The 144179-nt window shown below is 40.1% G+C and overlaps 1 protein-coding gene across 1 annotated transcript; it reads left to right on the top strand.

Moving 5' to 3' along the window:
* The first annotated feature begins 25216 nt into the window (after nucleotides 1-25216).
* Nucleotides 25217-139969, top strand: NRP1 (neuropilin 1). Its single transcript, XM_055804050.1, is given in 19 exon segments — nucleotides 25217-25369; nucleotides 25538-26050; nucleotides 29339-29513; nucleotides 72272-72453; nucleotides 77134-77361; nucleotides 85042-85197; nucleotides 87883-88049; nucleotides 105426-105581; nucleotides 108415-108559; nucleotides 110183-110514; nucleotides 114984-115128; nucleotides 118074-118178; nucleotides 121178-121237; nucleotides 128417-128554; nucleotides 132419-132690; nucleotides 133195-133288; nucleotides 134888-134947; nucleotides 136188-136442; nucleotides 136445-139969. Coding segments are annotated over 18 exon segments (2778 nt in total). The 5' UTR covers nucleotides 25217-25369; nucleotides 25538-25983; the 3' UTR covers nucleotides 136486-139969.
* Nucleotides 139970-144179: the final 4210 nt, after the last annotated feature.

Raw genomic sequence — 144179 nt, 5'->3', positions numbered from 1 at the left:
TCCCTGGGTAATTTTATGTTTAATAGTTTGAATTCCCTCAGGGCAAAAAGTAAAGACATTTCCAGTTGCTTGATGAGAAAGAAGTGAGTAGAAAGGAGGGAAAAGTATCTGGAGAAAAGAAGAGACAGCTATGTGTAGAGTAGCATTTAGAGAAGCAGAAAAGTGTGAGTAACAGAAGTGAAGGAATGATTTATTTATCTTTTATTTTTCCAAGTTATATGTCTTTGTGAAGTCTGTTGCAAAAGACAAACCTCAGTTTGCCTGATTTGCCATTTTTCATTTTATGATGGTGGATTTTTCTCAGAGAAAGACTGTAACATTTCTCCTAGCAACTAAAGATTTTTTTCTCCAACAAGTTTTAAATGTGAATTAAAATAAAATTGTGAAATGCTCTGACTTTGCACTTTGGTAAAAACTTTTATTTTTATTTTTACCAGCAAGCATCTTCTTTCTGAGCAGTAAAAAAAAAAAAAAAAAAAAAGTTTGTTGGTTTTTTTTTTTTACCATAAATGTAGCTTTTGCTCTCAGTGAAGTTCCAAAACTTCACAGAGGCTTTAATAATTTTTTTACCAGTCCAAAAGAACATTTTGCATATTTCTAAATGTGACATGATGAACATTTCTCAGCTTTTGAAGCTGGGTCATCCTTCTGAACCAGGGTCATCCAGGGTCAGTGTACTATCCTCAGCAGTGACAGTGTGAAGCTTATGATGAATCATTTCTACACATGGAATAAATGCATTAGACTGCATTTTTCTTCCAGGTGCACCCATTAAATTACACAAAAATTACTGGGAAAAAATCAGTCTTGAGACACACAAAATGTCATAGCTCTAACTGAGATTGCTTGAGCTTACTTCAAGATTGAATTTGTGATAGTAGTTGTACATTGTTGACTGAAAACTGTTTTGATTCTAGCTGTACGATTTCAGAGCAGCAACCTCACTTTAATGCATACTGGTATCACGGTAATTAAATTTCATTCATAAAAGAAAGCTAATTTTAAAAACTTTTAATTTCTTTTTGTTTCTATATAAATGCTAACATTGAAATTTTTAAGCACATAGTAGGCACAGTAGGAGCCAAGCAACTAAATACACAGTTCTACCTCCAGACCGCTTAAACTGCCCACTGTTGAGGCACATCATCTACATCAAAAGGACAGAGTTCTGGCAGAGTACGTCCTCATTCATTACTGTGGCAAGTGAGGAGGTGCATGATCAGATTACAATTACACTGTGTAAATGCAAAGGATCAGAATAGGACCTCAAAGACATATACGCTGGGCTACTCAAGTAAAAGAGTTCCTAAATGTTATGGAAAATAATATATGGCATTTAATCTTCTAAGAGATGTAAAGACAATGTCTTCTACTTTATACACTTGAAGGGGAAAGTCTTTTGTTCATCACATTGGACAGAACTTTTATCCTTAAACTGTCAAGATGATAAAGGCATCAGCATACATTTAAATTCCTCACCTCAAAAAATGGTAAATGATATATGCAAAAGAAAACCAGCATGCACAAGAAATTTCTTTACACAAGGTCTGTACCATGGAAGAAAGTTAACTTAAAAAAATGTGAGGTTTTTTTAATCTAATGCTAATGCATGATGAGGTCATCCAGCCAACTGCAGGCTTCATTTTTTTAATAAGAAAACAGGCTGCTTCTTTTTTTTTTTTTTTTTTTTGAGATAGAAGATATATTTTTTTTTGCTCTGCTTTTGCTTATATTGATGGACTGTGAAGGTCAAGAAGAGATTGATCCACAGAGGCCAGTAAAAGTTAGAAGTAATTTAATTAGAGTTGTCCAAATCTGAAATATCTTCTAATCCGATTATATACTTATTTCTTGAGGGACAGTGTGTGGGTATCTGTATTTGCCATAGAAAGATACTTTTTTTTTTAACCTAAAAAGATTCAGTTATAAACTGATTTTTAAGAAGGAGAATGAGTTGAGAAAAAAATTCCCCAGGTATTTTTCCATAGCTAAAAAATAGAATGCGTTCATATTAGTTTATATTTCAAATTAATTATATATGTGTGTGTATGTATTTGTGTATATTGTACACGCATTACATAAAGTAGTCTTGTTGTATCGAAGTAAGTGGAGACACTGTTGGTTAGATGTGTCATGTGAGGATCGGGTTTAGTGCTGTGCTACCTGCCGTATGTAGCTGGTGTGATTCATCATAATGAAGGACATACACTGGAACATTTAAAAAGATGTAATTTTGTCTAACTGTCCTAATATTTAATAGACAAAATGCTTTCTGTGAAGAGAAAGGCTGTCATCTATCAAAGATTTTTAATCCCTGCTTTGCCATGGTCATTCTTTTAGGGTTTTAAGGGTACAAAATGTGCATTAACTGTAAGTACAAGAACTGAGGTGACTCTTAACAACTGTGAAAGCAAATGAGGCATCATGTGAAGGTGAATATGCTGCGAATGAGAGCAGAGATGCTGGGAAGCAAATTGTAGCATTCACTGAAAGGCAGCGCAGTCTGCCTTACGGGACCTGAACAGCAGAGAAAGGTTTTCCTCCCACTGCCCCAAAAAAGTAATGCTACAGAGGGATGTCTAAGGTATCTCATCCTCAGATAATCAGGTATTGCAGCCCTTCCTAGCACAGCAGAACAGGATTTGACTGAAAATGTTCTGTAGAAATCTTGAGGCAAAGTAGGTTTTGGTGTACAGAAAGCACAGGAGCATAGGTGAATCCTTTCCTCTTCCTGTCTCTGTTTGTAGCACCACAACAGAAACAAAGTGGGGGTTTTAAGACATTGAGTTACATTTTTTAAAATGTCCCTCCCTTTCATTTCTTGATTCCAGAGCCAGAAATAGAAGTGCTGAAATTCTGTGAGAAAGACCACTCTTGCACTCATGGGAAATATCATCGTTATCTCTATAAAGTCTGTTGCTGTGAGATTTGGAGATGTTTTGCTGACTGCAGAGATCTGAATGTTCTTCAGATTAGGAACTGAAAGTTTGTTTCATTACCAGATGCAAATCTCCGCTTTAATGTCCACCCATTAGCAGGTTAGACTGTTGAAGTACATTGAAGTATATATAACTCATACAAATCTGGTAGGGTCTCCTTGACACGAATGCTTGCAACACTGCTTTCAAAAGGTTTATAAATATGAATGGACTGGTGATGTTAGTCAACATGATTAAGATGCTCCCTAAATCAAAGCTACCACTGAGCTGCCCACAGATGGCACAGGAATTACTTTATTTTGATAAATAAAATATCAGAGATAAAAAAACTCCGTGCACTGAGTGCTGTGCCTACTGAGCTTTTACTTTTTTACCTTAGATGAGAAACTGATACAAAGAGCAATTAGGGGCTTACATTAAGCAAGAACTTAAGTTCCATGTGCTCAAGGGCTTTGCCCAGCATGAATGAATTTACTCATATACTTAAAGATTTGTCTTGCTGTTAGACAAAGAATTCAAAATTTGCAATTTATATCCATGCAAATCCCATCAGCATATAACAGTTTTGCAAATCAAGAAATGTGCTGTGCTTTTTGGAGCTTGCTGCATCCTGGAAAACAGAGAATATATTCTTCTGTCTCATCGGTCATTTCACTGGGCAACTGAATTTCTTGAAGAGTAATGGGCAGACAATGCATTCCTAATGATAAATATGCTGGCGTGATGACAACTGGTTTTACCTTGAATGTTTCCCTGGATAGTTAATTTTTTCTAGTAATATGGCTCAGTCTCCCAAAGGGGGAAGAAATACTTTCCTAGGAGCTGTGTTAGTCCATGCTAAATGAGGGCTCCAAGAGCAACCCCAGTGAGAAGTCACACGAAAGCTTTTTTAGTAAAAAAAGAAAAAAATAAGAAAAAAAAGCTGGCCTAAAAGAGTTTACACAGCTGTGAGTGATAAAATATAGCAGCCATGGCAACCCACTCTCTGGTATTCTGATAACGCATCAGAAATGAGGCTATTAGAATTATTAATTCACATTAGCGGCTATTAAAATTACTACCTGCAGATTCACAGCCTGAAAATCTTTTTCTATTTCTAAGAGAAGGTTCAATTGCAGAAGGAACCTTTTTGCTAAATAGGTGCACTGTATTGTATGCTAGACATTATGGGAAGTCCAACAGATAATAAAGCTCACGTTGAGCTTTATGTAGCTGCTTTGTAATGCAAGGGTAGCAGATGTAATACTTTATTCTTTTAATGATGGCAAAGAACCAATACAGCCCCAACAGCAGTAATAATAACTGGGCTCTTACTGGTTCCCTGGAAGCTAATACTAGAAATCCAACTTACCGTAGGGTATTTCACTAAATAGCAAGTGACATACAAAATATTCTACTTTGGTAGGTAATAAACAAAGCCAACAGAAATCAGCAGTAAAACTGAGCCAGACCCATAGAAAGGTTTTGTAGAGATACTGCGGTGAGGCTCAGGGAGTCCTGCAGAGATTTGGCTACATCCTTTCCATCCCCCATTAACTTAACTCAAAATGCAATTGCATGCTGTTTTAAGTAAAAGAAGAAACACTATTACACCAAGGCCACAGCGGGAAATAATCAGGGGGAACAGCAACATGGCAGAGAAAGAACATTTTATTTATGGAAATGAGCAGAAAAAGTAACACACAAGCTAGAAGCAGCCAAATAGGTACCAGTAAAAATAACAAACAAGCGAAGAACATGAGCTTGGATCACAACCAGTTTTTCGGAAACCACATCACAGTCTATCTCTTTTAAGATCCCATGTACCAAAAATGGATATGACATCCAGTGTTCTTTCTAAAAATTATCGTTCTCAGAAAGAGAAGAGGAAAACAAGGGTAACTCCAAATGAAATTTAGCATGTCCCCACAGGCTAGGCACAGCAAATCTGTAGGCATATACAATGGGGCATGAGTCGCCTTCACACTAAACGCTGTGCTGAATTCTCTCCCCCTGGTTGCCACGTAACTCAAGAACAGCCTGAATTCTCTAGGTACTTTACTTTTTTACAAAGTTCCTTCTGTGCCTACAGACATTTATTTCTATGCATCCATTTTTTATTTCCTATCAGTAATGCTAACAGGTACCTGCAAGTAGACATTGATCTACCTCAGCTTCCTTTGGAGCATGGAATCAGGCTCTCTGCAAATACAGACATTTTTCATTTTAAACATGGTGGCAATTACTTTCTAACAAATAAAAAGATGGTAATAATTAAGGTCATAAATTAGAAGACTCAGGGTTGATTTCTTCCTGGGGATCATCACAGTGACAAACGATGTCCGGATGGCAGTCTCCCCGGCACTTTTGAGGGTGTGCCTAGAAAGGTTTGTTTGGTTTAGCTGTGCCACCAAAACACACCAGCTGTTGGGTGCACTCGTAACGTTAAGAAGGTGAATGTAGATATTTGTTTTAGTCCAGTCTGGCCAGCAAAATCAAAGAAATACTATCTCACTGGGCATGCCAGAAAACATTACTGATGATCGTCACAAGAGATGACCAACTCACAAAAACATTTGTCAGTGGTCTTATTTGTAAAATTTCAAAGACTACAATTCTGTGCTATTGGTACCCTGCCCTTTTTCCCTTTTTTCCTCAGGCATTCAAACAAACATTGGTAGATATGGTATGATTCATACAGATAACAGTATCCTTGCACAACCACGGGGCTTCATGCATGAACGAGAGTATTTGTTGTTTCTTTTTGACTGCTTGCTGTTCATCAGCTCAAGTTCATGTCAGCAGGATGAATCATGTGCTTTCATTTAGCACGTGCTTAATGCTCAGCTGAGTGACGCAGAGCCTGCAGTGGCCTGCAGAGCCCAGCTTGCCACAGGGAGGGAGGGGAGAGGAGGATGGCTCACGCCCCACGGACAGCCACTACACAAGCACCTAGCTGAGCTGCCATGGAGCAAGTCCAACACCATTCCACATGATGGGGGGTGCTCTCCCAAGTACCCTCAGATAGAGTCATGCTTTCTTAGGTCACAGAACTGTCAGGGAAAGATTTTTGCCTAAGAACTTGCTGTCTTATAAAAATTGAAAGGCCTGACAGAAGTGGTTTGGTTTTGGCAATGTTGTGACAGAGCCCTGACCAGGTCTCATAGACCTACCTGCCCACCAAGACTTTGTCGGCAATGTCCTTAGTTTCCTGCCGTTGCAGCTGCCCAGATTCTCCATAGCCACTGTGGGGCGTGGAGAGCCTCAGCATGACCCCACAGGAGCATAGCCTGTCTAAGATACCTTCTCTTTCCTCCTTTTAAAAAAATCTGAATTTATTTTTTTTTTGCTTTTTCCAAGTTACAGCTGGAAAATAATCTAAATATTAAAATCTTCTACAAGGAAAAATCACCTTTATCTGTACAGTTTGCATGTAATGGAATAATGAGCAGTTATTTTTCCCTATATCAGAAAGGAGATTTTAGAAAACATTTGAAGTGAGAGACAAAAGAAACTTTGCAGGGGACTGACTGGGAGACCATGTAAATCAGAACAGGCAGTAGAAAATGATACAGAGTCAAGAGTAGGCAAAAACCACCGGTGGAGACCACAAAACACAAGCTGAAGGGGGCAGAGGAAATAGTGGAGGTGATGAAGCATTTCCCTTTTCCTTCTCACACACTATGAGTACATCTGCAGAGATCACCAGCGTGACGTGATGAGCCCCCTAAAAATGCACCAGAGTGTGTATCCCAGAAAGCAGCCCCGTACTGGAAGAAGACGAACAGCCAAAGTATCCAAATACATTATTATTCCTTAACAAAAGTGTCCACGGTTAGGAAGAGTCCAGTTTTATAGTAAAATTTAGGTGGACAAATGCTGAAGGATGCATGATGAAATTCTTCAGTGGGTCAAGGCAGACTGACTCAATCAATGCACAGGTCATTCCAGACATGACTGCTGGGAGATGCTACCCATGCCCTGCACATCACTGCTCCAGAGCAGCTCTGTGGAGGGAGTGGATGCTTCCACAGCAAAACAGGTTTTTTTCCCAGGAAACTATTGCTTCTGACAGTATCAGCTGACAGTTTAAAAACATTTTCTTCTTTCTATTTTAACACTTTCTGTGTGTCTTCCTTCAGATCATCCTCTTTTAAGTCACCACAAAAACGCAGCTTCCATACATTGCCCATTGACTAAATGGCTACTTTTAGTCATTTTGATTTTAACTTAATCTCATATTAAAATCTAAATGAGGGATGATTTCAATTTCTTCTTGGAGGCTGGAAGGCACAGTAATGTGGGACTGTACCAGCTGCAGCTTTAGAGCTTTATTTGGAAGGCTACAAGGACACACTTTATTTCCTTATGGATCTCAAAGGCCTGGACTAATTAGTACTTATTAGAAAACAAATTAGAAATGCATTTTATTTCTCCATATGGTGAAAGCAGGAGCTACAGTAAAGGGATAGGATATCAGAAGAGCTGACATAGTGATTTGCAATGCATAATTTATTTGACTAATTCTTTGCCTTTTCTTTTATGTGTATGCATTGTCTACAAACAGGTAACAACTTCCTTGGATGCATCCGCTGTTCAAAACAATTTTCAAGTAATTTTTGTTGTGTAGCTCTTCTGTGAACAATTCATTGTATATATTTGATCAGTAAAATTCCAAATGGCAGTGCCAAAAAATAATAGATATGTAGGTGACCTGATAATATTTTATTTGATAATGTGGATACCACTATGACCTTTTTTGTGTGACTGTGCCTGATTTGGTTTTTAATTTTCTGTCAGCACTAATTCTTCAAAATAAACTTAAAATTGCTTGATTGCTAGTAAAATTGCTACAGAAAACAGGCACTACCAGGATTAGGTAGAATTCACAGGAGCTTAGACCTTATTCTCACTGTTCTGGGAATGTTTGTCCCGTAACGTGCTTTATGTATGTAGAAGGTGATCCCAGCAGGTCAGTAAACACAGTTAAAGTAATTTGATTTTTAAAAGTTAATGAATACTCAGAGAAAAAAAAGAGAGGTAATCCCAGTAGCCACTGTCAGAGACACCTTATGGCAAATCTGTCATACTGATACACTATTTCTATGTTTGTAAAAGACATTATCTTTAATTATTTTGAATATTTTTATTCAAGAACCATTTATTATACCTTGAGTATATTAAAAATGGGAACACTGATCACTTTGGTGATCTCCTTCTGATACGGTTCAGCAAAAGGATAACTCCAGCACTAAAACCTGCAGAACGCAATCATATATATGGTTTCACCCTGGTGATATTGGAGGTCAGAGCATCTCAAATTCACAGTTCTTACCTCTCTTTCCTGAGTAGAACATAGTGTCCACCAAGCTAAAGCCATGCTTCCCAGTCCAAATCCTGACCTCTAACCTTGGGACTAGTTAAGGTATCGAAAGACATTCTTTTCCACATGCCCAGAGTTCAGGTCTTTAATTTCTGAGTATAACACTCAATTGGTATTTATCTGAACTGTTTCTAGCAACCTGCCAACCACATTTGTTGTGAAAGTCACGTCATGTGGAAGTCAGTGTTGCCAGCGTGCTAGGTGTGCTTTCAGCATGCCCACATACAAAACAGGGTGCCTTAAGGGAGCAAGGGCAGAAATGCCAGATGTGTTCATCCCAAGTAATTTCTTTCATTTGTATGCACTGGGCAATTTTAAACAGAGAAAATTATGCACAGATAGAACTGAATAGAAGTAATTATGTCTATAGGCATGCTGACCATGCAACTGCATGAACAATTGATTCCAGATATTCCTTTTATAGCCCCCACACCTGGCTGACTCAGAACTGTCATCTTTAGACCCCCGTACATTGAGGGCACATGCATCCTAGTCCCATTAGTAAGATATCTCAATTCTTGGGAAACAAGGAAGTACCCTTCACACTACTAAATGCTCCAAGATAAGGCATTCTGTACATCTACTGGTAGAAAGAAATGTAAAAAAAATGTGGAAATTTTTTTTATCCCTGGATCAAATGGTTTTGTTCATTATTTGAGATTCCAGCCAGACATAATCTAGTTTATTACAGTGAGAGGAAAAGGACAGGAGATGTGCTATCTTCCTTAAAATGTTTTTTGGCTAGAAAATGCTTCTAATTTGTGTGCTGCATTACTCCATCCATATTATAGAACTATATGTTTAAATTATACAAACTGTAAGTAAGCATGGATAATACATAGTTTTTCAAATAATGAAAGACTTCTTGACTTCTTGTTTTTCTTAGTTGATTTCCTTTACCGACAAGGACAGAGCTCACCTTTCAACCACCTCTTTTAACAGCACTTTGCTAATCTATAGGTAGTTTATAAACTCCTTTCTCTCTTTGAAAATGTGTTCTCCAATATGTTCCACATTCAGAGCTATATTTCAAAGTGCCACTTTAATCCTTTTTATCTTTCTGATAACTTAGAGTATTGGTCATTACTTGGTTATTCTGGTCACATTTCACTGTTCTTCACTGAAATCTCAATAGAGAAAGAATGCTTTAGGCAAAATGAACTCTGAACTTCTGTGTCATCAAAATCTTAATGTAAGTATATTGAATACAGCCATACAGCTTAACCTAAAATCATAAGAAACACATTCACATTATAAAGTTTGCACCAGCACAAAAAAAAGGAAGCTTTTGTGAAAAAAGGAAATTTCATTTCTCAGTGTTATTTCTTACGACTCTGGGTACTTACTAAATCGAATAATAAAAAGAGTTAGAAAATATTTATATAAAATCCAAGAATGCAGAGGAGAAAACAGTAAGAAATTCCTTCTCCCTCCTATACTAACCATAATGATTTTTACTGTCCATAAACTATTAAATGATTTGGCTTTCTACAATTAGAAAGCTAGGACATTGTCTTCATGTGCCACATTTGAATACTTACAGGTCATGATGACACCATAAAAGTTAATGTGCATACTCTTTTTTAAATACCATTACTACTCCAAGGAAGTAGTGCTTATCATAAAATTGTGTTTAAATTAAAAAGAGATATTAGCATGAGTTAAAGCGTCCTTTTCTCTTTCAATCTTTTAGCACTTTATCTCTCAGCGATCATCAGAAGACTAGTTGTTTTCTAAAAAAGCCATTTCTGACATAGGTACTTTGGCTCATACTTTTCACATGTAACTCCACATGATTATTATTAAATTATCATTTTTGTAGGGGAGTTTGTCATCTTCACTTCATCTTCTGTATTAGTTATCAAACCCGCTGCTCCATTCTGGTACAGAACAATTTCTCACAGCTTAGTACTCAAATTATCTTAAAATTTCTAAAATGCAATTCCACCATGGCTTAGCCACTTTGGCCACTTTTAAAATCACTACTTATTAATGTTAATCATGTTAGAATGCTGGGTTTTCTTAACTAGTAGAAGAGCTTAAGTTTTTAATCTGAGTCTTTTTTTTTTCCCCCTCACAGATTTCCAGAAAATTGCTAGGATTAAAATACCATAGAGATTTCCTTTCAACCCATGTGAGTCTGTAACCCAGATTGCTTAGAAGAGAATCTTTTACACCATTCAAAGAGCATATGTGCAGACTGATATAAAGCACGATCTGTAGTACATGTGTGTCCACTCCATCAGGACATTCACACATCTTGCGTGCTGCCGTTCAGAAAGTAAAGGGAATTTTCTTACAAACAGCTATTTCTTCCTTTCACCTTTATCCTGTACCTATGTTGTCACCTATCTTCTCTACACTTATTGTCACCCTAGGTGAAATATATATGGGTTTTAAGCTGTGCAGGCCCCAAAGGGTAGTGAAAGCTGGGTCTCCATCCAGAAGAATAAGGGTGACCCTATGAGGAAGCCAAACCAACCAACTTCATTGCAATTAATTACTTGGGGGAGCGGAGATGGGCAGACGAACTCTTCACCATCAGTGCTTCCAAGACAAGCAATGTCTCCACCTGTGGTCACACAGCTGGGACTGGAAGAGATAAATGTAAACTTTTCTCTGGTAACATGTCAGCCAGTTTAAGAAGCAGCAGTTCTGAAGTTTGAGGAAGGACCTCATTTTGCAACCTGGATTTTTGAACCAAGTCAAGCACAAATGTATTAGATCAGATATTTCTGATTCCTCATAAGAGTAAAGATAGAAACTTTGCAAAACTGTATAGTCTTTGGTTTTCTTTAAAAAATACATCTCAGTTCTTCAGAACTTGCAGTTCTGTTGCTATCACATTGCTCCACAAACTCCTTTCTAAGGGTCTTCAAGAAAGAAGATAAGGATAAATGAACTAGTCTGGAACCTTAAGCTGTCCTTCGTACTTTCTTTCAGGTTAATTTGAGTTAGGAGAATAGCACAGAGACTGTTCTAGTCTCACTGATTGCTGGTTTGTCCTTAGCAATGAGCAAAATCTCAGATACCTGTTTTCTTATATCAGTCAGCAGGCTTTGATACCTGTGGTCCTTGGTTGTGATAAACAGCGTAGCTTTTATGCTATCACTCACTTGAGTGATTTTGTTCTTTCCTCTCCAAATGTCAACTCCAGTTCCCACTGAACTCAACTGCAAAACTCCTTTAGGCTTCGACTAAAACAGGTTTGGGCCCCAGGAGATGAAAGAAAGTGATTTTGATCAATTGCTCATCTGCCCAAAGAACACTTTCACACAGGTTCTGCCAGGCTGTATTTTAGGTCCCCTCCTCTATGTAATGCTGAGAGAGATAATAACACAATTTGGGATGTTGTGCTATCAAGATGCAGATGACACGCAGCTCTATGCCTCATTTTCATCAAACCCAGATGGTGCGGCATCTTTGCTTTGCCTGTGCCTGGCAGAGATTAATACTTAGATAAGGGCAAGCCGACAGAAGCTTAATTTGGACAAGATGGAGGAGGTTCTATTGTGTAAGGGAAAATACGCATGATCTTACTTCTTTTCCACTTCCCATTTGGGAGGTTTTCAACCTGGAGTGTGTTTGGATTCCTATTGCTATTTAAATTCGCAGGTGGTTTTGAGGGCCCAAGACAGCATTTCATATCTGCTTCAGTTAGACATCTATCACATTTCTTCTTGGCTTCAGACACTGCCACCTCCAATCCATGCCTTTGTAAATTCTAGACTTAATTATTGTGATGTGCTCTATATGGGGCTACAGATGAGGACCAACTGGAAACAATAGTGCGTGTTGAAACCAGCTGCTTGCCTGGCTGGCAACGGGAGCCACTGAGCACATACGAGAGAGCTTCTCTGGCAAAAATTCTGTCTCCCTCCCCACCAAAGGGAGGGTTCCCTCCCTATTGAATCTGGCTCCTACACTGAATTAGTGTTAAATGACCTGGGTCCTATCTTCTTGAGAAAACATCTCCTGCCAAGTGAAGTTTCAAAGCAATTTCTGACAGCATAATGTTAGAGCTCTAGAATTAAACAAATAGGAGGCAGTAGCAATGCTTTTAAAACAAACAGCTCTCAGCTTCAAAATTGGCTTTCCCAACTACTCCAACAGAGTCCAAATGTGTTAAGCTTGGCACAGTAAATGACCCTTCACTTTTCCCTACCTTTGGATTATCACCACGCTTATCACAAAGGACTGGTTGGGGAATCTCATAGTAATTGCATCTGTATTCATGAGCTTTTTAACATCATCATTAATATTGCACTAGAGTTATGGGCTCCCCGTGGAATCACACCAATGTGACACCAAGAACTCGATCTGAACAGCCTTGAACTTTGGATTCTTATATTAAAGATTCCATCTGTGACCCATTGTTTCTCAAAATGTGTGGTTCAGATAAGCACTCCCAGGATTCAATATTTTTCTGACCTGCCTTTTGGGTCAGCAAAAATGGTTTGGAAAGCTCAAGAGAATAGTCTTATTTATTACATTTCAGCACTTCTTTTTCTAGTTCTAGCTAAAACCAGGACCTACAGACAGGAATTCTTAGGACATTCAAAACACCCTTTCCAGTTCCAGAAGGACTTTATGTCTAGTCCAAAGATGGGAAAAGCCTGTCACTTCTTATTGTAGTCAAATCATGCATTACAGGGGACAGCTTAAGCAAAATACCTCAGTCAGAAGTTATGCCAATATGTATTTAATGCAGAATGCTGAATTATTTTTTTTTTCTTTTAGACAAATATATCTATATCCATGTCAGGTAATGCTATTCTCCATTAGTAGTGAAACTGCCAAAATGGTGTAAGACACTGAGGGCTAAGCTACAACTTTATGAGAGTAACAGTAGCAGAATCCATCTTTTATGATAATAGACCAAGAATCTATTTCCTTCCTCCTTTGCTCCAGCTGACCAGTTCAGACCTTGTTATCTGAATACAATCTCTCTGCCACAGATATTCTGAGTAAATGGGATTTAGGCATAATTTATAATTCTTAGAAGGGGAAATATGTCATTATTTCCTATATAGACTACATATACCACTAATAATTTAAATTCCTAAAGATATGCAGGCGCTTGGATGGAAAAAGGAGACATTTCAATTCCTTGGTCTCTACTTTGTTTAATTGGATTTTACTGAGCATTTTAAATCAGCTGAGACTTTTGATCAACTGCACATCCACCGTTACTTCCAAGAGCTTTCACAACACTACAGACCTGAATATCTATCTGACAGACATATTTTTGAATCTACTAACAGTTCCTTACTAAGATATTTTCATCAAAAATGTAAAACCTTATAAAAAATTCAAATCTTTTGGTTCACTTGAGGCTCTCAGCTAGAATAATGTCATCTCATGTCTTTATGGCATGGTGTTGTTTTTATATGGGAGCTTTTAATGCTACAGTGATAGTGATTTCAAAGGTTCTACCTCCTTTTTAAGAGATAACTGCACTATTCTTGATTTTGATCTGTCACCACCTTGCCACAGTATGATATTCCAGGTTTCTTGTTTTGAGTAAATGTATTTTTTTATCATTGCAGCTTGATAAAACAGAAGCCCATTTTGAACAATAAAGCATAAGTAATGTATTTCTATTTTTATATGTTTTCTTGGATATGATTGCAATTTATAAGAAAAAACACTATAATTATGAATGCAAATGATTTCACAGTTACTGCAACAGATTTTGTTTATATATGTTAAACTATGCTGAGAAAGAGCCGGCTTTGATCTGGGAAACTCATTAATGTCTTTGCAAAACAGCAATCAGAACATGGTGTACAGCAGTGATAGTGACCATGGTTCACCAGGATGTGACTCAAACCATGCCAGCTTTGAAATTCAGACACCTTCTTCTGTCAGCACAAAGAGTTGGATCATAGGGAAGCTAGTAAGGCTTTTTTAATGGAATTGTTTAAAGATTGTGTTTCTAGCCTGCTACTAATAACACTGTTATTTATTAAAGCAATAGTATCATGGTTTCTACCCAGGCAAGGCAGAAGTTCCAGTGAAGACTGACAGTGCATATCCATACTCTGTGAAATTAAAACAGGTGAGTGTGCAAGCTTGACAATTCAGCCCTTAACGTCCGCTCTGCATTCTGCTTTGCAGTGGCTTGGACTATTCCCCTTAACATCCCTTCAAGATGAAGTTTGGGTTCATCCTGGGGTTAGCTTCCACCAAGAAGCAGTATGGATGAGGCTATACCATGTTAAGCTATCTGTGTTTGTCACCATTCTCTAACATTAACCCCAAAGACCTCGAACTCTCACATACAACCCACATATTCATACAACACTCCAGGGCATATGTATACTCTCCATATCTCACATATTAAAATTCCACTCTTGGGGCTGTAAGGCAGTTTCCTCATTAGCAGCCTGGCCTATGGATCCTGTCCTGACAACAAGTGTTGTTAACAGCATGTCAACAAATGTCTGAGGAGCATGTGGAGCCAGCCTGAGCCTTACAGAGAAAGCAAACCTCCTTTCAGCAGGCAAAACAAAAGGCCAGGAGGGGAGGGCCAGCCACACACCCTAAAAGAAACGTCGGAATATTGCACCATCCACAGACCATATTGATAACACCACACAAGTTCAAAAAACAATAAAGTTATCCTGGAAGTATTCTAAAGGCAATGTCTAAAAGACATTCCTTGCCTTCACTTTGCCCAGTTTCCTGATTATCTATCCAGACTCCAGTGTTCAACTCAGTCATAGTTGGCCCAGGTGAACTTAGAAGGATCTAGCCATGCCTTACACAAGGCATAGGGAATATCTGCAGGTGATCCAGCATATGGGGACAAGGTGGGCACCACAATGGACTCAAGACCTGGAAGAGGAAGGCAGGAGGTATGGCATGAAAGGGTCATGTCCCACTGCCTTCAATGTTTTTCTCAAACTCACCATCACACAGGTAGGCTTCTACTTTGTGGTGGAAACATATGCATGCCCCTCTTAAAGCAAATGTGAGATCCAGTCTTGGATGTGGTAGGGTTGCAGAATGGCACAGAAATACGGGGTGGTCCACCTCCATCCCTCTCAAAGGCACCCACCCTTTGGCCTCCAGTAGGGCATCTAAAACTGTAACAGACACTGGACACACTACCCATTGCCAAACAGCATCTCACACTGCCGAATGCTGAAACACTTCCTAGAACTTCTGCTAGCCAGAGCAGCTGGAAGCCCTGTGCACCACGGCATGGTGACTCAGAGAAATATGGGCTGTCACCTAGTAGCTGAATAATAGGAATTTGAATGGGAGAGGGATGATGAATCCTTTGCATGCCCTCACACTCAAGACCCTCCTAGAACCCCTGCCTGGAGCACCTACAGGGCTGGATCCCTAGGTATCAGCACAGGGACTGCTGTCTACACTGGGGAACTGAGCAACAGGCTGTAGCACACAGGGTCACCCTTCATTTTGATTGCTTCCTCTCCACACCAAAAACATGTTCCCCACAGAAGTAGCCCTTCATTTTTGTTAACTCTCACTTTGATAGTTTTCCATTTGATGGACAACGCCAGTTTTTGCAAAGATGTTGTAATTGTCTGAGAAGATACTAAAGTTATGTCTATGCTAGTTGACAAAACAGGTTGGGGACTGTGCTCTCACCTAAAGGCAACTAACCCAGTCTTGTTTATGCAGGACAGCTTTGTCCAGACTTCCTATGGGGAATGGTCCCCAGCCCATGCTAACTCCCAAACCTCATCCAGGCATTGCCTGCAAGCACCAGTTCACACTGACCAAAAACCTACTGAAATTGTGCTGGCAATTATAAGTAGAGCTCAGGTCCACACCAAACCAGTTAGTTTATCGGTCTAACTATGGCTTGTTTAATTCACTAAAATATGAAGCTATTGCAAGAGGACATAAGTAGGGATTGGAAGGACTGTAAGTTACAGAGCAACACTCTTGTTCTATCCTTTAGAAAAAGAAACTTTTCTTTGGACTCAAAAATAGGTTGACAACTGAAGGAAATTATCCTATATCTGGTTTAATATCTATTGAGTTGAATTTTATGAAGAAAAAATTTTCCACAGGGAACAGACAAGCAGCAGAGCCCCCCCCAGAAAAAGTGACTTATTTCAAAGAGTATTTCTCGGGCAGATCTTCTGAGTAGTTGCCAAGGAATTGTTTCTTTTCAATGTTTGTAATACCTTATTCTTCAATGACAGCTGATTATGGCTGGCAGCATTCTCATTCTGGGGCATTAGGTCAATAGATTAATATCTTGGCTAAAGGACCTGAGTGTGCTTCACATGGCAACACTGCAGTGCGCTGCCTGAATGCAGCAGCAGACAATAACAGGGAGCTTAACTTCCCCAGTAATGCTCCTCTTCGCCAAGGGAGGCATTACACACAAATATCCCCAGCTGCCTTTAAATACCTGCTACTGTCCTCCTTCTGAGTTTGAGAATCTACACACAGTCTTGCCACCATGTCAAGAGAGACTAAACTTTTAAGCTACATTTTAAAGCAGCTGGCATATAAAATGTTCACATTTCATCTGCAAAAGTGTGGGCTTTTGGAAGGATGAGCACCAGCTCATCTCTGTTCTTCTTTAGCCATAGAAAAGATAACATTTAAAAGCAAAAATTGTTTGTCAACACTGTCTCATCACGAACTTTGTAATTTTTTTCTCAAAGTACTGCATTTACATAATTAAGAGCCATTCATAACTTTGTTTTTAAATTTTAATTCATCTTATACTCTCCAAAATATAGTGTCTATACTTTACTTGAATGGAGAATTGGAGAGATTCTGAATATACTGGTGAATGCAAAATCTATTATATTATATCTGGTACTGATTCTACCAGGATCATATAAGTATGCCACAAAATTATCTTGTAAGAAACAAATGAAGGCAGTAAATATAAAAGAGGCACTTTCAATAAATCCAGTAATTTCCCATCGTTCTAAAAAATGATCTTTTAATTATATTCAGGGAGTGATACTGCGCATGTCAAAAAAATCTATTTCATTAATTTTCTAACGTTTCATCCAGATACTGTATCACAAAGGTCTGGCAGCCCTTTTCTGATTAGGGGTAATTGGGTGAAAGAACATTTGAATTTATATTAACATGTGAACTTTCTGCATGAAGGATACAGAGCTTTCCAGAAAGATGCTTAGTGTTTTACTAAGGAGCTGAAAAAACATCAGCTCCTATTCAGCCTTCTATGACAGCTGAGGTTACTCAGTCTTCTATAAGATTGCTTGATATCTTGCAGGATTAATTTGAAGTGGGGTTCTTGGCCATTGGTCACAGCATGGTATTTTCTGCCTAGCTGAAATCATCTTCATTCCAGTCAATAAAACCCAAGCACCTTTTGGATTATATGCAGTTGCCAAGTCGTTAAAGTGGGCTTTGACCTTTTTCCAGTGCATATGTGGTACCTCGTTTTTGTCTGTTTATTACTTATTAAGATCTTTGTGATGGAAGAATTTGCCCCAAAGGAGGAGAAAATAATTGAAGGTTTTATGATATGCTATGGCATGATGAACAAGCCATGAAGGAAATCTCAAAAACAGCATAACATATAAATGTCAGGGAGTTTCCATTCAAACACAAATCTCACCAGAATAAATCAATGACTGTTACTAATCAGTCTCAGAAAATCTTAAAGAACAAAGGGTGCGTAAGATTATAACTACAGGGATTAAAAAGGAGACAATGTCATGTTTATATATTTCTGCAATGGTGACGAAGCTTCAACACAGTAAAGCCAACAGAGCAGTTGAGAAAAAAAAAACCAACAATGTCTCCAGATAGATTTAGAAAAACATTGAATTTAATTTTTTTTTTTCACAGCAAACAAGATGTTCTCTGGCAAATGATATGAATCCTTTGTCAAGGCTGTCCAGATGGCCTTTGCGAATAAAATACTGCACACAGCAGTGACATACTTGTTGGACAGATAACTTACAGATTTGGAAACCGCCTGTTGGAGAGCTTCTGCATTAAACTAATAATGTTTCTGGTTATTTGGTTACAAGAAGCCAAAGGCCTGGTGACAGTTTCACAAAAACGAAAGTTTTAGCTGCTATGACAACCTGGACAATGGTGTTTCTCCTTACAACAAGCTGTCCGAATTATACAAAGTCGTGAACCCACAATGAATACTAGATTCCGGAAAGATCTCTAAGAAATTTAAAACCATACTTGGGAGATCACAAGACATCTAACACAATTATTTTCTTCCCCTGTTCATGAAGTAAGATTGAGAAGATTGTGAGATGTGTGGATAACTGCTTTCGGTATTGCTTAGAAGTTTCTTCAAAAAAAAATAAATCTCACAGAGTAGGTAAAACTTATTAAACAAACTTTCCTTAAAACAGGAGTTCTTCAGTTGACTTTATTGACAACTGAATGGTCCCAATACAGGTAAAAATGAAGTAGAAAAGACAGGAGGGAGAAAAAAGACAAATTTCCAAGAAAGGTGAGTCCTTCTAAAACATAATTTCCTCTTCAGTCAGTCTTTGTTCAGGCTCTTCTTTACTTCCTTTTTCTAGTTATATACCAGGTAGCCTGCCAGTCCAATTTTCTATCACTCCCATTGGGTTTCTCTGTCATTGACATCCTTCCACTACAAATCCAGTTTTTAAAAAATTGCCCACCCATATTCCATAGCCAAAATGTCTTTCTGTTTTAGCTGCATCTTCTTGATAAAGGAAACAAAACCAAAATACTACTCTGTGGGATTTTTTTCAAAGCAATTTTACGAGACATGACATTTCAGAGCAATTTTTCTACAGACATAGCAATAAGGAGAAAATACTGAAAGTGACCAACATGCTGAAAATAAACACATTAGATCAGACCAGTCATGTTTCTTGCTTTCCACTTCCAGGCCCTGGTATGAAACAAAATTTAGCCACACAGAGCCTAAGAGCTCCTTCCAGACCTCAGACCATATTCTTAAGGTGCGTGACCAACAACAGCATACATATCAATTAATTATACTTCATTTATTTGAATAATACTCCTACCGTTATACGTAATCACCTGAATAAAGATCTGTGTGTTAAGGATTGCTTCCATCTCCTCCAATGAAGCTAGCTGACTGGAGGTAATCCATTCCCTGAGTTAATCCCTTTGAATATGATTCCCTCGATTTCTAGTTAATCCACTATAGTCTACAAATGGGTTCTCCATTTCATGTATAACGTCAAAGTAAGACAATGTAAATGTTATGTAGTTAATAAATAACCCTAACAAGCATTTAGCTGAAAAGCCATTTAACATCAACTGTAGTAAGTGACAAAAAAAATTATGATCGAGAACATCTCTTCATGAAGATGAGAGATGACTGCGAAAGGGAATCTGATCTCTAATGAATGCAGTACAACTGCTCGTTTACAGTGATTGCTGTATTGTAACTAAAGGGGGTGCATGACAACCATGCAGTGTCGCTGTGACAGCTTCCATTTCCCTAATAACATTGCACCCTTCCTAGTATTATTCTATCGGATATAACACACATAAAGTAGTGCATATAATTTTCAATAATATGATATAATCATATGGGCCTTTACAGATGAATAGATTACGTGAGCAGGACACTAATTTTCCAGCCAAAAAATAGGGCAAGACAAGAAATACAAAGATGCATCGAACACTATTTTTACTTACCTCTTAAGGATTATAGACCTTCAGTCCGGCAAAGCCTTACTTTGAAAGGAACTGATATTTTGGTTTTCTGCAGCAGTTATCTTAGTATAAACACAGACATCGATATACCCATTGTGCAATCAAATGGAAACAACTGAAGCTGATAAAAACAAAACAAGTTTATAATCTAACGGTCCATTATCACCATACAGGGCCTGCTTTTCTCCTTTGAAGTAAGCGGGATTTTGTCATTGCCATCAATGGAAATATAATCAGATTCTTCATCCATATGGGGGGATTTACTATGTATTACTTCCTTCATCCCAGAAACAGTAACTTCAGAACCCTTTAAGTTGATCAGTCATTATTATTAATGACAGTACCATAAATCATATGCTCTATATGTCCCTCCCCTTCCTATTTCAGATAAAAAGCCGATTACCCTGACAATATACACATATTACTGAAGAAAAGGAGTGGGGCAATCTAGAAGAACATGGTGACAATGTTTAGATTTTGGCAGCTGCAGCAATGCAAGCAGAAGAAGAATTAGGCCTAGGAGAGACCTAACAAGCTTGTTGTCAAAGTAGACATGGGAGTAGAATGATATGTGTGATGATCTGCCTTCGACACAGATGAAAACATTTGACTGTTGATAATCAGACAATCAGCTAATAAAGCCTTGGGCTGTGCTAATTTGTTGAAGTGGAATGTGTTTAGACAGGATGATGAACATTGATAAGGCATTTGTGAGATGGCACAGTTGTGATTCCAAGGAGTTTGGTAAGATATTTTTTAAGCCTCTCTAACCCTAACAATGTAGTCAGCGTGGAGATGATGTAAATGCAAATGCATCTGATCTCTAACCAATGGAGTATAGGTTCTGAGTGTATTTTGCAATACATGGCCATATGTAAATTTAAGTAATGTATAAATCAGATGACATGGGTTAAAAAATACATGTATTTGCCGTGGTTCTTTGGAGAAGGGTAAGATGTGCAGTGAAAGAAGGATCATTTAAATGCATGTGGCTATGTGTGGAAAAGAGGTGTAACGTGAGAGGATAGGGTAAAAAAGCATTGGGTGTGAGAGACTGAGTAGGTGGATAAAAGATGTAGGAGATAAAAGGGTTGAGAGAGGAGAGATATAGACAAGGGAAAATGTATGTCTGATCTTAAAGATAAGGGTAAATAGCTTTGGTTCGGTACAGTAAGCAACAGGAAGCCAAGCAGTGATTCATATGGCCAAAACAACAGGAGAGGAGATGACACAGAAGTCTTACTTTCGAGAGATTATTGGTTAGATAGGTGAAATAAAAGGAAAACATTAGAGAAAAGGTTATAAATGAGCACCAGGCCATATATGAAGATATTAGTAGGTACTAGTCATAAAGCAAATATATTTTTACTCTCCACTAAATATTGGTAAGAAGTCTCCATTTTCAGGCACTTAATATTACGATGGGTTTAACTTGTTGTGTTTCTTTTTCAAAATAATACCAATTAAAGGTGTCTTCAGCCATGGATTAATCATTTGCCAAACTCAGTTTTTAATTAAATGCATTACTGTGCTATATGAGTGCACAAAGGAGTAAACATCAAAGTTGCTCTGTTCTGCTATTGTTAAAATGGAAAAAGTGTTTTTTCCTTTGGAATTTTAAGTTTTATATTACATGATTTAGCCCAAGGCAAATATTTTTTATGGCTGAATTATAAAGTTCTTGAGAAACAGGTTTATAACAGAAGTGCAGACAATCTTCAAAAAAGCATTATAAGCACCAAGTCAAATTACGAAGCAAAGATGGGCCTGAACCCAAACCCCAAAGCTAGCCACTCCAGTAACTTTTACATACACTGGATTCAGATTCACTCTTTGTAAGACTAACTCATCCTTGCCATAAAATCCCATTACTAATGTGAAAATGGAGAGCTGAACAAATGTGTAAGCAGTTGCAGGATCAGGACCTAAAATACCGTAACTAAAATGTGAGAAGTGGATTATAAAAAGAGACTTCTGAATGTCTCATTTGATGTCAGTTCATATTCAAGATGATTAAAGATTAAACATTTTCAGATAAATATATGTAAACCAAGGATAGAATGTCTTCACTCACCATTTCAGGGCAATTTATACATGGAAGGAAACTGTACCTATATCTGTGAACTAGAGAGAAAAAGATGAAAAAATAGACTAATGCCATTCACGTGATGATAGAAAAAGACATTAATGTGCTGGACTCTGCTGTATTTCCTAGGCCTTGAGAATTCAACAGGAAAAAAACACAGTTCCAGTGTGAAATCCAAAACGCTCACAGGAGTCCTGTGGAAGGGCAGAACTGCTCTTCCACGGACCATTCTAGCCGCAACAGAGGCCATTCCTGGTTCAGCTGTCTTCGTAGCCTGGTGCACATCTCTCTCTGTGCAAGAGGAGAAAGCGCTGATATTTGAGACATGAGCATGTTGAAATCAACCTTGGTGTATGGATTAGTGGTTACAAGGTAGGCTGAGGTGATAAAAGCAACCTTCATCATTAGTCTTACAATTTATCGCATTGTACCATCTTCACTAATGCACATGTTCTGTCTGCATTTAAGTGTTTAATTTTTCTTTCAGGGAATGGAATTTCTTTAAAATACACTAGCTACTAGCACACTGTGTCCGCGTCTGCAGAAAGTGATTTGTTAATCTGATAAGAAAACAAATGAAAAAACACCACAGCTGCTTGGTTGGTTGGCTGGTTGGTCTGGAGCATCTTTACAGCATACAGCTGGGAACAATTGTTTCCTCTCTACAGATTTGTAGAAATTGCCTGACAGGCAATGCTAATCCCAAAGCAAGAAAGCCATCATTGTCATGCACTAAGTGTGATTTTTGATACATACACTCTCTGGGTATCTGCTTGCTACTTTTCACTTACAGAATTAGTCTTGGCTTCTGAGACTAAGTTTTTAAAATAAATGTGTATGTACACACTGCTGCAACCCCCCAGTAAGCTACTATCAGCAGGTAATTTCTGTTTTCAAAAATAGATGTACTTTATTTTAAAACCTATATTGTCTCTCAGTCAGTCACAGACTATGAAGTGCTTCAGGACAGAACCAATTTATCTCAAGGACTGTCCAGCAGCATAAGAGCTTTAATAATCAGAAAGCACTGTTAACTCTCCCCTTCCCCCTTGTTCTGGGAACTCCTCTAAAAGAAAAAAAAATAATACAGGGGGCTTAATGTGCTACCCATAAAATATACATCTCAATCAATCAAAGAAATGCATAACTATTGTGTATGATGATCCAGAGACTGCCTAAAGATGGGGAAATGAGACTGAACCCAATAACTCAGTCTGACTAGTTCCAGACTGCCTGGTTTCCAGCCTGCCTGCAGACACAGGCATGGGCAGGAGCAGGGGCAAGGGCAGTGACAGAAGCTAAGGAAGGAAAGCATGAAGTGTACAGAGAGTATAACAGGATCAAACTGCAGTTTAGTGCTCGATATTGCAGAACTGCAATCATGGAAGAGAAGGGGAATGTCTGGCGAAAACTCAGAAAGCAGTGATGAGAGAGAGTGTGCAGTATGAGACCAGCAGACAGATTTCCTACAGTCTTAATCTCCAGACTTCAGCTGACCTTAAAGTCGGGGCTTCAAAAGGGCAGCAAGGGAGAGTGAGAGTGGAAGACTCAGGCTCGGGGCTGGAGACAAAGGGATGGAGGAGGCTGAATCTGTGTATGATTTCTGAACACAGATGTAACACATTTGTAGTTAATCTGTGTGTCTGCAGACTTACAACTATGTTTGAAAACTATTTCAAACATAGTTACATCTTCAGAGTGAACAGGGATTTATTGCTGCGGCTACACTTGGAGGATGACACTACCCCCAGCAAAGCTCAACTCTTCCCTCTGCATTCCTCAAAAACACTCCTTGTGGAGTAGGTCCTCTAACAGCCCTTTTTCCTGAGGAAGAGTGAAGAGTTTGCCTGGGCTGTGCACCAGTTACAAATTGTTTTCAAGCTCTGCTCTGGGAGATGAGAGTGGCTGACATCCACCGTTGGCCGCAGGTCATTTTCCTAGCACAGACCCATCTTTGGGGACCGTTTGACACTGTTTCAGCTCTCAGCCTTAGAGCTCTTCCTCTAACCCCTACCCCAGCGACTGGATTGCCTGTACACAGGGAGCTCAAAGCGCACCACGTGAAAGAAGCAGTCAGGTTTGGCTAGGCAATCGCTCCCCGCGAGCAGGGACAGCCTGTCAGGCAGGGCAATGGGGCAAGGAAGGGACAGGCCCATAGCTGGTGAGCACCAGAGCGTGCAGCCAAAGCAACAGGATTCAGAGCCCACTCTGTCCCTGCTCTGTGTCTCTCCCCTGGTGCTGCGCGGGAGGGATTGCTCAGAAGGAGACACACATACCCCAGTGGGGATTTCATGCTGCACAGCCTCCATGGGGAGCAGAGCTGGCCCCGGGGGACCCCAGCAGCTCCTCAGCCCCTCAAGAGGCTTCATAAGAGACAGACAGACTCGGGAGGGGGGGCAAAGCCGCAAGGGAAGCTGAGAGAGGCGGGAATGACAGCCAGGGTTGGCAAGAAGGGAGGTGGGAAGTGTCAGGAAGAAGAGGGCTCAGGGAGACCCATCAGAGCAGCAGAAAGGCAAAGGGGACGAAGCGGTGGGTCCGGGAGAGCCTGTCACTTACGGGTGCCCGTCAGTTCTCCCCGGGGTCCTCACAGCTCACCCCACGCTAGCGCAGCCAGCAGCCCCTAGGACCACAGGGGGTGGCAGTGTCCCACTGGGGGGCAGCAGGGACTCCGAGGGACACGCGTGGGGCCAGGTGCTCGGCTGCACACTCGCACGAAACAAACAGAGAGTGTTCGGGTGGGCGGCGGAGGGGGAGCCCGGCGGAGGCTGGGAGTGGGTGCCCGCGGGGGGAGCGGGCCGGGGGGCAGGGGTGCGTGTGCGTGCCGGGGCGATGGGGGCGGCAGGGCACGGCAGGGCACGGCAGGGCACGGCAGGGCACGGCAGGGCAGGGGTCGCTGGGCCGCAGCAGCCCGCGGGGGCGGCGGGGCGCAGGTGGGTGCCTCCGCCTGAGCGGCTCTACCTGCCGCGGCGGGGGAGGCCGCCTCTCGCCCGCCCTCTCCCACTCCGCACCCCCCACCCCCCGCCCCGAGCCAGCCCCCGCCTCGGCTGGGTGTCAGGGCTGGGGCTTGCCGCGATTGTTTGTTGGTTCTTCCGCGCTGCCGATGTCTTGGGGGGCTGAGGAGGAGGAGGAGGAGGAGGGCGGGGAGGGGGAGGGGACTAGGGCTTGGGAGACGGCGGCTCCTCGGCCTCTCTTATTGCCGCTGAGTTGCGCTCCTCTTCCTCAGGCTGCGAGCAGGAGCCGCCCGGCCGCTTCCCCCTTCCCCGGCCGGCCGGGAGTCCCTGCGGCGGCAGCGCGCTCGCTCGCCTCCCGCCGGGGCAGGTGAGTGCGGGGCGCCGGGCACCGCCGGGCACCACCGCCCCGGGGCTGCCGGCCCTGCGGGAGCCGCGGGAGAGCGGGGCAGGCGGGAGGGGACGCAGTTTGCCAAACTCCGGCGCCCGGCTGGTCCCCGCTCACGGCCGCTTTCCCTCCCTTCTCTCCTCTCCGCAGAGCACGCACGCCCCGTCTCCCTCAGCCTGCCCCGGCAGAGCGCTCCCCGAGGTGCCAGCAGCCGCCAGGATTTTTGTCTGTCTTGTTTGTGTGTTTGTTGGCTTTTGGTTGGTTTTGTGGTTTGGTTTTTGTTTTTTTGGTTTTGTTGTTTTTTTCCCCCCTCGTTTTCATTTGGCTTTCTAGTCTCGCTGGGAATGGTAGGGGCAGCGGCGCCTGGAGAAGGAACAAGTGTGGGGAAAGGGAGAGGGAGCCGGAGCTGAATGACAGGATGCGGGCGACTTGAGGCACAGAAAGAAGCCAGCCTCCCTCTGCCCCCGGGACTGCCCCTGCGGACCGTGCTTGCTGCTCTTGATTCCGGCTGGAGGATTTAAGACCTAGGAAGAGTTGTGCGTGGAGGGCGTTTTTTATTTTTTTTTTCCCTCCTTTCCCTGCTGTCAGAAGGGAAAATGGATTGGGGACTTCTCCTGCGCTGTGCAGCCCTCACCTTCACCCTCGCCAGGGCTCTGCGAAGCGGTAAGTGCCGGGGGGGCCGTGGAGGCTCAGCGTGGGCAGGCAGCTGCGGGCCGGGCTGCGGGGCTGCCCGTGTGGGCCGGGGGGGGCGGCACCGCCTGAGCCCGGCCGGGGGAACTTCCCGCCGGAGGGAGGCGGCGCGGCCCGGCCCGGGGATCGACCGCCCGGCGCTGCCGCCCGGCTGCCTTTCCTGCTCCTCGGCGTTGTTATATAAAGCAGGCTGCTCGTTCTCGCTAGATCAGGACAGCCAATTATCGTAATAATGTTTCCTCCCATAAGCAATTAAATAAGTCTCGCCTCCGATATCTGAAGGACAATGAACACTTTAAAGGGAAGGCTTTATCTCCCCCTCCTTTCTTTTTCCAGTGCGTAAAATTTCGGATTATAGTGCTTTTTACTAGCTGTGTGTATACCTGCGAGTAGTCTTCAAACGGAGAGCTCTCTAGACTACCCCTTTCCCAAGTCTGCCGTGTACGTGCAACTTGCACAGTGCCAAGAGAGAAGCTGAGCTTCTCTGCGAAGGCTCAAGACTCCCTTCCAAGAGAAGAAATCCCGTAACTGAATGACTGATGTAGCTAGTTTACTATCAGGCAGCCCTTGAAAACATAACTAATTAAAAGCAGCGTGCTCCTCCTTCCGCGAACAATACCAGAGCGCTGTGAATATTTCACTGCATGATGCATTTTTAAAGATGGTCTAATTGTGGGACTACTTGATGTTTAACTCTCACACATGAAGTAGCTCGTGTGAGTTTTCCTATCCTGACAAATCCTGAGCAATTATTATTAACTAATTATCAAATATTTACTTTTGCCTGACTGGGTTTTCAATCAAAGTAATTAAAAAAAAGAGAACACCCTCTACTTAGGCTGGTATATTGTTTTAATAAGGGACTGGAAGTTGAGTGTCGTGAAAGAGAGTATTAAAATTGTGTGGTTTATGATGGAAGTTAATCTCTTTCCCAATATGTTTTGAGAAGGCTGCTTAATTTAATCGGGATGAGCTGCCTCCTCTAGTGCTGTGGTGCAGGAGAGAAGGCACTAGAGGTGTGCACTTAGCCTGGCTTGGGGATGCCCGAGAGGTGCACTTCGCCCTCCCCCCCAGCCCAGGTGAGGGGTGCGGGCAGCTGCCTCCCTGGCACCCACGTAAACCAGATCTGCTCCTCGTCCTGCACCCTCAGCGTCGGGGTGGGGGGTGGGGGAATCCAATGCTCTTGTTGATCATTTCTCCCCATTTAAAGAAGGGGAGCAGGGTGGGTCGCTCGGCAGAAGCCTCCAGCATAAGTGGTTAATGTGGTGGCCCTGTTGGAGTCACCAAGGCCATTAACCTCCTCTGTAACCTACCAGACCTACTAATGCTACCTTCACCTACATGCAGTACTAGTGTCTGCTAAATTAATTCATTAACCTTATTTAGAACTAATGGTCCAAAGTCATTAGAAACTGCTCTTCTTAATCAAGTGTGAGAGAGATTGCGCAGAGCCAGGGAGTCTAGCAGACCGCATTATCTTATTACACTGTCACTTTCCCAGAAGTCGCAGATTAAGGAGCGCTGGTGGTAGTGAGTCCACCTCAGCGTCCTCTGAAGTGACTCTGTCAAGTGACTGGAAGCAGCACTGCTTTATTTCAGGCATTTAACAGATGCCAGACTCTGCCATGTTGTTTGCAGGGCTGGAGTGGGCTTAATGAGACAGGATCACTTTCCGAGTGTGCTTACACAGGGAGGAAAAAGCAAGATTCCCTGAGAGCCCCAGACAGCAGATTAGCAAAATCACCAGTGACAGCTTTTAAGCCTTGAGCTGCAATGCCTTTTGTTCTGGTCAGAGCAAAATAGCCTGTTTTGCAAAGGCAAAGCAAAAAAAAAAATAATAAGATAGCCTTTCCCAGCAACATGCTTAGCAATATCTGGGTTTTGACCATACAGCTGAGTGCCTATCATCCCCTTCCCTCCTAATTTATGGCAAATAATTTCTCTAAAGAGTGTAGCTTTATGCATTTTTGATGTGCACTTCCTCATTCATTTCCATTTGACCTGTTTTTCCCACAATAAAATCCCGTACATTTATAAATTCATGCTGAGAGCAAGAAATGCCATTTTGCTTTCACAGGGAATGTATTAGATGCAGCACTGCAGCCTGTATATACCATTCCTGGGACATAGTGATATATAGTCTTGCTTTTTAGTGTGGACGTTCTTCCTGTCTGTAGTTTACTGTCATATTTTATTGCTCAAAATTAAAAAATCCATGTGTGGAAGAAGTTTTCTCCTCCCTGAAGGTCTACAGAAAGAAATCCATAGTAGTAAAAAAAGTGATAACACAAACCTGCACTGGACAGTGAAGTGAGTTACCATGTAGGCTGAATTTCTTGTCCCTTTTTATTTTTCCTATAAACCTTAAAATGCAGCCCTGACAATGCTGGCCAAAGGAGCAAGATACAGCATACCACATTTTGCATCACACTTGGTGATTCTGGAAACTTTTGCAACTATTTTGCCATTAGAAATGATTCTTTGTTGTTGTTGGGGGGAGGAAGGGACTCGGGGAAGAGGAAAGGATATTGTTCTGCTCTGTTACTTAGATGCAGTCTCTGAGCATGAACAAACTTTCTTGAAGGAATAAATAGTGGATGATTTCTGCTTCACTAAAACCACTTTGTTCTCTGCTACCCTGGGTTTAAAGAGCACAGATAGCTTCAACCTGCCTAGATTTATGGACTGATAAAACAAAAGGAGGGTCTGCTGCAAATGAGCTGGGATCCACAAAGACAATCCCAGTGGTCAGTGACACACACCAGGCTTATCCCGTAGCTGGGCAGGGGGTCAAATGGCATCTTTATAGCTCACCTCCCAGCTTTCCTTAAAACTTCATACTTAAGAAGATTACACTTTTTGGAGATAATCGTGTCTCAGACACCCTTCTGAGCTACCATAAACGTTTTTTGTGAGAATGCAAGGTTTTAACACTGTAAGGGGCACTGTTTGCTCAGGACGGGAGGATTTTTAAAAGGATGCTGTTTAGAAATGGAGTATCTTCTGTTGCTTCTCCAGCTGCTGGACTGAAGGGTGGGCATGGAGAGGCAGGCCTCTTCCCTCTGGTAAAGTGTGGCAGAGATGCCTTTGTGTAAAATGCACAAGGATGCAGCAAAAGTTTGCCTGAAGAAGGCTGCACACACACGTGCACACACACACAGAGCATTCCCAGGGCAGTCGACTGGTTTGCTGCTGCAGGCTGAAATGGGGCGCTTGCTGTGGGGGCACTGAGAAAAGCCTATCTGTTTTCTTCCCCTGCAGACAAGTGCGGCGACACGATTAAAATATTAAACCCCGGATACCTCACCTCTCCCGGCTACCCTCAGTCCTACCACCCCAGCCAAAAATGCGAGTGGCTGATCCAGGCCCCGGAGCCCTACCAGAGGATCCTGATCAACTTCAACCCTCACTTCGACCTGGAGGACCGCGACTGCAAGTAAGTGCGGGCGCCGCGCTCCGGAGCACCACGGCGCCACCTGCCGGCCGGCCGCCGCCCCGCGCCCGCGGGTCCCCCGCCGGGCCGGGCTGCTCCCCGCCGCTGCCCACGGGCTGCGGCCCGTGTGGGGAGCGGGTGGGGGTGGGTGGTGGGGGTGGCGCTGCGATGTTTAAAAAGATCTTTGCAACTTTTTGAGCTTTATGAACTATATTTGAATTCTATCTGCCTGATGAGCGTGCAAGTGGGTGATGGTGATGAGGCAGATTATGGGGGTGCCGGTAGGGTGGGGTGCCGTTGCATGTTTGTTGGACTGCTTGCTGTTTTGAGTAAGTCTCTAGAGTTATAAAAACTAGTTCCTTTTCGTTTTGTACCCCCACCGCTACAAACAGCTGATGGCCGAAGCAGGCAGTTTATAAATTGCCAAATCCTCTTAATGTAGAATTAGTCCAGCGTTTACTCTCTCCCGTTAAGGGGCAGTGGACTGCAGGACTGATAGTGGTGTTTCCATCTTTCTCCCTTTGCTGCTGATTTATAGCCAGTAGCTCTTCTTTCCCCTCCTCCTGCTCTCCAAGTAATGCCCTGAGAGGAGGAAGGGGATAGCTGAGGCTTTCTTTGCTTCTCTGTCCTCGCATTCCTGTCCCGGTCCTGTCTTCTATCCCAGCCGAAACCAGGGCAATTACCTTTGACCACCTATTTCCAAGAGTGAGAAGGGGAGTCAGAGCCTCCCAGCAGCTGTTCTCCACTTTTCCCCAAGTCTGTATACCACATAGCTTGCACAAGGCAACACATGGTCAGATCAAGCCCCTCTTCAACATGCCGTCTAAATTCAGCCTACTTGTTTCATGAAGAAAATATTTTAGTGATTCATTATTTTAAAATTTCTGGAGTATCACAGATTTTCATTCCCTTCTGACAACTGCAAGAGAGAGTTACTGTTCATTAATGCTACCAGTCAAGGTTTTCTCTGCATGTCAGAAAGATTAAACTCAGTAGTCATTGGTGTTTGGCATTTCATGTGAGTATTCAGGATTTTACAGGATTTGGTCCTGTAAAATGATGCTTGGCGTTGTCAGGAACAGACCATGAGGTTAGAGTGTTGGACTTAGAGAAAGGGAGCAACTGTCCTCAATCATTAAATTTTATCGTGCGCATCTTTGTTCCTATTGTTTAATAAATGGATTACTCAGATCACTTATTACAGTTATAAGGTTATTACTTATTACAGTTACTGATTTCCTTTAAAACTGAGTTTTTTAATGATGCAGTGTGGTGCTTAGTTGCTTTTTTGTTGCTTTTTATAATCTCTTATGTATCAGCATTTTAGTACCGTAGCTGAGTGATAATGCAGGAAAACCCTATGCTCATAAAACTAAACTGACTTTTCGTTAAAATGAGTTTTTACTGTGGTGCTGGAGCTGCAGCTCATATTCACACCATATGTTCACACGCTGACTTCCCATTCTTTAATTTTTAATTATTTGTACTCAGGCAATGGTTCACTTCCCCATGTCTTCTTGATACAGGTTTTGCTTTCATTCTGTGGGACAGTGCTAATGCTTTAAAATGTCTGTCTCTGCCTCTTAGATAGAGATTAGGAAATTAAATCAAGCATATTCCAGTGTCAATTCCTTTTTGTTCCTCACTAGAATACATGTTTTTTCAATGCTGTAAAACCAACATGCTCTTTGACAGCGGTAAAATGGTGTACAGCATACAATTATTTAAAGAACAAGGCATGGTGTTGTGCTAAACAGTGCTAGACTGAGCTGAACTGGGTCCAGGGAAGAAATTGACTCCCTCCCTCCGTTGCTCCCTTCTCAATATTCATTGTCCGCTTCCCCCCCCCTGCATTATCTCTTTCCCTGAAAGGGGCCCAGTGCAGTAAGGAGATGGTAGTGGGTGGAAGGAAGTCTCTAAACAAGGTTGTTTGCATTGTCTTTGCAGTATGTGATGGTGATGACTTTACCGTTATTTGGTCTATGCTGAAATGCTGATCTCCTAGGCTATGTGAAATTACTCAGCTGCTGTTTCACTTATACTGAAAATTGCTCTTTTTAACTTGAGAGGGATTGTATTTGTGCCAAAAAACTTAGGACCAGAATAACAGAAAATTATTTCAGCAACAGGAATTTGTCAACAACCTCTGTGGTTTGAAATTACAGTGTCTACTTACAAAATTCACATTCCGTGTACCAAATATTGGCTACAACAAAAGATTAATGCAATAAAACATATCACAAGATTTTTTAGTTTTGCAGCTAAGTACGTTTTGATTTCCTAATATACTTTAGTTTATTAGAAACTCAGTCTGTGATCTAGAAATGTGCAATTTAGGTTACATTCTATTGAAAGGTTTAGCACTTAAAATTAATAAGCGCTTAAATATTAAACGCAGATAGAAAATGAGAGATAGGGGAATTCATGTCTGGAAACAAAAAATGCCCCATACAATTAGAGTGGACTAGGGGAGAAGATTAGCTTGCTGGCCTAGCTCCCAAAATCCTCTTTGTGATGCTGTTCATTGCATCTTAGACCTTAGTTAGAGTTGAAAACAACTTTAATAACAAGGACCCCCTGACCCCAGGGAGGGAAACAATGTGACTTTGGAAGGGTTACCTTCTTGTTCTGTAGTGCCAACAAGAAAATTGAGAGACCTTATCTAACTCTTTAAAATATTACTCTGTATAGAGGGCTAGATGTATTGAAATGTAAAACTGGTGAAAGGTTGATTCTCTGGGGAGAATCAAAAGCAGCAAATTTAAGCATTAGCTGTAGCATGAAGCTGTTCCCAGTTATGTTCCCAGTCTTTTTGTATGTTAGTGTTTGGAATTAATTATAAAAATATGCCTTTTTCATTTACCTACTTATTATGGTATGCTTTAATGAATAAGTATTTCTCAAATGTCTGCTAATAAAATTCATTTATGTATGATTTTCTGATTATCAGAAGCATTTGAGTTGTTTTAAATTTCAACCAAACATGGTGAAAATTCCTGTTTTTCTGGAGGCATGCCAAAGGACTCAAATTTCACAGTTTTGAAGAATAAAGATAGGCAAATAATTAAAAATATGTTCACACAAGCTAGGTTCATCTAATGAAAAATCTTCTAGCCAGAACTACTGAAGCAGCATAATGGAAATACTGGGTCTCGACGGGAAGTATACAATCGTGTCAACCACAGATTGTTATCAAGGACATACATAATGAAAAAACACACGGTCTCTTTTTAACTTTTAACTTTAATGAGTGTTATGCCTCCTCTTCAGGAGGCCAAGAAACAGAAATTATGGTTGTACTTTAAGAAAGAAGTTTCTGTTTGCCGTTTTGCCTTTTCTCAAGTAAGCCCCAGTAATAGCCATGCATTTTTGGAATCAGGAACATGGTTAAAATTAATAGAAGAGACAAAACATATGGCTACATATTATTTAAAATGCTCCAGTGTTTGTTGCATGTGGTAAACACTTTTCAGCACTTGGGGCAAGCTGTACAAGTCTCGTGTTGCTGAAGTATCATACTGTGTAAATGTAGCCATCTTGAACCTAGTAAAACTTTATACCTAGATAATAAACAAGAATGTCACTGATACAGTACTTTGAATTTATGGAACTTTTCCGGTTTCCCAGCAATGCACACTATCAGCATGATAATTTATAATGGTTTGTGACAAATGTTGCTGAGCAAAAGAGGTGTGTGGTTACATTCAGATCAGATGTCATTATCTAGGGAGCAATAAAAATTTCACAGACACTAGGTTAAAAACATTAAGAAAATGAATGTGAAGCTTCAGAAGAAAAGGGCTTAAGAAAGGTGGAGGCTTGGGTAGAGAAAGCCCAACAGTGGTTTCCTTACTGACAAATTATTGACTTTGTTGCCAGACTTGACTGTATTGTTTTACAAGGTTTTCATAGATATACCACACAGCACAATTGTTTTATTGGCCATCATTTATAGATGTAGAGAGTAAATATCATTGTTGCTTGACAATTATAGAGTGTACACTCAATGCTGTCAAATCACTTGGAATGGAAAAATTGCCCATTTTGGAAACATTCAAATTGTAGAAGGTGGGATGTCATGGATAATTAGTCTTTATATTGTGTTTACCAGGTGTTAGTTACACTGATAAGATTAGAGCCATATAGAAATTGCAATCAGTTATAGAATACAGAGAAGAAAACCCACACCCTCTGTTTGTTTATATAGAAGAAAACAGCTCCTCCAGATTCTTAAATAAGGAAGAAAGTGTAGCTATCCAGGCCTACAGAGTGAAACTGTAGCCCCCACGGAACTCCTATAGACCTTAATGACATTAGAAATTCATCCATCCATTTTATTTCTAAATAATGTCAATGGATTTATGCTATAAATCTGTAGGTAAAACAAACTGAGGCTGGTAAAATAAACAGGAGCAAGGCAAGCCACGACTCGGCCTTTCTCTAGTTTCTGCAAAGTTTAAGCTTTCGTTTGCTTTTGTCTAAATCCTGGGTCCTAATCTTCTGTGCAGAAGAGTTTTCTTTGTGCCTTGTGATTCTCTTGCGTAGGGGCGGGCTGAGCCCTTTGGGGTGGGTCAGTGGGAGCACGCACCCCAGCTGCGCGGCTGGAGGGGAGCAGCTGGTGAAGGGCACTGCTGGGCTGCCCGCCGAGCCCAGCCGAGCCTCTCACAGGCGTCCTGTCAGCGGCTGCACATGTTGGAGCTGCTTTTTGGCTGCCCAGAGGAGCAGCTAGAGCCTGGCTCTAGGCCTGCCAGCCCCAAACTGCTCCTGCAAACCACACCGAGGGTATCTCAGCTCTAATGGAGGGTCTGGGCCCAGCGTGGGCCTGTCATCATAAGAAGCAATGGGAATGTTCCCCTCCGCTTCCACAGAACTGTCTCCTGTTATTCCTTAAGGCTGTGAGGGAAGGGGCCTTGTAGAATTGGTGTGTGACTGTATCAGTTGTTTTGATGGCAAATGTCAGTCAGAGCTTCCTAATACCTTCCACCACCGCTGCTGTTGAGCTGGGCGGGCAGTGAGGTGACCGCAGCTGACAACAGGAGGCAAGCAGCAGAGCTGGCAAAGGAGCACATTCATTCAGGCCTGTGAGAGGCAGGGACCATGTTTGCCCATGGTTGAGCAGAGAAGTCTGAAGGAGCCAAGGCCTCTGAGCTTTCAAGCAGAAATATGGTTTTAATGGCCTGGCCCTGCTTCTTTGAGCATCAGCATTCAGCTTTTAGTGGATTGCCTCAGGAGGAGGTACCCAGGAGAGGGGGGAATGCCCCCTCCTCCCTGCTGAGGGCAGCTGGAGGAATGCCCACGCTCCCGTGTTTGCTCTGATTTGAATTAACTAAATCGCCCAGCTCACACGCCTTGGGCCGCTGCGGACTTCACAGCAGGAGGCTGGCAAAGGCCCGAATGCCTCTCTGTCGAAGCCAGGCTCAACACAGCCATGAGCAGAACATGGGGCCCAGCACCGTCCTGACGGGAAGAACACACCTGGGCCCAAGGGGCAGCATCTCCATGCCGTTGTCTCCCTCAAAAATCTATCCCTCAAAACCTCTTTGGGGTTATTGAGAGATTATTTGGGAGTTACTGAAGGGATGAAGTGGACCATCCTTCATTCTGTCCCCAAAACAAGAAACGAGTGGTTTTGGCGTAGTTTAGGATGAGTCGTTGCAGTGGGTTTGGGGGTCATGTGATATCTCATGTTTCTGGGTACACTTCAAGGGCATTTCTCTGCTTTATATAAAGCACACGAAAGGCTTTCTCAGGAAGCATGCTGCTAGATTCCAGTCAGCCCTGCTGGTGACCACTGCTATTTGATACACTCTGGAAGGCTACAGTAAACTGTGCCAAGGAAAGGAATCAGCCCAGAGCCTGGGCAGGATCAGGGAAGCAGAAGACACTTGTTGCAGTATACATGGAGCGTGTTACCCCTCCTACACACAAAAATCCCAAAACTTTTCCTTAACTTAAAGGCTCTGTATCATTAAACTATATACAACTATGTGCTTTTTGCTGCAGGATTCAGCATGTATTTGCGCACAAGTATCAGATGCAAGTATCTGAAGATAATGCTGTTATTTTATTGTGCTTTAGAGACTAAATAAGAGTTGAAAGAAGTTGGAAAGTATATTGTTTTTCTGACAACACAGTGTAATAACCCAATTCTTTTGTTGTTTATCCAAGCAGTTAAGTCTTGTGAAAATCTCTATTGTCAAACTGTTTAACAATTCTTTATTTTAGAGTAGTGGTTTGGGTTTGAGTTTTCTCAGGAAAAGGTATTAGGGAAACCATGACCAAACTGCCTGGTCATAGCTAGAGAGTCTGTGCTGGCCTGCGTTTAGTGCTGAGGTGTTGGATGGAGAGCCTGGTTCTGCACTCTGTGTGTACGGGTGCATTCCCTGGCACAGTAGTCTCGAATTTGGGTCTGTACAGTAGCACATTAAAATTATAATAACAGTCATATGCAGGTGTTTCTACTAATCCAGACAGTTAAGTGAACTGTGGGGAGGATTCTGTCTTGATGTGCTACAAGCAGGTGCCCTTCAGACAGGAAAAAATTTGAGGGTCAAATATGAATTCCTGCAAGCCTAATCCTTCATCCTGCCTGTGGACAGAGACAGACAAATCAGAGCAGAGGGCTGAGTCCTTTCTAAATGGAAACCCTGAGTCATTGGCATTAGCCTCATGAAACTCTTAATGGTTTCAGTCAACTCCACATGGCTGTCCTTTCCACCCCCTCTCCTGTGCTAATGTAATTAAAACAAAAACCTATGTGTTGCTGAAAATTAGTTTCTTAATTATAGCTTATTGCAAGCTATAACACTGGATCATAATTTGATAATTACACTATAGAGATTTTTATGCAGCTGATGTAAAACCAAATTAAATTATTTTCTTTTGTAGTATTTCCAAAGAATGAAATTATGTCTGAAAACAGGATATACATGCACTCACATGTATATGTCTAGACTTCTATATCACACAGAACTACTTGGATATAGTCATGTGTTACATGCATCTCATTAAGACTGTGCATATATACAGACATTTATGCATGTAGGATAGACTCCTTAGTTTATGTAGAAGTTCCTAAAGTAAATCTACTAATTAAAGTGCTAATACCCATCTTAAGGCTGATAATTAGGTATAAAGAGAAAAAGAGACAGGATTAGTGTTCAGATCATGTTCCAAATGCCTCTTAATTGGGTGTTTGTAATCAATCCTGATTGCAAGAGGCAGTGGTTTGGCAGAATAAAGAATGAAAAAGGCTTAGCCCTACTATTTTCCTGTTAGTTGACTTGGCCGTAGTATTTAGGTCAGGATCCAGTGTCAAACAAGGTAATTTTGTCAGCCTTAGCTATCCTCATAAAATATATAAAAATCTTTCCTAATGATATTTTTTCAAGCTAAAAACTCTCTGAAGCTAGACAGTTATTTTTATCCAGAATCTTAAAAAGTGTTTTCAAGTGAACCACAGAAAAGACTTTGTTCTCCTGGCCTCCATCCACCACTGACTTCTGAAATCAGGTCTGAGTTCACTGTGGGTCTTTCATTGCATTGACCTTGGCACTTTTCTCACCAAGCTACAGTTTTCCATCACAAAACCACACAGCTTGGTATAATGATTATTTCTTATCCCAAGTAACCAAACAATTTTTTAAACAGGGTGACAAATTTCCCTCTTGCACTGTGGGAAGCAAGCACCTGGCCATTTCCAAATAGAGTTTTAATGAACTTCCTGAAGGAGATTTGAGAGAAGTTTAATAAGTCACCTGCCAACTTTTCAGGAGCATAGGTCACTTGCTTTTCTGTAGGAATTCACTAAAATGTGAGAATAACCCCCTTCCCAAGTTCTAAATGTCCATGGAGGAAATTGATTTTCATGGGCAATATCAAAGGTTTTTAAAAACATAACCTCAAAAAATTAAATTTCTGATTGTTTCTCACACATAAGGTACTGCAAAACTCTGTGATCCACAAAGCTGGTTGTGGACTGTGTGAGCTTTATAATAATTCATTTATACAGGAAAGGACTGTGCATATTTACTCATCTTGCATGTTAATAGCATTACAAATATTTTACGTAATGTTGTAAAATGAAGAATTTAGACAACTCAAAGGACCATTGAGAAAATATCTCCGTATGTGGAAGAGACACCCATTTGACATGGTGATTTCTTCCATAAGAAACTATGGACATCCCAGAAGCGCAATAACTGCTGTTCTACAGGAGAAACTAGGCGTTTGTCCGCTGCCTTCCACACTGATGCAGAGCTGCAGTGGCCACATGCCCCATGCTTCCCCTAAATACGGATGGGCTGAGTCTCACACTGAATGAGAGCCTGGGTTCATGCCTTCCTTACACTCCCAGAAGCCTGGGCTGTGTTACACTTTTGCACTGTGGGCTGCTCTGTGCCCCCATGTGAAGACACGGCTCATCATAGCTGTGGGGTGGGGTGGGGGTTGGAGCACCCCACTGCAGGTGGGGTCATGCACTGCCCTCCCAGCTCAGCCCTGTGCTGGGGCTGTGCCCCACTGCTTTTCATGTTGGAAAAGAAGGTACAAATAATTCTTTTTCTTTCTTACAACACTTGTTCTTAAATTGGAAGTTAGTAACCTAGAGAAAAATAGAGAGGTCTGTTCACACCCATGTGATTATTTCTCAAAGCCTCAAGCTTTGAGAAATGCTCCCTCACAGCCAAAGGTTTGCTCATCTTATTCACATCAACGGTCCTGCTGAAGTCAGTTAAAACAAGAGACTCGCTTGTCCAGGGCTAATAGCTAGGACATACATTTATGGCACTATACAAATTAATAATTACTTTTTATAACAATGGATTTCAGATGCTTGCAGAGTAATTTACAATAGAGTAGAAAAATAAGCTTTGTTATTTTTCGTCCCCTCAATTAATAAATTACCATGAATAAATTATCATATCTTCTCCAAATCTTAGCTTGTAATAGTGAAGGTCTGGAACAAGTTGCTAAGTGCATGGGTAAGAATCAAAGTTTGCCTTGTTGTAGGATCTTGTGCCAATCTGTCATTAAGCCAGACAACTTCTACTGACTTTCCTCTGATGTATTCATCTGTAGCAAGGGAAGCAGATCAGTAATTTAGAAAAGCTTTAGCATGATCACCATGAAAAACGTAGGCTACACTGCCTATTTCCATAGTGATCACTCCACTTTGCCAGATGCAAAATGAGAGACTTCCATCCCTCATGTTCTTAGAGGAAATCCTAGGCTGTCGCTCCATTTGAGCAGCTTTAGTTAAGTCTGGAAAAATATGCAAAGGTAGCTCTTAAATAAATGCTTTTTTCTGTTTCACAGCCATCTCCATAATCTGTTTTGGAGACAGAGGCATAAGATGTATTAACATGGCAGGCATATGTTCTGATTGCTGAGTGTTTTTTGACGTTCCACAAAACCTCTGAGACTTTGTGTCACAATTCTCTAAACTTTATCTATTTCTATATTTGTATCTGGGCTTAAATCCGAAACTTCTTTACATGCATTTACAGAAGAAAATTTAGGTTCATCTCCTTGTATTTCAGATGGAAAGCAGTTAAAGCAGGTACACATTTCAACCACTCTGTATAGTCTAACTTAATGCATTTCAAAAGTTTTCTGTTGTGTTTCAATAGCACATACACTATATAATTTGGGTATATAAAATAGATACAGCACCACATCGAGCTGCAATGCAAGTGAAGACAGCTCTACTGATGGCAATAGTGTTGCACCTGCTAATAGCTCAAACACAAAATACCATAAGCATATCGTATTATGTTCCTTACTGGTTTCCATTTTCATTTATCCTTCACTAGATGATGGCCTTCAAACAGTATAATAGTTGTCTTTATCTCATTTCTCTGACATCATTTTCAAGCTCCTTATTACTCTTGAACAGTGCAGCTCATAGTGCCCAAATTGCTTCTCATTCTTCCCATCATAGCATGTCATTATTCAAGAAACCAGTGCTCTTCAGCCTTTCCCACACAAATAGCTCTCCCTCAAACTAAACTTAAAACTTAATTCCAAGACCCAGTCTGACATTTCCCAGACAATTCAGCTCCTTCTACCAGCTATTACATTTTTAATTTGCGCATTTTTACACTTTTTAATTAACCATACCTGTGTACTCCTTGCGACTTGAATCTTTGTCTTCTAAAGCCTAGTCTTTATACAGTGATTTTTGTACTGATTTAATGATTTCAATTATGGTTTTGTTTGTGTATAGTTAAAAAAATTCAACACGTACTGGGGACACATATTCTAGTATGAAGATGTCTTATGTCAGTATTTTTGCAGAAATTAACCTTGCTAGTGTCAGCAGTTTATAGCCGGGGCTGTACTGCTTTATCTGTAATGGTTTGTGAACTGGTATAGCTAAAGTGGCTGTAACAAGAATATATAGACTTATTTCTGCATTACATAACTTGTCACAAATGCTAGTAGAGGTTTTTGGAGAATGTATAATTTAAATTCATTAGCAAAAATTAATCTGATTGCCTTACTGACTGCAAGTTGCGAATTGCAATATAGACATAGGTATGTGCATGTTGGGGGACTTACTGACACATCCATTTTCTCCCAGCTTTTTCTCTTTGAACAAAAGCTTAGGCAATCTAATCTAAGCTAAGCAGTCCCTCTGCCTGCTGTAACTTATGCTTTCCAGGAAGGTTTTTTTTTTTTAACTTGCCTCACTAGGCAGCTAGATAAATTACTGTGGTGTGACCTTCAAGCACCTCGCTTACTCCATGGAAATTGTCCGTATGCACACTCTCACCCTGTGATATTCCATACGATGTGCAAGGTAGTGTATCCTGTTTCTTAGTTATTCCTCCCCCCACCCCTGACATTACAAAGTAAAAATATGCTCATAGGTGTAACCACAGCTCAGCTAATGCTCTGAAATCAAACTCTGAGCGCTCTGAAAATAAACATCTGATCACTGAATAACTTTTGCATGCCCCCATATGCTCAGCATAGAAAGAAAAATGTATCCTTCCCTGTTACATCCCAGGTTCAGCTCTTTATCGTCTGAAAGATGGCAGATAATTTTCATTTAAATATGTAGAGAAAGTAAGCTTCTTTTCATATGCCATATTCTTAATTTGTCCAAAGATCATTCTACTGGAGTTAGGGGAGCACCAGTTACTAACTAATATCAGCTGAGTGAGGAGCTGACTCTACATTTCTACATTTCCTTAGAAATTCTCAGAAGAAAGGCCAGTATTGTAGCTGAAACGGCATTAACTCAGAATGAAGTCAGTTAAAGTTTTGCCGTTCAGCAAGATCAGACTTTAATACTCATGCAGAATGGGTAGGAGCTTCTTAAAAGTAGGTGGAGTAAAGGCAAAAGTTCTTCTGTCATGTGTATAAACCTTTCTTTCCTCTAACAGCTTTAAACAAGTACACAGGATTGGGTGCTAGGGTACTGTGGCTGTTTACAGCGCTAACTCTCTCATACTGCTTGATCTTGGGCCAGTCAATCATCAACTTTGTGCCTCAGTTTCCTTAGAGAGGATGATATTTCTTTGGTTTGCAAATATCTGAGGATGCACTTATTAGTGTTTGTGAAGTCCTTAGAGACTGCTGAGTGGTTATGTAGTGCAGTGTAATAGTTATTTGCCATTGTTTTGTATTTTTTCATCTGCTAGCTGATAATTTTTTTTTAACAATATACTGCTGTGTAAAAATGCATGTGGCAGTCTTTTGACTTTCATAGAGAAGTGTTATCCAAACAAAAATAAAGAATAAGACTCATGCTCACAGGAGACACATTATCCATGATGAGAAGAATCTGTAACAGACACAGCACAAACTCAAAACTGAGCACCAAACAGCATCCAAATGCAAGCAATTTCAAATGTGTGCATATTGCCAGTGCAAAAACAGGCCATTCTGCAAATGCAGTGTCCCCCGAGGAGTAGTGAACCTAGCAGCAGCAATGCTAATGGCTGGCTTCTCATGTGCAGTGAGGGAAAGCAGCGCTTTAGAGCCGCCTTGGGCAGCTGTTAAGTTATTCATTCTTAACTTACTTCTATAAAGCTTTATTGGGTGGAAGCAGATGACAAAGATTTTGGGCCTTCTCTTGTGTGCATTGATGACGGGGGGTGGGGTGGTGGTGGTCGTGGTGGGGGTGTCCCCATCCTTGCACATAAGGTGACATTCTGGCTTCCTTCAAGAAAATGGCAAAATTTCTCCCCAGTCTCGCTTGGACTGAAAAAAATATATTTTAGGTTCCAGAAAACCCTTTTTTTTAAAGAACACTTTCTGGGTGCCAGTGTATCTCATAGAATTTTTCTCAGTTTGGAGATTACTTTCCTTGCAGTGCATACAGTGCGTGTAGGGGAGCAGAGAGGCCCATGAGTTTTCAAATGCATTTCTACTACTAGAACAATGATGAAATAATAATAATAAAAAAAACCCCAAACTATTTTCTGTTGCTAGAACACACGTAATGCATGAACTACTGTGCTAGGTCATCTACCTTGTTTCTTAACCTCCTTTCAGAATATTTCAAGCTGTTTTGTGGTTTGCTTGTTCCACCTGATGCCTCATCCTTCCGTATCTTCTCTCTGTAAGTGATATGAAAGCTCATGCTCTCCTGAGTAAAACATAGCAGTTTTCTTTCTCACTATTGTCCACTCCCAATTTATGGACATTGTAAATTAGGCCTCAGAAAATTGTGAAAGTTTATAAAAATCCTTATATCTCTAAAGTTACTGTTGATTTCTTTTTCATTTTCTGTCTAGTATATTTTAGGGGGTTTCCTCTGTGATAATAATAGCAGAAAATTCCTCTGCTTTAAATGAGAAGTTTGGCAATATCCTGATACCAGCAACTGATGCTTTAAAATCTGTGACCAAATTTCATGAGACTCATGACAAAAATCATGAGAGCTGGCACTGCTGGATTCTTGCTAAAGTCCCAGCTTCCTGATGCTGTTTCTGTTCTTAGTCACAGCCCTGAAACTCCCATTCCAGTGGTAGACTTACAGAAGAAAAATAGGACCAAAAGGAAATGGAAGTATTAATTTATATTGATTTCACTGTTTGGCTATGTTTCTTCACCCCTCACTGTATGATCAAAACTTTCAGAAAGCAAAATTCATCTCAGCAAAAAAACCCTCTGAGTTTACCACCCTTTTCTCTGAATATGCATAAAATAGCATTAGCAGTCCTATTGTTATGGAGGCTACGTGTTTGCTTGGCTTCAAAGCCAATTTGTACCAATGAAAAGAAAATTGATTGAAAGCCATTAAACACAAGGACATGAGTTTTGGCTCAGAAAGACCCTGACCTGCAATTCACTGACATGTTTGGGACAAAGATCACACCAGCTGCTGCAGGATCCTTACACTGTCCCACTGCTATCCCCTGGCAAGCACGTTGCAGATAAAAAGGCGGACTGGCATATAAAAAACTTTCTTATGCCATGTTCTTTTATGTGTTGTGCAGGCTTATGTTTTCAGGGGATTGTTCTCTTTCAAAAATTACACAAAACCACTGTGTAAAATAACTAACATTGACATTAAGAGTCCCATCCTCCACCTAACTATATCATTTTTATGTCTGCATGTTTCTAATGAAGGCAGTGAAGTTGTGTTGTATTTCCTTTACGGTTTGGATCCTTTCCGGCTGCAGTTACAATAACTGCAGTGGGTCTAATCTCATGTGCACAAGCTGAGAAGTGGCTATATAGCTTTAAACTCAGGGGCTGTTCTGAGGACAAAATTAATTTTCAAAACATCGTTATAAACTCAGGGAAATCTTAATGTCTTTATTCTGTTATTACTTTAAAATAATAATCCCAAACTGACCTGGGAGCTATTACTCAGTGAGCACTGGCCCCTTGGAAGGTTTCAACTTGTCAAGTTTAACCATTTTCTGAACACACAGAGGAAGTCATTAAGGCACATCAGGCTGCTGATTGCTATTAAACTCTGCAGAGTGTTCTGTGTAAAAATCAATGCCATAACAGGACTACAAGCATCTAAGAGGAAGGAAAAGCATTTCTTTACCCTCCGGTAACTCAAAAACGTATTAATAGATTTTGTGAAACCTCAGAAAAATATCACCTATAAGCTAGGAGCCAAATGTAAACCTCTGTGACAAAATAATACAGCTCAGAAAGCTCTGAGCACGTGAAAATGGGATTATAATGGAACTGTCACTGCTGTAACCTCAACTGTGTGTTCCTGTGCTGGAGAAATCTCACACATCTGCACACATATGCATGCACATGCTTATTTATTGTATCCCAAGGAACACCTTTTTTTCTGTATTGCCACTAAGGAACCTAGAGGAAAAATGCGTTTGTAGTAAAGTACAATCTTATATAGCTTTTGCTAGAAATACAAGAGTTTTCCAGATGAGTTCAGTCTCAGAATCAGCAAAAGTGTTGCTGAAATGGCTGGTGGGTTTTGGCTGTGTGGGAACTGTACTGAAATATGCACACAGTTTGCTTCTAGTTGAAGACTTTTGTAGAAGTATTTTTCATGGGAAAAGATAGTTCAAATAATATTAGGAAGTTTTACTGTAAACATGCAGTATATAAACTCGGCAAAGTCCATTGTCTGGCTCTGAGGCCAATTGCCATGGAATGGCTTAAATTCAAACGGTCCAGTTCTCTTACCCCAGAAAGCAAAGTGGTGACATTCAATTCCATTTTTGGCATGAATTTTGTTAATTTTTTTTTAATAAATTGTTGAAACATCTTTTAATTTGATTATTCATCTTTGTTTCTTATATGAAAATGAAAGTTTACTGAGCTGTATTAAATTTGCTTCATTCTATCATAGGGTTGGAAGGGACCACAGGAAATCACCTCATCCAACTTATTGCTCAAAGGAATTACATTTTATATAACACAAAAGCCAAAATCAAGCAATCCATGTACAACTAAATGTTTCCATAAAACCAAAGACCTAGTTAGGATGTTTCAGAAACTTCATTTCATGGCCTATCCCAGCCCTTCTGCTCAAGTAAATACTAGTTTCTCACCAGCTCTCCTTACTAATTTTAAAATTTTAGATTGCATGCTTTTATTGAAAAGAAGGTTCCCTTTCTGTTTTTCCACTTTAAAATACATGGAAATATCATGTGGCATTGACCCACCCCAGGAGAAGGCCTGGCTGCAGGGCCCCTGTGTCATGGTTGTGGTCTGCCATCTCAGTTAAGTCCAGAAAAGACCTTTCTAAAGAAAAACCGTGAAGGTGAGCAGTCTCAGTACCACGGCTCAGGGCAGGCAGGGCTTGGGACCAAAACAGCCAGCTTTGGTCCAAGTGGAGGCAAGTTTTGCCCAAAGCTCACCAAGGCTGCAGGTTTCTGACAGTCCCTGTCCTGGGGAGCAACCCCAAGTCCATGGTGAAAGCATGTGGTCATGGCCACAACCAGCATGACAAACCCTCTTGGAGTATCTGAGCCCAAGACTGAGATCTGGAGAAAAGGATCAAAATTGGGCTTTTTTTTAAGGACCATATCAAGCACATGCAATGAAAAAGCTCTTAACAAGTGAGTTGTTAAAGCCTGTTTTAGTGCATATGGTCTGGATCAGCTGCAGCGAGGGGGCAGATAGCGGACCATTTCCCCAGCACAGTGCTGAGGAAGGAGGCTCCTATACTCTCATTATAGCAGGGGAAAATCCACTTTTCTTGCATGGATAATTTGGAAGTTATGAATCAGCCTGTTGTTTTTATTTCAGTGGAGTACAGACAAGAGTTGTGTAAAATGAGGCTGCTGCCTGTCTGTCAGGCAGCTGTAGTTTTTTACCCTGCAGCCTCTTTTAATGTGCATTCTTGGCAAATTCTGAAGAGAAGCAGTCACAACTGTGTGCTCAGATGTTAAAGCAGATCTCATACCCTAGCCATTGAGCCAGGGACTTCACTTATGCGTCACCCTGTGTTTGACACAGCCATTAAGCATCCTGACCCAGTAACCAGAAAACTGAATTGGTGTCTAAGTTAAAAGGCACAGTAAAAATAAGCTCTTGAATCATCCGTGTTTGAACAGAGATTAATATTTTCTTGCAGTGTATCTACTTTGCAGTGTATCTACTTTTCCCAGGTGTTAAATAGACCATTTTCTGTCTGCTGGTTTCTAGTTGTTCTTTTTTTTTTTTTTTTTTTTTTTTTTTTAAGTAGGTGTTAAAGGCTATTCCAGCCTAACTCTACAGGGTTTTAAAGCATGAGAGACAGTTCTCTGCAGAAAAATGCCCATCTTGCTCAAATAATTAGCAATTATCTGTCAAAAAACCTTCTGAGCCGACTACACTAAGAAAAACACTTTTCATCTTCAGCTTTTTTTGTCTCCCTCTTTTTCCCTCCTTTTTACCTCTCTCCCACCTTTTCCCTAGCATTTTCTGAGCAGTCTTTGCCAAAGGAAACACTGATGAAAGTAACTCAGTGGCTGAGCTCCTCCCTGTCCGCCCCATAGATTGCAACAGACGTCTGCCTTTTTACACACCATGTCAGAGTCCAGCAGAAACATTTAATGTTCATTGTTTCTCCAAAATAAATAAAAGCAGCACAGACCATGCAAAGTGGCTGCAGACATCCCATTGCTAATAATGGAGCTATGCTGGTAATTGCTAATAAAGATGCAGCGTTTCAGCACGGGAACACTGTTCTAGCTGTAATGTGGATCGGGCCTGAATAAAGTGACACAGATGGTAACATTATTGCACATTTCTTTGTAGTAGAAGTTAAAATTTTACTTGGGGGGGGAGGGGGGCAGAACTCCTATGTTTCCTTCCAGTTATTTCTTTAATATTAGCAGCACTGGCATGCTTGATCTGTGAGGTGTGTCACTGCCACCTAAGGAACTTGAAGAGCTGTCTGTGAAGTGAGGAGAAGCAATTGTTTCCATTTAGAAAAGGAAGCACTTAGATGCTGTTTAACAGAATTACATTTGCCTCCCTTGGCAGGGATGACCCATTTTGATCACATGCAACACACAAACAACAAACAGCCAATTTGCAGTAAATCAGACTTTAAATATCTCTTTAGCTGCTATCTGAAAGACCCGTTCTGGAGTCCTGTCTCATGAACCAGAGCTCCCACATCTGTACCTCAGTTGTCTGGGAGTATCTGCCGGCTACAAACAGCAGGAACACATGCTTTGTGGGCCAGCTCCTGGGTTTCATCTTCCTTTGATGCACGCAAAGTACGTGCTCCTCTGGGAGTGCCCAGCATCCTCCATGCTTACGTGCATAACGACTTCAGCACCCTGGTGAGCCAAAACCAGTGGAAGCACACACTGCTACTTTGGCCGGACTGCAACATGTTTCCTTTGAAAGGTGTTTGTAAAGCCGTGGCAGCATGTCAAAGATAAGAGAGGCAGGAATTTGTTGTGTTTGCCAAGCGCCTGCCTTTGTTGGCTCTGTCCAAAAGAGCAGCTACCCTCACTTTTGAACTCTCCGAACTTGCTGCATGCTCATCCACAAAAATCACTAGCTTGCCCAGACCTAGAGTATCAGGGCCAGAGTTTTCCTTCCTGCAAGATTAGGTCACAGGATTAGATCAAAGTCTACTATGCCATTTTGCACCACATGGATGCAACAACCAGCCAAGTTTCAGGTCCCAAGTACAGGTGTCTAGTAACTGTATGGTGCACACATGAAGTTTTGAGCCAGAAGCCAAACTTACAAGTTAAATTTCATTTGACACCTTTCTCATCCACCCTTATAACTGCACTCCCAACTTAAATTTCAGAAGATCGCTGCTAATGTCTACAACTTCTATGCCTGACTTTCCTTTGCAATTTTCTGTCTTCATCGGGCAATTCAAAACTGAGATTAATAATGCCCTTTTAAAGAGCTGAGAAAGAGAGACCCACCAAAGAGGATTCTTCCTGGCAAAAGAAGTGCTGCACAGTATTAATTACTATGTGGAGGAAACACGTAGCAGAAAGCAGTGTTGGCATGTGTGTAGGAAGTAAACACACTGTATTTGCTGCAGAGTTGCTGGAAGTGCAAGGTATGAGCAAGAGTGATAAGTGAGTGTCATTTAGAAATGATTATGAGAAAAATAGTGAGAAAGTGCAGAAAGAGCACCTAATTTCACCTAATTCATCCTTCCAAAAGCTGGATGTCTCCTTTAAACTGGATGTGTCGGCTTCTCCTGTGGCTTATGTGGAGAGAGACCTCCAGCAAAAATATATCCCACCTTAAGACTGATCACCAGTATAAATCATTCTTTCAAGGTGCCTTTCTTTTTCTCCCCAGACTACCAAGGGATAACTAGCTCAGAGTATCTCCCTGGGTTTTTGACAACTACAGTAAGGTGAAATAAATTCCACCCAAAGTCCTCAGAAATGGCTACCCAAAGTGGACAGGAAAGCTGGCAGACTTAGATAGCTACAGAAACTCATTTATGTCATGGTGGACACAGAGCTGATTGCCAGAGCTGCTACAGTCTTGCCCACACCAATGAAGTAAAAAAAATCTTGCAACTGTTTGGAAATTGTTTGCCATATCACAGGCTCAATGCACAACAAGCACTATAATTGATTTACAAGTGAAAATGAAAACAGAAAATGAGCACAAGACAAGACCTCTGTGTTCCGCTCATATAGAAGTAAACATTTTCTTCAAGAACTGAAACTGTTCTCTTAAAATATGGCACATGTTGTTGTGCTTACAATGTAAAACTGCATTTTCTTTGGCGGTTTTACCTGCAGCTTCTGTGGCTTGGCTCAAAGCCTTTTTGAATCTCATTGGGGCAGGCTGACAGACCTGTGCTCACTCGTCTGTGGCACTCAGTGTCACTCCTTCAGAGCACATGCACCTCAGGAGCACACTGGTCAGCACTTAGAGGTCTTCTGTAGCAAAGAAGATACTTGATAGGACATAAGGATATGGGCAACATCCCTGAAGTGGAAGGAAATGGAAAGAAAAACACCAGAGTATAAGCACACACAACACAGACTGCCTAATTCAGCAAAAATGCAGATCGTTCACTTGAGCTTCCTCATTCTCTCAGCACACACTCAGCCCTGTTTAACATATGCTTGAACTGCTCTTAATTTAATGTAGCCAACAGGTGCTTACAATTAGGCATATGCTTAGTAACATGACTGAATTAAGGCCCAAATATTCCTGCTTCAACACATGAACAAGATTGTTTCTATTAAGACAGAGCATTGCATGCTTGAATTTGTAATCAATGCAACCGCACCGCATGGATGATGAGGCACTATGAAATGTTTCTGTTCAGAAGGCTGATCACATGCATCCATTTAGATCTGAGCTCAAAACTTTTTCTTAATCACGGTCAAAGCAATGACTGTATCTTAGACCAAGTTATGAAGCTGAAATCCTGAAGTTCTTGTTGCTGCAAAATTCCCACAGACTTGAAACATGCAAATCAGATGCAGTTTATAGACTCCTGGCAGACTGTCAGGGCAGTGTCCTTAAGTTCCTGGTGTTTTGCTAAATTGTAGTAAGTAGTTCTGTAGTTTAAAATGCAGGGAAAATAGAGGACACTGCATTTTCACTTACAAACCGAGTTTAGTCAGTTTGCCTAGTCCCTGCCTTATTTAACTAAAATAAGGTGGACTTAAGCAACAATAGGTTAAGCAGTAATGACGCCATCATTTTCTTTTGCTGAGGCTTTAGCCAAGCTAAGGCTGCAATGCTAAGCTAAAGTTCTTTCTCTTTTTCCTTAAATAATATTTTATTGAGCAAGAAGCGGATGCCAGAATGGCCTTTTGATCCGCTAAAACCAACAGCGTCTCTAAGGGAATCTTTCCTGTTTATTGTATGCTGCTGCATTTGGAAAAGGCTAGCCTACAGTAGAGCCAGACTTCTTAACATACAAGAAGCAGGGCAAAACAGGATGAGGCCAAAATGGGAACTGTATATCACAGGAACTCGGAAAGGCAGGAAGTAACAAAAGAAGTAGAAATTCTTGATCAAAAGTATAATTGTACCAGCTTGTGCAAGAGGATAATGACTTTCAAATGTCAGCCTTTGTGCCTGTTCATAATGATAAAGCTATTAAACCATATGTACTGTTCTTAATTCCATTTCTCATGGCAAGTCATTTAGGATCCACAACTATTCTGTCCACTAAAATCTAAACCATTTCTTCAGCAATATTCAAACAGTAGATTAAAAGGCATGCTAACTAGAGCAGTGCCAGCCAGGACTGCTGCGCAGTAGTTTAAAGTGTGTCAGAGATTCTAAGCCCCTGCTTTCAAGGATTTAAATACCAGCCATAAAAATTCACTCCCAGGATAAAAGTCAACCAAGGAGTGAATATTTAAATCTAATTTGTTAAAATAAAAAGACATAATTTTTGTAGTTTAGAAGTTTTTACACATAAAAAAAGGTCTTAAAACATTTTTTGTGGATCTGTAACTGAAAAGTAAATCTATTTCAAAAATTAACTCAATAAGAAATTAACTCTTAAAGCAGTCAATGCCTTTATTTCAGAAAAAGAGTTATTGCAGAGATAGTCACAAACAAGTTACCAAGTTTTAAAACCACTGCTGCACAGTTGAGCTTGGTCCAAATCTCTGTTGCTAGTGGAAAAAAACCATTTGCTTCAGTGGTAATTAGATGAAATGCTAACTTCCTCATGAGGCAGTTAAATTCTGGAAGAAAAAGTAAGAGCTCAGTTTGGTAATCACAACACTTGGTAGAATTTTCATTTATAATGTCAGTAAAGTTCCCTCCAAAGACGGGAAGACAAATGTTGTGCTGGTGTCACTGTGGGTGTTTTAGCCTTCCCCAGCATTTCAGTCAGAGTGTCAGTGCTTCTAATCCCAGGCCATGAAATGGTGTTGCTTACAGACTGAAGTTGGTAATAACGTGTTTTATAATTATAGGCACATGCCAACAGAAAAGCTATAGAATAAATTGTCATTACCAGATGGTTCAATGTTTCAGAGGCGAAGATGTTAGCAGAGAATTCTGCAGCAGCTTCTGCAAGTCCTACCCAGCAGGTGATATTTATGGACTGTTTACAAGATTTTCACATATGGCATTCTGAAGAGGTTTGAAACTTTTATACTCTGACATCCAGTTTGTTTATTTTACAAAAATCCCACTCCAAAGGTCACCTATGTTCTGTCTGTCTCAGCAACTCCAGGCCTAGGGAAAAATGCTGAACATAATCTCAGCATGGAGTAGTTAAATGTGATTTTAAACATGGTAGAGATGGTTTTGTGTCTTGTTCTTGTTCTCATATATCTTAGACCCTGTGTCTCTTGGCTTTAGGCATCATTTAAATGAGAGCACTGTTTAGCACCTCTTTCACATTCAAATGATGTATTTGTGCTCTTTTGTGTGGAAATGTCTGTATATTTTCAACACTGCTCGGTTCATGTGAAAGCAGACAGGAACAAACCAAGGAGACAAAGGTTGTGTCAAAGTAGGTGAATAATACTGAAGTGATCATGATGCATCTATTCTTCTTTTCAAAATCTTCAGAAGAATCCCTCCTTTCCTTTTCCAGTTTTCAAGCAGCTCAGAGGAGTTCATTTCAAACCCTTCCAGCCTGACACTCTGCTCTTGGTGTTGGGTTTCCATCTCTGAGCCTTCTCCTTTGCTCCATCTGATTAAGGCATGGAGGCCAAACCCAGTACTGGCTTCCCTTCTTACCTGACTGCAATACAGAATAACTCCTCCTTACCACATCTTAGCCATATACCTGAATAGATCCCATGCTAAGTAATGAATTGCAGGTGAAATTCAAGTAATGCAAATGCCACTACTCTCATCTGGTATGTGGGACAGAACTGGGGAAAAAAAAATAAAATGTGTGGGTTGAGATAAAGACAATTTAATAGGACAGAGAAGTAAGGGGAAATATTATTATTAATAATAATAATAATATACACAATAAATGATGCACAGTGTAATTGCTCACCACCTGCCGACCAATGCCCAGCCAGTTCTGGATCAGCGCCCCCCAGCCAGCTTTCCCCCTAGTTTATGTACTGAGCACGACATCATATGGTATGGAATATCCCTTTGGTCAGTTGGGGTCAGCTGTTCCAGCTGTGTCCCCTCCCAGCTTCTTGTGCCCCCCAGCCTCCTCACTGGTGGGGTGGGGTGAGAAGCTGAAAAGTCCTTGACTTAGTGTAAACACTGCTTAGCAACAACTGAAACTCCAGTGTGTTATCAACATTATTCTCATCCTAAATCCAAAGCACAGCACTACTCCAGCTGTTAGGAAGAAAATTAACTCTATCACAACTGAAACCAGGACACTGTAGAAGACTGGTGATAAAATTTTGACAATTGGTTGAATAGTTGAATCTCTAATTCAGAAAAGCAATATGATTACAAGGCAACTATTATTTATACAATGTCTGATTTGTGATATATGTGTATAATCAATTGCAAATTACGATCATTTCAAACACCTGCTGTAGTTTATTGTGAGTCTGTTAGAGGATATCTAATGTTTAGTAAGAAATAATGTGTAAGAAATCCATCACCTTTTTTCTGGCAGGAGGGCCTTGTAATTCAAACAGAGGCTGTCGGTCTTCTTTGTTATATCCCTCTGGATTTGAGGATCTTAGGCTTTCTGCTGAACCATCATGAAAATACCTTCATGATATTTTCATGTCTGACATAATAAGCCTCCTTTCTGACCAAGAGGACAAAACAGCTATACAGTATGCAAAAATGGGCATAGCTGTAAAACAGGCATTAGTTTAAAGTCATGAAACAGTGGTGTTTGTCAGAAAAATAACAAAATCCATGTTTTCAAGTAAAAATCACAAAATTGTTATTTTCAGTAGCTGGTAATATCACAAGCAGTATTTCTTTTGGGAATACTACCTGGGAGTGTAGATTTTTTTTGCTCTTAGGAATCTGATATACAAACTCTAGAAGCAGAATGTGCAGTTGCTCATAGGATGCATAGGGAGGTCTGCGATTTCTGGTATTATGCACGTTTTGTCAAACCACCACAATTTACAAATTGTGGTTTCTTCACTGGAGGAAGAACACTTGAAACTGCCTATCAGCTGCAAGGTATAAAAGCAGCTGTTAAGTGTACCTACTGCTACATGTTTATAGATTTACTAAGGAAGACTTGCCTTGGGCTAGACCTCAGTAGGTTAAATTGTATCCACTGACATTATTAATAGAGCTGTTCAGTTTTGAACTTCAGCAGAGCTGGAGAGCAGGACAGGGCACCGTGCAGGTCCTGCAAGCAGACCAGAAAAGCTCTGTGAGAAGAACTTGGACATATTTTCAAATTGCAGATTTCAAATTGCTCTTTGAGAGCTGAGATTCTTCAGTCGGTAACACCTTTTCTCCTCCTGAGAATATTTGGCTCTGCCAGCACGATCTGCATACTGCCATGCTCTCTGCTACCAAAGTCTGCAGAGTTTCACAAAATGCCAGGGAGGAGAGCGTGATTGCAGAGTGTAGGTTTTTTGGGTTCCCTCTTGGGTAAGGTGTCTGCCATGGTCCTGTGCACAGGACAGCTGCTGTGCGGCTCCCTTGGAGCTCCTGGTCTCAGCCATGTGGCAGACTGTCATGGGCGCATTTTCGCCTCTTCTTCTTAGCCTGGAAAACATCCTGTTATCTCTATGAGAATTTAACTTATGCGGAGGCTGTGGGATAGGGACTGCAGCTTACTCTGTTACACCTAATTAGCCCTGGGAATTCATTTCCACAACACAGAAGTAGGCCAAGAACATAGGTAGCTTTACAAAAGAAAATGAAGGATTTGCAATCAAGATGTGGAATATCCACAACTGCATTTCATATGATACAAAATAATTAAGGAATATAAGCCATAATGGTTCATGGCACAATCCAAGTTCTAACAGATGGGGATACGATGAAATTTCCCCATGGGAAAGTGATTTTGTAATTGTAGAGGTGGGTGTATTCCATTTGCTTCTGTATTTATTCTAACTGTGTATTTATGTTTGTATAAACATTAAGGAAAAGCATCAATCTATAACCTCTGGGTATTTTTACCATTTCTTTAAAATACAGAAGTAATTGCTGCATACTTCTTAAAGAATAGAAGGGGGAAAAAATGAAACCCCTTGTTTTTCCCCACCCACACATTTCTCTTCACTTCATGTATCCCAGCCCTCAGATTGCCCCTCCCTCTGCAGAAGCCTGGGAAAAGATTCACAAGCACATGTGAAAAATGATAGTTTCACATGGTTGTAGTAGGTTCACATCCTTATTATGTAAATGAGTGGTTTTGGTTTGAGCATCTCTTTTGTGGTTTTTGTGCAGATGGTTAAATACTTAAACACAGTGGGCCAAATTGTTCCTACTGGAATTTCACTGGCTTTGGCTATACTACACCAGGAATTGAAATAGGCCGTGGAACCAAATCTACTTTTGCGTATAATGAAATAGCCAAATGGGTAATGGGATTGCTGCACAGTAGCAGCAAGGAAGAAGCAGCCATGAATAGTTTGCTTTGTCTGTTCAGTAATTGATGAAGTACCTGGTGAACGATAGAAACCTTGCTTTGCTTCTGTGATCTGCACTTCCTCCAGACAGGTAAGCGCAGAGTCATGCGTGCTGGAGACTGATTAATTAGCCCAAACTAGTTGTAAAATCTTTAGGAAACAAGTGGTGTCTGTTTTCTTTTGCACAGGATGCCAAGAGATGTATTTAAAGTGTGAGAGTCAAAGGTCAGTTTGGCATCACGTACTCTTAAGAGAAAGCCCTCACTGGGATCCCTGTTTCATGTTAGAAATACTAGCTGTGAGCCGTGAAGTTATTGTACTTGATAAAAGGAGTGGGATTAATCTGCAGCAAGGAAAATTTAGGTTAAATATTATGAAAAATGTTGTAACTGTGAGATCACTTAAGCAAAGTAGCAGGCTGTCAAGGGAGGCAGTCAAGGCTAGAAGTGACACTTTTCTATCAGAGCTGGTTTGGAGAATAATTAATAAGCATTTCTCCCGAACCAATGAGCCTACTTATCCCACAGACACACTGCGTGTTAATGCATATGTACAGATAAAATTGAGCTCTCTGGAAGGACTTTTCCAGCCTCTTCTCAGCTTATGTTACATATTCTAGATGTAATTTGAATGCAAATACTATGAGCTGTTTGACACAAAGCAGTTTACAATCTTCTACGCTAAATCTGACCCACTAGAAATTTAAGGGACCATAGTAATGGTTCATTTAATTCTTTCAAAACTAATTGGGTTACAACAGCGAAAAAGTCTGCTCCTATCTCCACAATTTCTTATGCCTGTTTCATATTTATTTTTACAAATTTCTTGTTATAGTTAATATTTCTAAGTTTTTAACAAATCTCTTCCCACTATCAAAGTTAATGAATGTGTTAACATTGCATTCAGTAACAAAATGCATAAACTAGATGTGTGGCTCAAGTTCTAAATATTCTGCTAAGGTTTTTATCTTCAAATTATTCAGGCTTATCCGCTTGCACTGAACCAGCGATAATAATGTATGTTTCTTTCTGTCTTTGCTCTGGAAAGATAAAACTTGTCATTTCCTAGCATTATATCCAAGCGCAGCAAATTGCAAAACAAATGCATTACCTCTACATTATTTTTGGGGTGCAGTGTGTGTTAAATTAATTTTCAAAATCAGATTACAAGAGATTAAATCTCAGTCCTTAATTTAGGCAAACAAAATTGGCAAATCATCTCAACAAAGGGCCATAGAATTATTGCCTTGATAATAACAGAAAATTTGAACTTGGCATTTTTATAGATTGGCCCGTGTCTAAAAAGTTTAGTAAAGGTGGTTCTCCACCATCTCCAGTACAGTGGTGCTTCATAAAAGCAAACATTCATTTTGCCCACCAACAGGGGTTTTGGCAAATTAAAGTGGGTCATAGGCAACACAAAATTTAATCGGTAGCTTTCCATCTACTTCACCCTACAGAGCCACAACCCAGGGAACCAGAAGAAAGAGATCAAAAGGCTTTAAAAATGTCGGGCAGCAGGATCTTATTTAAATTATTGGGTGAGATGCCCTCTTGTTTTTAACAATAGCAAAACACATCACGTAGCCTGTTTTCTTCTCTCCCTTTATGCTGTTTTTGACAGGCTGATGCAAATTACATGTAGAAATTGTCTTTTTGCTCTCCGGCATCGCTTTGGACAACATTTGAAAACATGTTTTTGTAAAACAACGTAGTATTCAAAAGTATTTGAATCATGTAGAAGCTGGAGGATTTGTAACAGGTTCTTAACCAGTATTGACTGAAATAAAACTAATTTCATGAAAAAACAGAAAGCTGCCTTAGGTGAGACCGATAAGCACTTAGGGAATATAAGAAGGCTTATCTCTAATTCTGTTAAGTGATTCAGTTTTAAGAATTGCACATTTCTAATTCACATACATATGATAAAAGGTGGAGGGTTTTTTTTTTTTTTAATTTCCAACAATTGAAATCATTAAAACCATATAAGTAGATATTTTTTCTTGTTATTAATGTTGGCTATTATGTGGACAGGAAGATACTGTCCCCACCTGATGTCATACTGCAGAACAGGAAAACCTTACTCCCAAGCTCTACATGCAACCTCTATGCTGCTAAATCCTTGTGCGCAAGTAGTCTCACTGACATCAGCAGAAGCAAGGCTGTACAGTCTAATTTTAAGAATACATGTGTGGTGTACATAATAATTCTTGATGCTGTCATTTTTATCTCAGATTTTGTAAGGTGAAGCATATGGCCTGAATATGAGACTGGCTGAATATTAAAATTCTTCAGTTTATGGAGTAATTCATGTTTCTAAATCATATGACTAATGGATAGTACTGGTTTAATAAAGCACCAATCAGCCAAGACTATGTGCTTAAAATGAAAGAAATACAAAGAGAGGGTCATCAATATACACATGATTAATGACCACACTTAAAAGCAGTTTTCACCATGCCTCCTAATCATGGATTTGCATGTCTGTGTGTCTGTGTGTCTGAAGGGTGGGCTGAAATGGGGGAAAAGAAGATCTCAGTACCATTCTGTCTTCCTTATTTAATTTAATCTTTTTGGGATTCTTCTACAGAATAACATAGATATTGTAGATTAAGGAAAACAGGATGGGCTATTTTTAGGATTCAATTCATATGAAATCATTTTCACTTACCTTCTAGCAGCTCCCTGATTTTCTTCTCACAAAGCGTGTTGGCTTAAGGTAGATGGGCAGGGGACTGCAAAACTGAAGTGAGCAAGACTTGCAACCTTAAGGATTAAAAGCATCAGGAGATAAAACGTGTGTTGGTGTTGGAGAAGAGGAAGCTTACGTTCTGGGTGTAAAGGGCACTGGTCATGCTGGATGAAAGGCATTTCACGTTCAGAATGACTTGCCATAGTGAAGTGTTTGCTAATGTGCTCACTTCCTCTCATGTTGCCCCAGGTATCTGAGACAGTTCCTACATGGCAAAACGAGTCATTTATAATGCGACAGACTCATGCTAAGGCTGGCAGGGAATATCGTTAACCTCACAAGTCTTGATGTGACTGAAGAGACTCGAGATCTGTATGGGAGACAGGTCTGAAAATTAACAGCCTCATTAATCAAATCACAATGTTTTGACAACTTCATGGTGTGTATGTAATCTATCCTGTATACAATTTAGCTAAGGCTTTTATGCAAGACATTTTTTGCAATAACTTTATGTGAAAAGACTCCACCCCACAGCACAATTATGGGATTGTATGCTGATTATCAAAGGGTGAAAAAGCATAATTAACTGAGATTCAAATAGAAAATACTGACAGGATTATGAAGGAAGTAGCACATCTTGTTTTCTATTCCGTTTTACCGACTGAAGAATAATCACCATCATCACTTAGAAAGCCTGGAGGAAAGGTGGCCAACATCTCACACCTGAGCTCAGGTACAGGGCATACTCCTCTTCAGATAAGAAATCCCTTGAATACATTTGTCCAATGTGTTTAGTCAAGACTGAAACAAGTGCCGATAACCTGCTGGGGCACCCTACCGTGACATACCACAGCGTGTCCCTCAGATAACCAGTTCTCCAGAGCAGCAGGATGCTCAGCACAGGGTAATTCAGAGTAATTCTGGGTCCCTCAGATGTCAGCCAATAACTTTCTGCTTAAAAACAGACTCTGCCCCAAATATTTTGTTCTTTGGGCTCCTTTTAGATACCCATCTTAAGGAGCTTAGGGATACATGGTCGCTTCTTTCCACACCTATGGCAGAAGGCTTATTAAATACTTTTGAGTAATAATACTCAAATACTTAGAAGTATTAATAACCCTGTACATCCAGACAAGACTACATCTATGAGTATTTCTGGGTTATAAAGAAATGTTATTGCTTGTTATAATGTGCTTAGTAGAACAAGGTTTGATGTAGTGGCAAGAGTAGCAAAATGCCATATTGCTCTATGAACGTTTTGAAATGGAGGCTCAAAAAAAATACATAGTATTTTAACTCTCTTTGTCCTTCTTGTTCATTGTCCATCTACAAAGGCAAACATTTTAAATCAAAGCTAAAAAGGGTTAGCAGCCAGAATGCAGAGCTGTCAAATATATATATACACAAAAGATGTATTAAATCGTAAAAGTAATGTCAATGTCACTAGTATTGTAGCTATCTCAGTTCATCCAATGCCTTCAAACTCTTTTGGGGAAATAGCAATATCTGATTTTCCAGACTGGGAAACTGAGGCACAGGTTCGTTAGCTAACACTTGGCTTCACTGAATAGAAATAGCACAAGAATAGAAGCCTGTGCTTTCAGCCATCCAGTCTAGCCTCTGCCCACTTTCTCCCATCATGTCCCATCTCCCTAAATGACCTAACTAAGCCCCATTACACAGAGGGCCATCTAGGCTCACATTTGAAGAATGTAGTGTCAACTCTCTCTCTGACCTCACAACTTTATGGTCCTGTTAGCTATTGTTTGAACAGTACAGAGCTGTAACAACACAGAAAATTTACAGGTGACTAAATAGGCAACCCCCAGGGCAGCCTACCTCCCTTCCAATGGCTCCTGCCTTCCCAGACACTGGGTCTCACAAAACCAGAATGACTCCTGGCTTTCAACCTGCTATGCTGGACATCTGCATCTGTGCTGCAGTCAAAGATATGACTGCAGCATCCATAATGGTGCCAAATCCTTACCCAGTTAGTGGCAAAGCCATGGTGGCATAGGTCTTATTGTCCCTGGTGGGAACATTCAACACTGAGCAGAGTCTATGACATTATTAGTACCTCAGCCAATTAAATAAAAATCATTCAGACATGTGTCCCTGTGTTGTAATCACATCTCCAAATGCAAGAATAGCAATTTTTGGTAGTTTATCACTGCTCTGAGCAGCAACATTAATGAGCAATACTGTGATTTACCCATAGCATAATGCTGCATAGAAACCTTACTCAAGTTCTTTCCAGCTGATATATTCTCTTGTTGCTGGCATGAGAGGCTCTTCCATGATCCTTATCCCTATGGGATGAAAAGAGAAAATCCTTCATCAGTTTCTCTCTTATCCCTCTGCTAGTTCTGATGTTTGTGAATTCCCATGTGGAATTTTCACGGGGGGAAGGGACAGAGGTTTGAAATATTTCTCAAAGTTGTCTGGCTGGCTCCTACATTAGACATGCAGCAATCACGCAAGGGCAGAGGACATTTCATGGTATCTGTTTGAGGAGAAAAGTGCAGTAATTAAGGAAAAGCTGAAATATGGGATGTTATATGCCAAACACATGAAAATTCAATTCACTGGAGCTGTTTCAGGAATCTGTTCATCTCAACATGTGTTGGTACTGTGAGTCAGGCAGGATTTTGCCTCTCCAATAGTCTGTTAGTCTCTTAACATCCCTTTGTTCAGAAAGGAGAAGGAAGGACTGGCTTTACAGTGCCCGCGAGACCAAATTCAGGTTAAAGCTAATAAGGAATGCATACATTTAATTTGTTAAAGGGGTTTTCTGCATGTTTCAGGAAAGAGGGGGGATTATTACCATTTCACCCCTGTAATAAAAAACAGGATCCTGTATCTTGGAAATGTTTACAATGTAACAAATGAGGTTATGTTACATTGTAAAATTTTAAAGGGGACTGTGCGCTGACACCTAGTCTCAATGGCATGAAACACATGAGCTGTTCAGACAGGAAGCGTTTGTATTTAAAAAAATATGAAAATAATGTTTCAGTTTGAGAAAAACAAGTGCTTTTGCTAAAAAAAAATTATATTCCCCCAGGTACAGATCCTCCCCCTGCCAGGTACCAACTGTTTCATTCAGAGTAGGGGATAAACATGATGCCTATATCATCTGGCTCAAAGCTGGGTGTGATGTTGGTTATTTGGGTATCTTAGCACTGAGAGAGCAAAACTGCAGATTTCATTTTCATTAATGTGCTACAAGGTGACCGTGTCTGGCTGTACTGCTGGCAGAGGGAGGATGGCTCCAGAAGTGCACCTTGCAACCTGCAGTGCACTGCCCTGGGAGCTGCATCACCTCAGACGCAGTGCCAGGAGGGTTTGGAACAGGAGGATGGAGGCTACACTGCCAAAAGGAGTCCCTGATTTCTTCTGTGCAAGCCAGACATCTCTGTAAGCCATCTCAGGGGGCTCAAAGTGAGGAAAGGGATGGGGCATTATCTCATTTCCTTCCCAGACTTCCTACTACTGTTTTGGGCAATTTATACCTTTAAGAATGCATAAGGCAAACAAACCTTGTTCTCCCTAGTGTGTGAAAGCCTGTCTTTTGCATTATTAAACCACAGAGGAAAGCATGGTGTTATCTCACTCAGATTCTCTGCACGTACAAGAGAATCTGTCCCAAATACATTTCACGGCTTGTCTGTCTGGGTTAGTGTGCTGCTTGCCGTGAGCGAAGGAGAGGAAAGAATCAATGCTTAATACGACAGAGTCTTATACAGATTGTTCTTGTATGCTTATCACTACTAAGTAGACAAACAAAAGTAAAAACGTTAATAGATACCTGACTAGAAGTGTAAATGAAACAAAAGCCATCAAATCAGGATTTTATCCATTTAATTGCAGAGTAGGTGTTTTCATCAGTCATGTAATGGTTTATTGCCTTTCAAGGCTTATTTATTGTAATTGATTAATGAAGACTTGGAGCACCACTCTCTTATGGGCAACAAAAGGAAAGAAGTTGCAACACCATTTATGTTTGCAATTCATTGAGTTACTACAGGTCCCCTTGATATATCAGGTAATACATTACTGTAGCTCCATGTCACACTGTCCATTTCCCTGAGTGGAAAGCAAGGACAGAAGCCTGACCCATGAAACGCAGAAGACAAATCAACATCATTAACACATAATTTCTCGGACCCAGTAACAGCCCTTTTCTGAAAACTCTGTTTTTCCAGGTCACAGCTGTCAAAGCAGCTAGGACAAGGATGGGAGAGAGTGGTTCTAGGAGAACATTACTGCTGACCTCAAAAGCAGCAATTTCTGTGTGAGCGTGCTAGTCCTGACTTAGGTTTTGTACTGCCGTGATTCCAAAGGCAGGGATCATCTCACAGCCATGTGGCTCTAAGCAAGAGTACAGGTCCAAACGCTCAGCAGATTTAAGAGAGTATATCTCAAGAAGTTGCACTGATGAGGGAGGAAAAGGAAGTGAAAAGAAGACAAACTTGGTCCCATCTAATGAACGCTTGCTTCCTTGACGTTTTCACAGCTCCCGCTGGGGATTTAAGCTGGCGCGTATTTATGCTGTATGGTCCCAATTACTGAAGCCCACGAGCTGTGTATGTGTTTGTGTTGTCTGTATGTTCATTACTCTGCTTGCTTTCACAAGTAGGTATTTAGTACCAGAAGAAAACTATGCAAAATTCTTTAGCAGACACTTGTGAATTCTGACAGGTTTTCAGCTTAGTTTTCCATTTAAACATAGTGTAGGCCAATGCACCTCTGATGCAACTCCACTAAACTCTGTAAATTTTTACCAGGGATGATGCTGATCTGCCGTGCACATTTTCCTTCCTGTAAGTCATTATCACATGCCTGTCTTTCTAAGAAAGACATTTTTATGAGAGGTGGATCACTGGGGTGGGTTTTTTTGTGTGGCTGGTTTGCCCCATGCTCCAGCTATAACAATGTAGTTTCACTAGGCGCTGGGTCATATGGCTGACCTCAGCTAACAAGCTGTTCCTGTTTTTAGGCTACTGGGAATGTTTATTGGCCACTGTTTTCCTCTATTCTAAACACTTAGTTATTTCTCAAGACTCATATAAATCATAAGGTCACAAAACTCATAAAAACTGTGGCATTCTTTGTGATACAAGATACAAATGAACTAACTTCAGGCTTAGCAGCTTTAAACATCTATGGTATATTTTATCATAATATAAATACATTCATTGAAGTTATATATACTTTTTTGTTCAAGGATACACAATAAAATGGTAATAAAATTGCTCAATGGGACAAACTTTTATATACTGATGTTTCAAATTGGTACGGTTTAACTGTGAGCTCTATTACAAAAGCAATGTACTGTAACTGTATGATACTGAGTTTAAGAGAAATAGTGATCTGTTTGCAATAAATGTTAAGTATTCACATACTTTATAAGAAAATAATGCTGAGGATGCTATTGAATTTCCTAATGTAGATTTCAAGAGTGGAAACGCTGAGAGGTCTGTGCTAACATGCTGGATTGACATGTGTGCAAAACCAACTACACCTGTAAGGAAACACACCAAGTTATCAATAGGAGCTTTATTCATAATGTCTGTACTGAAATTGGACAACAAATTAATCAAAAAGAGCTGGTAGCATTTACTATAGTTAAATTTGCATAGAGGTTTCCACTCTGCTTCCCTGTTCTTATTTGCTTTAGTTGTTCTGCAACGCACATCTTCCAAGTTTAAAGTTTCCCAGGCTGCTCTTCTGCTTGATAATGAACTTTGGAAAGAGACAGCTAAAATGACTCAGGTCTTTTTTGTTCAAAGAATATAAAAATATACACAGAGAGTCACGCACATATACGTGCATACACATATCCCTGTTGCAAAACAGAAGAACAACTGTGGGACTTTTTCAGGCAGCTCTTCAACCACACTCGCTAAGATCAGAAGGCTGAAATTTGAAAGCACCATCCATGAGTAAATTTTTTTCCTTGCACTGCCCTTAAGAAATATCATGTAGATTTCACAAAGCCAGGGCTTCTTTAATGTTGCTGGCTATGCATGTTACTCATGCTGCTTAAGGGTTGTTTGTTAAAGTGGCAATGTACACCACCAGATGATTTTGTGGTGAGATAACGGCTCGCCAGGAAACATGCAGACATCGTGAGTAGGTTGATCTCTGAGCTACAAATGCTTCTTATTCAGCTTTGTGTGCCTCCTGTGCCAGAGAGTGCTTCTAGATGCTATGGACAAGCACTTTGTCTTTCCAAGTTTGTATTATATGAAAGAAGTAAGGAGAGATGGTTTTCATCTTCAAGTGTTACAACAGACTGCCAAAGGTCTTCTCACAATTATGAGAATATGTAGTTATTAATGCCACACATTTCACACACTTTAGGACTCTGTATTTAATCCAGAAAAGCCTTGAAAGTTTTTATGTCCTTTATGTAATTCCAACTCTTTTTTTTCCTTGGTGATAGCTTCAGAGAGTCTGCCCCCCTTCCCCCCATTAAAAAAACCACAGGAAAATCTCTAATACTTGTACATGATTAAACACTGACAAGTCAAAAGTTTCAGCAACAAAGCTGCATTTTTTCCAATAACTCCACTTGTTTGTACATATGCCTAGTCATGTGGCTATATACAGGTTTTAGATACAGCCTCAGCAAAAATCAATCCACTCATTTACATGTGTCATGCTTTTCAGGGAAGGAAGACCCATAACAATCATTTACATCAATACAGACTAGGTACGTGAAGACAGTAATCACACAGTGGATTTTTCACTTGGCCAACAGTCTGCCCAAAGGGAATGGGGTGCAGAAATCAGAACAAAGGGAACAACACTGAGAAATATTGAGTTCCAAGTGCCTAACACTGCATCCTTAATACTCTCTTAATATAGTTCCTAACTGGAAATAAATGAAAATACCCATCATTTTACTGCATTTACAGAGCTTCAGGACATGGTTGCCATGGAAGAAAATTGCCATAACTTGTGTTCTAAAGCTGATATGTCTGTCTGCAATTTCCTTTCTCCTTTAGCCTCTTTTCGTTTCATTAATTATGGGTGTTGCTCAGAGAGGTTGTAGACAGCCCACAAGGGACAAATATTTGAGTTTCAAAAGCATGGAACTTATTTTATGTTCTGAACTTTCACAGATTCTGTGAAAAGCTAACATCTACCTAATACTTTAAAAAGTCAAGTTTCTAAGGTTGTGATTAATATGCCACATAGATCCCAACAGAATAATTACAAATTAATCAGTAGTTCAGAACTCCCAAATGGAGTATTATAAGTTTGCCATCACTTTAAAGTATTCCTTTTCTACTTTCATGGAAAGAAAAAGAAATCACAAACGATTCTGATCTTTGTTTGATACAACTCTTTCTCTGTCCTTTAGGCATTCAAGGAAGTAAACCTGAAGCTTCTATAACTTAGCAATTAAGAAAGCTTTTTTGTGAACTCAGCAATACATACTAACAACACTAATCCAACTACAAGTCATTAGGCACATGAAAATGATGTTTAATGGATATAGAGGCATACAGTTAGTGTTTGACTCTTTGCAGCAGTGTGTGTATATATGCATGAGTCTGAATGCAAGTAACTTAGTCTAGTTCTACAAAAATCACACAAATGTGTTTGTGAGATTGTGTGAGACTTATCAGCCCCTTCTTCCAGTCGTTCTATGGCTTAAGAAAACTTCCAAGTTCCAAGCCTCTGTTAAGAAGCTTTATTCAAAACCCACAGAAGCTGCTAGGAATCTTTCCATTATTTCAGGAGATGCTAGACTGGGCTCTTATATTTAAAATAAAGAATCTGGCTATCTAGGCTTTGTTCCTTGCTGTCTGTAAAATTTCTGGGAGACTGTTTGCACTCAGTCTCTCTCTTCTGTCTCCACATATGTAAGATGAGAATGACAACTTTACCTCAGAGGAATGTTGCAAAGCTTCACTTATAAACAGATTGGCATACTTGCTAACTAACAAGAAGTTTTCTGATTGATGGGTGTCTCCTGGGAGGTCATAAAAAAAAAAAAAAACAAAAAAAACCTGTATGATTGAGTTTTCGGAAATAATGTTTTTTTGGCTTACAAGAGCCTACTCTTATGCAAGATGACTACTTGTGCCATCTTTTTTCTCATCACCTAGAATATCTTCTCAAATCTAGCCATGTCAAATTAGTGGCTATATACCAAGCTAAGCCAAGGCATAACCCTCACTCCTGAAATGTCCATATGAAAGAATATAAAGCTTGAGGTATAGTGAGTAATAAGAAAATTACTTTTTAAAACCATATTTTTTTACCCAGTTTCTTAAGCCCTTAGCTGCCTCAATGTAGATAAAGTAACTATGAAACAACCAGTAAAAATCTGACGGTGTTTTATTTTGTGAAGAACACTGGAAAGTTGGCAAGAGGTAAGATTTTGCAGTGAAATAGGGAGGTGAACAAGTTGTAAATGACTCTAATATCTTCCAGATGGCATATTTTACTTGGGAACTGAGTTTGGAGTAATTAGAGGCATGTGAATTTCCTATAAATACTAAACTTCACCAGTTTGACACTAGAAAGCTCCTTCGTCTCTGAAGTCTTTAAACTGCTAAGTGTTTCTTTTCCCCCCACTTAAAGTGGAAGTCATGGATTTGTAAATTTGTCTTATTTGACAGACAGAAACCTTTTTTCCATGAAAAGATAGCATTTTTCTATGCCAGAATGTTATGAACTGAAGTTCCGTACTGAAGAGGTTTAAAATTGAATGTTTCTTCCCAGAAGAGGTTTTCATTTTTATATACTGGGTTGATTATATTATAATTTATTCTAGTATATGGCAAGCAGTGAAATCAGTAGAGTTTGCCCTAACTTCAAGAACAAAACTTTTCATTGGTAAAATGCTTTTTGCAGATAGATAGGCTGAAGACCTTAGCAGATGAATTTTGCTTTTACTTCCCCTAGGACATTGCAATACTAAAATGGCAAAACCTGGTCCACAGCCTCTGATTTTTCTTCATTTTCTGCATGACATTGTTAACATTCATTCCCGGAGTGAATCCTGGTGTTCACATTTCTGTTGAAGAATTTTCCAGGTTTTATTTGGTGTAAATAGGGTAGAACTAAGTAAATACAAGGTAAAATATTCTGTCACCACTTGCACACTCTTTAGCCATATATCAGTGTAAACTGGCTTAGATCCATTGACATAAAGAGCTAATCTCATTTGCAGCAGCTAAAGATCTGTCTACTGTTCTCAGTGGAGCTGTATAGATAAAAGTGCAGATATAATCTTGCTTATTTAGTTCAGCTTTTCAGTTCTGCCATTCCCAGGTATTCAAAAGGCATGAGCCAAAGAACCAGAACCATGTGATAAGATGAAAGATAATCAGATTTTAAAATAGTAGTGATTATTTTTTTTACTTCTGGGGTTTGAACTTTTATTGGTTAAGGTATGTTGTATTTCAGATTCCTCTGTTCAGCAGAGAATTAAAAGCTTAATTTTAAAATGAAAGGGCAAATCCCAATGCATTAGATGATTCCAGAATCCAGTGTAATAACAAAACTGTTGCTAACATTAGTCACAATCAAACTGTTACAGTGGGTAACTGTAGATCTTCATCGATGTCTTTGTTACATCTTTTCTCTTTTTCACTACAGCATTGTCTTGTACTAAAATAGACCCTCACTAGTTCATTCTTAATGGAGACCCAATGTCAGTTAATGGCCTTGGTAAATTACTGAACAGTGGCCAAATCCCAATGGCCTTATTCCCAGAAATCTCTTAGGTTGACAGGACCTTTGTATGAGTAACTTCAGTGAATTTTGGCCCTGAGTGAAGACCATAAAAGCATCAGCTCACAAAAGACCAATGGAAACAAAGGCCCCCCGAACTGACAGGGATTTCAGTAAATTACAAATCATTAATCGATTGCAAATTGTGTATTTAAATATCCAGCACTTCAGAGAACTGTGGGATTTGTATGATATATTGTCTCCCTCAGGGGGCTTCATCTGCACCATGAATCCAGTACAAGCAAAACCAGCTCAAAAGCCTCCTGCCATGGCATTCACTCCCACGTCCCCCTTTCTCACAGAGCTTGCACTGCCTGGCTGGTACTAATTCAACTGTATGTGTGTCCACACTTGGAGAAATGATCTTTTGGGCTTTTTAATAGATGGAAGGAAGGAAGGAAGGAAGGAAGGAAGGAAGGAAGGAAGGAAGGAAGGAAGGAAGGAAGGAAGGAAGGAAGGAAGGAAGGAAGGATGGATTAAAAAAAAGGTCACTTCACTCATCTTGTCAAAGACGTCCACACCAACAGTTGACTTGCTTGGGATAAAGAAAGACTTCTCTGTTGAGAAAACTGTGGTGTGTGATAGGAGCCAGGCAGGAATGCACCGTGCAGGACCATGGCACCAAACACACTGCAAAGGGGCTAAAAAAGCAAAAAACCTCCACAGTCCCCTGTAGTTCCCATGCCTCCCAGTGCTCAGGGAGCAGCTGTGCCCAGCTTAGGCCTGGTGGCTTGCTGCAGACACAGCAGCTACCCAGGATCCTCCAAGGGCCACATGCCGCTTTCACATCCATCAAGGTGCATTTTGAGGCCCATGCATGAAGAGTTATATTCCCTCCATGTAGATACCTGCACTGAAAGTCCCAGCTTCCACAGGATGGGGCTGCCCCTCCAGTACCCGTTAGACAGGTCACCTTGCCTGGGTAGGGCACAGGAGGTCACGGAGAGCAGTCAGGCTGCACGGAGGCTCAGATGGAGAGCAACCCAACAGACAATGAGGTTACAGACAGAAAAACAGCCTGTTTGGGGCTGTGCTTAATCTTTTATTTTTAACAGCATGTACTTCTTTTTCTTGTTGCTAATAAAATGGGATTAAGTTTGGTGTCCCTTGAGTGCCTGCAGCTCTTAAGCTTTTAGCTCTGGGATACAGATTGCCTTGTGCCACAAGCGCTGCAGTAAATCCCACACCTCTAACCCTCAGTCACTAATGGGGCACAAATCCACAGTGCTGAAAAACTTGAAACTCTTTATTTAGATTTCTTCTTGTAACGCCTTCTGTTCAGCTGAAATGGAGCCTTGCACGGCATAAAAATAAATTCTTTATAAAACAAAGGCAAAACATACATACTAAGAAGCAAATTCTCAGGGTAGATAATTCAGGCCCCAGAGAGATTTAGCAGCTTGGTGGAAGTGGAACTGGAGTAATAAATGAAACAGAGAGGTGGAAGATCTTTTCATTCTAACAGGTGAATAACCAAAATACTCATAACCACTGTATTGATGCATATCATACATAGTAGGCTGCAGAAAAATATGGCATATTCAGATGTAAATTACAGTTGTATATGCTTCACTGATTGTTTCATAAGGTTAAATGGCAGATATTTAGATTTCAGCTGAGTTCTGCAGATGTCTTGGAAGGAATTTTTTTAGGCAAAAGGCTTAAGATCTAACTGCTCTAATAATAGGAAAATGTGTAGAAGCAGAGTGTAGTTTCCAGAGTGGCTGGCTTCAGCACCAGGCAGCGCTTTCTAGCACTTTCATTTCATTTTCTGCAGTACAACATGCTATGGTGCATTTCAGGGGTCACCAGCATGTTCAGAACCGAACCCAGATGTAAGCACTCTTATCACCTACTGAAAAGTAGAAGTAGAAAATTCACCAAAATCTGTATTCTGCAGCTGTTTATGTTTTTCATTGCCCAGTGCTCATTTAATAGGTTTTGCTTGGCCTGTTCCTTGAACCCCTAACTTACTCTTCCAAAAAAAGAGCAAATTTTTTGCAATTCCTTCAAGAATTTATAGAAGAATTATAGATTCCCTCATCTTTCCAATGGGAATCTGTCCCAGACATTGTTTTATTGAACCGTAAAATTAGGACCATCTAGTAAAGGTGTCTTCAGCCACCAGCTGAGAGGAGCAGTGGGAGTGTGCGAGCTCTGCAGCGCACTTCAGCAGCTCCCACCCAAGAGCCACCATTGGTCCTTGCACAACACAGAGGGTGCAAACAGAAAGCAAACAAAAATGGTTTATCCAGAATATCCAGACAAGCAAAAAGGGAAGGCTTTTTGCATTGTGGCATAGTGGCTCCATGAATGTATCCACCGATTACCCTCTCTTCTGGGCATGCATCTCCTATTTTCGCACATGAACTTGTGCTCTAGTCTTTCACCTGAAACTACACTCGATGGTTAGTGCCATGTTTATATTTACATCTCTGTGCCATAAACCCTAAAGGACTATAACATTACAAGAAATATTTGCCACACCATTGACAGCAGTAACCGAGTGAAGAACTGCCAAGTGGGAAATCCAAATTTGCAAACTCAGTAGTCTGGGCTGCATGCCAAGACTGTCTGGGCGCTGCGGAGGTGACACATTCAGTCTCCTCACAGGGATGCCAATGTGCCAACTGCATCCCTGGCACAGCATCTTCTCCTGACAAACTTATGGAGAAGAACTGCTACCAAGCCCAGAGGGATATGCAAGCTGCTTTCTGAGCTTCCTTGGCAGCAACTCCATTTTCAAGTTGTGACTGTACTTTCTGCTATTTACAAGAACAGTTGTTTGTGATACACTATGGTCTTTGGTAGGATTTTGAAAAGTGGAAAAATGACAGCAGGATGTTGGTTTCCAAGTATAAGCTAGTAAAATCCAGAGTAATTGCATTTCCCTAAGAAAAAAAAAAAATACTCATTTACTGCAGCCTCGATATCAGATGTTGCCACCAGTGTGGGAGAATCCAAATCCATTTGTTAGCTGCCAAGTGAAAGACATGATCCTCAGAATATGAAAATTATAGGAATGATCTCTAAAGCTTCCTCTTTTCAAATTGTACTTCGTACTTATTGTCTCACAGCTAAACTTCTTTTCTGTCTGTCAGTAATTATTCAAAACAAAAGAAAAAAACCTGATAAATCCTCCAATCTTCTGCAGGGCTGCATGACCTATAACTTGCAAAATCCATTAGAAGACAGCCCTTTAGTAACCAAATTGTGTCATTTACAACTGCACAGCAGCCAGAAAGAGCACCATAAATTACAATTCTGTCACTATAAGGGACAATGGAAAGGTATGGGCAGGCTATCACTATAAAGGAGGAAACCTAGCAGAGTGATAGACTAATTTTCATATTTTTTGGCAAAGTTATAAATAAATAAATAAATAGATAGATAGATAGATAGATAGATAGATAGATAAATAAATGCGTGTGTGTGTAAGCAAAATCGGTACTTACATATTAATTTTTTCTTGGCTGTGTACGAAAGAGTAAGACTATAGAAGACTATTTTCAAAGTGCAGCAGAATAAAAATACTGAATTCAAACCTTTTGGTTTGTTGGGGGTTTTTTGTACATGAAGTAAAAATGCATGTAAAAACTTGCTTAACATTATTAGTTAAAATTTTTCCTATTACTTAATAATTCATAAGTAGGGTTCTTCTTAATATTAATTTGAAAAGTTATCTACTATTGAGGCTTAAGCAATGAATGGTGCCTGGAAAATGTGAAATAAAGTCATCGTGGGGAGAAGAGCAAAGACTCATTCAGATGTTGTAGTTTTACATGTTTACTCTTTAATGAGCTGTTAATTATTTGGAGAAAGGTTGTCTTATTAAAAATTCTCAACATTCATTTTTTTCCTGAAGTCTAAAAACTAGCAGCCTGCATCCCTGCGTACTTCCAATAGGTTTTGCAGAGAACCTAGAGCCAGTATTCTTAAGGATATTTCTAAAGGAAAACCAACCCCAAATCCAAAGAAAAACAATTCTTATGTCTTTTTAGAACTCTCCTCTTAATTTTCAAATCCTGTTATACATATATCATAAAGAAATTATAGAAAGAACAGAAGTCTAACTTTAAAAAATGCAGGCTACCTAAAGTATCTGTAAAATTATCTTAGAAATTAACATTTCTGCTTTTTATTTCCCCCAATCTGAAATGGGACAGTGAAGCTAACTAGTTGAGCAATTGCTACTAGAAAAATCAAATATATAAGAGGAAATGCAGTTAACACAATATTTCACATATGTTAATGCTTACAGTTCCATCAGTGTCAGCTTTATTTTCTACTTGATATACACCAAAGCTGGCACACAATTTTAACAGATGAGGTAATGTCATTTTTAATTTAAGGAGCCTTAAGCCATCCACTTTAACTAGTGATATCATCTCTGCAGTTGTCTCACGGGACTTCATGTAAACATAAGTAATGTGCCCTGGACGGTTTGGAGCAGAGTTGTTAAAAATTACATTGGTCATCATGAAGACATTTTTTTTTCCTTTGATCTCTTTAAAAATGTCAGATGCACTTTATTGTCCTGTCATTTTTAGCTCTTCCTTGTATATTATTATGCTTGGAACATTTCAGTGAACATAACAGTAAAAGAATAAAGGCCTAAACAAATTAATGGCAAGATTTTAATGTCAGTTGTAGTAGGATAATGAAAAGTAAATGAGATTGTCTGGCTAACAGCAACTTGTTAAATAAAACAGCGGCACGGCTGAGACACAAAGACACAGGGGCAGAGAGAAGCTTTTTGACACAGTCCGAAAGAGGCTCAGAACACAGCCCAGGCTCCAAATGCCACCGCCTGTTAGAAGATGATTAAAATGATTCCACAGATTGGGTCTGCTCCTCCTTTCTGTCCAGGGTCAAGTGAAATCATCTGCTAATAACACTTAAAAACAGACCTGTATCTGCACCTGCAGCTTCTGCCTCCCTGTGACTTTGATTCTTGTCTGTATTCCCTCAGCAGGTCAGTACACCAGGCTGCTGGGCTGTCCTCAGCCCTCTGACACCAGGTGCCAGAGCAGCCCCCACGCACTGGCATCTCTGGTGACGGGGCTCAGGAGCCCTAACATAACTGTTGCTCCCAGGCAAACTTTTACTACCAGTCATTATTGCGTTATTCTGTGCTTTTTCTTATGAAGTCCTTAGGAATAAAGCAGGTAACCAGGGGAGGATTTAGCCCAGCCTGTTCAGTAATCACCTGCTGTATGAGTACAAATATGATAACGTGCACTTCTTGATTCAAATGCCTAAGCAAAGATGATTTGTAATGAAGCAAGTTTTGTCTGAGAAAAAACAAGTGCTGTGACTGACGTGTGGATTTTGTGATTTGCTCCAAACTATTTGTCTAGCTAACAAGGAAAATAACAGATTTTTCTACCGCTGGTCTGAAACGTGGTGGAGCTTTGAACAAAATCTGATGTTTAGGGATTTATTTATTATTCTGTGGACATATGTTTGGAGGACAGCATATGGAAATCAAAGTATTGTTCATAAAGAGCTCCAGCCAAAAAGACATTTTTGAATTCATAACAGAACTTCACAGTTTGAAAAGAATGCTATGCATTATGTATTGATAACAACACTACACAGACAAAGGAACACAATTTAATAATACAGAATTGTGCTCATGAGATTTCCCTTTTTTTTTGTTAATTGGTTACTTTAGCTGACATTGTCTGCAAGCATAATGGACACCATTCTTCCTAATAGTTCCATGTTGCCAGATGATGTCTACAGACATAATGTAGTCCATTTTAATTATTTCATTTTGCTTACATCTTTCAGCATAATGCATTTTCCAAGCAAGCTAGCATTTTTCTTGATTATCTATGTTGTGTTATGGTTTCTAAATTAATTAGGTCTCCTTCTTTCCTGGAAGTTAAAAGTTTCTTCCTTCCATTTATCTACCAGGTATGATTATGTTGAAGTGATTGATGGAGATAATGCTGAAGGACGCTTATGGGGAAAGTACTGTGGAAAAATTGCTCCCCCTCCTTTAGTGTCTTCGGGACCATACCTTTTTATTAAATTTGTTTCCGACTATGAGACACATGGAGCCGGATTTTCTATCCGTTACGAAGTTTTCAAAAGAGGTGAGAAACAATTCATTGTTATATAGCTGGTAACCTGCAATTTTTGCTTGCATTGTAAAGTTCATCATAATTCTTTGGAATGGGGGGAATGCATGAAAATTCTTGAAAGAGAAAATTGTATGACCCTTGTCATTCCAAGGTGGAGCATGTATTCAATGGGTGTAAATCATTATCAGTCCAACGGGTCAGCTGCATCTGAGGATTGACTCCTCTGAATGTAATGTGATCTTCATCAGCTGTTTGTTTCAACCATCTTAAAACCATTAGCTTTCTTCCATTTTTGTTGGTTTGGGTGGGGTTTTTTTTGTGATAATAATTACTGTATGATTTACAATGTTACTGCCTTAACAGCACTGTAACCTTCTGAGTCCCTGACTTATTTTGCTTAGTGTTTTGCTCTGCATTCCCAAGAGGTAGCTGTGGGCTCAGAAAGGACCAGAGTACACATGGGCAGCAGATGATGTTGCTGTTGCTTTCACAAATCATGTTTGGGAGGTAAAGGAGGGGAGAAGCTTACACTGTTCACAGGCATGACCTTCTGGATGCTGGTGCCAGAAGTTCAGTGCTGGTGAGCACAGGTTGCTGTACAGGGCACAGAGAAAGCCCAGAGAAACAAACAGTCCAGGATTAACCAGACCTGTAGACAGTCCCTCTCTGATAATTCTCTGAGTCAATAGCTAGAAGGGCAGTAAGATCATCTTATTTTGGCATACACCTTCCCTATAGCTGGATGGAGATAAATTCATATATTCCATGCCTGGAGAATACAGGACCAAAACTCATGATATATAAAAAGACAATAAGCTTAACTTTGTAGAAAAAAATACTGACTTCAACATCAATGTTTAGGGTTATACTCACAAAAGCAGTTTAGGGTTATACTCACAAAAACAAAACCAAAAACTTCGAATTTCCAATTCACACCACATCCAGGTAGCACCCCATTTTCAAAACCAGTTCAAGCTCCTTTTACACACCTACACTAGAGCCAGATTTTCAGCTGCGGTCAGCACACACGCTTGGTGGCAGCTGTACTGTTAATGAGGAGAAGCACAGTAGTGAAGTGTCTTTCCTATTGCAAGCTATTGCTGCTCTGCACAGTGCTAATTGGGGCCACAGACCTCTCGTTCACCATCTTCCCTGTCTGTAAATCCACTCTTGGCTCCCAGAAATTCTTTTGGTGACCTTCAGGGTCACATTTTTTGAAAGAACTCAGGATCCAAATGACACCAAGATTTCCTGAAAACATATCTCTATTTATTTTGATGGCTTTAGGAGGCTAAACTCTTGAAACTGTGCCCTGAAATTTCTCAGTACTTATATATACAGTACCACCTTTTGTAAAAAACAAGGCTGAAACACAAGAAGAAGTGAAAGAATGACCTGTGAAAAAATCTATTTTAGCAACTGAGCTTTTTCAAGAAAAAAGCTTTTATTTATTTCCTGATAGTATAGTGGCAACCCAGAGCTCTGACAGCAATGTTGTGTTTATTTCCTTGTGTGGTCATTTACATGTCTCAATGACACACATTACCCATATTAAGATGGCATTATGAAAGTGATTTTACACACACAGAAGTCAGGAAACTCCAAATTATGGCTCCCAGAGCAACTTTAACTCTAGTTCATTCCACATAAACCGTATATTAAGGCAGAAAAGTTATCACCAGGTACAGTGTTAGAAAATGCTGTGTGTACACAAAGGATACAAGTTTTAGTTTCTGTGGGAACACAGCACTTTTTAACTTTTGAGTTAATGCATATATGCTATTCCAAATTTAAGTTTTAATATCTGTACCAAAGAAAGCTGACCAGTTCACCCTGTTACACAGGTGAAGCTCAGTTGCTCACACCAGACTAATATGCTTCATTCAAGCATATTCACATCTTAGCTCATCATTTCCCAGGTATGAGAAGTATTAAAATGATCACAAGCCCTAGGTCCTGTGTTGCTGAGCTGAAGGTTGAGCTGCATTTCAGCACACACTATATTTTTGCCCATGATTCCTGTGAAAGCATCCTTAGTTTTTGAAAAGAAAAACTGCATTACACTACCTGCATCCTAAGCTGAGAGACCAATACACGTAATGACTGTGATAAAAGAGATATGGGTTTTGAGAGTAGGAGCTGCCTTCACTTCTCATCCAGCTCCTTAGCCAGAAAGACAATGAAGAAGTTGAATTCTAGACTAAATCATGAAACCCATATTGCCCAGCATTTAGCCCATCTGAAATGTTCATCATTTTGGCTGTGGCAGCCAGCCTATCATAGGGTGGATGAGTGGTCTGCTCACTACATGAGGATCTATACTGTACACTTTCAACATTCCTGACTTTAGTTGACTAAACTTATGGTGTAAACTGAAAGAAAAGGCAGTGTCAGCTAAGAAGGCAAATGACTTTCTGGCTCAGTGACACCTACATCGAGCGAATGAAATTATACCCAATGTCATCTCTTTCTCTTTCCTTGCTCTCTCTGTTGACTCCTCTCTCTCTTTCCTTCAGCTCATCTATCTTCCTTTATTTCATGCACATGCACACAGGTAGTTTCTCCCTCCCAGGAGTATCTATTTTGTCAGCTCTCTGTTAGAATCTTTTCTGCCAGTTTTCCATGAAGATTGCACCATGGAGTTCCTCGTAGCCTCAGTGTTGATTTAATTCATGGAGCTTCTTCTCAGTGTCAATAAAGGGTCAAAATCTGTGGAGGGCAATTTCCTGAGGCAGCTCTTCTGAAAACAGGTTTTGTTTCTTGCACCAGATTGACTTGAACATGTTTAAAATAAAGCAAGCCGGTATTGAGATACCATGTGTCAGTGTAAGGAGCCTGATGATCGTGCACTCACAGAGCCAGGATCTGGCTGTATTTAATAAAGCAATAATGATCCTGGCTTACATTTTATATTGCATCTTTTATTGGATTCCAAGAGGAGTACAGAACACTTTTTGCTATGAATGGCATAGCAAAGCTATTTTATCCTGGAACAGCAGCTACCGGTGGGAGTAAGAGGCAACAACCAGAATATAACCCTCCCATACATGACAAGGAGACAAGGGAATGACAGGGAGAGAAGAGAAATATCCGACCAATGTGTAAGCGGGCAATTTAATTATAGGCAAAATGTAATTTCCCAAATTGGAATGGGTCAGGTTACGTGAGCATTAATATCTGCATCTTCCAAAATATGCCACAAAGTGTTCTGAATATTGATGCGATAGATCAAGCATTTCCTATCAGTGTCTGTTGAAGGACAAAAATACCTGAACTGACTAAATTCGTTCAGACCTCTCTCTTGGATGCTGAATTTAGCTGGGAGGTGGCCAGATCTGTGGGGGGTAATACATTTGGCACATTCACAAGGAAAACATTTTCTGTGCTGAAATAAGAGTATTCATATATGCAACAAGCCAGACTGTTTTCTTTCAGTGATCAGTGTTCAGCATTGGAAATCCTGTAAGGCTTCTGGCTACGGTCTCTAAGGATGCTGTGCATCCTCATCCAAATTGAAACCTTGCACATGCTCATCCTCCAGCACAGACCTGCCTCTTGCAACCAAACTGTTGCCTGTGTCCTTCCTCTACTGTGTGTTTGAAGACCTTCATCTGAGTCATCCTACTCAAACTCCCCAGGTCAACTGCTCTCCACCAATCCCCCAAATCCTGTAAATCACTTTCCATTAATTTTGGAGTGTCAAAAGTCAGAGAGGGGTACCTATGCTGACCTTGTGGGAGGATGTGTGGGCAGTGCCTGCGGCTGACTTCGAAGCACACCTGCAGATGTGGGATACACAGAGAGGATTCCTGAGGGACCTAAAAAAAGGAGAAATGCGATCTGTCAACAAGTGAGGAACTCCAGTTTTAGTCCCCTGTATTCACAAAGGCAAATCCAGTGATCTGGCCTTTTATACCCTTGCATCTTTACTGCTACTTTCCTGCTTCACCAAAAGCACTGTTTGGAGCATCCCATTATGGCATGGTGGGGACATTGGGGAAAGCTGGTGTGTCAACATTGACATTAGGTGACTTCTAGCAACACTGCCTGCAATCACACAGTTTATCGTGCCTGCACTAACAGCAACATTTTACTGGTGCACCTGTGTCAACACCACTCAGAATGAGTCACTCACCCTTGGTACATGTACGAATTACCTTTCACATTTAGTTTGTCAAGGAGGCATAGGTCACATCTGGCAGAGTTACTGAGTCAGTGCTCCAGGAATCTGAAACCACTACTCCCTCTACTGAATTCACTCACCCACTTTTGTAAAAAATTCTATTTCACCAATAAAATCCCTGTCAGCTATAAGATTTAAAGATTTGAGCTTGAAGGGGCTATAATTATTTCTCTAGGGCTCTGTCGAGATTTCTGCAGCTTACACTTTCATTGTTCCCACATGACTTTGTATTTGTCATAATTTTTTCTAGAGCTGGTACAAGTTTTCATATTGTTCCATACAAATTGAAAATTGGACATCAGACAGTATATGTGAATTGTGCTTTAAAACCTGACTATCAATAATAGGAACAAGCTGGCTGAATGATTAATGCAGCGATTAAAATGAGGTGTTTCATTGAAAAACCACCTTTGCTGCTGGAGAGACAGTATGACCTAATTTGTTTTCCAGCTAACTACTTTGCTTAGTAGCATAGTGTTAACCCTGGTGATTTTCTCTTTCTCTTGCAGGACCTGAATGTTCCAGAAACTTTACTTCATCAAGCGGAGTGATAAAATCCCCTGGATTCCCTGAAAAATACCCCAATAGCCTTGAATGCACTTATATTATCTTTGCACCAAAGATGTCAGAGATTATACTGGAATTTGAAAGCTTTGAGCTAGAACCTGATTCAAATACTCCAGGGGGAGCATTCTGTCGCTATGACCGATTGGAAATCTGGGATGGATTCCCTGATGGTAAGAGAAAAATGGACTGTGATATGCATATCCATTACTCTGTAGTGGGCTGCAGAAGGCATATTCTCATTTTTTTAAATGTCATAGTAGAGAGGTCCTTGCTTGATTTATGTGAAACGAGTTGAATTAAAGAGAAATAGGAAAAATGCTCTGTAAATTCATACAGTAAAGCATATCACAGTGTGAGTGATTATTTTAATGAAATATGTTTAATTTTGAACAGTTGGCTTGGAGAAAAACTGGTTTTAGAGGGGATATTTGACAGACCCCTACATTAAAATTAATTAAATATGAAGCTTTGTAATGGGTCCTCAAACTTGCACAGCTAACGCATGAGTATTGTCCAGAAATTTCCAACAACTTGCACAAACTAACCCTCCAGCTTGTGAAGGATCTGGGTTACAGACCACCTGTCAAATTGGAGAATTTCTTTGCCAGAGAAAACGTGGTGTCCATACAATGGAAATCATACAGACTAAAGATTACAGTGAACAGTGATTGAGTTATTCATTCAGGTGGGTTCAGTGAATGGGCACTGCAGTGTTCCTCCCTTACAGTGCTCTGTCTTCCAGCAGTATCAGCAAATCCAAAAGTTTTATCTTAATTTGTTAATTTATAATCTCTGATTAGCTGGACACATGTTGGGTACCTTCTAGAACTTACTTGTCTGCCAGCTCAGTAATTTTCCGCTTGGTTGTTGGCCACGCTTGACCTTGTGCAAATTCACCAAGTGCATAGCTAGATATTAGCAAAGACTATAAGGCCTGTGAGCCCTCACTTCACCCTCTGCCCGATCTCATAACCCAGCTTTGCACTGAGACTGATGAATAAAATAGCTGCATGATTTCTCTGTTTTTTTTCATAAACGGCAATGGGTCCACAAGGTCCAAGTCCCCTCTAGGCTGGGCAGCTGTGTGCCGGTTCACCAAGGACCCCAGTTGGAAAGGCTGTGGCTCCAGTCTAAAAGGGACTGTTCGAGTAGAATGCCTAACCTTTAGGGTGCCCAATCACCTACACCAATTGTGCAAATGGCTGTGTAAAACCGATTGTGATGCCTTTTTCACTGTTTCTATGTATGGCATAAGCTGATAAAGAGAAGTATGTTGAAGCTGTCCTTTTTCTTCTTAATTTTGTGACTTGTAGCAAAATTCAGCAACTGAAGATTTATGTTGTTTGTGTTGGGCACTAATTACAACTATTTCAGTTTTCCACTGGTGTGATAACCCAGATTAATACATATTTTCTTTGCTTTTATGAACAGCAGTGGCAGTTTCTATAAAATGCTAATACTACATTAATATTTCATTTAAATGAAAACATATAACTTAAGGAACATACTTTAGTAACATATTTAAACTTGCTTGTGGTTTTTTTTCCTAGATAAATTCCTGATACAATTTTAATTAAAGCTTTTATTGATGCTGCAGTAAATAGGTACAAGATTTTTAACATATAGTTATTTTTCCTTTTTGTTTTATACTTAATGGGTTTATCCTGGCTCTTTTCAATCCACTCCAATAAATAGTGAAGAAAAAGCCATAACAGTAGCTGAAAGACTATTTAGTATTTAATGCCTCAGTTAGGAAAACAGTATTGTAACACTACAATAATGATGTCTGGAACATTTAATAATAGGTTTATTTGTATTTAGGCCAAATCTGTCCAAGCTGAATTCCTGTAGAACTTGCATTTAAACTGACATGTGAAAAGATGATCCAATCAATCAATTTATGTGTAATATTACCAAAAAGAAATGCATTATTGTTAGTGTCAGAGGGTTTCAAAACGGTAATTTCCCGGTTCAAGAAAGTGACTGAGCCATACTGAAGAGCAATTAACAACAGGCATTATCAGCCTTTCAATTCTCTCACAAACTGTCTGAACTCAAAATGGTCCTGACATCCCACAAGGGTGCTTACATGTTTGTAAATATTCAACTGAATTTGTAGAAAGAAATGTTTCCTTAAATACAAACTGTTGGAGGTTGTGGTGGCTGTAGGGAAATGTTTGCTGCATCATTTCACTGTAGGACAATCCTTAGCCGGCAGTCAGTCTCTTGTTTAACTTAACACTACAAAGGCAGAGAGAACATGATTGCTTCTCTATAAATGCATCACGGGATTAATCCCTGGGAGGGAGAACTATTTCAACCAAAGAGCAAAGCTGACACAGGAAACCACTGGTACGACCTGGCGATAAACTGAAGGCAGAAATTAAAAGTTTCTACATATCAAAATAAGAGTTTCCAGATAATCTTAAAAAAAAAAAAAAAAAAGGAGAAAGTCAGGCAAAATAAATCTAATTTGCACCCACATGGAAGTAGTACATTTCTGAAAAACATTAGACAGTGTTGTTGCCTTTGATGAAGAAAGGCTCACCCAGGGTGTCTTTCAGCCATTTGTCCATTTCCCTTTAGTCCATGAAAAAAATATTCTGAAGCTACATCTACACTATTAGCTAAAACAGGGCCAAGGCATCATTGTGTGTACTTCCTAATTACTGGCATACTACCTTGCACAACTTCAGCCCACATCAGTTTGCACTTTCCCAAGCAATTCCTTAGCACGGTTTGGAGGAAAGTGAAAGCTGGGGATCATTCCAAACAGGCACATTGCACGCAGCTGTCATGCTTCAGTGGAAAAAGCCTTACAGGAGCAAGCTGTGTCACTCTGTTAGTGTGATCCAGGAACAGTCCCTGGCTACTGGCTGCAGATCCAGAGGGTGGTCCATGGCCTGGTCTGTTTAGTGATATGGACATAGCCATAAAAAAGGAAGCTGTTTTGCTTTCTTAGACTGCATTGCTGCTCACATACCCAGCTGTGTCAGAGAGTAAAGCCACCATTGCACTACAGATGCACTACACATGAAGCAGAAAGATTTATTAAACGTTTGGAAAAAAAACCCATATCCTTCAGTTCAAATCCCCTGCTCCACAGCAACACAGCTGTGGTGTGCCAGGATGATGGCAGTATTTTAATAGGTCACAGAGAACAGTTTGATGGAAAACAGTTGTGGCCACAACCAGGGAAGAATTAGATGGACAACCCCCTGAACATGCTGCTCTCACCCAACTCTGGAAACCAGGCATCAATGTTTGAGCCAGGCACTTTCACTACCTCTGTTCTCAGCAGAGAACAGCAGCCCTCACTGATCTGTCTCAGACATCTACTTCAGGGTGCAGTTAATGGACCTCTGGAGATTCTTATCTCATTGACTGTACTGAGAGCTATGGAACACTAACTCAGATGTAAACTTAAAAAAGATACCTAAGATAGAACAGATGAAACCCAACATAAGTGGAAAATGTTTTCACTGTAGAATTAGATCAGCTACAGTCACTAGAGATCAGCAGGAAATTAATCTGCTGTTTTCTACAGTTGCGATTTTTTTTCCTTCTTCCCCCAGAAAAAAAAAAAAAAAAAAAAAAAGAGAAATGTTCTTTTAAACAAATTTTCACACTGATGTTTAAAAGGATGTGTCAAAATCAGTATGCCTCCATTTACATTTTGCTTCTACATAATTGCCATTTTCCTGATGGAAAACAATTTTCTGTTAGACAATTTGACAACAACTATGACAGTCATTCACAAAGACATTAATCCTGAAATGCTCTGTCACAATCATGGAGTCCTCAGCCTACCTGGTTGTCCTTTTAGTGGATTGAATCTGGCAAGTGCTGAGTACTTGCGTCTTGATTCTGCAAAACATGTGCTTATCTTTGAAGCACGTGAACAGTTCGATTGACTTCAACAGGAATTCACCAAGGACACTTACGGGTCTGAAGTACCACTGGTGTGAGTGTTTGCTGATTCAGGAGGGGAATGTTAGGCATTCAGTAATGCCTCAAACCCGGTGTTTTGTTTCTGCATAACTGCATATCAAGAGCACCCTTTGGTCTCTTCTTTAACACAAAGCAATAAGTGAAAGAAACCCTGGTGGAGAATATTCGGGAACTACAGGTGCACGTTGCAAATATTGTGCAGAAAAGGTACCACGGTTTGAAGGAGACAGCAGGTGGGATTAAAGCAGGAGAGTGCGTAGATCATGAAATAGAAATATGTGATTTTGCATGAATAAACAAGACACCAGAAATATCTCTGTCCAAGGCACAAACGTACCTTAGCCAGCCTCAGCTGAGAACAGCCCATTGATGACTTTGAAGAAAAATAGCCCACTCAAAATAAGGACTAGCTTAAGTGATGAATTGCACATATTCATCATGCAGCTCTCTTTGAAGCTCTAGAAACTGTCTACTAGGGGCTCAAAAGTAATTTAAAGAAGTTTACTTATGGTTTGAGAACCACAGGCTAAGCACTGCTGTTTTGGTCAATGCCACAAGAGCTTCCATTGAATTACAGAGCAAAACAAAACACTTCAGTCATTAACATCACTGCAAATGAAGGTTGCTATTAATCTAAATGTGTTTCTCCTCTGTTGTGGTTGCTTTCTACACTTTTTCAAGAAGCTGTTAAGATATAATAGTATGCACAAGCTCAGTGTAGGTGTGTACTGGGCTGTAAGGATGGGACTCATTTTTCAATTCTTTTCTCTTTAGCATCCTAAGTTTTGTGCCAGTGGTTTGTCAATAACAATCATACTGCTGTGAAAACACTGTCCACAGCACAACAGCATACTTTTAAAGACCAGCTTTAAAATTCTGCAAAATGGCTAGTTAACATTTCTTTTAATATTTAAGAAGTCTGATACACCATTTTTCCTTGCTTGTGTTTTATTGTGGTTTTTTTCTCTTTTTAAACTGAGTTCCAAAAGTTAACGATTTCAGCTGGGTAGGCAAATGTGTATTTCAGTAAGTCTCAAAATGTCCTGATACAGTTACTCTGTCCAGAAGGGCAAACAGTAGAAAAGAAAAGAAGAATTAGTAAGGATAAGGCTTCTGTTTAGTCTTAAATCACCAGCTATGTTCTATATGTTCCATACTCAGATCTGTAAACCTTCAAACATACATATTAAGAATAATCAAGGATTTATTCAGGTTGTAGAATTAGACTCTGCATTTTGGGAAAAGCTTGCAAGACAGGTTTCTTAGTTGCCCCTCCAACTTTTAAGCTGAAAGTTACTGTTTCCCACTATATCATACTATGCCAGTGGAAAGAGGAAACAAGGTCCCAGAAATAGCTACAGCATGGGCAGTCAAATGAAGCAGCTGGCTCACCAAAATGCCTTTGTTCTGTGGGTAATGGAGAAGTGTCCTTGAGCAAGGACATTTCCAAGTGACTCATATCTGGAGTAGGCCTTCCTGGGGGACGCTGGCAAAACGACAGGATGGTCTACAGGTAGAGGCTGCAAAGAGTTTTCTGGGCTTAATGATTTTTCATCACCTGCTGCCCTAAAATTCCCATTTGGAACTGTATATGGTCTATTATGAAAGCCCATCTTGGTTCTTGAGGAAGGGTCAGGAAGTTGGTTACAAAAAAGCGGTGCCATTGTCTACCTAAGCAGACAGCAATATCATCCCCTAAATGACTGATTGCTCAGATGGTGTTACCCACATAGCATTTCTGTGATGTGGTGACTGTGACTCCTGAAACTTTTGATAAGTTATTGTCATTCAAAAGTTTTCAAGATTTGAACGGAAGAAAGAACTTTGCGTTAGCTATTTGTGTAAGAAGAACAAGAAATTCTATTTCATCCAGTTCTGCTCAGATCAATACTGTATTAGCTCACTAGGCTAAAGCTTACATGTTGTGCAAAAAAATTCAATACCTCTTTGTATCATATTCTGCAAGTTTTTGGCTCTTGCATCTACATAGCTAGCAAAGGGAATAGTACTGTGATAGCAGGGCCAATCTGTAGAAGACTGAAATGCAGAATCACTAAATATGTCTTAAAAATTATAAACCAGTGAGTCATGGGGAATCTTAAAGCCTGTCTGCTTTAAACAAAGTTCTCTTCTGTTTGTCATTTCAAAGAGGCCTCCCTACAGGAAATGGGAGGAGGGAGGCTCAGAGTGCCACAACATGGTGGCCTTATCCCCCTTATTTTCTTGCAGTTCAGAGCAACATCAGCAGCTATAATGTTGAAAGCCATGAAGGGAAAGAGCTCAATCAGAACTGTTTGCACACAGAAAATGCAAAAAAAAAAAAAAAAAAAAAAGAAAAACTAAACGAAAAAATCCCCAGCAACAATAACCCTGCAGCAATTGAAGTGGATGCATTGTTTTGTGTTTTTCAAAAGCCACTACTAGCAAAAAAAAAAAAAAAAAAAAGTCTAAAACAACTTTCTCACTCCAAATACTAAAACTGTAAAGCTTTAATGAGGAAGAATTCAACTGATATCCTCTATAGGGTGTTTCATGCTATCAATACTGCATTGAACATCCATGGTGGAAAAGGACTGAACAGGCAGGTATTTTAAACGCCATGGGATTGCCAAGGCAACTGAAGACTAACCGTGGCCAAAATATGGATAGAAAAGCACATGCTGGCAGGAAGAGCTATAACATCTGAGCTCCCTCTTTCTGGCAACTCTAGGGTCTTACAGAAATGTGTAGCTTACATACTGAAGTTATTCCAAGCTGGAACTGTTTTACTTGATGCAAAACGCCAATAAATGACTACAAATTTATGTTAGCTGAGGATTTTCTTTGAACTGTGAATAATTAGGATATATAAACATTTTTTATTTTAAACTGAAAGTGAAATGGACTTCCTAGAGAAATGACAAGGTGTCAATTTCAGCCTGGAAAGCCAGTGGTGTAAGCATTAGAATGATATCTTATGATTATTTTCATGATTGACTTTGTGGATAGGTTTTAGCGTTATTTTTTCTTATTGTTTGTAAGCACAGATGTACCACTATTCAACCACCTAGGGGCCTATCTGCAGGGAATGCTTAAGTGCTAGAAGGCCACATATGCTGGCTGTGAATTGAGTAGCTTAATTAAGGAAAAGGATTATCTCACTGGACAGGAAATCCAGAAAAATATCAGGAACTGATTTATAGTTAACATTGAGAGAGATCATGTATGTATGTATGTGTGTGTGTTCTGTGACATGAAGATATACCTAAGAAATCCTCACTGTTTGGAAAGTATTAAGATTTTCCTCTTGAATCCTTTTACAGTATTCTTTAGTATTAAGCATATGGGCAAAAGATCTGTGAAGGTGTGCTGAAAGCATAAACAGGAAGGGATAAAGAGTCATTGGTCATAGCCTCAATATGTGTGCAAAAAGGTTTTCTAAGGGCGCTGTAAAATTAACAGATTAACTGCAGTATTGAGCATAAAACCTGGAAAGTGCTGTTTGAACTCTTATTCCAAGAGCATCTGGTAGACCGTGTGGGGAAAATCAGACCATTCAGATGTTGCTTGCATAAATAGGTGCTTCAGTCACACTTTGGAAAATACTTTTGTTGTTTTGTACATGTAGTTTTGTGCATCATTGCCCCCTCTGCACACTTTAAAGGACTTTTTTTGAAATCCTGGTTCTTTACATTTTCAGAGGTTTATGGAGTGCTAGCTGGAACATTTTAGAAGTAACATTACTGGGGTAGAATAAGCCACTTATTCTTCACTGCTATGTTATTGATAAGATTGTGTTTTTGAGCTGTTGTAGAGGTTCACTATTTCCTCCTGAGGGGCTGTCTTTAGGAGGCTATTGTATTGGCATCTTTTGTTGTAGCAGAACTGGTAGTTTACTATTATATCCTGTTTCTTTGCAGTTGGCCCACATATAGGGCGTTATTGTGGGCAGAACAACCCAGGACGTGTCCGGTCTTCAACAGGGATTCTTTCAATGGTATTTTACACTGACAGTGCAATAGCAAAAGAGGGATTCTCAGCAAACTACAGCGTGTCGCAGAGCAGTGTATCAGAAGGTCAGTATTTATGTATCCCGCAGAGCTTCTTGGAAAATATTATCTGTTATGTCTTCTTGCAGACCAGGTGTTCCATGAAACTTTAAAGGAAAATTAAATAAATAAGATGGTGGGGAAGGGTTGGTTCTGTTTTTCTTTTTTCTTTCTTTTTTTTTTTTTTTTAAAAGAACAGCTGCCCTTTAAAAAGCAGTGCAAGAAGCAGAATTCTTCTTACAGTTTAATTCCACAGTATTGCCAGGAAGTTGGGATAATTATTGTGAAAAACTGTGCTGACCAAGGAAACACAGGAATGCGGAGCAATTGAACGCTTGCATTAAAACAATGAAACATGAACAATGAATGTGCTATCCAAAGCCTTCTTTTATTACATGGACTAAGCTTTGATGATCGATTTCTTGAATAAAAAGGACCCATTTAATATATGTGCTCTTGTTAAACTATTTCATAAGCTATCTAAGCTTTGTTCTTTGTCTCGTATTTTTTTTCCCAGTTGCCTCATTTTCATAGTTACCCTTTGGACAGAGAATGAAACAAAGTGAGGGAGACACAGGAAAATAACAGGCTGTGTTACACCATGTCCTTGCAGACTTCCTTGCTTTGCTTGATGATAGAACACACACTTTAAATCAAACTCTCTCTCCTTTCTGCAACTTACTGAGGTTTGAGCAGATCCACCCAGATTTGAGGCACTTGTTTAATCAAAGAAGAAACCAAAGAAAACTGAGTAAACTGAAATTATCGATGTTACTCCCCAGCTCTCCTCTGCCCCGTGCCTCTCTAATAGCTTTCTTGCATGTTGCCTAGCTAGGAAGAGGGAATGGGACGTACCCAGTCTCTGTGAATGGGAAGCATCCTCCTCCAACTCTTTCAGATTTTATCTCCAGCTAGTTTGGCTTCTCCTTATGTACATGCTGCTCCTGCCCCCTCATTAGCTAGCACAAGCAATGTGTCCACCTCTTCCAGTCATCCTCCCTCGGCTATAGAGGGAGGTGTCATCACACTGAAGCCAGAGTTAATAGTATCTGCTATGCTGGGATGCAGGCTTAGACACAGGAGAGATTCACCTCACCTCATTTCACCCACCCTTCCTCTTTGTGCTCTCAATAGAGAAGGGGTCACCTCCAGGGACCAGCTCAGCCTACTTATCTCAGACATGTGAGGTGTGCCCTGGAGGTACTTTTCTCTCTCAGTAGACTACAGGGAAAGCCCACATGTCCAGATAAAACTATACACCTAATATTTAGATATTTTAAAATTATTCCCACCTACCATATCTTGCATTCTTTAGTGGATTATGTACGGCTCTCCTTCCAATTCCAAGCAGAAGTTAATTTTACTTTGAGTTTTACCCCAGCGTAGTTCAAGTTTCAGTACTTCACTCAAGGCTCCAATACATTGGAGCAGCACAGAAGTGGGGGAAAGGGTGGTATGCCATGGGAAATGTGGTTTGGCAACAAGTTTGATAATTCAGTTATGGGACACCCTAACTACAACTCCTATAAGGTACCCTGACAGCATTTCTGAATAGAAGTTTTGGGATCTGTCATAAAAGATTTATACTGTTTTTTCAGAATGTTTTAATTTTCATCGAAAGATCAGAACTTTGCTTATTAAAAGCTCATTTTTCCAACTCACAGATTTTGAAAGCTTCAGACCTTCAGCTCAGCACCCACCCACCCTGACAGAGATATGTCATCTCTGTAGAAGGTGTGATAAAAAAGGGTCTGTACCCAAATGTCAGGGCCTCTGCTTCACACACTGCTATTTTACCTTAAACTGCTAATGAAGGAATTAATTATATTTATATACTATGAAGTCCTTGAAGAGAAGCATAGACACATGTTATTTTCTCCTGCTTTTGCAATAGGATTGGTAAACTTCTGACAAGGCAGTGCGTGAGCAGCTGGGTGTGAGGATCCATCTAAAGACACCAGCCTCTCTCACTTCAGTGGGGGTTGGAGCCTTTATTTTTGAAGAGTGAGAGAAGAACTAGTCTTCATGCTGTATTAGCCTTTGAACTCACTATAGTGACTAGGGTGTCGATTCCAAATTATCTAGGTAATTTTTATGTCAACAAGGAAAGATTGCATGGAGATGATCAGCTTGTTTAAAATACTGCATGTTACAGAAAACATGGTAATTCCCTTAGGTTAGTAATATTCTAGCCTGGATTCAAATTTTGTTGATCTGTTCCTTTCCAGTGGCCAGGATCCACAGAGAATGGCTGGAATTTTAATAATATTTAAAAAACATTTTATACTTTTTGTACTAGAGTAAATAGTTTTAAAATAAAATTATTTTATACAGTCATCTGGTCTGTCTTTCCTGGCTTTGTGCATAATTATGAGTTCAACATACTTTGATTTATATTATAAACCCACAGAAGTGCCTGTGCTACCCTAGAAAAGAGAAATCTATTGTCCTATATTGAAATGGCTACAATGCTGGGCTAAAAATATTTGTATAGCATTATTATTGCAGGAATTGCCATGGTAACTTGAATGACGGTATTAAGAATGACACCATAAGCCCAACACTGCCTCACTTAAAGTTGTTAAAGAATTCAAAGTCACATAAAAATAAATTCTTTAGATATTCATATTCAAAGCAGGAAAACGTTCTCATTATTCAAAGTCTATATCAAAAAGCTGACCATAATAACAATGGTAATTTATTTTTCTTCAGATTTCCAGTGCATGGAACCACTAGGTATGGAGTCAGGAGAAATTCACTCTGATCAAATCACTGTCTCCTCCCAGTACAGCGCTATCTGGTCTTCAGAAAGGTCCCGGCTAAATTACCCTGAGAATGGATGGACCCCAGGGGAAGATTCTATCAGAGAATGGATACAGGTAAAAAGATAATGTTTTAAAGATATTATTAATAATACTCTGTGGAGTTTATTGAATGTGGAGAATGCAAAAGAAAGAATGAAAAAAACACAGTAAAGTACTTCTACATAATCTAAGAATCATTGCAAGTGAATCGTTCACATTCCCTATTAGACACAAAAAAAGACTGACTCCCAAAGGTATAAAAAAAGAAAAGGTCAGGAAGATTAATTGTTCTGCTTCCCACATCTATTGTTTTTTCAGTCTTCTGAGCACAAATAACAGAGATTTTGGTTTAGTGGAAAAGTCAATATTAGTTTAACATGCACTTAAAGTGGAATGTCCCAGTAAACTGAGCATGTGCTATGTCTCTAGCTGATTACAGCTAAGCATTAATACAGCGTGGTGTTTTCATGCACTCAGATTTCACCTCAGAAGACCTAAGTCCCTTCTAGAATATGTTAGTCATGAAATGAGTTCAATGGTCTCTGTCTAGTGGCTATTCTTCCACATCCTGAAACACAACATTCATTAGAAAGAAAGATCAGCTGCCTTGGCTTCACTCTGTTAATACAGGAGAAATTGTGCAAACGTTTGTCGCCATGAAGAGACCCCTCGAGTTCAGCTAGTCTGCTTGGGCTTGTTTGCTATTTGTTATCAAGTACATAGGTTAATGGCACATGATTCCTGAACAGTTTAAGATTGTTCATATGAATTACTGTACACAAATAATGTATACTAGCAGGCAAGCGTTAGTATCATTAGGTGAAAAAAACCACTGATTTATCTCAGTCGTAGTCAGACTTCTTAGTTGCAACCTAGATTCTGTTTCTGTTGGCAAAAGCTAAGAGAAAGGGTTGAGCATATTAGATCAATATTACTGATATTGAAAACTTGTTCATATATTTGAAACATTCCTCTGGCTTCTGTTGTTTTCCATAGGAAATTACTAACTGACATATAAAAACAATGCCTTATTAGCCATCCACACAAATGCTCACACTGGCGTTTCCCTGTGAGGTTTGCTGTCTGCAAGAAACATTAAAAACATGTTGAGCACTAGTTAGTAAAGAAGAAAGAGGGGGAGATCTTTCCCTTCTGATCCTTGGCACACAATGGGACTCTCAGGTGTCCTGCTTAGGGGCCCCTACACATCCTGAGCTCTTGGCAACTTGGTAATCATCTATGATGGACCTAATCAGACTTCAGAGTGGCAAAAAAATATCTGTTGATCCTTTTTCCTTACTTAGGAATAAATGTTAAAATCTCCCAAGCCTTATCTAAGTGCAAGGCTTGTTATTAATCATTGCCACTTGCAATCCATGGAATGCACATGAAAAAAGAGTGGAATGCATCAGAATCAAATTCCATGTGTTTCATCTGGTCAGAGGGCCACCACTTTTTCTTTATTTCCTTCTTTTCTGCTGTCACTTATGCATTTATGACTGTATAATCAAAACAAGAGAGCTAGTCAAATCTCATTCGTGTGTTCTGTGTGCTTATTAACTTTATTAAGTTATGATGACTACATATATAGAGAGAGAGCTTAATCCTTTCACTTAGAACTAGATCTTTCTGAGAAAAAGTTTCAAAGGACTTTTTTAACCATTAACTTTTTTAATAACAAACACATAACAGAATCCAAGCTACTCTGGGATTTATGCTTAAAACAGCTCAGGGTACCTCAGGCCTCCTGCCTATGAATTTCTCATCCTCCTTTGCTTTCTGCCTTAAACCAGGATGCTCAGGGGCTGAAACAACCACTGAGCATAATTTTTAGCAGTTTTACACTGCCTCCAGCTACCACATCAGCCAAAAAGTCGTTTGGTTGTATGCTGTACTGCTCACACCACAGCTCTCACGTACTTCACCCTGCCCCTGGTTTGGAAAAGGCAGCATGAACCATTTCCCTGAGCAATTGAGACCTAGGGCATCTCCTGCACTGCCCTGGCCCCATGTGGAGGGACCGGCACTCCCAAGGCAGACCTCCTGACAGAGCAACTAAGCTGTAGCAGCCTTTGCTACAGAGCTGGGTCTTGTTTGCAGGACTGAGCCTGGAAAGTCTTGCTTGACAATGCATTTCGTTGAATAGGCAACATGTGTTGCAGAAGAACTGTTTTAAGTCGTTTCTACCACTCAACCCATGTAGCAGAAGCAACCGAGCTAGTTTGGATATCCCCGGGATTTTCACAAGGCACAAGGGTTTAATTAATCTTTGGTTCCATTTGTGTCAGGAGGATATTCTCATACTTATTTATTATGGTATAATTCAATACTAACATCACTAATTCAAACTTCCAAACATGTTCTAAATGCTTTCCTGTTAAACTTACTTTGGCAATCTTCAGATGGGTGCTAAGTGCTTCAGACTACCACATTCTACAAACTCTTGATGCCATTGGCCGTAAGCACATGTTGCAAGTTTGTATCTGGATAAAATATTGAAATCCCATGTTCCCTCTGTACAAATATCCCCAGGAACAGATGTTCATCTCCATAAAAGCATACAGACAAACAACCATGTAACTGATAAAATACTCTGAAATTACCCATTGAAAAAAAAACAAGCCATATTTTATAAAAGGAGGAAGGCACTTGTATATGAAGGACTAAGGCCACTTTGTTCTGTTTTGTTCTGTAAGCTACTGCAAACTAGTCATTTATGTGAAATATTTGCTTTGGTGCAGTACAGCATAAATGGATTGTTGCTGCACGGTGTAAGAACTCTAGAAAATACTCAACAGAAAAAAACTGTGCTGAAGGATACTGCAATGCTGAACTTGGAACTTTTGAAGTGAAAATTTCTGCCTATATGTCCTTTTCTTTGAGGCAGAGATTTTGTGTATATCAGTATTCATTGATTTTTTCTACAATTGCAGGTTTCCATACCTGCACACACACTGCAGCTGGTTAAGCAGTGATGTCTGCCTTCAAACTGCTAATATGCATATGCAACTAGGCATATGTATGAGATATGTACAATCATACATGGGCAAAGCAGCTTGAAAATCCAGCTCCAAATACTAATTTCCTTAGTGTGTCTTTCTTTTTTTGCATAAGGGAAACATAATAGTTCTCATTTCCCTTCCTTTTACCCCTCCCTTCAAGGTTAATGTTTTTGCTAAGACAAAAGAAACAGAAAACCTCAGTTAAGTATCAGCAAAGGGCGATTGGTATCTACAAAGGACGTTTAGAAGGCATGTGATATGATTGTCTCATTTGAGGTGTTGATGTCGTTTGGATGATTTAACTGAAAATAATTAGGAAAATAGTGTTGGCTTTTTAGTAATGGATTTGCATGAATTCCATCTGTGGACCTGAAACCCATTCTTTGGTGGAAAAACTAGATGGCTCCTTTGTGGCTGAGAAGGTACCAACTACTGCATTCATCTGAATGCTGCCTGCTTACAGGGCTCTGCTAAGCAAAAGCTGCTTTTCCATTCCTTTCCTTAGTTGTTTGGAAATAAATGTCAAAGCATAGGTTCAAAATATCCATAGCACAGTCACACCATAAGTCTGCACAGTACTTTTACCCTCAAACACACTTTTGAACATTGCTCAACTAACTTGAGATTTGGAGTGACTCCATAATCAGAAACAGAGACACTCCAGATTGCATTTCTTCTTTAAAAACACATTAATAAAGTTTGTGGATTTTCTAATATGAATGGAATAAAGATATGCATGAGGCAAGGGCTGCCAAAAATAAGCATGAAGTTAGTTTATTGTCATATGGGATGTTATTAGCTCCTCAAGCTTAAGCTCCGCCTACTTGTTCATTACACTTACATTTTGCACACTTGACTGCTCTTCAGTGTGAAATAACATAATTAAAAAAAAAAAAAAAACCACAAGCTTTTTAATTTAATCACGAGCAGGGAACTGCCATTGCAACGTAAGTCATTGTCCCTCATTAACGTATCCTTTCACAGGAAAAATAGTATAGTGTTTCCATTTCTGTAATCTGAACAACAAACATGTTAATAGGTATCAATTACCAGCCAGTTTCAGTCCTTAGAACCAGTAAGAAGGCCAGTGCAAGGGTTTCACATCTGGTTTTAGTGAAACTGTTCCTGTCTGTGGCATTTAAAATTTAAAGAACTCCTGTTATTGTGCAATTGGGAATCCTAGGGGAGTACAATGTTAATGAAATCCATAACATGCGGGGATTTTATGATTGCATTTTCAAGGCATTCCTTCAAAAGGGATGACTGATTTCTGCCATGGCAGCAGTAATTGTGCTTTTACAGAGTAGATTTAATGTTCACATTTAAGAACAGCAGTTACGCTTACACTCATCTGAAAGAGTAACATGTGAAATCTTTATATTTAGGGAACTTGTTGCATCTTATTTCTGAAGCCTTTGAGCAGGAGCCACAGGCCACTGTGCTTGGCAAGCCCTTGCACCTCAGGGACGCCCCGATGGGTCATGGCCAGCAGCCCCCCAGTGCAGCGCAGGAGCAGGGGGAGCTCCAGGGGGAGTGCCCGGCTGGATAGGTGCCATCAGCTAAAGACACTTGAGACCCACGTGTGTGTGGTTTTGAAGGGAGACTGATTGCCTATTACTAGGGTCACTGGGAACCTGCGCTATCATCAATCCTCATAATGGTGTGGGTTTTCAAACCCGCAAGGAGCAACACCTTCTGGGTACTTTTACTGCAGAATCTGTATGGGTTTTATCAAAATGTTTCTTCTAATGCATATAACACAAATCTTTACACTCCCATCAAGCTGGATGATAATTTCTGGGTGGCACAATTTTTCTCTCATGCTGTTAGACTGAGACCTACAGCTTTCCCAGAAAGCAAAGCATATTTGTTAATAACACAAAATTTTCAGTTCATATTACAGTTGGGTTTGGATAAAACCATAAATCCAGCTTTAAGAATCCTAGTATCAAATCAAAACTTAGCAGCTATAAAACAAAAAACACTACTCTGTTATAAACATGCTCTGACAGTTCAAATTTTTCAAAAACTGTTAGCAGGAGAGTTAACATAAACAGACATTATACTCTGGATTGGGTATTATCTCATTCTGCAGCCCTACACTAAGATGAAGTCCTTATTGTGTGCTCTGGTTAATAAAAAATAAATGGTTAATCCAGCCCAAATTTGTACTGCTAGTTTTTTTCAGCAGGGTACAGATCTTGTATCACACGTAAACGGCTGGAGTTAGAGGTTAGCAGATCTGGTTTGCTGCCTCTGACCTCTGCCTGCCCATCTCCACCTTGTTCTCTACCCATCCCTTTGGCATCTATGACTGTTGCAGAGTAATTCTGGAGACCTCTAGACCAGCCAGCCATAGGAATATCAGCTGATCTGGTGTAAAATTCTCCCTCTGCATCTCGCAGCATTTAGGGATCTGGAGAAAGTCCAGAGAGGTAAGAATAACCCTCCTCAGAAAGCAGCCTGGGAGATCCCCCTTGCCTCCACTGATTGAAATATCAGTTGTTTATTTAACACTAACTCTCCTGTGCAAGGAAAATACACTTCCCCTGATTTAAAACACTTCTATGTATACACTGCTTCACCAGAATAAGAGGGACCTTGGAGCTGGAGTTTTCCTTCCACATTTGTCTTCATTCCTTTACATTTGCAGTAACCTACGTTCTTCATTATTCGCTCCTTTGTAAGTGAAACCCTGGAGCATGCATTGCTGATGTGAACTGGTATATAGATTAGTCCAGATTTATTTCTGTAGCAATTCTGAAAATAATTGCAGCTTGTCATTTGGTGTCTTGACCTTTCATCTGTGTCATAGCTTATTTCCTTATCAGGTATTCACTTAAAAATATAGTCAGTATTTATATATGTTGCTGCACAGCATATTTATTTCATTAACAGGTTTATTCTTACATCGGGCAGCTGTTTAGGTTGACTTTATCGAGCAAGCCTATCTAAATACTTCACATGAAAGCTCAAGGAAGTGCAAGTCAACAATGTCTGCTGTTATTTTTATTCTTATTATTTCTGTTTCTTTTGGAGTTTGATATTGCAGTGAAGTGCATCATATTAGTGCAAAGAATAATGTTAAACATGGGAAGCTGAGGCTTCCCAGGTCTCCTAGCCTTTGAAGGACTGCCTGAGAGCTGAAGTTCAGAGGATCTGTGGTAGGGCTGGCCCATCATTAGGGAGCACGCTGACATGAAAGCACAAAAACTGTCAGTCCTTTGTCTTTTCTACCACTTTAAAATACAAGTCATGCCTTCGGTTCATGGCATTTACAGTTCATAACTGCACCTCAGAAATTACAAAAAGCAGAGTTAGCTTTGTGTGGAAAAGTATTACAGTTATCTTATGGTCTTAACATACTTTGCACATGGGCAAAGAATGACAAAAGACTATTCCTTTCTGGAAATCACAGCCAGGACAGACTGACACAGCACAGAACCAGGGTTAATTGACCCATCAGGATACATTCATACCTTTATTTACTCTGACATGGAAATAAATGGTAGTTTCATAAAGGCAAGTACTGAAATTAGACGAGAGGGAGAGGGATAAATAAAAGGGTCCTACAAAGTATGAAGGTTTTTTTGATTATTCAAAGTGCTTTAAGAGGTCTTCTAGTACCAGAAAGTTCCCAGCCATAGATTTATCACTCTGGGGAGGCTGAAGAGATGCTCAGAGAACTATGCAGAACTGTTGGCAGCCTTATTCCTCCAGAAGTGCAGGTGCAAAATGCAGTTTAGAAGAAAATCCTCTCTACCTCCCTCTGACATGTTTCAGCATCAGCCCTAATACAGAGGAGAGTCCTGCGTGGCTTCGAGCAATCCTGCATGCAACATATGGAGGAGCAGCAGAAGCAGAGCCCCTCCGAGCCTCCACTACCAGCCTAATCATTGTAATAGTTTCAGTTCTTTCAGGGGATCCATTATGCAGAGATCTGAGTAGTTTGTATATAACTCTGTAATTACCTATGCATCCACTTCCCAGTCCGGCCCTACATCCCCTGAACGGCTGCAAGACAGATGGCCCTTTAGAGCTGAGATAGAGAATTAAAAATGTGTCCAGCAAAAGCACTGATTCAGCAACTACTAAAATAATTTTGTAAATTTATCTTACTTTCACTAGTTGGCTCCAGGAGGGAAAGAAATTAAAACCTTTAAATATGGTTTTAAACTAAACACCACAAGTTTTTTTTTTTTAAATCACAACATCTTTCTCTTCTACTTTCTTTCACAGGAATTAAAGCCACTCAAAAACTCTGTACAAAATTATTCTCCTCCCTTGTTTTTTCTCCATTCACCAGGTTCACACGTTTGGCACGATTCAAAACATTTGTTATAGTTTGCTGGTCTTTAAACTGCCATCAAGCTAAAAAATCAGTTGCTTGTGCCATTCTGCTTGGTAGGGGAGCTCTCTCCCTGATGACCTGCAGACCCCATGGGGACCGAGGCAGCCTTGCCCACCCAACTACAAGGCACTGCAGCACATCTGCTCCACTGCAGCCAGGACATCCTGCAGTTGTGAAGGAAGGTACCTCAGAAGGAGATTTTTCTGTGTCCAGCAGAAATAAATTAAGCTACAAGACTAGGCAGGTGTCGAACTACAGGTGAAGTAGAGCTCAAGGCTAGAAGTTAAGTGACTAAGGGTAGTGGCTAGAAACACAGCCTTGGGTAGGAACACACAGCTGAGGCATGTTATAATAAGGAGAGTTGTTACTGAGCTAAAGGTCCCTGTTGTCACGGGGCCAGCCCTGGGCTGGAGATGATAGGTGTACTGCTGAGTGCTTTGCAGACAATTGTGCATTCTTATTCACTCTTTCCACACCTGCACAGTAGTATGAAGCTGAGGAGTTCATGAGTCCTATGGGCCCTTCCCCATCCCAGCATCTACGCTGCAGATTTTCTGTTGCTGAGCTATTATTTGCCTCTCTGTCCTTGTATCATCCTCCTTTTCTGTCCCAGTTTAATTCTGTTCTGCCCATTAGATGACATTTTCACAGCAGTAGCAAAATAGGTAAAGTGGAAGGATAAATGAGATTTCTTCCAAGTGGTAAATACTTGCCCTTCAAAAAGCAATTTGCTTCTTCCCACAGAAAAAGAAAAGAAAGAAAAAAAAAGGAAAAAAAAAAAGTTATATTTCAACAAGGAAATATTTCCATTTTTGCTTTATCTCTGATGTTTTCATTCAAGATTTAAAAAAAACTCTTTTAAAAGGCATCAGAATAAACACCATAGCTGTCTGATAAACAAAACCTACTAGCAGAGAAAACACAGTTGGCCAAACATTAAGCTGAGGTTCAGTTCCCCTGTTTTCAGGAATAACTGGCTTCTCATAAGAGAAGCGCTGTTTACACATAACTTCTACCAACCAGCTGTACCTGTGTCGTCTGGTCTTTCTCTTCATTGCAGCCTCCTGTGTTGAACACTTCAGGCCAAACTAATTTCTGGTGTTGATCCTCTGAAGCTGCTGAAAATATTGGTTTGCCCTATCACGTATAAAACCAGGACTTACTTTAACAGGTTATATTTAGATTATGGATTATTGTACTACAGACTAAGGTGGCTTTCGGTCTTTAACAGAGACAGGACCAACCTATTCCATTGCAAATCCTATTAAATTCAAGCTAGGGGCTGAAGGGCTAACATAGCACAAAGTAATTTTAAAATCTTCTTATCAGGCCATAAAAATTAACTGTCCATAGAAGTGTTGCCCCCTTCCATGATAAGCTTAACTAAGAAAATACATCCTGTGTTTATTTTAAAAAGCCACAGCACTTAAAAATCAATGGCTTTGCTCTTTACATAGCTGGATATAGAGCAACTTTTAGAGAGGCAGAGTGGGGTTACGCAAACCAGGCACCATTAGCTGGCCAAAGAAAGCCTGGAAATGAGACCCCCATGGCTGGAGTTTGAACAGGCTTTGTTGAGAGAAGGGCAGAGCTGGAGGCAGCCAATCTCCCTGGTTTGCTTTAGGAGCAGGTGGTGAAGTTTTCTGGGTAATCAACTATCCTGCACCACCCCATCTGCTGTCCCCCTTCCTCCACCAGCACGGGACAAGAGCACCACTCTCAGCAGCAGGTCTCCCAAATCACAGCCTCAGAAGTGAACCAAAGAAAAACCAAAAATTATCTTTGCACGTACAGTCTTTGTCTCTCATTTTTCACCATACATTTACAGTACCCTTACCACCCCATCTAACCTCAGCTACCTGATATTTTTCTAGAAGGCAGCAGAAACTCATATTTTAAAAAAGCAGTGACTTGCTTGGTGACCCAGTAGTAAATTAAAATCATCATACACAATGTGTATGAAATAGAAAATCGAATTTTGGTGCAACAAAACTGACAGTTCCATTTAACAGAGAATAAATGAATGCAGACTCCTGTGGATGAATGACTGATTTAAAGAGACTGTGCCGATTTTCCAAGATGAGAAAGCTGATCACAAGAAAATACATATATTTCTATGTGACACAGGTTATAGACTCATTCCAATTGCCAGTGAAATCAGGCTTAAAAAGTATCAAATCTTAGACACTGGTACTTTTTCCTCATTTTGTTGCTACTGTTTATAGAAAAGCTTGAACTTTCAAAAATATCCAAGTGTAGCAAATTCCAGTGATTTCAGTAGAACTCGCTCTGACCACAGTGATAGCATAGTCAGATCTATCTAAACCATCAAGGCGTGCTGTCTGAGACAGGAGAGTTTAATTCTGCACAGTATATCATCCCATCACTTACCAGCTTCCTACCCAATTAGCGTAGGTATGCTACAAAACAGGAAGAAGCAGAGGTTATTTCTGTGTGTAATTACATGTGTAATATTGTACTTCCATTCAAAATACCAAAATGTATTATAAATCAAGCCCTTCTGCCTGTGCCCTCTGATTTTAACAGTACAGCAGCTGGCAAAAAAATGCTAGAGAAGAACTTTATAGACAACATTCAGCGTTTTCCACCCAAAGCCCTGTTATTCACATGTGAAGCAGCCTGATAGAGAAGCTTTGGCTTACTTGTTTCCCATTGGTGCACTAGTTGCTCAGTACACTTAGGGGGAAAAAAGTCCTACAATGATGTCCTTCTCTCAGAAAAGAGTGGTTCTGCAAGTATTGCTATAGAGTTTCCCTTTTCTATAGTTTCTAACACAAACTGGGGAAGGTTACATTCAAGCTGCACTAAATAGTTGTCTTCATTCCAGATCAGAGGATTAAGCTCAGGTTTAAAATTAAATGTAAATTACAAATAAGTATTCAGAAAACGTTAATTAAAAGTATTACGTTCCTGATTCATTTATTGCTCAGCAAGGGTTCCTAAGTATCTTAGCTGGAGAAAGGGGCCATTCACATTCCTCTTTTCTTGACCAAGTCATTGTACATGTCTTAGGTTATCCATTTGCAAGTTAATGTACTGCCAAAGCAAAGGTTTTCATTTTAAAGAAGTAATATTTCACAGCAAGATATGCTCCTGCAAGATGTAAAACAATCTTTTTCTAAAGCACTGGGAGTTAATCAGCCTTTCTCTTCATTGCTACAGAGAGGGTTTGAATGGCATAAGATGCTGATTACTTAGATCCCAAAGCCTATAGAAATCCCAATACGATTACATTTTCCCCCCTTTGTTATCAGAGTTTATTGTATCTTGCTGTTCAGGTTTTAAGTAGTTTTCAAGTGAAAAAATAAATTAAGAAGAAGGTATTTTCTGAGTCTTCTGAATAACAATCGTGTTACATCAGAGTACCACATGAATGCGTAAGGTGGAGCTTGCAAATGAATAGCAGAAGGATCGTTCCCTATCACTGCATGTGCACTGGATGCATTTCATACAATACAGTGAGCCCATTTCAGGGGAGCATTGCACTGCCCTTGCTTTTAAACTGAAGTCCTTCAAAACTCACACTAGAAATATCACACAGAGCTAATGTGTAGCAGTGGCAGTGCTTTTCCCGGCCTACTTGCAGCATTTCTCTTTCACATTTGATCTTTATAGTTTCCATACTGGAGCGATTTGGTTTGCTGAATTCTGGAAATGTCTCAAGTTGAAATGCTAGTGTATTAACCTGCTGTACTGAGTCTCTTTTGTTTCTCTTTACCAGAGTGCTGCTTGCCAATTTTTACAACTACAGCAGATTTTACTATTCAAACAGAACCAGATGGAACACCAGTTCAAAGAACATGTCAGAATTAAATATTTCTTTTTTAATTAGTTGCTTCTGATTTATGCAAAAAAAAATTAACATAAGAGTGGGAGAATGTGCCATGAATCCAGATGCAACACAGCCCACACAAGCATTATCTTTTCTCTGTCAGAGACACAGAGGCCTTTTCTTTCATTTTTTTCTTGTCTTTTCTTTTTTCCTTCTTGTTTCTGGATTTCATTTTTCTTACACTTTCTGCATCTTTTCTTTCTTGAGCCAGCCTCATAATGATGACTGAGGTTCTTTTATGTTCATCAGTCAGAGTTTTTCATGTTCATCTTAAATTTTCTCTTGTAGAAACTGGCTGATCTGCCTCTCAAAAAATTACTGTACTCAGTACCACAATCCCAGCATAAGTATCTCAATGTGGTAGTGTCCTTTGAGTCTATTTTTTGTTTTCAGTTGGGGGAATCTTTACATTTATGTTTTTTCTGCTGCAGAAAAGGATTTGAGCAGAAGGTGAAGACCGTGAGGAATATTTCCACTGCTAAAGAAAGTTAATTTCCTTTTTTCTGCCAAGCATTCCTATTTCCTTGGCATGAATGTTTGCTCATCCTCTCTTTCACGCTTCCCCATTTTTGCCAAGTCACATAAGCATCAGTTCAGTAAAGCATACTGACTGAGGACAGTTGTTAGCACAGACTAGAAGTTGAGTGTGTGATTAGCTTTCTCTTCTGGGGCTTTCAGGATGTTGCTGTCAAGGTCAATGAGAAAGACTTCAGTGACTCAAGAGAGATCTTACTAGCAGCAATATTTTCTCCTCACATTCTTTATGGAGCTGCCACAAATATCACTCAGATTTTTGCACAAAGATCTGAGATGGTTTACAGCCTTAACTATTTTCACTTAAACCCAGTATGAATATTTACACCCTGCCATTAATCAAGGAGTTGTGCTCTTGTAATGACTACTCATTTCAAGGGCAATGACTTTTGGCAGTAATTTTCCAACCAAATTAATTAGACTATTTTCAGAATTTCTACTAGAGCTTGTACCATTTTTACTTAGCATTATAATCTTCTTTACTTAAAGCTCAATAAATAAAGGAATTAAGTGACAGTTGTGTATACATCATGGGAGTGCATGATTGGTCAAATCAACAGCAACATCTAATAAAAAAGATCAACTCTTACTTAATTAAATATTTGACAGAAGAACAGTGAAGTGTCACAACAGTTAATATGACTCAGAACACTGTATGCTATCTAGGGAAATGACACAGTTCTCTAAAAATATTTACTTTGGTATGTTGTGTCAAGTGATGGATTATACAGCTTTTCAAGCCACAAGAGATGCCCACAACAAAAAGCTTCCTGTTGTTAATCAAACTCCAGCACTTTGTCTTTTATTTTCTCAGGCTGTTGAACAGACCTACAGTAGGAGTGTTAAAAGCTGGTAAAACTGCTCCCTTGCTACATCTCCCTTAATGACTGTATTTTATTTAGCAAGGCAGATTTTCATTGCAAAAATAAGGTTTTCCATACTATGACATGGTTATGTATGACAACAGGAAGCACCAGTATTAATTTCAGTTCATGTATGTTTTATGTTATTCTTTATCCAGCAGTTTGCTAAGATTTGCTACATGATACATTGTACAGAGCTAAATGTTATTCCCTTTCCTTCTCCTTAACTGCTCTCTAGCAAAATGCGTATGCCACTGCTTTCATATCTGTGTCTTAACAATGTGTCACCCACTCACATTTTTTGGAGACAGTAAGACAGCAGTAAAAATATTTTTCCTGGATGCTTAAAAATATTGCAGAATAAATAGAGAGGAAGTAATTCATATGTAGAAACAACTAGTGTCTTGCAACATGTTCTTGTGGCAAAGAATTTTAGAAGTAGGAACAACTGGGGCTTTTTTCACATGAACATTCTGTCCTGGAAAAAAAATACACACTTGAGATGTTCCTCACTTCTGGTAAGTTAGGGGCCCATTCCTGTAGGGAAGTCTGCTCCCAGTCTTGTAGTTATGAGTAAAGGCAGTCACATTGCAGCACAGGCAGTTGTCAAAGGCTGTGTTTTTGGATAAGGCCCTAAGGCATCATTTTCCAAGATAGATATGCTTTTTAATCTGAATGAAAGTGAACAAAATTTGAAAAAAAGAACTAGCAACATGCTGCAGTTAGTCAAAGCTGAAACTCTGGTAATGGAAATGAAATGTCAAGATTTCAGATTTGGAGACAGCTGCCTATCTCGGATCACAGCCATACAGCATGCAATAACTTATAAAATCGCTTGCATCCTCTAAAACAAATACCAGATGTTTGTTTATCATATGTGCAGAAAGTTAAATGTCAAATCATTGCAAGGAAATGCATTTGATGTTCATCTTCAAAAGTACTGTATTTCATCACCACCTCTCTCCACAGTTCATTTTAACGTGAAACATAAGTTCTTGAAACAAAAAGGACAAAAAGGCCGAAACAAAAGGCTAGTCATTAAAGATTTGTATTACTATCTCAGCTGGAGGAGACTGGATCTGAGGAAAATGGGTTACCTCTGGTCATGTTAACACTTGGAGACCTCTGTGGGGAGGACATACTAGTTGACTGGAACTTACACAGGCAGTTGGACTCTATAAGCATAAGCCTCCAAAATTCATAAGAATTCCTATCTGTTTGGGGACACAGCTGTACTACAACTACAGCCCTCTGCAGTGATTCCTCTGGATAACATGGTACAGAAGAGTTCTGTCTTACCACAGCTACATTTTGGTACCTTCAGGTTCCATTTGTTAATAGCAGTTGATATGGTTTAACTTCAATGCTGAGCAGTCCCTGTGGCATTTAGAATGCGTATTTTATGCACACTTTTGCATTTTACAGAAAGCAAAGTTTTAAAAGACTTTGGAAAGAAAACATAATACATCACAAAGTGATTAATGCAGGTGAGCTTAGCAGCCTGCTAAAATGTGTCATGCAGTTTCCAAGGTAGTCTTCTACATAATTTACTTTTATCACCTTACGTAGAGAAGAAGATTGGTACATGTAGAGCTTAATTTACAAACATATTTAGGTACTGCAGCAGGGTGCTTGGTGTTGCAATTCTGTTTGTATGCACCTGGAGAGGAGTGGTTCCCCTCCAGAGGCCACTGCAGAGAACTGTCAAAGGGAGGAAAATGCCGAAAGCTCTACCTTTCTCCTGGACCTCTGCGCTGACACAGTTAGTACTAAAACTTCCAACCCCTCTGCTCCTTTGCTGCTTAGCCCCACATTTCTTGATTTCTCTGCTGCTTTCTCACTAAACACTGACAGGGAAAGGTTATTCCTTTTTCCTCTATCAGCTTGTGAGCAAACAGCCCTTGGCATGCAGCAGGTCTGGGCTTACAGTTCGCCTTTGCAAGGTGTTTAAAGCTGTGGCACACAGCTGAACACTTGAGCCCTCAGCCTCTGGGTGCCCCAGGAGAGGACTGCTGTTGACATAGTTCCAGTTTTCAAGAAGCACGTAAAGATTTGCCAATCCAGAGATAGCACATCAAGGTGAAGAGATGCTCTCCCTAACAAGAGATGCCTCCCTCCTCCCGTACTGCATTAGACAGTTACTAGAGCCGGGAGCGCTAACGAGGTTGCCTCTTCCCTACCTATAGGCAATAAATTAGAGCTCTTCTCAGAGCCTCTGCCTCTCCCAGTGAGCTGTTAACTTCTGGCAGGAGAATTTCTGCCTGCCTCTTGAATACTGCCGGGGTTTAGGCATGAAGGTAGGTGTCTATATCCTTTGTGTGTTTAAGACTTAGTTCTGGGCAGTGGAATAGATGCATATTCCATTCCCCAAGAGTTAAGGGAGCGTATTAAATACCAGCATTTGGGACTAAGAAAAATTTGGAGGCCCAACGTTCTTTGATGGGGCAAGCCTGAGTCACCTGAACGGTCAGTGACTGGTAGTTGTAACTGTTAGCTCAGGCATCAACTACTCAAACCTTCCCCTAAACCCCTGATATTAAATTTTAACTTGGCTTCAAATACCTAGAACTCTTGTAATAGGCCATTGCTTGACTTTATTCACAATGAAGTACTTACTGTATATTAAAAAGCCCCTACTAGAATAATTTCAAATCAGTTGGAACGGTACAGGCTTGGGACCCTAATCATTTCAAAACTGAAGAGCTGTTTCAAATTGTAAGAGAAGCAGATCATTTAAATAACTTAGCTCTGCACTCCCTCAGACTTCCAGATTTTCAAGTGCACTTCAGCCTGGAAGTGAATGTGGTATTGGACACAACTCAGTGCAGCACACTTTACAATCAGCAGAGTACAGTTTGGAGAGCATTTGAAGTTAAGCTGAGATTGCTCAGCGCAATGATGCCCAGATTCCCCCATTAACTTTCAGATTGCAACAATCTAACATCTGAGACTCTCCAGTTACTTTAAATCACTTGATTGTTTTTGTAAGGTGGTGCTGGGATATGGGTTTTTTTTAAGACTGATTTTTTTATCACGACAAAACAAAATGTTGCACTATTTCACCCCTAAAGACAAGGGCTAAAATGTGACATATAGACTTTACCAGCCTTAAAAACTGGGGCAGGGGAAGGGGCTTCACCCTGAAAGCTGGTTCTATCTGTCACACACAAGGCCGCTATTCTTGTGTTGAAAGACTAAAAAAATGCCTTGCATATGACACGGGCACTGAGAGAGCAGCCAGTCTATCCTCAGTAGCACTTCCTTCAGCCTTTTGAGAGAATGCAGAGCATGTTGATTTAACTGCTCCAGTGCCTTTGGATATATGACATACATCCAGGAAGAAGGATGCCTGTGGGACACAGGGGACATATATTCTGCATCCTGCATACTTTGGAAATAATGAAAAAGCCTGAGATGGTCATGGGACATTCACTTGAGAAGGGTTAATTCAACCTATTATTATCCTACTGAAGTCTGGACAACTGAAGTTTAGAGGTATAAATTAGTCTGATTAATATTTTGTGAATAGTGTAATTTTATATTGAACTTAAATTATTTACTTTAGGAAACAAAGAGAAGGTTCTAGCTGCAGAGAAAAAGGGTGATGAGTTTGATTTTAATTGGCCTGTTGTTATGGTTAAAGAAGGCTGTAAGGAAATGGCAGGCATTTCAAAGCTGTGGTCACCAACCTGTCTGTGAGAAAGTTTTGTGCCTAGTTTCAGCTGTTTGGCAGTTGGACTTGTCCACTGGGACAAAGGTTTCTTTTGCCAGCAGAGTTGACTTGAGTAACTGCACTCCTGCACCCCACATCATCCTCCCAGCTATGCCTGTGCATCTTCTGTGCTGCCACATGATGAACTGGTTTAGGATACAGATCTGGATGACAAATAAATAACCTGGGGGGGGTGTGTGTGTGTGTGTGTTTAACTTAAATCACTTGTCCATTTGGTTGCAAAGTAGCTTCATGAGAGAAAGAGAAAGAGAGAATGAGTGAAAAAGAGGGAAGGCCTCTAACACATTCATGTGCATACCCTAGCATTCATTTCTCCAGCAAGTTCAAAATGTCAGTATTTTCTAATGATTAAAGTTTACTACATTAGACAGTCGGAACAGAATTATTGCACTTCTGCTAATGCTTCTTTCTCTTTTCTTCAATACATCATGTGGTACAAGGAACTCATTTGCCTTTTTCCCAACAAAATCACATGGTGACTCATAATTGTCTCGTGACTAACTAATGCACCACAGGATTCTTTTCTCCTCTTCTGTTCACAAGTGATGAGCTCCTGGGTTTTAGCCGAATTCTTGTTATCATTTCCTAAATGTGCAACTTTGATATTGTACTATTAAATTTCATCCCATTCCTAATACTGCAGTCCTCAGGGTCATTCAGTTCTCGCTGCATGACTCTCTTTTGTATTGACAATGCCTTGCAGCTTTGTGTCCTTAGCGAATTTCATTAGCATCTATGCAAGGTAGTTAATGAAAGTATTAAGTAAGATTGCTCATCAGAGTGGTCCTTGAGGAACTTCTCTAGTAACTTCTCTGCAGTCTGGTGGTTCCCACTCCCACTGACAGGGTCTTTGGTTCCTCTTCCACAGAGGAAAGATAATTATCTGGCATCTGAATAGCCCTCCTGGCTAATTAGGCAAATATCTCCTGTGATGACACTGTTTACAAAAGAAGAGATTATGGCTATGTTATTATCAACAATATGTTACAATTTCCTTTATATAAAATTCTTATTATCTTTGTAAAATATCTTGAGGATGGAGAGGGTGTGATTTCTGCAGTGTTGTCATGCTCTGAACTGATTGTCCTCATGTCCCAATTCATTCATTACAACAGGTAGATTTAGGCCTTCTCCGCTTTGTTTCTGGAATTGGAACCCAAGGAGCCATCTCAAAAGAAACAAAGAAAGAATATTATCTGAAAACGTATCGTGTAGATGTCAGCTCCAACGGAGAGGACTGGATTACACTGAAGGAGGGAAACAAGCCTGTTGTAAGTCTTTTCTCTTTTACCTCTCTTTGGCCAAGAAATAGGCTGTTGAACTATTTAGTTACTACCAGTTGTTAAGAAAAGAGGACTAAGGTATCACAGGTTTAATCAGGTTGATTAGGGTTAACAATATCCCAAATCTGAAAAATAGCTATTGTCTTAGTAGTAATGGGCCACAGAAATTGTTTATTCAAAGCCTAGACCATCTGAAAATACTGCAAGGTGCTGCCCTGTCTGTTGTACCCACCGTAATTTGACTGATTTGTGTCTTTTCCATGGAGTATGCTGATGTTTTTCAGTTTGCCAGGTATTTTCTATGTGAGCTTGAGAAAAACATGGGAATCTTTAAAAAATATGTAGGTCCCTTATCTGCACTGAAACTCTGGATAACAGTGTGTCAGCACCTCAGCTCCCCATGCATACCCTGCTGTCTTGCAGGAGTGCTAGCAAGTGATTAGTAGTTTGTTAGACTTCCAAGCATCTCAGTGATGGGGGTCATGCAGACAGATAATTAGGCACATCTTTCCATCCTTATAGATTTTTATCACCTTTCCATTTATCAGCAGATTTGCTCTCCGTGACCTCTCAATGAAACAGCTTCAGACACTCATAAGAAAAATCTTCATTATCCACTACCATGAGCATAAAGCTCGTTACTGAGGAGTCAGTTCTGCTCCAGCTCTCACACGAGTAGTCCCAGTCAGGCTGTGCCTCCCTTCTCACCTTGCTTAGGATGTGCCTGGGAGCAGCATCCCCAGAGGCTGCCAAAAGCTGATGCAACTGGAATGGTTTTGTGGTACCTCCCTTCAAAATACCTTTTTTGTTCCCCTTCTGTGAAGACCGAAAAGAGCAATGCAATATTAAACTCTATCAGTGTAACCATATCTAGCTTTAAATGTTTGGTTACTGGTTTGTCCCTGATTCATCTGGGAGTGCTGTGCCAAGTCCACTACATTTATCTAATCAAAATGGTAGCTGTGTTGCAGGCCTACATCTTTCTTCTTTGAGGCACTTTGTAAAACAATAAAAAATGAATTCTGAAAGCTTCTTTTTGACAGGTATTATGCTGGTTTTACAGAGAAGGGACTTTAGAAGGTCAAATGCCACAATGTGGACACTGTATAATGATGTATAAAGGTACAATAACTGACTTGCATAAAGTCACAAGAGGAGACAATGCAGTGGCTGTTATGAGACACAGGGTTTCCTGACTCTGGTTCCCATACCAGAACAAATACCTCTTTCAAAATCAGACTATGCCTGATTTTCATTACCAGCTTCAATTTGTAAACTCTCCAAGAGCATACTTTATGTAAGTTTCTCCTGTACATGCTGTCCTTAACTAGTGAGAAGACTTCCGAAACCTGTGTTATCAGTTCAAAGAGTTTATAAAAAAATCAGGTGTCTAAAATGGCAATATTTTGCTGTTGATCAGGACAAGAAAAAACTATGCACCAGTCTCCCTCTGGTATCTTCATGCAAATGAAAAGTTAAGGAGCCTGGGCTACTGAAGGAACAACAAAAGCAGGCTGCCACACATCTCTTCAAGGCAGCATCACACAAGTGCTGCGCTAACCACATATAAGAAGCTGTGTACTTTTAAGAAAAGAATATTTTCCCTGTCAGGTGCAGACCTTGAGAAAACTGCAGCAGGCCGTCCCAGAATAAAAAAACATTGCTGAAGAGAACTGTAGCTCCATTTAAAATATCTTGCTAGATATGAAACCCCTATACCAAATTACTTGAGATAGAACTGAGCCTGATCAGTTGACAGCTGTGCGCTGCTGGCCTCTGCTCCAAATCAGTGCAGTTATTGCAAGTCGCAAACAGGAAAGTAGACAGTGTGTGGAAGAAATGGGAGAATCTCCCATAAAAGGAGAGGGGTTTGCATCCATGGAAAACAACAGGAAACTGGTCCTCTCTATGTGAGGAAGAAGCAGGAAGCTGAATCACCTTCTTTGGACTAGAACATTGCAAGGTTTCGGCTCTGCTAGGAAGGAGCGCGTCTGCAGGATCCTCAACATGAAAGCACATCACAAACCTGTCCCTTCTTGTGGAAGTCTCATTGTTCATCTAATTTGACTGTTAGCCTCAGGGGACGCAGAGAAAATCTTAGAGCCTGCTACATAGATTTTAAATAGACTTCCACCTCAGTATGCAAGGACAAAGAAAGTCTGAGTACTTGTTTAAAAGGATTTTAAAACTTCAAGATAACAAAGCAAGGTTTGCACTATACACTCTGCAAAACTCTTAAGCCCAAGGACAGCAAAATAAATGTTTTTATTCTTACTCCATATATAATTTTTATTTATACAAACCTTTAATTTTGGCCTGAGGTTCTGTAGCTTTTTGCATCATCTACGAGTGTACAAGGAATAAAATTGCCCTAGTGGGGCATTGAGGGATTCTCCCAGGACAATGGCAGTCCATGCCTGACAAAGATCAGTGTATGTCATTCCTGCATATAGATCTGGGCATTAGGAGGACTTCAAAAGAGGCAGGGAGTGGACCCTTGTTGCACTCAGGTAAGCTCCTGATATCAAGGTAGTCCTGACTTCTCCTGGCCTGCTCTTATGGTGTGTTGTGGCACTCTGCAGGTGGCAAGTATTTTTTAGCTTCCTAAAAATACTCTTTTTTCCTCTCCAAGGAAAGCTTATCTGTCTGCAAAAATTGAGTTAGGAGTTTAATGTAATCGTTCCCCATGCAAGTCTTTTGTCTCATCCCCCCCACCCCCAAAATAATGCTGGTTAGATCGTAACTATCTGTAAAATACAGAATTATGAACACCATTTAAGAGAAAGCCTAACAAATATATCCTTTTTCTTTCCACACAAAGGTGTTTCAAGGGAATAGCAATCCCACCGAGGTTGTTTACAGACCTTTTGCCAAACCAGTTTTAACACGGTTTGTGCGAATTAGACCTGTGTCTTGGGAAAATGGAGTATCATTAAGATTTGAAGTTTATGGCTGCAAGATAACAGGTAAGTCTTGGGAAGGATTTTAAAACCAAGGGAATTTATTGTGTCTGTGCTGTGAGTTTTATTTTTGTGAGTGAACTGCATCTTCACTATTTCCACTGTGGTCTGTATGTAGAAATTTTTAAAAAAAAGGCAAAAAAAACCCAGCAAAAACACACCAACATAAAGAAAACAAAACACGACAACCCAAACATTGTGTTATCTGACTGTTGTTCTGCCATTATCTTTTAGGTGTTTGGCTTTAAGAAGCGGGGAAAAAATAAGATTTAATGACTTTTCTTGCAATTACTTTACAGCTCCATGTAAAATACCTGAGACACACAGATATTTTGCAAATTTCCATCCCGTTTTTCCTTCCTAACCCTCCAGTCCCTCTCTCTCATGCCTGCTATTTGTAGGTAGTTCTCAGCAGGCTTCCCAAGGAACAAATATACATAACTAGGTTTAAAAGCATTGCAAAACACATAGATTTGAAGCCTATTCAAGCAACTAAACATACATAGTCAGGTTCCCGCTAGTGATCAGTATTGGATTGTAACTCCTTTATATTACACAGTTAACTACTAAAATAACTGTCCAAAGTGCTTTCTGAAGTAACAGGAAAAGGCATTCATTATCATCAAAATACTGTCTTGGAAACCAAAAAAACAACCAACAGGCACAAGCAGGAATTTTTTAGAAGTCTTTTTACTTCTAGTTTTAGGATTTCTACAATTCCTACAAAATGGAGGCTTTTTATATGTAAAGTAAAAATACAACTTCATAGATTAAAGAAAATATGAATTATTTAATATTTTTTATAAAGCTGATTTTTCAAAAAAATATCTTGTGTCATTTTATAGCACTTAACACAGTTCATTGGCACTCATTTTTAATAGTTCTAGGGATATCTTTTTTTCCTCTTAAGGTATTTCCTTAGTGTTGAAAGTATTTCTTAGGACTTGTTTCCATACAACAGGAAAACAAGATTACTGATTACTATGTAATAGAATTGCAGGCCTTCTATGAGATCTTTTCAGATTAGATGAAGGTAATGTCAGCAGAACTGCTATTACATTCTATATTTGGAAATTTTCATTCCTTGTTATCAGCATCTTCTAATTAATATTTATCTGAGTTCATAAAAGAAGCAACTATTTAGCTTCTGTGTCATTTGGAAAAGCCTGAGAGACCAAAGAAATACAACAGGAAAATCTCAAGTACAGCAATAAATCATATTTCACAGAATGTATAAAAGTTTTCCATTTACAATGTCACCAAAATTAAGTAATCTGCCACCAGGTTTTGGCTGGTTTTGGAAGTTTTCTCTAGGGGAATATTCATAAATTGAGATGTGACCCTGCACTCTTTGCCTTAGCATGAAAAATAGAAAACGAGAATAGAATAGGATTTTCTGATCCTTTTGGTTCCCATCAAGCCAGAAATACTTGTGGTATTTTGGTACTTCCTGCCAAAACTAGGATGTGCAAGTCTGAACAAATGAAAATTATATACAAATCCAAAGATATTATTTGGGATATAAGAAAGAAAGAAGTAATTGCTTATGATAGTTGAAATGACTGATGTGTCCTGTTTCTGTTTCGGTGCTTATTCAGATTAACTATTTATTTGGTTTTTTCTCTGTAGATTATCCTTGCTCTGGGATGCTGGGTATGGTGTCTGGGCTTATTCCTGACTCTCAGATTACTGCATCTACTCAAGTTGATCGAAACTGGATCCCAGAAAATGCTCGCCTCATAACAAGCCGTTCAGGTTGGGCACTGCCACCAACTACTCATCCATACACAAATGAATGGCTTCAAATAGACCTTGGTGAAGAAAAAAAAGTGAGTGGCATAATTGTCCAAGGAGGCAAGCACCGAGAAAACAAAGTATTCATGAAAAAATTCAAAATTGGCTACAGCAACAATGGATCAGATTGGAAAATGATCATGGATTCCAGCAAGAAAAAGATAAAGGTAAGGAGGAAAGCTCTGCACCATAAAAAATTTGCCTTAAAAAAAAAAAAAAAAGCTTGCATTTAATTTCTACACATCTATGTCTGATCTTAGAAAAGGCACATGATTGGGATGAAGCCAAGCAGGAGGATTCATAAGACAGTAACCCTGAAGGGATGCTGCGGGAACTGTCCCATGCCTGAGGGTAGGAGCTGTCCTTAAGACATTCGCCTCAGTACGGCAAAGGTTTTGTTTATTCAGCAGCTAGTTGGGACTTGATTTCTGACAAGTGTGGTGTGCCTCTGTGAGCCCTAGGTGACTGCAAAATCCCATGCAATGGTAATATGCAACACTGCCAAATAAATAGTGTTTCCTCTGTAGATTTTCCACTGACAGTGAGCAAACTCATTTGAGACACTGAATTTAACTCAGTGGGGTACCTGCTGGATTTCTGAACTGCTATAAACTGGTTTGAGAGCTTCACAGGCTCTCTGGAATGGTGTGATCCAAATCCCTCTGAAAGAAAGTGATGAAGTTTTTAACTTGTTATCCCATCCCAAATGAAAAGTACTATTGCACTGTCATAAGTGAAGCATCTTGGAGGTTACTTGGGCATAAAGGGCAGCTGGTTCATAGGTTCAGCCAGCAACTGCAAGACATTTACAGAGAAGGGCCAAATGAACTGCTGGGTTAGATGCCAAGGAAAAGAAAATGAGTGTGACCCAGAAAAGTTTCTGGGAAAACCTATCTTGGTTTGTCTTTGAATGCATGCTTTTCACAACGTAGATTGCACTGTTTAGCTTATTTACCCCAGATCCCATTCATTAAGTCTCCCATTCCATTTTGCTATGATTGCTCACAAGGTGTGTTTTTGCCTCAAAAGGCACAACCCTTTTTTAGTCCTACCCTGTTCCTTGAGGAAACCTGTGGACACACAGTCCTGTTCATGAACTGGTGCCGCAGTACTGGGATGACCAGGGAATCATATGCCAAAATGTGCCCTCAAAAGGCAAATCAGTGTGGTGCTTGGCAGATGGGAATCCTGAGAGTTGCTCTGTATCTCAGCTGCCTTAGTTTGAAAATTAGATGTAAAAGCTGTTTTGCTATGTAGACTCATCCATTGGACAAACCTGTGTTTCCTTAAAGGGAAAGCTGAGTGGGCCCACGAATGTAGCTTTTCCAGGCACATTTGGTAAATATTGGACTTCATTCTCTCCTGTTTTAATCTCACTGAATATGTCTGCATTTTCTCACTTTTCATCATTTGTTTTGGGGATTAAAACTAAATTAATTCAGCCTTTGCAGTCAGCTCCTTTCTCTTGTTACCATGAGTTTTGACTTCATCATAAAGTGTGAAGAGAGTGTAAATCAACAATGGGATCTAACCATTTTCTTTCTAAAATAGATGTTGTTTTGACATGTACTTCTACACTGTGGCTCAACGATGGAAAAAAATAATGCCATATGCTTTCAAAGCAGTGCGCCGTCTGCTGCATGGCTTTCTGTTTTCTAATACAAGCACTTGCCATCATTGTCAGAAGTTAGCAGTTTGACAAGAAAACTAGTGTGCTAACACACTGAGCCCATCTTCAGCTTTCATCACTACCAGAAATTAACTTTCAAGATTAAAGGAATGGAGGGGGCTGGAATTCAAATCTCTCGTGGCATAATTACAATCCTTCCCAAAAATTCAAGACATTTAATAAACTTTCTTCCAAAGCATAAGTTTTCTTTAAAGAGAATCAGATAAAACCAATGATTTGGAAGTCCGAGGGATTTAAAAAGTTAATACTAGAATGTAGTATTTTTAAATGTAAGTGGAGCTGGATGGGACAGAATGCTATAATGAGTCACAGCAGGAATGTGGATTAGAAACAGCCCTGTTACATGAAATGAAACACATTGTTTCACTTGGTTAAAGTCTTGACTTTCAATAAACAAACAACTGCATTTTAGGAAAAGAAAGAACAGTGACAAGCTAAACAAAACAACAGAATATGTCCAAAGGATGAAACATCACCTTGTTTCTCAACATGATCTTGTCATCCATGCCTGCAGCTCCTTTCACTAAGACTACCATAACTCCTTCCTCTTTGACTGACCCAATTTCTGATATTTTTGAATTTGCAGAATGTTTCCCCCTTTAGCCCAGCTCAAGCACTTAAAGGAGTGAACACCACAAATCCTCAAACAACCACGCAGAACCCCATTTTCATTTCAAGATCCAATCTGTATTTCTTGTCCATAGTCTTACTCAAGATTATTCCATAAAGTCATCTTTCCTTTCATACTTCTTTTCTCCTTCCACTTTCTTTTTGGTTTTTATACATCTCCTCTCATCATTTCTGGTACAAGAAATTTCTGAATATCCTCCATTTGGAACAACCTTTTTAAATCTTTTCAGCAAAGTTTATTTAGATTTTAAAACATATTAGGAAGATTTTTTTTTCCTCTCACCAATTCAGCTTCTCTTTTGTTTAGGTATTATTACGTAACTTTTAATTGTAATGAAGTAAAGCAGTTTGTGACAGAGCCTGTGTAAAAGACACTCACAAACTGAAGTTTTACTGTGTACTCCTCTCTCCTCCCCCACAAAGAGTATCAGTACATGTTTTAAATGAACAGTCAGAATTGAATCACAGGCAGCTCTGCACTACAAAGGACAATGATTCAATATAATTCTAGATGCCTATTGAATTCTAATGTCTATGTGTCAGTACTCTAGTACTGATGTCTTTTATAAAACAGTTTGCATTATTATATGTTGCTATTAAGACTACTATTAAAAAGGCAGCAAGGATTTCTCAGATACATGTCTGTCTAATTTTTACAGATAAAATGGCATTGATTCTCTCTCATATGGTAGATACCTTTTCTGATCATTTGCACTATATTGCTATTCAAATAAAATAATATGTCATTCCATGCTGATTAGATCTGACAGGCCATCTACATGTGAATTCTTGACAACTGTCTTCCAAGCACTGGCAGAACACCAGGTCAGCCAGTGCCCCTTGAAGCCACCTTGGAGGTACAATCTCCCCTAGGAAGAAGGAGCAGAAGCATTAATGCTGAAATTATTTTTTTAAATTTAGTTGGTCATAGCCTCCTATTATCATTAGCTTTAGTGACTAGCACTCTAACCAATGGCCAGAAGTGGTTGTGGACCATTGGTTCATGATACAGAGGTGTACAGTAAAAACAAGCAAGGTTTTCAGGACTGCGCAGAAAATACAGGCAGCAATCAGATTTACCTGTGCTGGTTTTGTGCCTTGGGAAATACAGCCAGCTTTTCCCATGTCCTCTGTTTTCTCCAGCCCAGACAAATAGGAGTCCATTGCAGGCTGGGTTTTGTTCTCACTCAAAATGAAGAAGGCTTCAAGCTTTGCAGCTATGAGTTGGAAGTACCTTATTATGGTGATTCTAATCCCAAATTTGAGCTCTAGTTCAAAGAAGATATTTTTTAATGTTTTGCCATTTAACTAATTCATAGAAAAGTTGAAAATACTTCACCTTTACTTCACTGTTATATACATTTTCATATTTTGTATTTAAGAGAGTTCTATACATGATATTCCAAAGTAATTTTTTACCATAAAATAGGGTAAAAATCACTCCTTTTGCCTTGGTTTATAAACTCTTCAAGGCAAAGGCTGTTTCTTTGTGCAGTTAATTCATTCAAAGGACCAATCATCTCCATGGAGGCACCTGGGGTGTGCTATAAGTACAAATTATAACTTGTTCTATATGCAACAGATCACTGACAAGAGAAGCTGAAGGTATCAAACAAATGCCATTGAGAGCTGCATTATGGCTGAAGAACCCAGAGTGCACCTCAGAGAAGAGATTTTTGTCTGAAATGTACATTTGCTGACCTGCCTTGCCTGTTGGATTATACTGCAGTTCTGTCAGGAAGCAGCTTTCTACTTTCTTTCTTTCTTTCTTTTTATTCTTACTCAATAGCAGGCTCGCTGGAAGAACTCTTGCAGCTACTGTTCCTGGAGTTTAATTTATGCCTTTTGAAATAACTACAACTTGTGAAACTCTGTCACTGGGGGAAATCAGATTGAAATTTTCTCTTGAATAGTTGGATTATTATTGTAACCACTTAAAAGGTGACAGGATCTTCACCTCAGCTATTTTTTTTCCCTGAGAAGTGTTGAAAATGTCACCCAGTTAAACCGCAGATCAGAGTGTCATTTAAAAACATGTCTCATTAAACACTCAGCTCTTGTTATGACCCTGATGGATTGGTTGCTACTGAGTTTATGAAAAATGAAATGCATTACTTTTCCAAGAAGCTTTAACTATATATTTTCCATTCTCATTTAGGACAGGAGTGCCTGACACTTATTAAGCAGTTAGAATCTGGCCTACTGCTCACCTAATTCAAAGACTAGAGAATGAGGAAAAAAGATGATTGTTGAAAATGTTTTTTTCTTTTTTTCTTTTTTTTTTCTTTAACAAGTAGCATTTTTCATGCTTTGCAGACTTTTGAAGGCAACACCAACTATGACACACCTGAACTGCGGACTTTTGAACCTGTATCGACAAGATTCATCCGCGTCTACCCTGAGAGAGCCACACACGGAGGGCTGGGGCTGCGAATGGAGCTGCTGGGCTGTGAACTCGAAGGTAATTGCTCTGCTAGAGATGAATGCACTTTATTATATTCATAAATACATTCTCTGCTTGGACCACCGCTGAACACTGCTGTGTCTGTACAAGCAGCACATTGGACTCTCACTTCCATGACTGCCATTAGTGCTGTTTCTTGGCCTAATCAGTTCCTTCTCTGCAGATATTTGAATATGCCCAAGGCACAAATATTATTCTTTCTCCCATGCCTTCATTGAATCACAGTGATATTGTTCACATGGTTTTCTGTTCCCTTAAGTAATCTTACGATTATACTTTCGAGAAGCATAGTGCTATTAGGAAAGAGTAAAGACAGGAACTTAATTTTTATGTTACCATGCTACAACCCTGGAAGAGATGTTTTCTGAGAATGCAGAGGGAGCTTTGCACTAAATATAGCAATTATGTCCCTTGCTCCTTCAAAGGATATGGAAAGTCACACCAGACCATACGGTGGGCAATGATTACTTTGCTGGATTGTGTCTGTGCTGGTTCTTTTTAGGGGGTGAAGGGGGCCTCTTTCTTCCTTAGCAAACTTTACTTTTGCAAGAGTATGTAGGAGATGAAAGACCAGGAAAAGCAAAGTTTAGACATTTATCCTTGGACTGTGACATGAAGTCAAGCTTTGATTCTTGTTATATAAACAATAATTATTTAACTTCATAGATAACTACAGATAATACTACATGAGTTTCGAAATTTTATCTGGTGGATGATGGTATAGTGGCATGGCTTATAAACCACACAGCTTAACAATACACCGAATAACAAACCATGTTATTCAGGGTTTCATATGATACCTCATATAGAAGTAGCTCAACAGGCTCCCAAGATGAATGGAACTGACTGCTCTGCCTCCATTTCTTTCTCACCATTTCTCCCCCAAGGCGGAAGAGTGGGAGGCATTTGCTGTGAGAACTGATGAGTTCTGTGTTGTTTTTTTAGTGAAGGCCAAATTGAATAAGTATGCTATTTACTTGGCCCGGAAAGTGGGGAAGTTGGAAATACTTCTTAGTTCATGCAGGAAGTCCTCATTTCCTGTGGGAATACTTAGTTCCTGCAGACTATTGTGCTACTTGCTCAGAAAAAAGAAAACTCAGCACCTGCCTTATGTAAACTCACAACCTGTGGGCAAAGTCCTTTGGCCGCAGGGCTCCTGTAGCCACCTAGGCATCAAGGAATGAGTCCATGGACCATCTCACAACTATACATTGTTCAGTGAGATGGAGGAGCCAAAGAGGAGACTGACCAGGCAAAACACCTTTGCTTTTAGGCAAACTGCAACAGCAAGTACAATCTTTCTCTGGGACACATCTTCTTACATTTGTGTTTCTGCTGCGGTGTACTTTTGAAGGGTGCTCACCCGTAGGTCACCCATGGACAGTTGAGGTCAGTTCCCATTTACCCATGGGAGAAGCATAATAAGAAACCTGTTGTATAACTGTATCTAAGGAGGGAGTTGAATGAAGAGAAGTCACTTGAGATTTACTGAGCAAGAAAGGAGTTGAGATGAGAAAAGAAGCATGGAGGCAAGCACAGACAGGAGTAGAAATCAGCTCTCCAGCAGTAATGAGCAAGGGGAAGTTTTGTGTGCTCAAAGCATCCCAGGGGGGCTTATGTGAAATGATGACAGAGCTATAGGCAACCTTGAGGCTGTACAGGGGCACGAAGATCAAGATAAGAAACTTAACTGGATGTAGAAAGCTGGAGGGAGCTCCCAGAGGGGGTTTTAAAGTGATCTGGGGAACAAACACTCTGCATAATTCATAAGAGGTACAGAACTGTTTCTTAAACTGGGGATAGATTGTACGTGTAAAGCACAGGTCAGGGTCCTAAAGAGACATGTTTCATCCCAGAATATAGCTACTTCAGAAACTACCAGTCCTCCTGACATTTTCAGGTGAGAAGTCAGTGCATGTGATCTTATGTGGCCAGCAGGCTTGGGAGGCAGTTGAAGAGCAAAGAAGAATGTGAGAAAGGGATACATTATTGCATAGCTTATAATGAGAATAAAAGAATGTTAATGAAAATAACAGTAGGTGAGAACAGACAAAAACCTGGATCACATTCCCAGAGTGGTTATCTTAAGCCAGGGAACTATACCTGCAGCATAAAAGATAAATCTAAACATAACACCAAGTATCTGTATTCCGATTTTCCAGATGTATGTTTTGCAAATATTGAGGTATAGATGTATTTTCTGGCATCTTGCACAAATCTCAAGCTTTTAACTACAATAACAAAGGTCAGACTTTTACTGGTTGTGCAGCAGCTACTGGAAAATCATCACCAATGAGAAACAGGCAGGTGGCCAGGAGGGATGACTGACATCACTGATGGCTTATTTATTTATAACTTCAACAAAAACAAAAGAAACTCCTTCCAGATCTCCTCATCAAGCTTAAAGTGATTCTACATCACACTGCCTTCCTGCCCACTGTTACCAGGACTCTGCTCAGACGTTTCCTCTCTTACATGTGCTCTGCAGAGAAGTTTCTTCAGCAAGGTGGTGGGTGCTGCAGAATTACCACCTTGAGCATGCACCCCTGCAGCTCTGCTATACAGGCCCACTCACAGGCACTTTGGCCTACAATAAAATGACGGGGTTTTCTACCTCACTTCACCCCCACAAGACTTCCATTCTGCCTTGCCAGGCTTTCACTCTTTGTTGGTAGGAACAACAAACACCCATCAGCCAGTGAACAGACAGTCCGGAGCTTTGCTGCCCAATTCCGCTCAGCCCTTGAGCTCGGATACAGCAGAGTGCCTTAGTGCAAGGAAGCAGAACAGATACATCCCGTTGCAATGAAATACTAACCTGCAGCTTCCTTCCTCAGATACAACACATGAAGACAGCATATGGTGCTCATCAAAATGATACTGCCAATTGCATACTGATTCTCCAGCATATGTTTTAACTAAATGACTGGATTTTGTTTCAGTTCCTACCGCTGTCCCTACGGTTTCTGAAGGCAAACCTGTGGATGAATGTGATGACGACCAGGCAAACTGTCACAGTGGCACAGGTGATGACTACCAACTGACAGGTGCAGAAACCATCCTCATTCCATTGCAGCTTCATTGTAGCTCATATCCATCACCAGTTACAAGCTAAATGTTTGCACTGATTTAATCCCTCAGCATAAATGGACATTGTTATGCAGTTTGTATTGTCAGTGCTGTCAAAACATAGGCATCTGCCTTTTACATATGACAATACTTTTGATTGTTTTCTCAGCTATGTAATTTTTGAAGCAAATAATAGTGACTAGCTGGAAGAGAGGGCAATTTTTTTGAGCAGGAATTGTGTCTAATCAAACTTTTTCTTATTAAGAAAAAAAGCTAGACAAACCTTTTGAGGTTTATAGTCTGAAACTGAAGAACTCAAAATGAAATATTATTTAGGCTCAAGATACGTGTATGCTTCAATACCTAAAATATAGCATAGGACTCAAATCTCAGCCTCAAACCTTTCCCAGACAGAAACAAAGCAGATTTATTTCATCAAAGCATATTCACATATATACAGCCAGAAATATTTCTATGGGCATCCTCACCAACGTTGCATTACAGCCACAGAGGGTCTGGTTTTCTCCAAGCTGCCATCTCTAGCAGAAAAATAAAAGGGAGAGACATAACATAGCCCTCATCTGGAACAGAGGAAGCTTGCTAGTTTTCATATTCTCCCGGTTTTGCACAGAACCGCTGTCCTTCTGAGAGAGCTGACACTGCACCACTACGTTTTTGATCTCTTCTTGGAGGGCACTTGCTCCGCAGAGCACTGGGCCTGTTTGTCGATCTCTTCCTGTAGCGGATACATACATCTACAGTAACTGAGCTTATTTTTGGACATAGTGACACAAGTTATTTCATCACTGCTCCCTGGTGTGCTTATCTAATAAATGTTTATTTCTTCTTATATCCATGATATAATATAGCATTAAAATCTGGCAATAGATGTCCAAGAGGGCATTGAGAAACCTTAGGTAAGAGATTGGCTTTTTGTAAGGAGCCAAGTAGAACATCTGACAGCAGACACAAATTAAAATGCATTTTCAGCATCAAACCCTTTCTGAGCTTTCTGCCAAAGTCTACTGTAAATGCATGTTGCAAATCATAAATTGAAAAATAATTCTTGAGTGGAAAAGACACTGCATGGACATTGTCACTGCTTTTCAAATCAGTGTCCCAGATGAATCTTACTCTTTTTGAAATCAGCTGTGCAAGGAGTCTGATAAATAGTCTGTTTTGTGTTAAGGTAGCTCAGAAAGTTTTCAACGTTACTAAATATTGTAATTTATTTATTTTTCTGGAAGGAAAGAGCTAGGTCAGGAAATGCTGGGGCTTCCTGCAAAGCCCTACACTGAAGGCTGCCTTGCAGAGCCCAATAGGTAGAGACATATTTCACATAGATAGAAGCTGCATGAGGGGAAGGAGGCAAATCTATGCAAGCACCTTCCATGTTTAGTCATAGTCTCGGCACTTCAGGGAGCTCAGGACTGCATCCCACATGTCCCTTAGGGAAAGCTTATTGAGCAGAAGAAACTCCCTCTGCCAATTTTTGCAGGTGGTGCTTAGGGAGCAGTTTATAATCTCTAAGACAAGGGAACAGACACCAGCCTTCCTGCACACGCGCTCTTTTGGAGAACTGAACCTATTTCAGTGCTAAAATTGAAAATCACTACATTACCTTTCTACAAAAATGCAGAGACTTTAGCATAATTTATAAACTACACCATCTAGAAACTCTGAGCAGTGCATGCCCGGTTGTTCTGGACACTGTAGAAACACTGCATTGTACATATGATGTTATTTGTAATGCTAAAATGCACAGCAGTGGTTTTACCAATAATTTCATTGTAATCATTCTTTTCTTCCTCCAAAATGCATAGAAGGATGTAAATATCGTGGCTCGCTAGGGATACCAGGGCAGTGCAGGCAGGATTTCATCAGTGCCTTACCTTCTTTTATCCACTCCCGATGCAAGTGTGGTGCCCGCATTCTCATGGGTATGACTCTTAAGAGTCGCTTCCCTGATAGCATTTGCACATATGTGAGTATCACAATGAAGACTCCCTTGCAATTAACTGTAATTGTGCTATAGGCCAGATTCCTTCCTGCTCTATTTGGACCCCATACAGAGCAATTCTATTTGCATGGCGTATAGCTTTTCCCATCAGATCATTCTCACAAACATCAAGCTGGTATAGCTTGGGCGTTCGTTCTTATTGGAAGTCATCATAGTCATCCTTTCTATAATGCTTTAAGCACTTGCTTGCTGGAGAAAAGAAAAGCCATTGACTGGTAATCAGCACCCCACTGTGCACTTATAATTGTGCTAATTTACTTTTTGTTTCCTTTATCAATATGAGGCTTGCTTTAAAAAGTCATGTATTTTAAAAATATCAATTAGTGAGCTTAGGAGAGGACCATGACCTCGCTCACCTCTTGTTCATCTGCTTGAAGATGAAGACAAAGGGGAAGTCCTTAATTCCTCCTGCTCTTTGAGACAGAACTGAAACCTGCCTTAGACTACAGCCTAAAGTCAGGCAGTTCCCATGCACTGCTCTTGGGAGCTGGTCTCACAACGCAGCTATAAAACAATGCACAGGGAGGACCCAGAGTGGCAGGGGTTGGAGGACCTCACATCCCTGGTGTGAGAAAGAACATTTCACGGGTGAATACACAAACTGGTGACTGTTAGGAGCTGTTATGGGGATCAGTCGTTGACCTCCCGTGTGATTTGGAGCAAATCAGTGTCTATAAAACAAGGATGGCCAGAGGGACATGGTAAGGATTGATCAGCTGGTGTTTGCAAGGATTCCAAAGATATACAGCTTTATGTAATAGTGAGGTTTTGTTTTATTTTTTGGTAAAGGAAACCAGATCTTTAATGCCCTATTTTCATGCTTAAGCTCACATACTCAGTTACCTACATGTCTAATAAAGATGGTAATATTTCAGATTTATATATAGGGTATTCCTAATGACTGCTGTGTCCTTTGCTGTGTCCCATGTATCATGATATGCGTAATTTCTTTTCCAGGTGGTACTACAGTGCTGAATACAGAAAAGCCAACAGTAATAGACAATACATTACAACCAGGTAAAAAAAAAAAGTTTTTTTCTTATTAAAAACATAATAAATTCCATACCCAAATTTCATGCCAGGGACCAAACAATGAATTGCAGCACTTCCTGACTTCCCATTCCCTAAAAGTCTCTGAAGTAAAGAAGCATCTGGTCTCTCAGCTCTGTACAGTAAATATTTTATTCCTTTCATCCACATGTAGACACAGCAGAGAACAAGTTTTCCTTCTACATCAGCAAATGCCAAATGCTGACAAAATTAAACTTAATCACACAGTGCACTCTGTTTAAATGTGGCATGTCAGTGACACAAAATGTGTTTGCAAACTCCAGGCAAACAAAAACAGAACCACACGGGCCCACTCACCATTTATATCCATGGATTTACAAAACTAAGACAAGTAAAGTTTGCTGGGTTTCTCCACCAGGGAGCTGGCAGTTTTACAATATTGTTTTCTAGCAAGTTTTCTCAAAATGGGGTTACATAAACTGCTACCATGAACTTGAAAAAGTAAAAAACAAGTTGTCACTGGCAGCAGGTCCTTTCTACTTAATCAATACAATAACTAGCAGCTTTAAAAAAACCTTAGTTTGCTGCTTCCACAGCTTTCATAGCATTTTTTAATATCCTGTACAATTTACAGGGAGTGAGGGAGAGGATAGATTTGGGCAGAAAACCCAAACTCCAAAACGTATGAGCATCAGTTTAAAATCCTTTGCATTAGTAATTGTGGAGCAGTAAAAGGTCAGTTTTCATTTGCTCCCATTTCCTCCATTAAAGCACAGTCAGGCACAGTCTTGCAAGTGATTTATTAACAGGGTGGGTAAGTGTTTATCATTGTTTCCTCAATCATGTGACACAATCCACTTTTGCTTCAAGCAAAAGAAAGTATCTAATAATGTAAAAGTTTCCTAAAGGACTAATGGTGTTGACCTGATTAAAGAGATAGAGCTGACATCTCAGACGTTGCTCCCACTCTGCCTCTGCGTTCTGGTACTGCAGAGGCAACTGCTCTTACTCCCCTCAGAATTTGTCTCCAGGGTCATCCAGTTGGCTTAGTCAGCATACACTATTTCTAGCTCTGCCCTGCTTTATGAGCAGAGGGAGGTTGTGGAGTACCGTGCAATGAGAAACGTGACGGCAGGCTGGCCCACCCTCATGGGACACCTCTCCACACTGCTCTTCCACAGTCAGCTTTGCTGAAGGGCTAGGGGGCTGCTGGTGATCCCACAGTTCGGAAGGGGGTGGGGGGTGCAAAGGAAGAAAGGATGCTGTGCAGTGGTTTTAGAGTAAAACATTTTAATTTTTATGTCTGAAATGACCTAGCTTTCTCTTTTTACTGAAATGAAGGAATTTTTTTACAGGGTTTTTAACTATCTTCATGTGTTTAAACAAATTGCAAATTCATTAAGTGCCTCTGTGCAACACAGTTTCCTCCCTCCTCCCTGTGCCAGTTGCATTTGCAGGTTATGTTTAATCCCCTTGGCTTGGGTGGGACTCTCCAGTAACAGACTGACTGCTTCTGCCAGAGATTAAGATATCCTCATTTTCTCTCCTTACTTCCCTCCTGCACCACCTTTGCTTACTCCATGATGAGCCAAGTTTTTTTCTCTAGTAAAGGAGTTTCTGAGATTCCCTTCAGACCATGCCAATGTAACTTCCCTGCATTGTGCTGGTAGGAACTGTTTCCTTCCGGGGAGTAAGGGACAAGTTCACATCCCAAACTCCAGGCTCCCACATGGCAGCACATTACAAAGATCATAGATAGAGATCATTCAGATGTTAATAAGTAAGAATAAGGTTTCCAGAATCTCCAGTTTAAGACATAAAGGCTTCCAGCTGCTTCATAATCCCTCACTGAAAATCAGCCAGAAAACTCCCAAAAAGGGGCAGACAGAAATTCCCCTCAACACAGAGAAACCCTTCCTGGCATGAAGGTGCTATAAAGTGCTAAAGGGGCATGGCTGGACCTGGCTGGCATAACAAAGCAAATCAGAGCAAAGGGCCATGCGGCTGGGAGCGAGCGTGTGCTACAGCAGCCACGAATAACGTAGTTTAAACTGGCCTTGTAGTTACAGAGCTGCTCAGGGGCCCCCCTAGCTCTCAGCTGGCTAAGGATAAGTGCACTCCAGCTCTTTCAGCTATTCTCAAGCTGAACAAGGTATGAATTTAACACAGCAAGGACTGAGCCTTCAGCTTCAGCCTTAATTCCCTTTAAGGGCTGGTTTACCTTAAGATGTTAATACACGTTGAGGTAAATGATGAACTCCAAGCCAAAGAGCTATTCCAGATCAGTTGCAGGTTGTAGGCTCCAGTGGGTAACCCTGTATGAGCTACACCGTGCCAGTGCTGGCCACAACAGCTTGTGCCACAGTGACTGGGGACAGAGATTTACCAGCCCCCTCAGTAGCAGCACCTGCTGTGCCACAGGTGCTTCTGCAATAGGTGCTAACACCATGTATTACTGTCCTCCTGCCTGCATTCAAGCCTGCAAACACCCCTAATCTTGTTATCCCAGACTAACATGCTTGTGTGTGTCAAAGCCTGAGATTATCCTATTCCAGCCAGCTTTCACACACTATGGAAACAGTTAAGAGCAAATAGCTGGAAAGCCTCCATGTATAAACAAGCTTTCCATCAAGGAGACTTTTACAGTTCATTTCAAGGGGACTGAATTGTAAGAAAATAAAAAAGAATCATGATTTCAAACTGCTAATAATGTTTAAAGGTTTGGATTTTTTTTTTTTTAAGAGAGGATCTACTTTCCTTCTAAAACTTAAAAAAGATGCCTTTACCAAATCTGTCTGTCAAGTTAAATACCTTTTGGGCTTCAGTTCTAAGACTCACCAATATCTAGTCTTTTTGAACACAGCGTTTTCGATCCTAAAGGACTATTTGAAGTGTTTGATTTAGCTATTTACATACAGAGCAAGCTATTCAATTACATTATGTGCTCTCAGCTTGTAAACTCAGTCCTTTGTAAAGCAGACTGTTCAAGAAATACCTTGTTTTTCACATATATAACAGCGTTTTCAGAAAAAATAACTAAGAAATCCTGAGGTTAAAATCTATGCTAAGAATCCGTTTAAAGGTAGAATAGGTCTGATTCTCATTTACAGTGGGACAGCTTTGCATCAATAAAGGGATACTAAAGGAGTTAAATTATCTTTTATTATCATTTAAGGTAATTCTGTGCTGCCAGAATTATATAATTAATTATACCAGCACAGAGTGGTATAAAAAGGTGAAAAGCAAATACAAATCAGACCCAATACGCTACTTTAAAGTGGTCCAAATTATGTTTGTAATTTCCCATTTTAGTGTTGATTAACCCTTTGGCAAGGGCATCCCATAGAGAATTTTCATAGCATCTTTAATGCCATCATGCTTCTTCTTGCCTCTTGTTGGAGAAGTTATAAAAATATGTCAAAGTCTGTGGGCCACGAAAGATTAATGGACTTGCAAGAAACTCACTCAACTAGATTTTCAAATTACTTTCTTGTTCATGTGCAGTAATGGTTCCAGCTGTGAGCAAGATGTGGTCAAAAAGTACAGCTGTTGGTTATTCTTTGAGAGGATAAATCTGTTTTAATTCAGTATCACGTACCCTACATTTTGAAAAAGACATATGGGATTTCGTCACACCTCCCTCTCAGATTCTCATCTGAACTGCTGCTATTTGGTTACAGAATAGCAGGGTTTCTTCATCTTCTGTATACACACAAACCCAGAGATCAGTCACCTATTGGCAGGAGAATTATCCTAGCAGAGGAATGGGCCAGCACTGCAGAGGCAGCCCACCAAATGCTACTCAGCCCTATTTTCCTTCCTTCTACCAGAGATGCCAAGCTATAGTTCAAGGACAAAGAAAAGGACAGATCGCCTGTAGCTTACTGCGAGCTACTGTACCAGCTCCCTGGGGACCTTTAATAGAAGCGTTGAACTCTTCTGTCTTTTGCTGGGGCAGATCCATTGTCCATTCAACTAATGAACCTATCCTGATGCTACAAGTGTCTATTATTAATTGGCTAGCAGGTCTATTTTTTTCTTTTTATGAGTCCCTGGGAGAAGCATTGGAAGAGATATAAGAATAGACAATAAGAGATGGCATGTTTAAGGAGCCCATAAAATAAGAGCACTCTGAAATGCCTTGCCTTTGACCTTCAATCCTGTTGCTGTGATTGTCTAAGGAATGTATTAACACAATCACTTTTAAGAAAACAACAGGAACCTAGCAAGAAATAGCTAACTGAGAGCAGGTTAGTGGTCAAATTCTTCTAAACTTCAGGGGATTCTTGTTGTCTTCTGCATGGAAAAGAAGTTCATTTTTATGCTACACCATGTTGTCTGTGCGTCCAAAGCCAAGGAACACAGGCATGGCCAAAGCATATCAGACTTAGGCTCTTTGCCAGTTTCCTGGACTATATGTCAAATGAGCGTGTAAGAAATTCTTTTTTAGATGGTACTGTGAAATTTATCTATGTTTTGAAACCCTCCTTCTAATCCCAATGTTCAGAGCTGGCTTCAGACCATGAAGCAAAAGGCTTTTGTCACTCCCTGCATTTTAGAATTAACAATTACATTCTGGATATTGTCCTTATCCATTTCAGTGTCCAGTTCTCTTTGAATTGTGCTCAGCCTTAGCAGCTTGCTTCCCATACAAGGGAAGCAAGTATCGCTCATATCACATGAGAATTTTTTTCCTTTGATCCACGTTGAACTTCACTGGATATCTCACAGTTCTCAGGCTATGAAATTGAGAAAATAGAATATTGTAATCTTCCTTCTCTGGATTCCTCACCCGTTTACATACTTACCCTGTGTCTTCTGCTATTTATTTTTATTCAATGTTGAACAATACTAGTCTTTCAGTCTCTTTGTGCTAAGTGCTCATTTATTCTGTGTGATATCTTCAGATTGATGTGATCTATCTACCACTGTTCTCCTTGCTTGTGGTTTGAATACCACACCGGCTATCGCTAGCTTTGTATGATATAAACCTTTGGGATTAATAAGATTAATTTTGCTTTATGTTTCCTAAGACCTTTTCTAAAGTTCTGTTTCATGGCTCTGATATCAAAGCCATGCAATATAGCTCTCACTAGGCCTCCTTGACAATTAAAGGCTATTTTTCACAAACTTAAAACCCTTTAATTAATTTCAATGTCACTCTGTTTCTTTAAAAACTCCCCTTTATTTTCAGATGTCCCCTTTTGGGCAAGATGCCTTTGATCATGACCCCATTGTCTAGAAAAAACAAAAACATATATTGAAGAAAGAACCATAATGGATTGCCGTTCTGCATGTGCACATGCATGTCACACAACTCATGTGCACACAGGCTGAGTCCTGCTTTTTCAGCATTTTGAGTCCAAAGAGAGATTATCCACGGCAATCTGGCCCTTTCCTAGAAAGGGCTAGGGTCCTCCAGGAAACATGTTTTCTCCACATTGAATTCCTGTGCCAGACATTATCTGTTTAATTCATTTGTTCCCAGCTAGGATGCTGTATTCGTGACAATGTGGAGTAGACCCCTCCGGAGGCCAGCAGGAGGGAGTGGGTCGGCAGGCGGGATGAGGCAGATGAAAGGAGGGAGTGAAGAATGAGGGCTCAGTGCAGAGAGATGCCGCAGCACAGCTGAGGTACTGACAGGCAGAGAAGAGGGGCAGGAGCTGCCGCACACTCAGACCTCTGTGCTGACAGAAAGAAATTTTCTAGGGGCCAGAGGGGATGGGGTACAGGGGCTGCAACACAGGGATCCAGTGAGTTGTTAAAACTGTGTGTGGGAGCAAAGACCTGCCAAACAAGGAGACATCAGGAAAAGAGAGAATGATAGATGAACCCTTTTTATATCCGTTCTGTCTTCAACCTACTCACCTGAGGTTTTCTCTGTGTTGATAAAATGATTGTTCTAGTCTACTTTCCATTAAAATCTGGGTTGTGAGTTCAAAAGCCTTTCCACCTTCCCTGGGCAGCTCACTATGTGGAGGAGGTCTTTGCCTCTTCAGGCTGGAAATGTTCCACCTCTGGCCAGCCACAGGTCCCAACAGACTTCCCATATTTCTCCATATTTTCCCACAATAAACAAAACCCATTCTAGGGGGTTGCATTATCTTTCCTGGTTGTTTTGTGGTTTTTGGTTTTTTTTTTAATAATGGGCAAGAAACACAATTCTTACCCCAGAGCTGATATTGATGGGAGCACAGAGTCCTTTGTTCTTAGTTCATACTTGCACGAAGTATTCATTAAAAGTAAACCTAAGTTATTCCTCTAATAAGGCGTGAGTCATGCCTGAGAAAAGACTTCAGGATTTGGTCACGTTGCTGTGGGAAGGGTACTGCTCTACTGGGAGTTGTCAGTGCTCAAGGTGAGGTAAAAGTTCATACCAGTGGGACAGGAACCAAAAGCCCAAAAGATTTCAAACTGCTTCTGAAAATAAGAAATGCAAGAGATTTATATGCTATCTTTGTGTAATCTTTCCATTCAAATTCCAAGTGCTATTGAAGAAAATAAGCTACTATGTATTAAACCTTTGGACAGAATTTAAGAGAAGCTGAAAACAAGATATGATCTCATCCTGACCATAATACCAGACTTCCCTTGTTTTACGTGGAGCTTGTTTTGAAGCTTATTTTGAGTTCATTTGGCAATCAGCCACATTTGTCCCTTTTCTGTCTCAATTTGTTCATTTCAATGCTGCCATCTTGTGGGCCTGTTTAACTGTCTGGAAGATCCTGAAATAAGTTCCTTATTGAAGCCACGTACTATACATTTCACCAGAAATCCTTCCCTGCCAAGGACATTCCATTAGCGTTTCAGCCCTTTCTTATTTTTGTCCAAATCTTATTGTGAGCTGTTGCAAAACCTTGCACTGTTATGGTACAAGTAGATATTAACAACCAGAAAATGTATCTGATCATTAAGCTAGAGCTTTTGGTTTGAGTCATATGTGTTACAGCACAATTATCAGCTAATGTGGGCAAATCAGAAGAATTAATCAAACCACAAAAAAATCCCAAAATATGGGTCTTCATCTGTTTCCCAGCAGGGCTGCTCTTGCTATGGATTCTCAGAGTTTCAAGGATGAATGGTTCTGTTAACGGTCAAATGCATGCATTTGGTTCTGAAGTACAAAATCTGAATTACACAATTAATCATCATATTTTGTCCCTCCTTTTCCTTCTTTCCTTGCAGAGCTGCCACTATACAACTTCAACTGTGCCTTTGGCTGGGGATCCCAAAAGACTCTGTGCCACTGGGAGCATGACAACCAGGTGGATTTAAAGTGGGCAATCCTGACCAGCAAAACTGGGCCGATTCAAGATCACACAGGTAATCATGAGTTCATGATTTAGCCATTTTACATGGGAAGAGGTTGTTCTGTTTAATACCAACATGCCTTCCAAAACCACAGAAGAGTGAATTATACCTAAAATACATAGTCACAACAGCGATTCTCTAGTCAATCTAATCCATTATATGTAGTCACAACTGACCATAATTGTCCTTTCTGTTGGGGAATAAAGATCATTTATTGTCAGGAACTGAAGATATTCCCTTCCCCTGACTTGTCTTTGGATAACCATCATCTGGGGTAGAAAAAAAAAAAATCTGAATGACCAAATATTCTGCAAGTATCATTCACCAAGTGAGCCAGTTGTGAGCAAATATCACATTATTCCTGTTTGTAGTTACAGGGACTGCCCACCACAGAAAGGTATTGTAAGTGAAACTTCCCAGATGGATGTAATTCCACGCCCTCGTCCTCTCCAGCTGGAGATTATAGCCATCCCTTTACTCACACAGTTATTCCAGAAATATCACCCTGGGAAATTGATTAGTTGGTTTTGTAGTACCTAACTCATGGCTCTGCATAATTAGGCAGTAAATATGCTGCTGGCTAGTGGAGAAGGGAGGGCGCTGCATGACCTGCACAGCCTCTTGCTTTAGTGTTCTTTCTTGCATACGTGCAGATTAATCAAATGTGTTGAGATGAATCCCCCTTCCCACTTCTGCAACCCCTTTGCCTAATGAGAATGACAAGGAAATTAGACAAAATTGGACTTTTTAAATTCTGAGACACTTTCAATTGAATCTTAAGACAAGTACAGTAGTTACAGGGAAAAAAAACTTATAATACTTTGACTATAAATGGCATTGTACAAATAAATGGCATCAAATTAACTAAATGCAGTTAGCTGAAGTGAAGGCTGTAATGGTGGAAAAATTGACGTAGAGTAAAGTGAAATGGCTCAGTAGGATCTGACATTGAAAGGAGGTTAAAAGCTATGTTAGCCAGAGACTGACAAAATTTAAAAGGCATGCATAAGTAAAGCTCTAATTAAGACAATGAAGACAGAGTTCCTGACCCAGCACTGCAATAATATTCTGGAAATAAGAGCTATCTGCACTTTGCCACCAAGGATTATAGAGAGACTGAACCTGTCTTCAATCAAGAGGTGAAGAAATGATATTCTTCAAATGAGATTTTGTTGGTTCCAATGGGCCCTGCTAGTGCAGAAGACTTATTTGTTCCATTAGCAGTAGCGTCAGTAAGTCTTACAGGCAGCCCCTTTTTCTCCATAGTGCACTAACTTTCAATATTTTCTAAAAATTTCCTTGAACTCTTTCAAATCTTTTCTTCAACTTCAAGGGCACCTTTACATGCCAGGTTTGCCATTCACCTGCCAGCAGGTAGGGGACGAGTAGGGTTGGGTGTGAACACAGACCACGGGCAATCTGAATGGCACTGATGTCCCAAACAAGCCCCTCAGTGTCACCGCTACACAGCAAGGCTACCCTATATATTGAGAGAACAACAAAAAGCAACTCCCAGGCGTATCTTGCTCTCAGCTGCATATGTATAATGCTAAAGGAACTCCACAGAAGTGATCTTCAACAGCAATTGCTTTAAGACAGTGGGATATGCTTTATGTCACTTCAAATTATACATGCTATGATTAAATCTGGCCAGAGTTAGGTTTTCCAACTGAGACAGCCATCCTGATGCTGTGATTATTTTCCTCCATTTGGATTTCCCTATCACCATTCTTTGATGAGATTTGCACATGTTGTGCTGCCCTCTGCATAGAAGCAAAGTTGGAAAGAACATACAGTCACAAGCAGTCCTGCTGAAGAAGCTGGACAAGATGATACTACAGTAAGATATAAAAAAAAAAAGAAAGAAAAAAAAAAAGCCTAATTTTTTTTCAGCAATTTAACATCGTCTTCCCCTATAGAATTCTTTCAATGACCAGATATTTCCATGTGCATATTGGCCAGAGTACCTCTGACTACCCGCAGCAAAATCCAAACAAAGAAAGTGTCTTTGCCTCATGTTAGAAGCAATATTTCTCTTTCTCATTTATTAGGCCCACTCCTTCCGGCCACTGGGTTTACCCTACTCATCTTTGTTCCTGGTTCACTATTTACTGCCCTGTCCTTCCAGTGCTTCCCAGAGTAGCAACACTTACCCTTTCTTCTTCATTGGTGCAGGACTATACCATTACAATCCAGCAAGTCTCAATTATACATTATTTCAAACGAAATTCAAGACTATCATCTGTAAGCAAAAACCAATGTTGATAAAACACCACACTTCAAAACACCTTTTTGCCTTTTTTTACTTTTCTTATGTTTAAACATTGATATAAACAGATACGTATACTTATTTCAGCATTTGAGGAGTAGTATTTCTTATTATTACTTTTCTCCTTCTTACTTTCAAAATAACTTTATACACATGCCAGTAAACACTGTCTCCATCCTTTGTGTGAGTGTATTACACATGCAATCTATTCTTACACGTACAAGTATGAACTTCATATTTTTCCATCATAATTCTGTGCAAAGAAGCGGTTCAAAAGCTGTCTGGAATGGATGCCTGGGTGGTGTAAATCAGAAGCACTTCTCTGTAGTCAGTATCTTACTTAGCAATTTTCTGTTACCAAACTAATCCCACCCTCTCATGCTCCTCTCCCAGTGTGATTAGGCAAGTAATTTTCCAAGTTAAGGGCATTAGGCGTTCAGGTTTCAACGTGTATAAATCCATTATGCTCTTCAGAAAATACCAGCCATAATCCTTTCCATTCAGGAAACAGCTCACAAATATACAGAGTCCAATATATTATTACAAAAATCAAGGGAACAGCTCTGGCACCGTTTGTGACAATGCTCAGACTCTATTTAGAAGCACTGCTTAGATCTCAGTTCCTGATCTCTGACCGTGTCTGTTCAAAGCTATTTCATCCTCCAGTGTTCTTCCCGTACTAATCTTGCCTTCTCAAGCACAGATTACCTTAAAGGGAGATTAAAAATAGCTCTTTGCACAATTAGTGTAGAGTAGGGCCCAGAGATTTCTGCCTAGCCTGCTGAACTAGGGCTGGCTCCCTTCAGGAGGTGTACACTGGCTAATGATACATATGCTGTCACATCAAACATGCTTTTGCCTCCTTCCCTGAACAAAAGCAAGTGCCTTGTGTGTGCCATGTAGTGTACGTGTTGCTATGGCTCACTCTTAGCAAGAAGCACCCCAGTGAACAATGAAGAAGACTGCCAGAGGAAATCATACAATCATAGTACGGTGTGGGTTGGAAGGGACCTTCAAAGGTCATATAGTCCAGCCCCCTTGCAATGAGCAGGGACAGCTTCAGATAGATCAGGTTACTCAGAGCCCCATCCAAACTGACTTTAAATATTTCCAGGGATGGGGCATCTACCACCGCTCTGGGCAACCTATTCCAGTGTTTCACCACCCTCATCATAAAAAATTCTCCCTTATATCTAGTCTAAATCAATGCTCTTTTAGTTTAAAAGTATTACTCCTTGTCCTATTGCTACAAGCCCTGCTAAAATTCTGTCCCCTTCTTTCTTTATAAGCCCCCTTTAAGTATTGAAAGGCTGCAGTAGGGTCTCCCTGGAGCCTTCTCTTCTGCAGGCTGAACAGCTCCGACCCTCTCAGCCTTTCCTCCTAAGAGAGGTGCTCCATCTCTCTGATCATTTTTGTGGCCCTCTCCTTAGAGCACATCAGCTTTCCTAGAGCTCCCAAACCAACACCCTCTGAGACTCTTGGTTGTGAGGCTTGACCCACCAGCATGGAAAGAAAGCAAAATGATCAGGGGTGGCCGGGGCTTCTTCGGTAAACAAAGCAAATGAAAACTGGTGGCAATTCCTAACACAGTCCTTCTGTCACAGTAGGAGATGGCAATTTCATTTACTCACAAGCTGACGAAAGCCAGAAAGGCAAAGTCGCCCGACTGCTGAGCCCTGTGATTTACTCGCAGAACTCTGCCCACTGCATGACTTTCTGGTACCACATGTCCGGTGCACACGTCGGCACCCTGAAGATCAAACTGCGGTACCAAAAGCCAGATGAATACGACCAGGTGCTGTGGACCCTGAGCGGGCACCAAGCAAACTGCTGGAAGGAAGGACGTGTTCTTCTTCACAAGTCTGTGAAACACTATCAGGTGAGTGGCTGCACCTCACTGAACTAACAGAACTGAGGCCACTAAGACCTGGCTGGTCATGTTTTATACACCATAGCAGAAGATGTCACTGAAGGATTTACTCAGAGAGTACCTATACCTACAGATGAGGTGCTGTTGCTGTGACGGTAATAATAGTGACATATTTCATGGTATCTCAGATGACAGTGATACAAGCAATTTGTTATCAAAGGCCAAATAAAATACTTTAGAAATGATTTCTCATCTGTCACAAAACTGCATCCTTGCCACCATTTTGCTGCTGATGTAACAGTCTTTAATGAAGTTATGACATTATATAAATTCACATTTGCATATGCAAGTTCATAAAGGCATGCAGGGCATATTGGCAGGCCACAATCAAAGTACATGTAGCTATGGCATCATGACAAGTGAAGATGTGTGATAACAACTAAATAAGATGTCCTGAATGCTGCAATTGTGTGTTAACATGAAAACAATGTGAACATTATCTTATTTTGCCAGGTGGTTATTGAGGGAGAAATTGGAAAAGGAACTGGAGGAATTGCTGTGGATGATATTAAAATTGACAATCACGTAGCACAGGAGGACTGCCGAAGTAAGTATGAACAGCAAAAACATACAGAGAACTCATCAAAAACATTTATTTTCTTTTGATAGCTTTTTTATCTGTGAGAAAGGGATACATAATTATTAGCTATATAGGAAGTTTTGCACTGAAAACATCCTGATCTGGCCCATAGCTTTATTCATAGTAAATGCTACTGGTATCATCTCGGTACTGCAGCAACTGCAGTCTTTTGGATCAGAACTGGCATCCTACTGACACGAGTCACAGCATGTTCACATTCTCACATCTCTCCCTGCAGTTCATATTGCTTCCATCTTTAATTTTTTCTTTTTTTTATAATGTTCTTCCCTGATTTACCTAACGCTCAAAATCCAATTTCATTTCCTCACCTTTTTTAGATTACTTAACTACCAGGCCTACTTGATTTCTATTTTAAAGGAACATATCAAACCCTTACAGGATACACAGGCAAGGTAAAATAACTCCTTCTCTGTCCTCTGCTGTCCTGTAATTCTGAGTTTTCTGTGACTCATTTGCTGTAGTCACCAGCTCCCAGACATACAGGACACAAAGTAATGTTAGAACATAGCCTTTTCCACACCTGAGCCAGGCTATTGCTGAGATGCTATCTGAGTCCTTTTATTTCTGGCCAGTCTTGAGTTATTCCAGTCACTGCTGATCATACACACATTGCATACCGCATGTAATTTGGCAGCAGCAACCCCAGATAAACAAGCAACTGAACCCTGTCCTTCATGACAGAGATGAAGCAATGACTTTTATGTAGGAGAGGGAACAGAACTGAGAACCCTCAGCTTTAGAAAGATAAACTTATGCCATATGAGTTGGCAGCACAACTGAGAGCAATAATAGAGGATGTTCCTCACATTTTGTAGTTAATATCCTTTGGAGAGTAACATGTCAGACTTCAGCTACATGATAGTTTCACTGCAGGATGAGAAAACTGTACAGTCTCATTTTATCACACAGTCCATCTTCTGTGGTTCAGTGTACACCATCAGAATGACAGTTACCAGGAAAGAGAGGCAGGACACACTGTTTGGTCCTCCTGCAGTGCCCTCAGTGACAAGAAAGATGCTGGGACCACAGCGATTGTATTTACGTGGCTCCAGAATGAGAGAGGGAAACAAGTTCCTTCCTACCTCCACATGTTTTGGTTGTTCAAACTGAATGCTGAGCAAAGATTTTGGCCTGTGGGAGCTAAAGCCAAAAGCTGTCTGAAACCCAAACACAAGTCATCTTGCTGCAGTCAGTGAAACTGTTCTTGTGATTAACTATGCCTACACTGATGAAGTGTTATGGAATTGGGCTCCAAAATTGTAAATACAATGAATGAGATGCTAATTCATTACACTGATTTCTCTTTCCCAGGCATGGAAAACCCCTGCTGATAACTAAAACTGTGCCAAGACTGGGCGGAGAGGAGTTTTTAAATCTTTCTTTTTTCTCCATTAATTTTCAGAGCCTATCATAATGAACAATTCTGTCAAGCTGACATAATGATGCTCTGACACAGGAAAATCTGCTATACCATTATTGCCAGCACGATAGTCAATCAGTGTTTGTAACCCTAATAATCAATGTCAATTCTCTCTGCTTCATTAGAGTCAACTGATGTGGAGAATGAAATAGATGAAGAAGACGACCCAGAAAGTAATCAAACAGGTAAAAATTGTGTTATTGTTAAAAAGGAATTAATTTTAAAATGTATTTTCTTGTGATTTTGTGTATTCCATTTATTTATTTGTAGATAGTTCTCTAACTGCATATTGTATCACAGTTTTTTGCTTTATCTAGATCAGATGCTAAAGAGGCTTACACTTACTTGATGGATGTAATAGTCTTATTCTTCTATGTTATATAATCGTATGAACTTTGTATTATTTATACCTGTCTCATTTCTTCCAAATTTTATATACATAATTTGGTATATGGTATATATATATATGCATGCACACTATAGCTCCTTAATATTTTGTTATCTAGAAGGCTTGTCCACAGCTGAGGAAACAGCTATCATTATATCTTACCATTTATGACTCGCACAATTAAACTCAAAACTCTTCAGGCTAATTGTTTCACAGACCTGGCTGAAAATGTCATTTTATGACCAGTCTACCAAAGCATTATCATTTTCTATGGTGATGGCTGTAAATGGATCATTAAACGGATCATAATTGTCATACTGTCCCAATAATAAAATATACTTGCATTTTTCAGGCAATGAGCTTATTTTTTTTCTGTTACAGTCAACAGGATTGGTATCATTGATTTCAGCGACAGCAGGGTTTGTCCAGAAAGACTTTTTGGCTTCTCCTGCAACAGTTAGCAGGATTTGCAAGCCTATTGGATCTCTTTCATAAACTGAAAGGGTTGAGGGAAAACATTATCATACCCAGTGAATATTTTACCGAAGGGGAAAGAGTGCTCTTCTGTGTCAGTTTTGCCACTGTTTCCATTTCAAGGTCCAATCCTGAAGTCAGTGAAGTGGAGATGGATGCAAAATGGCTGGAGATTCCCAGCTAATATCTAAAGCTATAAACATCCAGACCGAGCTGAATAAGATTTAATTAATAATTTTGAACTAACTGCTGCAAGCTGGTAAAATATAATCAAAAAGTCTGGTTATTCATTCCCAAGACTCCCACTTAATCCAAGGCAGAATCAGACCCCTACTAACCGGCAGCAGATTCAAGGTTTGGAGAACGGTTTGAAAAAAAATCAACTGTTTGGGCCCCATTATAGTTTTCAGCTATTTATGACTACCTCCAAGAAGCTAGGTTTTCAAATTATGTAGCAACTCATCTCAAAAACTTTATGTCCTTTCTCCAAATTTACAACTCGTAAAACAAATTTCTAACCAGAGTCGGTTCTGAAAATTTTGCAATTCTTTACTCCATTTCAGGGTTTACACCTCCATACCATACAGGTGAGGACTACGATGATAACATCTCCAGGAAACCAGGCAATGTCCTGAAGACCCTAGATCCAATCCTTATTACCATCATAGCCATGAGTGCACTCGGGGTGCTTTTAGGAGCCATCTGTGGAGTCGTCCTGTACTGTGCCTGTTGGCACAATGGGATGTCAGAGAGGAACTTGTCTGCACTGGAGAACTACAATTTTGAACTGGTCGATGGTGTAAAACTGAAAAAAGATAAACTAAACACACAGAATTCATACTCAGAAGCATGAAGGTATAAAGCGACTGGAGAAGTTTCAGAGAATTGGGATGGAAGGACATAGCTCGGTCATGCTGGGGAACTGTTGATCTTCTTTTACTGTACAGGCTGAAAAGTGCATTGATGACACTGAGCCAAGCTTTTCTCAGGAGCTTCAATGAGTGTGTAACCGATAAACATGGACAACAATCTGTGTTAACAATCTGAATCATGTACAGTCTGCTTTTTCTGTTGGTTTTATTTGAAATAATCAAATGCTGGTGTTGAGACCAAGTATGATTGACTTATAATTCATTTTGTCTTTCTTTCTCTCCCTCTCTCATTTTCCTTTAATGGATAATTTTGTTTTAACTGTGCAAAATCCAAGATGCTGTCACAAAATGTATTCAGTGGGGTCCTTTGGATGGACATGCTGTCTGTAGCTCAGTGCCCAGAACATATTGGAGTAACAGCAATTTAGTGGACTCCTGCACCTGTATTTGTGTATAATTGCTCGTGTTGTGCATAGGCAAAGAAGGGTTAGGATGTTTTTGAAAGTACTGCTGCATCAGTACCAATATAGTGTGTCAGCTCTGTTTACGAAGCAATACAGTCAAATTTTATTGATGTTTTTCAGTGTTGTACTAAATTTTGTGCTTGTGAACTCCATAAAAGAGTATGTGCCATCATCAGACACAACTGGTAACCAAGTGTACTGCCTAAAAACTAAACAAAAAAGTCCTTGGCACTGGCTAGTGTATGTCCTCTCAAGTGCCTTTTTGTTTGTACTGCTTCTCATTGTGTTAACATTAAGTACAGCTCTGCTTCTCTGCAGTTAGGCCCTTGTCTTTGATCATATTCTGATGGCTCACTGACTAAAAGAAAAGTATATTTTAGTGTAAGAAAGTAGCCTCAGCAAGGCAAGGGCTAATCAGATCTGACAACCTGGCTCGATTGTTCTGCTTCCTGTATTTCAACTTCATGTCTCTTGACCCTTTTGTATAAAGCTGCAATATCCCCTTTTATTGTTCTTTCATATAGAATGTATTTTCAAATGTAAAATCTCTCTCCCTTTCTCTTCTCTTTCTCTCTTTCTTTCTCTCTCTGAGTAGATTGCATAAGCATTTGCCGTTGCCAAGGAAAGAAAACTGCAGCTTTAACTTGCTGGTAATGGCAAAGGATTTTATTAGAGTTTGTGTTAAAAAATAAGGGAAAATTCTTAACTTTACCCTCCAAAGTCGAACTTTGGGTTTCTTCTTAACAGCATAAAGTGACAGTATCTTTTTTCCTGAAGTCATGAACCATGTCGTTTATCCTGAACAGCTTGCCTGTTAATTACACCCGGGAAAACGATTCCCTTACTCAAAAGATTGCCTTTAAACTAAGAAACTTTCCTCCTCCTGCCCCTACCTGAACCCAGAGTTCTGTTCTCTCAGTGAATGTGCATTTTCATACTAATCAATGCTAATTGAGCTTACACATGGGTACTGAGGGCAGAATAAAATCCCACAGTGTATGTAGGGTATATTCTTACCATCCTGTTACATCCAATTGGCATTTCATAGCAGGAGGTTTCTGTTTGACCAGAAGTGCAGATAGTGACAGATTCAGTGAGCTGAGTAATGTAAGCTGTCAGAAAAATGTGTTTGACAATTATGTGGCAATTTTTTAACATTTTAGGACAAATATTATTGGACAAATAATATTCAACAGCCTATGCAGCTGGTCCAACAGGGTAAAAGGAAACAAGAGTATGTTTCCCACAGGGGTCCACAGAAGGAGGTGGGGGACCAGAGGGATGACTCCCCTCCTGCAGGTGTGAGGGGAGCCCCTGGGTTTTCTGCAGTGACCCACACACAGCACAGCCATAACGGGGGGGGGGCAGTGGAAGAAGGCAGCTTTAACCTTCCCCTGGGTATCCACCAACTAGCAGGTAAAACCAGTGCAAACACGGGGAAAGGGACATCCCTCAAAGTGCTGAACTCGTGTTTTTCCTCACTGAAATCTCCAAACAGAGTCAGGGAAGAGACTGTGGCTTTCTGAGTTAGTCTTTTCCAAAGTTGGTTTTGCAGTAGAGCAAATGAAGTATCCTGTCCAGGATTAGGGCTAAAGAAGGGCCAGTTCAGCCTCGAATTACACAGAGCAACAGAATCCACCCCTGTTTATCAATTAAATATTTTGAAGCACATAATCTCACCAATATAAACCATAAACCAGAAAAATCTGCAGAAAAACCACCAGTAACCTAGAAATTGAACAAAAGAGAGGGAGACTGAAGGTAAAAATATGAGTTTTGAAGTTGAAAATCTTTTAAAGGAAGACCCAAAAGAAAAAAAGCAGTGGACAGTTGCTACTTCAAAGGAGTCCTAAAGGCAAAGACTATAGTGAAAATTCAAACACCCACTTCAGGTCATCAAGCCTTAGATGCCTAAATTAGATGAGTTACCTCCCCAGGCTCTAGACCTTGGGTCCTCCAGAAGGCGAGACAGAGCACCTAGGGCCTGAAAGTTTTGCCTAAAAGTTAGTCCATGAAATGTCCCAAGTGACAAACTGACTTTGGCAGAGGTAGAATTTTAGTTGTATCTAACACTGTAATTTGACCATAATGGTATCACAGCAGCTAGTTAATTAACCCAAAGAAAAAAAGGTTTTTTTCAAAACTATTTTCGGCACACCACCACTGTGTGATCCAGGTGTTAGGGTCTGTTCTCCTCAGTGGGAAAAACTTCTAGTCCACTAACTTGAGAGTTACATGCATATATTGCCTTGAAGAGGAAATCCCACTGGGGAGCCCAAGCTTTCGAAATATTCACATGGATCTCAATAGATTCTGGGCCAGCTCTTGGTCTTGATCTATTTGAACAGCAAAGCTAGTAGTTGGTGGGTTTTTTCCTTCTTTTAACATACTGAGAATAGTGAACGTAAAAAGAAATATATCTCCTTTGCGGTCTTCAGACCTTACTATGATAATGAGGATCTAGCACTGAAGATTTGATTTCTCTGAAGGTCATAGAATGAAAGTTGCCCTTCAATAAAGGAAAAATGATACTGCAACTTTACATTGAAAAGTATCTTGCACTGATAAATATATTTAAAAAAATTATATGTTTATAAAGTTATTAATTTGTAAAGGCAGTGTTACAAAATGTTCAGTTTATATTGTTTTAGATTGTTTCATAATTTTTAAAGTGTAAAATAACATATTTTTTTCTTTATTGAAAAACTATAAAAATCTTCTGTAGTAAAATGATTTCATTTTACTGGTATATTATTGCTTCATGTTTTGTACCATCATAAAACTTTGTGCAAATTTTTTTTACAGAAATTTTTATTTTCTATGACAATATGACACTTGTAAATTGTTGTTTCAAAATGAACAGCGAAGCCTTAACTTTAAATGACATTTGTATTCTCAGACACTGAGTAGCATAAAAAAAACCACATAGAACTGAACTGTAACTTAAATTTTCAAACTATGACTACTACATTCCAAAGAAACAGTTGAATTAAACATTTTCATAAAATATCCCATACCTGATGTATTTTATTATGCTAAAATGGATTGGTTTTATTAAATGGCTGGTTTTGTTTAGCATCTTGCAACAAGCACGGTGTTTTAATCATGGTTACATTTGTTGGTAGGCAACTCCAACAAGCACCTTGGTGGGACCATTCATGGTTTAAGGAGGCATTCACCCTCTGCCTGCCCCCCGCTTCTTTCTCCCTGCTGGAAGACACTCCCACTACATTCCTAACTTGTAGCTAAACAGCAGAAATTTAAGAGGAGAAATCTGTCACCAATGCTTTTAGGTTGTAATTCACCTCGCTGCCATGGGAAGCCCAAGCTGCACACCCTCTGTGGGTCATATGTGCCCCTTGTTGCTCTTAGTAGGGTGAGATGTGCTGCAGAGTAACGTCCATTTCTGACAAGTTCCCCACTGTGTCTCTGCTCCGGTAGTAAGGTTGATACAGATGAGGTCCCTTCCAATTTCCACTGAAGCTATCAGGACATACCCAGATCTCCCAATGCAGAGCACAAGTTGTTGACAGGAGCAAATGCTGCAAGGGCAGCCCATTGGGCCTAATTCTGCATTCAGCTGGGGGCTGAACTCATCTGTGGAACATATGAGTGTGGGTAGGAAGTCCGTCAAGAGGTTTGCATCCAGATCAGAAACTTTAGATTGCACATTTCCTCTTTTATGCAATACTTGCTTATTTGTTTCTTTTTAACACTGATCACTCTGCACATTAAAGTTTGTGAAATCCTTTCCTTATGCTGAATACACGAACGATGCACGTACTGTCAGTATGTCATTAGGCTGAGTATTCATGGACAAACATTTTACTTCTGATAGATACTTTACTACTCCTGGGAAAAATATTGTACTTATTACCACATATTTGATGACTTACTCTTGAAGAGAAAGCACCATATTTTGCCTCCTTGAGAGAGCAGCATTGTGGGTTTAAAATACGAGATGTTAACTACAGCAAGGCACCTGAGCAAAACTCTGCGTTGCGGTCAGGGTAAGGATTGCTGCCAAAAGACATTTGTGATGGTTGTTGTCCATACAATCACTGCATCTAACTTCCTTAGAAATGTTATGTACCTCATTGCACTCCATTTGGTTCTGTGATAACCAGCCATGGGGGGCTCTTTGAGGGAAAATAAATGGCAATGGAATTAATTAGTGAAAAATAGAAGAATCTATAAAGTGAATCCACTGAGAATGAAGTTCAGAGGAGAGTCACAAATATCTTACATTAAGAAAAGTCTCTTTCTTTCATTTAGGGGAAATTAATTAGCCTAGAAGCTAACAAGTACTTACCACTGAACCTTCAGTTTTCCACGCTGGATAGGCTGACAAAAAGCTGACAAAGACAAAAATGGTGCAATGGGATCTGAATAACATTTCAGAGCATAACCTGTAAACTTGAAAGAAAAAGAAGAGCAGATGGAAGTAACAGATGGGTCAGCTACAGACATCCAGTGCCAGAAGTGCGTAACTGTGAGGTGCAGATATTAGGGTCATGGTCTGTGAAAAGGGTCTTTGGCAGGTAGTGACAAGCAAACCCTGTTATTATTTCATCAAATGTACCAGCCTTGAGCCACCTGCCATGCGGTCACAGTGCTGAGTCCGGTCCCATTTCCTTGCCTTTGGCAAGATGTAAAATACAATTACACAGCAAAAGGCAGATGTACAGGAGAGGCAGGGGCAGAACAGCTGACGTATAGTTGGGTAAGGCCCGCTGGCATCATGGAAATGGCAGCAGTGCCTGCCCATACAAACTTTCCCTCTGCCAGTCCCAGTGGTGATGAAGGCTCATCAGTCCTCATAAACTACCTTTAATGAGGCATATGAAGACTTAACAGGTGCATATTAATATAGCTCTAAATTTGACCCTCATAAGTCTTTTCTTACGTACAATTAGTCCATTTCTAAGTCAATTCTCCCAACCCACTTTGCTAAAGTCAAATGTCAAAGCTGGTTTTGATTTTCAGATCATGGCGTCTAGTCCTTACATCACAGAATTAATTCCCTTTCCATTCCTTAATTGTACTGTCCTTTGCAATGCATTATTCCTAACAGTATATTAGTTCAAGCAACATTAATTTATTAGAGATTAGAGCTTTAATTTCTTCCTTTAATACGATTTTGTGCCTCAAGTAGCCCATAACAACAATTTTATCTACAAGTGTTTGTTAAATTATAACAGAATGTATCTGATTTTTTTTTTGCCACGGGATACTTTGTATAGCTATTTCATTTGCCGATTAGTCCCCCCGTAGATCCTAATTGCTTTTCTACAGTAGGTCAGTTCTCTACATACTCTTCTCATAGCAACACACAATCAAACTCTAATCTTATCACCTCAGGACTGATGGTGTCTCAACATTTATAACTGAAAATCTCATTAAAAAATCTTCCAGCATTTTTCACAGATGGATGGAGTCTTACAATGTGTCCAAACCTAATTCCACCTTCAGTAATCATATTCTCCTATTTAAATTTATATTGTTTTTATTTGTCTTTCAGAAATTTGATTCATGTCCCTGTCATTGTACAGCATCACTATGCACCATGCACTGTGTTTTATTACCGACAGTTGTGTTTCCATAGTGGGTGAGGTGGGATCAATTGAAAAAGGAATTGCAGTCTTACTGGAGCACTGTTGATACCAGAGAGAGAGAGGTCAGGTGGTGCCCTCAGGGGAACAAGGCTAGGAGAAGAAGGAGAAGGTTTGGCAGGGTTTGGCAGATGTTGCCGTGACAAAGACTGAGGGATTTAATGAGAGGATGAAGGGCTTGCCTGAGGAAACAAGTATTTCAGGTGACATGAGCTGCAAAGGGAATTAACAGAAAACTCCCTTGTTCAGTTCCTTCATTTTTTCCTCAAAAAAAAAAAAAAAAAAGCCCTTCACAATTCTCCAAAAATGTCTGCATTACAGAAATGTCTCTTGCAGCTGTCATGCACTTTTAAATCCTCAGGCATGGAAGAAGGGAGTGGGGGTACCAACCCATCTGTTAGCTGAACCTAAATGGTGGACTTCTACACTCAAAAAGAGGCAACAGGTGTGGATGTGTGTCTTTGAAGAGCCAGGCAGCATCTCAAGACTATAAGATTGGCATTCTTCTTGCATCATCTTCATCCTGAGCACCTTTATTCCCTTTCCTCTGTAACATGTGTTTTTATGCCATTTGTTTCAGAAGTTAATTGCCTGGGCTGAACTACTGCTTTTTATGACTTCCTGCTGTTACTATACTTTTCCTTAGTGCAATTTATGCTGCCCTCACTGCTCAAAAACTTTTTTAAACATCTCCCTAAGCATTACTAAGGCATGCATAGCATGAAATAGCCCCACTCGGTGTCACACATACCCTGTGTCAGAAGAGAGAAAAGCCCACTTCATCCCACCCCTCCTCTTCCACATCCCTGCCAGGGCTGTGTTCACCATGTCAGGGACCCAGATGCTATGCCTTTAATAAATAATCTACCTTTCAGGAAGCCTCAATGTTTTCTACATCAGGCCTGATATCTTTGCATTAATTCATTAATTAAATATTGATATCCAACTTCCTACTAAATATTTACTTACCAGCTTCATAAATGTTGGCATACCAGAGTGGATCATTCTCATTTTGCCTTTTGAGACCACTAACTAGACTCTGGTGTTCTATCTTTCTCTCCTTTAACCTTCTAACCAGATTCTGTTTCCCATCGCTTTATCAGCAAGGAAAAGAAAAAAGAGAAAACCTAAAATGAAGGCATAGTTGTGTCTACTTTCTATCTGTGTGACTGAAAAAAACATTGTGTATATAAAAAAAAATTAAATTTCTTTTTATTTTGAAATGTATTTTTGTGGAGTGAAGAGGAAAGGCACCAGTCTGGTTGGAGGTGGCATTTGAGATGTCTGAGAAGCAGTAAGGAGACAGCCATTGGAGCCCCCTGAAAATGGTCCTGTAACATTTGGAAAGGCCTAAGAGCTCTGCAAAGTGATGGGAGCACAGGATTATCAAAGTAGGCAGGCTAGGAAGGTTTTGGGTTACCCCAAGCATGGTTGACAAAATGGAAGAAAAGCAGGAAAAGGTGTTGAGAGTACATCAGGAAGGGCCTCCTTATTCTAGGTTCTACTAGTTTCTCTTTTAATTAGTCCTCAGAAGGTGGGAAGCAAAGCAAGGAATGAACTCAACTACAACTCAGTCCCACCTGCCGCTCATGTTAACTAATTCGTGT

This window comes from Falco peregrinus, chromosome 5, assembly GCF_023634155.1.
Source record: "Falco peregrinus isolate bFalPer1 chromosome 5, bFalPer1.pri, whole genome shotgun sequence".
Taxonomy (NCBI): Eukaryota; Metazoa; Chordata; class Aves; order Falconiformes; family Falconidae; genus Falco; species Falco peregrinus.
Note: the sequence above shows the minus strand (reverse complement) of the source record. Positions and strands in the feature narration are given on the sequence as shown.